The sequence below is a fragment of the Triturus cristatus genome, chromosome 3_1 (assembly GCF_964204655.1).
Source record: "Triturus cristatus chromosome 3_1, aTriCri1.1, whole genome shotgun sequence".
NCBI lineage: Eukaryota > Metazoa > Chordata > Amphibia > Caudata > Salamandridae > Triturus > Triturus cristatus.
Window position 1 is genome coordinate 229,796,454 of NC_140583.1, and position 144,179 is coordinate 229,940,632.

Here is a 144,179-nt window from a genome sequence, read left to right on the forward strand (position 1 = left end):
ATGCGAGTGTGTGCCGAGAAGCATCCTGACAAGGAGAGAGTTTGGGAGAGAATAAGACTGAGAGATAGAAAGAAGTGGAGAGGGAGGGAAACAGGTAGACAGAAGAATAGATGCAAAAAGAGCAACTGATGGACAGAATGCAGAACAATGTCATACATTCATCCCAGTACAGAGATCTGGGCCTAAAGCCATCGTTTTTTTGCTCACCATGCCATTCCAGTTTGTACCCAGCCATATGAAAATCAGTCTTGACCCTGTGCCTCATGGGAACAGTCCAGCCCGAACTGCCAGGCCAGGTCCTCCCTGGACTGGAAACAAGCATCCTAGGACCGGTTTTGGGCTAACAGCCCTCATCAGCCAGGCTAGCTTGAATCCAGTGGTAAAGTGAGTAAAAGTGAGTAAGGGACCCACGTCTGGGCATACCCTGCCAACTTAGGGCAAAAAAAGCAAACACAAGGAGATGATGGACAAAGCGTTGAAACTTTTCAGACACTCACCCCCAGTCACAGACACCTTCAAATAACAAATAGTCACATACTTTATAACAGGGGCCTTCAAATAACAAAATCTAAAACATAATTGAAACAAAAGTCAGCTCAATCCAGTCCTTCTTCTCACGAAGACAATATAATGAGGCTAAAGGTGACATGTACACATGTTGTAACTTCATCACCCAAATTCATAGTGTATTTTATTCAAAGTGTGGTGTACATGCTGCAACACAAGCTAGCAAATGATCCATGCGTACCAAAAATACAAAATATGTGCCCATGTATTAACTTAATCACTCAATTCAAAAAGTCCCCTGATGAAGGATCATAGATGACAAGAAATGCATTGGGCAGAATCCCTGGATTGTTGACATTGTTATTTGTAGAACATTGCAAAAATATGAAAGATACAGAACAACGCTCAGTACTTAAAGAAGTTGATGTATATGATCACAAACTTGTAATCATTGAAAAGACTTTGAGGAATATGTGGATATAATTTGGATTAAAAAACAGTTTTGTTTTGATGTTAAGTGCGACTGGCAGTCAGGAAGCGGTTTTCTGCACCTGACAAAGTTTCTTTCTTGGAAACAAAAAGCACCTTTTCAGACACGGCGCTGCTGACTGGGACGCATGCTGTATAATTGATCTCAGTAAGAGAATAAAATGTGACACAAACAGAGTGCACAGCAGTAATAAAGTGCATAGAAATTACCAGATGATCAGAGACTGGCCAACATTGTAGTAATACATAAAACTGGAAAACCGCCAGAAAGTTGTGCCTCGTATAGACCAATTCCTTGTTAAATGCAGAGGTCAAGATTCTTGCAAAGATGCTAGCAACCCAATTGGCTCCAATGTTCCATACGTCAATTCATCTTGATCAATCAGGATTCAAGCCTGGAAGAAATACCGCGTTTAACCTGAGGCGCCTACATGGAGTGTTGGGAAGGGCGAAATATATTCAGGAGGAGGTTAACGTGGTGTCGTTAGATGCTAAGATGGACTTCAATATGATAGAGTGGCCTTTCCTGTTTGCGGTTCTAGAGAGAATGGGATTTGGCCCTAAATTTATGGAATGGATACACCTATTATATACGGGCCCCTTAGCGCAAGTTATAGTAAACGGAGGTCGCTTAACGGTCTTTGATTTAGGCAGGGATGTCCCCTCACCCCGCTGATCTTCGCCTTGGGTTTTGGAGCCATTGGCAGTGAGGATACTGGGTCACCCGTTAATCAGGAGACTTAGATGGACAGACAACTGGGAGGATAGGATCGCCCTATATGCCGACGATATCCTCCTCTAAGTGGCAAATCCCTATTCCTCCCTGCATAGAATATTTCACATTTTCACCCTTTATCATAATTTCTCAGGATATACAATCAATTGGGATACGTTGTTGATATATGTTCTCCGCGGCCCGGAACCACGACTTCTGAGGACATGCAGGGCAAGTGTGGTGACAGAGGGTTTCCGATACTTGGGTATCAACATTACAAGTAATCCGGTGACATTTCATGAGTGCAACTTGGAACCCCCTTGCATTGCCTTCGAGAGGATGTGCAGCACTGGCGGACTTTACCCATGTCACTGCTGGGGAAAGCTTCTTTATACAAAATGATGGCATTGCCTCATTTTTTGTATATTTTACAAAATACTCCATTTCCAGTTCCCCCAGCATATTTTAGAGGGGTAGAAGCGGAGGTGCGGACGCTCCTTTGGGACGGAGGGATACCATGGATAGCTTTGCAAAAAATTGACAAGGGCTTGGTATGACAGAGGGATCGCTCTTCCAGCGCATCAATACTATTATTGGGCGCCGCAGCTCACGGTGGTCAACCACTGGGTTTGCCTTCCATTAGATGAACCTGCCTATAGGATGGACAGGAATAATATGCAACCGGGGGACTTCCTCAGGGCCTTCTATGGGGGGGGGGGTAACTGAAACTCCAAAAGCCACCCCAACTGCAGAGACTGTGAGAATATGGCATGCGACGACGGCGGCATTGGGATGGTGAGATAAGGTCACCCGAGCTACCCCGTTATGGGACTCTGGACAGCTGGATCTTTTGACAAAACACTTGAGTTTTGACAAATGGGACCTTATTGGTCTGTCGAAAGTGGGCGGCTTATGGGCAGAGGGGGAAGTGAAATCATTTGCAGAACTCTAGAAGGAATATGACCTACAGTCGTCAGAAACATTTCGATATCTACAGATCTGACATGCGTTACAACACGCTATTCCATGGGGTACGGATTTCCCGGTTTCCTCCCCCTTGGAAGATAGGTTGTCAGATGATTACTTGTAGAAAAAGGCCATATCCCTAATATACTGGAAAATATTATACAATTTCCCCAACACTCTGGCGAAATTGCGTACGGATGGAAGATCTGGGACAACTGAATAATGAGAAATGGCAGGAGGCACTCGCATCACCCAGAGAAGTAGCAATAAGATCCCGATTTAGGCTCGTCCAGGTGAAAATATTACATAGGACATATAATAAAAGCACAACATTGGTTAAAATGGGTAAACTGGATTTGCCGCACTGTCCCAAATGTTGTGGTCAGATAGGCACGTTTTTGCATATATGGTGGGACTGCCCAGAGATTCGGATATACTGGAAGGCGGTCATAAATTATATGATGACACTGTGTGGGAAAAATATAGACACCTTGCCTCAACCGTGTCTACTAAATATTTGGGGTATAACGGATTTGACAGCAGGGGAACAATTGTGAGTTAAGCTGGGCCTCATCATGGCCAAGCGTAATATAGCAAGAAAATGGTCTGCGGCCTCAGGTCCCACATTGAGTGAATGGAAGGGAGATATCGACTGGTGCATGCAGGCAGAGAGGGTGTTATAGGAAGGGAGAGGTTTCCCACAAAAATGGAAAAAGATTTGGGGGCGCTGGACTGAAAGCAGGGGGAGGCTCTGCGTACCTCCTAGTAATACTCCTTGGCCAGAGGATAACTGAAGATAAGAATAAGATAACTTTGCTACCGGGATATGGAAGTCGGGAGAGGGATAAATTGAGTGTTGAAGTGAAGAGATGTGTCTTGCCCTTTTTGAAGCAATGTAATTTGAAATCGTTTGAGAAATGTCACGTTGTGTTGGAATTTGACTATATCTTTTTTACATTCAATGTTTTTCATTACAATAAAAAGAAATATTTAAAAAAAAAGAGAAAATGACACACAGCAATTGTAAAAAGCTGGCTCTGTATATTTTATACCAAAAAGAGGTATAGTGTGCACAGAGTCCAGGGGGTGCCTAAAGGTATGGCAGAGGTTAAAGTAGAAAATATTTTACTCTCAATTTAGTGGTAGATGGAGTGAGCAGTTAGGCTTATCAGAGGGGAGTGCAAATGCATTTGGTGTATATACTCATACAAGGCAGGAACACACACTCAATGACTGACTCCAGGCCAATGGTTGTAGAAAAATATTACTTATATTACTTGGAACCAAGTTGAACGCAGTTACAGATAAGTAGACTTTTCTGCAATACTTTCAATTACCAGCAATTGATTTTGTATAGTATCAACCAATTCTCTGCATGTGCATGAAATGCTTTTCAATACAGAAAGGGATACTTTGTATGCAGGATCACCCTTAGTACAATACAGTGAGAGACCAATGCAATCCTTGGGAAAAAAGACAGGTGAGTAACTTACAGGTAAGTAAGCGGTTTTCAAGTTTAGTTTCCGTGGGTTTAGGTCAACACTGGACCAGGGTCTGACCAACGTAGGTATTGCACCACCAGCAGCACTGGGCCGGCGAGTGCAGAGGTCACTGGGCCCAATGTTATCCTAAGGAGGCTGTGGGCATCTCGAAGATGCACCGGTTACAGGTAAGAACCTGAGGCTAAGGGACACAGACCCTGGGGTTTTAAGATCAGCACTGGAGAGGAGAACAAAGAGCACTGAGACTGCACGACCTGTGGCACAGGGGCAACTGGGTGCAGATTGCAAAGGAGGCGTCGGGGGCCCCGTTGAAATCAATGGAGATCCTCGGCTGGGGTAAACAGCTGCAGGCTCGGTTCCGGAGGTCGGTCGAAGGAATCCCACCACTGGAGAGATAAGTTGGATGGTGGAGGGATGTTGGGACACCATCGGTTGGGTACACCAGGGCCGGGGGACTGTGTGTGCAGGGGTGTCTGTCAACATCGGGTTTTCTCACTAGATCCAGTCACAGTCGGGGCACCCTTCAGGTTGAGACTGCTGGCGTCGAGGGGGAGGTCAGAAGAGGTTTTCCATCACTGGATCCCAGATCAGGATCGCCAGGGCGACTTCACTGTATTGGTGGTCCACCCGGACTCGGGCCGTGGACGTTGGGTGCAGAGTGGTGCAAGTGTAGCGGATCCGCCTGGATCCGGAGCCCTTGTGTTGGTTTCTTGGCTGTACAAATTTGGTGTCCACGGGAGACAAGAGTCTTTGTCAAAGAAAGCACAGGTCCTCCGGGGTTCTTGAGGTTTCTGGCTGTGGGCCAAGCCAGTTTCTTGAAGCAGGGACGCTGGAGGGGGAGACACGCCGGTAGGGCTGGGGCTAAGTCAGTCATCATCTTTTTCTCCGCGTCTGCACAGCTCTTTGGTCCTTCTTCTTCTTAGGGGAGCCCTTAAATACTAAATTTAAGGGCGTTGCTGAGGTCAGGGGGCAATAGTCAATGACTACTGTCCCCTAGGGTGAGTACACCCTTTGGGTGCCCCTTCCCTTTGGAGAGAGGGACAAATCCCTGTTCCTATTGGGCCCAATTCTCCAATTCAAGATGGAGAATTTCTAAGAAAAGGGTTAATCTCAGCTCCTGGCGACCCTAGGGGTACCAGGCTGAGGTGGACACTTCTACTTGCTTACTAATTTTCATGCCTGTCCTGTCACCAAAAGTGGGGCCTGGAAAGAGAGGGTGGGCATCTACACTATTTGGAGCTGCCCAAATCAGCACATCACAAGGTGAGAGCATTTGAGTCTCACCGCCAAGTGTTGCTGTTCCTGCCAGGGGGAGGTGTGAAGCGCCTCCACTTAGAGCAGGCTTTGTTCCTGACCTCCAAGAGCACGAAGGCTCTCACCCCATGAGGTCAGAAACCTGTCTGGTGGTGGCTGGCAGGCGGGGACCAGTTGGCCAATACAGTATAAGTTGGTTGTTTTTTAAGGAGCATCTCTAAGACACCCTCCAAGCGCATTTTATAATACATCCAATAATGACATCAGTGTCGGTTTATTATACTGAGAAGTTTGGTAGCAAACTTCCCATTTTTTAGTAAAGCCATCATGGAGCTGTGAAGTCCGTAATGACAAACTCCCAGCCCATGAACTCAAAATGACTTCACTGCACTTACAATGTCTGTGAATGGCACAGGCACTGTGGGGGCTTATTGCTCATGCAGCTATGCCTTTACCGGTGGTATGGTGCAACCTGCCTTAGTGCTGTAAGGCCTGCTAGAGGGGTGACTTACCCATGCCACAGGCAGTGCTGGTGGGCATGGCACACATGTATGTGTGACATGACGACACTTCAGTTTGGCCTGCACCAAAACATGCAGCCTGCATTGGCAGTGAGTGTGTGTGTTAAGGTGAGGGGTCTCTGAGGGTGACATAATACATGCTTCAGCCATCAGGGCCCTGTCTGGGGACAAGGCCCTTGGTACCAGGGGTACTTTTTACAAGGGACTTACATGTGGCTCAGAGTTGTGCCAATTGCGGAAACAAAGGTACAGTTCTGGAAAAGAACACAGGTGCTGGGGCCTGGTTAGCAGGGTCCCAGCACCAACTGATTCAAGTTGGCATCAGGTATCTGGCAAAAAGTTAGGAGGTTACTGTGGTATCCTCCGCCCTAGGGGAGGATTGTTTATTTATCCTCACGCCCCTCCTCTTGCCAAGCTGTGGTTCATACCTTGGTGACAGGTCTTAGAATGTCACTGCCATGAAGGTTCTATGTTGAGCTCCCTGGCAGAGTTTGTGTGGGACCTGAGGGACGACAGCTGTGGCTGAGGTTCTTTCGCTTGTACAAGTAATAAAGCTGTCTTGTCTTTACACCTATGTTTCCTGTCATTTAACCTCCAGCATGTGTGCCTGTTAAATTTCACAGTTAACAGACAAAAAAGTCCTACACTTGGCAGGTGTGTTCTTCGGCTTTTGCCTTCCAATGGCCAACACGCTCTGTCCTCTCTCTCATCTTCCACCTCTCTTCCGTCAGTCTTGTCTTCTCCCACTTAAATCTCCTCTGACGCTTGCTTCTTCTTCTTCCGGGTTAAAGCCCTGCAGAAAAAGTGGAAGTCGTTCTTTCCTTCCTGTCCTTTATTTCCCTCCTGCCCTTGTCCTTGTCTTTTTTCTGTTTTAACATTGTTTTCTTTTTTAACAGGTTGCGTCCTTGCAAAGACTGTCGTCCTAAAGTCAGGTAAGTTTGTGCACTCACCCCATCACAGTAACATAGAGGAATATTCCTTTTTTTCTAAAAAACTGTTTTTATTTGGTTTTTCAGTTAAGAACATAGAGAGTAGTGCAGCAGCAATACAATAAACTGGGGTGGAGGGAGAGGCGAGGCAACTGCCCAAGCGTCACAGTTCCAGGTGACCGGTGCAAGTTTGTTACAGTGCTGTCTGCCTCATGGGTTGCCCAAGCAGAAGAGATTCCACCCATTAATGAACAAGCATTGGCATAGCCAATAGGTCTCGCCTTTGTGACCTTATAAGTATTTAGTTATGCAGCAGGTCCCAAAGGCGAGGCCTATTGGCTATGCCAATGCTTGTTTTAACCCTGCAAGCTAGTAGTTGAAGGTGGGACCGATAGCTGAACAGTGACTACCACGGGATGAGGGGGCATTCACATCTGCTCAGCTGTATTCTGGGTGAGGGGAGGCATTGAAAGGTGAAAGGTGAAGCTTCAGGGTGATGAGGGACATGTCAGGGAATTATGGAAAGGGAAAGCCAGCTCCTCCTCAGCGTCGTTCTGGCAGCCTTCGGATGCGGAGTCTGAAGCCCGGCTTTGCTTCGTAATACGGTGCATCTTTATTGGTTTATTATTTATTTTTTGTGTGACTTTATGTAGACCAAACATGGAAAGAAGCAAACCAAGGGAAACGCATAAAATTGAAAAAGTGCGCACAACACGTTAAAACTGTGGTCAAGTGCAAACCTAAAAGCAAAACAATGACAAGGATGGGGTTGGCACAGAGCTCGTGGCTTTGCGCGCTGTGCTACGCTGCCAGGCACACATGGTCTGACCCTAAGATCCGCTTGGCAATGTGCCGGCAGCCATCGAAATGCTCCTCCTTTTAACAATGGGTTGAGGAGTTGGAAAGCGGTACACCCAAAGTGTAATGCCTGAGCTGTGAGCGGCAGTGCCCCTTGTTTCCGTGCTCACCTGTGCAAGGCTTTCCCATCTCTGACCGGGGTCTTTCAACACGCTCGTGGGTGGATTTCGGCAACGAGAAGGGAGCATTTGTATAATAAAAATACTACATGTCTGGAAAAAAGGATTTACTGACGAGGAGCTAGGCCCACCCTGGAAGCCCGTGTGGAGCTGCCCGAGCAAGAGGATTGTCAAAACAGACATGGCGGAGCCGGCCTGCCCTTTGGAAGACAAGCCCAGATGTGGTGTGCGCACACGCGCGCTTGTGCCCGCCACTGCAGGAGAATAACAGATGGCAGGCTGCGCGTAACTGCAAGCCGTAGGCCGTGGTTGGCTACAATTCCAGGCAAAGGTGGGACATGCACCCACCTTTGCCCAATCGCGTGCTGTCTTTTTTCGAAAGACGCATGCAAAGACCAAGAAGGAAAGGCTTTTAAAAAAACACACGCACGAGCGTGCAAAAGTCTGGAATGATTCCAAGAAGTCGTTTTACCTAGAGCATCGCATGCGCGCTGCGCTAGGCTCGACCTAAAAATAACATACGGGAGAGGGGTTGCGCCTAAAACCAGGGGAGAGTTTTGAATGGTGATCAGCAGGGGCATAGGGAGAGCGTCGGGCAAGGCCCTCGCTACGTTGGCTGGGACTCAGGTTGGGCAAAGTAAATGGTGTTGCCACACTTGGGCTCTGATCGGGTTGGCTGGACATTGCGCTTTGCAGGCAGTCGCAAATGTATGCGCCAATGTCAGGATAAAGTCTCCCAGCAGGGTGGTGGCAGGTGAACGTGGCGGGTGGAGGGGTGAAAAAGTAGGATTGTGGAGGTGGGAGGAAGCTATGTGGGTCGTCCCAAGAGGCCTACGGGGGAAGGTCGTTGTTATGGGTGAGTTCAGTTACCTCTGCTAACACATCGTGAACTGAGCACTTATAACGGGAAAGGTCGAGACAGGACAAGAGCATGTGTTGCAGATCACCTGTCGCAGAGTGCCAGTTTGTGCATCACAGTTGTGCAGTGGGAAAAAGCGATTGAGCTGCTCAGGGGTCAAGTAGACACGGTGCAGAATGGAGGACTGAATGGCTTTGAATTGGGCATTTCTAGACACCTGTTGGGGGAAATCTAATGCCTGTTCCCATACTGAGTCATGTAGCACCCGGCTGATATCGTCCTCCCACCGACCTTGTAATGTGACAAGCAGGGTTCCAGATTGTTCCAGTATAGCCCTGAAAATCCACGTTATTAGGCGCCGACCAGCCTCAATGTGTGAGACTTTGTATGCCAGGGTGTGTTTGGGGTTCCTCGTCGCTTATGGACCAAAGGTCACGGCAGGGGTGGCATAATTGCTGGTAAGTCAGAAACTGTCCTCTGTGGAGAACGTGTTGTAGGAGAAATTGGTCAAAGAGGTCGCCGACTGTGGTTAGGGATTGCACGTGCCATGCCCGCAGATCAGCAAAGGAGTAGGTGCAGAGATAGCGGGAGGCCTTGCAAAGGAAATGTTGGGGGGCAGTGGTGTGTGAGGTGTGAGACTCTGGTCAAGAACTTGCGTGCGATAGTAACTTGGAGCGACCTTGTAGATCGAGGCGTGGCACTGGGAGCAGGACGTTTTGGATTGTGGACAGGGCAAGGGGGCCAAAGCCATTTCATGTTTCCCCCAGATGTTGTCCCTCTAGCCACCTCGACATCCAATGCAGCTGAGCAGCCAAGTAATAGGCCTTGAATGATGGGGCTCCAAGCCCGCACTAACCAACCGGTGGCTGTAACGTCTTCTGCGCGACCCGTTCGCCTTGTCTCTCCATATAAGCTCGCCTGAGAGGATATCTGGGTACTGAAAAAGTACCGGGAGGGGTTCCAGGGAAGTTCATAAAGTAGCAGAGGAGCCTTGGTAGCATTATCATTTTAGATATGGCAATCTTCCTGGTTGTGGCGAGGGCTAGGTGTTTCCAAAACTGTACTTCAGGTCGTTTAGGTGGAAAATTGTCCTCATATAATTCGGTAGCAGAGTGGTAAAGGCAGACCCTGAGATATCAGACAGTGACATCCTTCCAAGTCAGAAAGGTACCACAGAGATTGAATATGTGTGATGGTGTGGTGTGGTGTGGCTGAGCTGGTGTACACAGGATTTGGCCCAGTTGACCCGGAGGCCTGCTGCCTGGGCGAAGGTGTGAAGTATGTTGTGTATGTGGAGAGGTTGGAGCAGACTTCACAAAGGTGCAAGAGCAGATTGTCTGCTTACAGGGACACTGCAGGGGTCGCTACATCTAAGGGCATTCCCCATGCCCTCCCACAGCCCCCGAAGGTCCCAGTTCAACGGCGAACAGCAGGGATGACAATGGGCAGCCCTGCCGGGTACCTCTGCCCACCAAGAAGACCAGCCCAGCCGGATCCTGGAGGTTGGGTTAGCATACAATAGCTTAGCATATGCTAAGAGGTGTGTCCCCACCCCCATCTGGCCAGCACCCAGAAGAGATAATCCCACGTGAGAGTGTCAAAGGCCTTTCCACGGTCAAGTATCAGACATGCTGCGCTGGGGTACCTTGAGGGGCCTGATTCATGAAGTGGAAGAGTGGTGAATGTTCTGAGATGTGCTGCATCCTGGGACAAAGCTATCTTTGTCTGGATATATTAATACAGGTAGAAATTGGGCATAACTGTCCGCTAAGATTTTGCCCAGAATGTTATAGTTGCACCCAGGATATCGATCGGCCTGTATGAGGAGAGGTGTGTACGGTCCCTGTCAGGTTTCTGGAGCGACACTAGGAGGGACTCCCGGAGGGACAGGAGAGCTCCCCGAGTCGCAGGGCATTTTCAAATTCTTTACAATTTCGTTATTTCTGGCCTTTGTTTTCCCAAACATATTTCAATATTTCAATATTTTATTTTTTTTCTTCCGACAATAAAGATTTCTCAACGATACTTGTAAAACGAAGTGCATTGTGCTTAATATGTAACTCCTTTTCTTATACATTCTCTAATATTTAATACATTAAGGCTCAAGTGCAAAATAATTTTCCCATAAAAAATTACTTGTTTGTAAATATCCACTCCTTGTGCCCATTATGTAAACAATGACTAGTTTGCAAACATTCCATTTCCTGTCCAATTTTTTCTTTTTTGCCTCTTTCAGCTTAATTGATCTTAAATAACTCCCCAGGACCTAATGCCCATCAAAGACCATCCTCACTATCCACCGGGGTGGTCCCCCCCCCCCGCATGGAAGAAAGCAATGGTTAAAACAGTACTGAAAAAACCCAGCTTAGATCCCAGTTGTCTTGGCAACTATCGGCCCATTTCGCTTCTGCCTTAGGTTAGCAATATTGCAAAAAAGTACGTCAACTCAGTGCTTTCTAGAACACTGGGAAGATGGCAATCTTCTCCACTCTTCACAAACCGGTTTCTGTCCGCGCCAAGGAACTGAAACAGCACTTCTGGCGGTCCTTGAAGACGCCAGGAAGATCCTGGATGCAGGAGGTTCTTTGGCTGTGATACTTTTGGACCTCAGCGCGGCCTTTGATACGGTGAATCACCGTATCCTGGTCCAACTACTCCAAAACCTGGGTGTGTCTGGACTCGCCCTGAAATGACTACGATCTTTTCTGGAGAACAGATCTTTTCAAGTTTTCGAGGGCGAAGCTGTCTCAAACCCCCTGCCCCTCCGCTGTGGGGTGCCGCAGGGGTCATCCTTAAGTCTCACCCTTTTTAATGCTTATATGGCCCCCCTGGCTGATATTGTTCTTCCTTTTGGAGGGCAAATTATCATTTATGCCGATGATACTCAATAGGTGGTCGCATTGAACCATGCGGATAGAACCTCTTCCCACCATAGTCTTTGCCTCAAAGAGGTAACTAGATGGATGAAATAGTCTCATCTAAAATTGAATGGCGAAAAAACTCAGCTTATGTTTCTCAGCAATAACTCCACCTCTAACATCGATTCCATCTGGCCAGTATGTATGGACCCTGTACCCGTCCCAAAACTGGAGATAAAGAGTCAGGGCTTCTGGCTAGATTCGGAGCTCAGTTTTAAAACTCAAGCTAGAACAGTTGTTGCCTCTTACTTCGGTATGCTATGAATGCTTCGTAAGGTGCTCCCTCTGCTTCCTTTCCAAGCAAGAAAACTGATGGTACAGCCACTTGTACTATCTCGCCTGGACTATGGAAACGCCGTTTACCTGGTAAAACTTCAAACCGTGCAGAATTGTGCTGCTAGGATCCTCTTGGGGATCCCAGGCCACCAGTCGGCAAAGCCTGCTTTGAAGTCTCTTCACTGGCTCGCGGTTCGGGAAAGGATCAATTTCAAGGCCTTGTGTATCACCCACAAGATGACTGGAGGGAAAGGACCACCCATCATCTCCTCTCTAGTCCGGCCCTACCGAGAAAACAGGCGACTACGATCTGATGATCTCCACCTGGCCTCCGTTCCTAAAATTAAGAGGGCCAGAAGTGGAGGCTGACTATTCTCAAACAATGCTGCCAAGCTATGGAATGCCTTCCCACTTCAGCTACAGAAAGAATCCAGTCACATGATCTTTCGTAAGGGGCTGAAAATCTGGCTTTTCCCCAAATGGTCTAGCCACAGCCCCAGTTTTCTACCCGTCAGCGCTGGGATGCCTCCGGGTAACCATGCGCTTTACAAATGCACTTTACAAATGTTGCTTCATCTCAAATTGCCGGAGGTTCCAGGGGTGGCTTCTGGCGTTGGCTTTCCTCCTTACCTGAAGGAGAACCACTTCAGGACCAGTGGAGCCTCTAAGCACGGGTTGTGGAAGACAGGCGCAGAGGTAAGTCCTGGAGCAGGGTTTCTTGGTTCTGCTGAGTCTTGATCTTCTTTTGTGGACAGGGACGCTGTCCTCCGGAGTTTCAAGTCTTTATTGAACTGGGGGATCAGTCCTCACCAAGTCTGAGGTTGCTGATCCTTTTTGGAACCATTGTTTTTTTCGCAGAAGCATTCGGAGCGGCAGGCCGGTAGGGTTGGGACTAAGTCGGTTGGGCCTGGAGTCTTTACTGCTGCGACATCTTCAGAGTCCAGTCTTCACGGGTCATCAATTCTCAAATCCTGGGTTCAGGGCTGCCCCCTATATGCTGTATTTAGGGGGCGTTTTAGGGGTCTTGCGTTAGTAGCAAATGGGCTACTGACCTTAGGGCAACTACACCATTGGTGTGCTCACCTCACATGAGGGAGTGAGCACATTCCCTAACCCTGATTTATCAGCAAGATGGCGGGCACTGTGGAGTGGGCTTCACCTCCCCTCCCTCACCTGAGGGGTGGAGTTGGTAGTGGTGGGCACACCTCCTGGGTTTGCTAAAGTTTCCGGCTGTCTTTCCACCGAAAAGGGGGTGAAACAGGAAAGGTGCCTGCTCCTAATTGAATCCTGGAATGTTTGGCATCAGACATCTCGGAGTAATAAATCTGCACGGAATCCAGTGGCAGATTTATTATTCCCTGCACTCAGAGGTCCCTTCTAGAGGGGACCCCTGAACCAAACCAACCACTGGTGGGCTTCTGACTGGTAAACAACAGCCTGCCACCACGAGACCGGTCTCTGGACCTCTGGGGTGGGAGCCTTCACTTCCAGGACCCAGAAACAAAGCATTACCTGGACGGGTGTGTTCACACCTCCCCCAGGTCAGGTAGAGCCATCTGTGGCAGGGGAGCTTCAAAGGTCTAGCTGCCTTTGCAACGCGACGCGTTGCAAAGGCAGCTAGACCTTTGAAGCTCCCCTGCCACAGATGGCTCTACCTGACCTGGGGGAGGTGTGAACACACCCGTCCAGGTAATGCTTTGTTTCTGGGTCCTGGAAGTGAAGGCTCCCACCCCAGAGGTCCAGAGACCGGTCTCGTGGTGGCAGGCTGTTGTTTACCAGTCAGAAGCCCACCAGTGGTTGGTTTGGTTCAGGGGTCCCCTCTAGAAGGGACCTCTGAGTGCAGGGAATAATAAATCTGCCACTGGATTCCGTGCAGATTTATTACTCCGAGATGTCTGATGCCAAACATTCCAGGATTCAATCAGGCCATTATAGTGCTAAGAAACCGTAGTGACCAGTTTCTAGACCATATACTCGGTATGGCTTTAATGTGCACTTATAATACCTAAGAATGGCCTTAGATATTATAACGGCCTGTCTGCTCATGCAGATAGGTCCTCACATGAGGTATAGTGCACCCTGCCTTAAGGGTGACTTGCCTATGCCTCATGCAGTGCTTTGTAGGCATGGCACAAAAAGATCTGTTCCGTTTCGACTCTTCACTTTTAGCTGCACCATAATACGCAGGCTGCAATGGCAGTGGTGCATTTTGTGGTGAGAGGACCAGGAGGGTGGCAATATGCATGCTGCATCCCCCAGAGGCCTTTCCCAGGCAACCATGCCCTTCGTACCATAGGTACCCCTTACAAGGAACTTACAGATAGGTCAGAGTTGTGCCAATTGTGGAAAATATTTTACAGGTTGGGGAAAGAACACAGGCCCTGGGTCCCTGATTGGCAGGGACCCAGGGCACATTTAGTCAAAGTGCATCATCAATCTGGCAAAAAGTGGAGGGGTTACTGCAATAGAAACCCACTTTCCTACACAAGCTTCACACTTTTTACACTTGTAAACGCCAGGTTTTTAGGGGGTAACCTGTTTGATGGGTTTCTCTGATTGGCCATAAAAAAATGGTCTAAAAGATCCCCAGTCATGACATCTTCCAATATGTTATACTCGGATGGTTCTAAAGATGCACTATAAGATCTTCATCCTGTTCCAAAATATTCTAATTCTCTTTGATCAATCTTGTGACCTCTTTTTCTGACTCATTAAGATCCATGATATATCTTGTTTTTAAGTTATCTAATTGGACTTCTCTTTTCTTGGGTGTTAGAATATCTTGTATTTCTCTTTTTCTTGCTCTATGCAGTGCATCTTTTAGGACTGTTATAGGATAGCCATATCTTCTAAAACCTCTGTGACATCTCTTCTGCTTGTTCTTCATAATTTCTTTTCATCCGAGCAATTTCTACTCACTCTTAAGAATTGCCCCTAAGGCACACTCCACTTCAAAGCATGCAAGTGTGCACTGTTTGCAAAGAGAAAACTGTTCTCACTGGTGGGCTTTCTGAAGACTTTTGTACAGATTTTGTCATTTCCAATATATAGGTCAATATCCAAAAATTGATTCTGTAGGTACTTGTTTTGTAAGTAAATTTTAATTTTTGAGTGTTGTTATTCAATGATTGTAAAAATTCTTCCAATTCATCTTCTTCACCTTCCCAGATTAAAAACAGGTCATCCATGAACCGCAGCCAGAGGACACTTTTTTCAAGTTCTCAAAGTTTGTATCTGTCCAAATTGTCTCAGCTCTCCAGGAGCCAATTGCTTCAACAAGCCATTCCTTGCTTTTGAATATAGAATTTCACATTAAATATAACATCTTTATTTGTAAGACAGAATTCCATGATTTCCAATAGCATTTCCAAATGCTTCATCAGGCTTAATGATCTAGATCTCAAATAGTGTCTATTCGCTTGTAGACCATCTTGATGTTTTATAGATGTGTTTAAAGATACAATATCTACTGTTGTTGGAAGGAAGGCTTGAGACACGGAAATAGAAACACATCCACAAATCTCGAGGAATTCTCTAATAACAATTCACAGGAACTAACAGTTGAGCATCCTGGAGGGTTATTGATATTTTTATGTACTTTTGGTAGAAAGTACATGGTAGGTAATATTGGATGATTTTTCTTTAAGTATGATTATTCTTCATCATCTAGGTGATCATGATTATGCCAATTCTTTAATTTCTCATGAAAAATCAATGTTATTTGATTAGTTGGATCTTTTGTCAGCCTTTCATAATGATCTCGATTATTAAGCTGTCGTTTTGCTTCTTGTACATACTTGCTTTTATCCATAATTACAATATTACCCCCTTTATCAGAAGCTTGTATAATTAAGTCTGCATTTCATTGTAGTTCCTTCAAAGCAGACCAATCCTCTCTGGTCATATTGCTTCTAGGACAATAGTGGTTTGTCTTATATCCTTTTACAGCTATGTTTCTAAGGTCTTTCGACACTATTTCTTGAAAGAGATCAATCATGTTGCCTGGTGGTAACTGCAGACAAAATCTTTGAATATTTATTTTTACAGTCACTCGTAATAAATGTATCTGTATCTATATTCATTGTCACACACAAATCTTGATCAGTGAGTGGCTCATGTCCTCTTGTTCCATATTCACTTCTCTTTCAAGATCAGTAAGTGCACTCAAATAAGGTATGTCTTGGCCTATTAGGATGGACAGTGCTTGAGGTTTATCTACATTCATTTTTTGATGTTTCCTTGTCTCAAAATATGTTCTCAATTTTAATATCCTACAAAACTTCTAAAGATCAATTCTTGCCATAGCCAGGTCGATTTTTGCACTTGGACAAAATGAGAGGCCTTTGTTTAGTAAATTTCTATGCGTTGCTTCTAATGGTATACTGAAGAGATTGATCACTGGGTCATCTTCCACTGTTTTTTTCATTTTCACATTTTCTTTCCTCTGCCACGTTTTCTTCTTTCTATTTCTTCTTAAAATGTTTTATTTATTTATTTGTGTTTTATAGAGCGCAAACTTGACCCGTTAGGGTCTCAGAGCACTTTACAGGATTCACAAGATGAATACAAGAGACTTAGAGGGGTTGGTGGGGACATTTGGGATAAACACAAGTAAACTTGACCCGTAAGGGTATCAGATAGCTTCACAGAATTCGCAAATTGTATACAGGAGATTTAGGGGGGTGGGTGGGTACATTTGGGATAAACACAGGAAAATACATTTTACGAGAAACAGAAGGTCCCAGATCCCAGGGTAGAGTGCCCGGAGGTGCCGGATGGATGGCAATAGGATAGACCCAATGAGAGGTAGTAGTCGGAAGTAAATGGAAGCGGGACAAGGTCGCTGAGGTGATTTCAAGTCAATAGTTAGGAGAGGAATTTGACCATTAGGAAGGTTTTGGCATCCTTTTTAAAGCGTGCCAGAGATGGAGTTCTTCTAATGGTGGGCGGGAGTGAGTTCCATATTCTTGGTGCGGCCCCAGAGAAGGCCCGATTGTACTGGTTTTTGTCCACAAGTGTGCTGGTTGGAGCAAAAGGTCTCTGGCGGAACGGGAGTTTCTGGCTCCTATGGATATCACTTGTTTCGGGGCAAGAAATGCCGGGGAGTTTGAGTATAGGGCATTGTGCGTGATACATGCCAATTTAAGTTGGGTTCTGGCCTCAAGAGGTAGCCAGTTCAGAGCTTTCAGGTGTGGAGAAATATGGTTGAATTTCCTTGAGCCTGTTAGTAGTCTGGCGGCCGCATTGAGGCAGGCTTTAAGTGGAGCCAGGGAGGTCTTGGGTAAACCTGAGAGGGTAGAGCAGTCATATTCCAGTCTAGACATGACAAGTGCCTGGACTTCCATTTTTAGGTCGGGAGTGTTGAGGAAAGGTTTCTGTTTCCTTAGGTAGCTCAGGTGAAATCTGGCTGATTTGGCCATCGAGTTGATGTGGTCACGCATGTTCAAACTGCAGTCAAGGGTTATTCCAATGGATTTGGCAGAGTCCACTATGGTTGGTGGGCAGTTTAAAGCTGTGATCGCCATGATCCATTCCTGAATGTCATGGTTGGTATTGGGTGGGGAGATTAGGAGAAATTCAGTTTTTTTTTAGCTGGTTAGAGGTGAGCCATTGGACAGTCAGTTTCAAGGCCTCATTCAGGGAGAGAATCTCCTCAGGAGAAGAGATTTTTATGTAGATCTGGGTGTAGTCGGCATATATGTGGTAGGAGATATTTGCAGTGCGTAGTACTTCTGCTAGCGGTTCGAGGTAAAAGTTGATGAGGGTGGGGGACAGGGTTGATCCTTGGGGGACTCCAACCGTGATTGGAGAGGGAGCGGACAGGTTACCATTGATTAGGAATCTCTGTGACCGGTTTTGGAGGAAGGACCTAAACCATTCAAGAACAGAGCCATCCAGTTCCATCCTGAGTTTGAGGCGTTCAAGTAGTTTTTCATGGTTGACCGTATCAAAAGCCGAGGATAGATCTAGGAGGATTAGGAGACAGGTTTTGCCTTGGTCAAGGGCTTGAAGGGCATCATCCATGATGTGTAGAATGGTGGTTTGAGTGCTGTGCCCAGGCCTGAATCTGGATTGGAAGTCATCTAGTAGGTGGAAGTTGGTGATGTGTTGAGTCTGCTGCTGTTGCACACATTTCTCCAGAACTTTAGCTAAGAGTGGATATTAGATATAGGTCTACAGTTGTCAGGGGAAGCAGGATCCAGCAATGTTTTTTTTAGGATGGGGAGGACGAGGCCGGCTTTCAGAGAATCGGGTATCGACCCCTGTAGAAGGGAGGCGTTAATTATTGCAGTCCAACTAGGAATGATGGATTGAGTGGTGGCAGCTAGGCAGTTGGAGGGGAGTGGGTCATTAAAGTGGTTGTTCAGGTTTATGGAGGATAGAATTTTCGAGACGGAGTGTTCATCATACACTTTGAAGTTGGTCCAGTGCGCTTGGTTTTTGGGTGATGCCGGGGGTGCAGCGCGGAGGGAGGGGGCAGATCCGGAAGGGGTTGGGAGTGGGTCGCGAATCTGAGTTCGTTTCCTAGGGTAGTGATTTTGTTGGAGAAGAAGGAGGAGAATTCGTCCGATGAAATTAGGGATTTAGGGGTTTCTTTAGCGGTTTTGGTCAGTTTGTTTGATTGGTGACTATTTCGAAAGGCTTGCGAGGTCTGTTCTTGGCGTTCCCCAGTTCTGATCTGAAGAATTCTTTTTTTGAGTTGAGGATGTTCCTATTATAGGCATTTCTGGCCTGGCAGAGAAGTTTTAAATGTACCGTTGAAGGGTGCTGCCTCCAGTTTCTTTCTGTCAGCTAGAGGGATGACCTCTCACTGTTGAGGGACCCGTTGAACCAGGGGTTTCTGTCTTTGATTTGGGTTCTTTTTAGTTTAAGTGGGGCAAGATCATCAAGAATGTTAGTTATAGTCGTGGAGTAATGTTCATTGAGGTCATTGACCGTTGTGATAGGGGGGGAGGTCCGACTTGCAGCGAGCCGCCAGTTCTCCGTGATCAAGGTTCTTGGTGTCTCTAACCCAACGTTTAGGAATCACCGGTTGCGGTGCCCTTGTCTTGTGGGTGTCGGGTAATAGGAAAGCGATAGCGTGGTGGTCAGAACAGTCGCATGGGTCTGTAGAGATAAGCTTGTTTGATGATTCCTTAGCATTGATCCAGTCTAGAATAGCGCCTTTCGAGTGTGTTGGAAGTGAGCAGGCTTGGGTAAGGGCTTGGTCGGCCAGGAGGTCTTTGATTGCGTTGACCTGAGGATCCTTGAGGTCGTTCCAGTGCAGATTGAAGTCACCAAGGAAAATGTCTTTAGAGGTGGAGGAACCCTTGGCTGTGATGACTTCCATGCAGTGGTCCGTGAAGGTGTCATTCATGCCTGGGGGTGGTAAAAGATGTGCAAGCTGTATAGTTGGGTGGCTTTGCTGCATATAGAAAGTGCAAGGTATTCGCAGGAGTCTGTAGAATCTGCCAGGAGTTCAGTGAAGAGGAGGTTAGAGCGGTAGATGCAGGCTATGCCTCCCCCTTTTTTTTTAGATTGCCTGTCCAGCCTTGCGATGTTATAGTTGGGCGGAACTAAGAGGTCACGGCAGGGAGATGAGGATTCATTGAGCCACGATTCGGTCAGGATTTCTAAGTCAGGTTTTTGGCTCAGGATGAGATCAGCAATATGGGCGGCGTGCTTAACTGCTGAGCGGCAGTTAATTAAGAGGCCAGCCAAATGGTGGTCGGAGAGAGAGAGAGACGAGAGTTGTGGCAGACAGGGGTACTGGCGCTAAGTTGCTATCAACCACACTTCTGTTGCGGAGGGTAGCTGATCTGTTGGGTTGAATGTGACCGTGCGTATAGCCTGTTCGACATTCATGTCAGGTGGACTGGGAGTTACTGGCACAGAATTGTAGGTGAGGAGGATGGCTAGAATTTCCTCTTCTGTGAGGTCTAGTGGACTTGGGGTTACAGGGGCGGAGTTGTAGGAGAGGAGGAGGGCTAGAATTCCTTCTCTGAGAGGTGACAGGGCTGATTGCGAGGGCGAAGGTGTCTCAAGAATAGCGGTAATGGGTGATGGGGGGCTCGGAGGGAGGGGGTGGAGTGGAGTTCCACAGGAGCTTGAAATTTGAGAAGGAGAGTTCAGTGAGGTGAAGGAGGTTCTTTAGTTCCAGAATTGAGTTGTGGATGCTCTGAGTTAGTTTGGCTGCTCTGTGGTGCAGAGTTTCAATATCCAAATAAGAGGAAAACGCTTGTGGGCAGGAGGTCGGTGGATCGGGCGCGATTCTATTTGTAAGTGCTGGTCGTATGGAAGTGGGGCTAGGTCAACTTGTGTTGTAGGCCCTTGGAAGAGTTTCAATCTCCAGGATGAGCTTGCGGGCAGGAGGCCAATGGCTTGGGATTGCTTCTGTTGGCAAGCACTGGTAGCATGGTATGGGGCTAGGTTGACCGGTATTGTGAACCCTTGGAAAGGGGATTCGTGGGTGGCAAGGCACGCTTGGCGGGTTGGTCGGGGGATTGTTGGGGCGGGTGTTTGTTACCCTGCAGGTGTCTGGCATATGAGACACAGTGTAGGTGGGGGATGAACAATGGATGGAGGAGGGGGGGGCGGTCGGATCTCCTTGAGGGATGGCGGAGGGAGTGTAGGAATGGGAGGAGAAACCCTAGAGGAAATAAGTTAAGCATAATCTCGAGAGCCGTTGGAGTGGGAAATGGCCCGGGTTTGGTTGTTCTGGTCCGCGCCCTTGGTGGGGGTGGATGGGGGGAGCTGTAGGGTCTATAGAGTGACTAAGCAGGAGGCTATTGTCCTTTCCCATAGGGCTGCATAGAGCGGAGCGAGGGAGGGGGTCAGGTGGCGCCAGAGGGTGTTGAGGGAGCAAGGTAGGAAGAGGGTCGTGCACATGTTTTTTTAGGAGGGTGAAAAGGTCCGCAAATTTTTTGAGGTTTTTAATTGTAGCTTGGATCAAGACGATGCCGTTTTCGTAAAGGGTGATGGTAAGGTCAGCTTGCGATCATGAGCTTAGTGCCGTACGGGATAATCCTGGTTTCGTGTATATTAAGAAGGTGCAAGATGGTTTTGCGCCATGGGGATGTTCTTCTGGAGTTGAAAATGAGGTCATTAATGACTGTACCCTTATGCGCGCTATATCGTAGGTCAGAGATCAGGGTCTCAGGGTGTCTTTTCAGGAAGGAGTGTTTGAAGGATTTCACGGCGGATTTGGAGAGGTTGGTAGGATAAACAAGAGTATAAGAGTTTTCCCCAGTAGTGGTCAGGCCAGGTCCTGCCATTTTGGCTAGGGTGGGGAATTTAGAGACGGAATGGGTCACTAAACCCCAGAATGGGCCAGTCTCCACCTTGAGGAAACGTTGTCAATAAAGGAGTTAATCCAATTATATCCCGAGGTGATCATCTCGGGAGTGCAGGATTTTCAAAGCATTGGGGTTGTGGCCGATGCACTTTCGAGACAGGCCGAGATGGCGGGTCTGAGAAGCCAGGCAAGGCTTAGATAGAGTTTACTGGGGTTATCGTCTGTGCAGCATGCCAGGGATCAATTACTGCCACCGCAAGGAATGCTGGGATAAGATGACTCTTAAAGATCTCGGAGACCACGGGATGCAGTGTCAGGAACCAGGGCAAGAGAGTAATGCAGAGCCAGATCGCTCACAGGATACTCCAAATTGGAATTTGCATGGTTGCTAGGGAGGGGAGAGGATCAAAGTAAGCTTCCTCATAGGTTGTTCGAGAAAGATATACTGGATCAAATTAAGACAGAAATGTGTCGTTTTAGGTCAGACTTGTGTGACCAGCAGCCAGCCTGTGCCCTGGAAATGCTGTGGTGGCTTCCTGTAAAGGGGTGCTGGGTGCGAGTCTGGGTGTGGATCACTTTATATGAGAGTTATATAATTGTACACTGCTGTATTGTCACTGCGGAGAATGTCTCAAGACAGAACGGAAATGAAAGATACTAGCACCATAAAAGAAAATGCAAAGTCATCAGTACAGGTCATACAGTCAAACAAAAAGGACTTAATATTGGTCCCTTAGTCACCTGCTGTGGTACTTTTCATGGACTTTCTGCCAGCTCAGTCCAAAGTATTTCAATTGCAAGTCTGAGTGTGGGTCGCCTCGGAGCAGAGGCTAGTAGTCGTCTGCGGGGGCAAGGCTGCAGCGGGTTAAGGAAAGCCGGGCGGGCCTCGGTGCCTCAGGCCCTGAATATCGCCAGATTTGATTTGATTGAATTGATGTACCCTGCCCCTCCCACTCGTCGCCATCTGGAGGAGGTGCATTTCCCTGGAAAAATCCAATTTAGGAAAGGCTGAGGAGGTACCCTCATTGTGAGAAAGTGGCTCTGTATATACTGTTCCCTAATAGGTACAGGGTGTACAGAGTCCACAGTCCCCCAGAGGCTGATAGAGGTCAAAGTTAGGTATGACCTTACTCTCAAAAGTGGTAGCTTGGTCGAGCAGTAAGGCAGTACCAGAGGACAGTGTAAAGCATTTATTGTACACACTCAGTCAGCAAATGGTTTCACACACTCAATAACTGAACTCCAGGCCAATGGTTTATATATATAAAATATATGCTTGTTTTATTTTTAGAACCACAAAGGGGGTAAAAATATACTTTCTCAGAATGAGAGGTTGAATATAAATACTTTTGTCTTAAGCAATAAATTTGTGTAAACAGTCACAGTTGGTTGCAATAAACAATCCTATTTTCTAAACATAACAATGCATTGAGCTCAATGGTAAATTCAGGTTATTTGTAATAAATTACTTTTCAGATTACTTTTGGAATTCCAGGTCTGGCTCCTAGATCCAGCCTTGGGTCAGTATTCAGAATCAAGTGATGAAAGTCGACTTAATAACTGTAATGATTTTTAAATAATATTTAGCTATTTCAAAAGTTAGCACTTAGAAAATATTTCAAAGAAAACATTCAATGGATCTCTATGGCAAGAAATTCAAATTGCTGGTAGAGTACTTTATCGTTACTTTAGTAATCCAGGACTGGGTACCTAGACCCAGGACTGGGGTCCTTATCAAAAACAGGTAAGTAATTTCGTTTGCAGAAATGGTACGATTTTAAAAGAATATTTCAAATTTGCAAAAATAGACACTTAGAAGAAATTTCACAGAAAAGCAGACAATGGTTTCCTATGGGAGAAAAATGAGTTAGAGGTAAGTATAGTTGTGAACACTTTTCAGGGTCAGGGCTGGGCACCAAGATCCAGCACTGGGAGCTCACCTAGGAGCAGGTGAGTAAATTCGTTTTTGTCACTTGGCTGATTTTTGGTGAATATTTGCAGTTTTGAAAAGTTCACACTTAGAAGATTTTTGAAGAAAAAGCCAGTCAATGTTACCCTATGAGGAAAATGAAGTTAGCGGTTTAAGGGTAAGTACTCGACTGGCAGAATTGAAATTCCGGGCATGGACTCAGGGGTCCCCCAGTGTCAGGTAGGTACAGTTGGTTCACCCTCAGCGGTTTCAGGACGGCCGGGTGCAGAGAGAGTTAGGCCCAATGTTATCCTATGAGGGATGTGGGGCCTTGGTTGGTGGCTGCTGTCTGGCAAGCCACGCGGCTGTGGGAGCTGGGCTCCTGGTCACTTACTCAGGGCAAGTGGGGAAGTAGATTAGTGTAGAGAGTGCACTGCCAGGGCCACTCGGGCGGCTGGGTGCAGGGTGCTTTTGAGCCTTCGGGCGCTCAATGGAAATCAATGGGAATGTTCCGGTTTGGAAAAAGGCTGCAGGCTCGGGGACGAGGATGTTTCCGGTGCCACCACCACTTCGAGAGGTAAGTTGGGTAGTTGTAGGTTAGGTGGGTACCCCGGGATTGGGCACAGGGGGCTGCAGGGCGCCGGGTGCAGGGGTGCCTTTTGACGTCGGGAATCTTACCCTCTGGTTGATCGCGGTTGGGGTGGCACTCGGTTCTGAGGCTGCAGGCTTCTTACGGGATGTCGAGGGGGGTCCTTGGGTGCCGGACTCGGGGTCACAGTCGCCGTGGGGTCGTCCTCAGGGTCTTTGTCCACTCCGGCACTGGCCAGGCTTGGCTGGTGCAGAGTGTGTTGGGTCCGCGGTTCCGGGCTGCTGCCAGGGGTTAAAAATAGGTTTCTTGAGTAGAGCCTCTACTCATGGGAGTCCCAGGGGCTTAGAGCCAAAAGGTAGCCAGGTCCTCCGGGTTGGTGAGGTTGCTGGCCACGAGAGATGCCGCGCTGGTGCAGGTTCGAGAGTCGACAGGCCGGTAGGGCTGGGGCCAAAGCAGTTGGTGTCTTCTTCTCTTTTTAGCAGCTGCAGGGCAGGTCCTTGTTCTTCTTGCTCTTCTTGTAGTTTTCTATCTGGAATCTGAGGAAGGAAGGTTCAGGGTGCCCCTAAATACTAGATTTAGGGGCGTTACAGGTAGGTGAAGGCCAGGGACCAATGGGTCCAGGTCCTGGGGTGGGTACACCCCCTATCCTGCCTCTCTCCTGTGGGAGGGGGGCAGTAGCCTAATCCTGATAGGGTAGGGCCTCCCATCTTCAAGATGGCGAGAGCCCGGAGATGTGCTTCACCTCGCCTCCCCCACCTGAGGGGTGGGGTGGGCAGGCTGGCACATCCCCTGTCCTTGTATGGGGTTTCCGGCCAAGCTTCCCGCCAGAGTGGGGGGTTGCAGTGGCCTGGGGAAACTCCAAATGGCGGCCTGCCTTTGAAGCTTCCCTTTGCTCATCCTGGGGGAGGAGATTTCTCACCTCACCCAGGATGTGCATTGTTGCAGGCCCGGGAGAGCAGGGGCTCTCCCACCCAGGGGTCCAGCAACGTGTCTGCTGTGTGGCAGCCTGGGCAGCCTCAGAGCAGACGTGGATTGTAAGTTAGCTGTAAGGGGGCATCTCTAAGATGCCCTCTGGGGTGCTTAGTACATTAAATCCTACACTGGCATCAGTGTGGGTTCAATGTGCTGAGAAGTTTGATACCAAACTTCCCAGGCTTCAGTGTTGCCAATATGGTGCTGTGGAGCTCGTGTTTGACAAGCTCTCAGCACCATGTACTCTTAAATGACAGCACTGCACTTACAGTGCCCAGGAATGGACCCGGGTACTGTAGGGGCACAGGGCTCCTGCTCCTGTGCCCACACCATGGCGTAGTGCACCCAGCTAGAGGGGTGGCTGACATATGCCTTGGCAGTGTAGGTGATGGGCATGGTACACAGTGATGTGTGCCATGTCGACTCTTTGTTTTGTCCTGCACCCAGACACTCAGCCTGCAAGGGCAGTGTGTGTGTAAGGGTACAGGGCCTCTGAGGGTGGCACAATGAGTGCTGCAGCCCTTAGAGGCCTTCCCTGGCCACAAGGCCCTGGGTACCTAGGGTACCATTTACTAGGGGCTGACATGTGGCTAGGGTTTGCCAATTTGGAGTTTGTGTGGTTTAAGGAAGGAACATAGGCCCTGGGCACCTGATTGGCAGGAACCCAGGGTACACTCAATCGAAGTACATTCAGCAATTTAGCAAAAAGTGGGGGCATACCATGCAAGAAAGATGGCACTTTCTCACACTCATCACCAAGCTTACTTCTGAGCTCTCAACGTTCAACGGTGTTATTGCTGTGTATCTCATTTTATCCAGTTTCTGTCTATTGTTGTGTAAATCATATCGCCTGGTGAAAGTATATACTCTTAAAATCGTATAATCAGTATTGACTCCGCCTGAAGCTGAACTCGGACAAGATGGAGGTCCTCATCCTCGGCTCCAACCCTTCAGCCTGGTACGACTCCTGATGGCCAACGGCAATGGGGACAGCCCACAGACCACGCACGCAACCTGAGAATCATCTTTGACTCAACGCTCTCAATGATCAAGCAAGTCAACGCCGTCTCCTCCTCCTGCTTCAACACCCTCCGCATGCTCCGTAAAATCTACAAATGGATCCCAACAGATACAAGAAAGACAGTCACCCAGGTCCTCGTCAGCAGCAGACTCGACTACGGAAACGCCTTCTACGCGGGAGCCCCGACCAAGCTCATCAAACAACTACTGATCCTCGACGTACCACGCCACAGCCACATTACCCCCCACCTGAGAAACCTGCACTGGCTCCCCGTCAACAAGAGGATATCCTTCAAGCTCCTCATCCACGCACACAAGGCACTCCACAAGACCGGCCCTGCCTACCTCAACAGTCGTCTCTCCTTCTACATCCCCAACCTCCAGCTACGCTCCGCCAACCTCTCACTAGCCAACATTCTGTACATCCGAAGAACTACCACCGGCGGGAGATCCTTCTCCCACCTTGCCGCCAAAACATGGAACACCCTCCCACTGAACCTACGACAGACCCAAGACCTGCTGACCTTCAGGAGAACACTCAAGACCTGGCTGTTCGATCAGTAGCAGCCCCCCCAGCGCCTTGAGAGCCTTGCGGGTATGTAGTGCGCTTTACAAATGTATTGATTGATTGATTAAATGTTTACATTTTTTTCTTTGTACCTCTTTTTCATGTTTGTCTATATTTTTTTCTATATCATCAAAATCCTTCTTGTCTTCCCCAGTTTCTACATATTTTTCTAGGACTTTTTCTAAATCCTTTATTCTGTCAGAGGCAATCAACAGTTTGCGTACCGCATGGATGATTAATGTGTCCATTAATTTTGAAAAACACTCGGAGGTATCTGTTTGCCACTTTCACAGTAAAACCGGATCCATGTCGTTTAGGGTGGGTAATACAAATATTCGCAGCCCTCTTGGAATTTATTGGCATTTGATATATCTCTTCAAGGGCGTACTTTCCCACCATTTGTTTATCTCTAATTCTTTTATTAACTTTTTGGGATCACTTCTTGTTCCAGCCATGACACTAAAGGATTTATAGTCTTCTGACTGTTCTTACTGTCATTGGCAAACATTTCCTTTGCCAAGTGTTCCGAAGTTTACTGAATCTATTTGCCATAATGTTTCCTCTCAAGCGTCTTGTTGAATGATAAAGGGAGAAGTTTTAGCTGCAAGGATCCTCCCAAATTGCTGAAACCCTTTTCTTGTTTTATTTTTCCACGTATGCTCCTCACTTTTTCAATAAGTTAAATCAATTTTAGGTCGAGTTCCTTTAAATTCATGCTGCCGATGCACTTATAATTTAAAGTCACACTACTCATGACTGGATTGCTTTAAAAAAAATCGGATCCCATTACTTTGTGTCATCATGTGATGGCTTTAATGGATTATGGGCCACATGTACAACACTTTTTTGCACCCCAAACGGGAGATCGGTCCATTTGCGACCGCAAAAAAGGTTCCAAGCATGTACAAATGCTATTTTGCGAGTCACTGACTCGCAAAATAGCATTTGCGAGTCTCGCTATTAGGATGAGGCTTCCCTTCCGAATAGCGAGTCACCATGCCATGTACTGTTGTTTTGCAACCGCATTTGCGGTCGCAAAAACTCGCAGTTTACCATCTCTTTCAAGTAGGTGGTAAAACACTCGCAAACGGGAAGGGATCCCCAGGGGACCCCTTTTCTTTTTGTATGAGTGCGTAAACAAGAACCACTACCTGCCCTTAAAAAATGAAACTGAAAAGTTTCATTTTTCATTTTTAAATGCATCCCATTTTCCTTTAAGGAAAACGGGATGCATTTTTAAAAAAATTGCTTTAGTGAAAAAGCAGTCACAGATTATGGTGGTCTGCTGACGACCAGCCGCCAATCATCCCTGTGAGTGCTAGCCATTCCTAATGGAGTCACAAATTGCGCTTGCCTCATGAATATTGATGAGGCAAGCAATTTGTGACCCCATTGGGAATCACTAACAGTGTCTGTGACACTGTTGTACAGTACATTTTGCGACTCGCAGAGCGAAGCAATTTGCGAGTTGCAGAATGCAATTGTCGTACCTCTGGCCCTACATCTTTTCCTTTCTCTCACATTTGACCGCAGCATTGATCCTATGCATAATTCTATGGACTGGAACAATGCCCGTATGTGCTCCGTTATGTTACGTTTTCAAACAGCTGTTTTTTGTGTCCCAGCCATCCACCTTGCCAGTTGGAAGATCGAGGAAGGTAACAGCCTCTCGCTGCGTCTACTCCAAGACGTACCAAAAACCCTCCAACCCACCCTGCGTTGCCCATACACCGCTTACCGGGTCTTTGGTTTACAATCTTCATCCGTACGTGATTCTCTGGTTGCGCTCGAGCTGCGGGTAGACACCCAAGATTTGAAGACAAACACTCCTTCCTTCAGGTTACCGGAAAGAACCTCGGCCTCGCTTCAGGGCGCTCCTTTTGCGAGATCCAGCTACGGCATTCCATATCCTTGGTGAGTGTGCCTTAATGAACTAATCTTGCATTCCATCCTGGTTCGTCAATACAGGACGTGGCACAATGTGATTGATTTTTCAATCCGTTTTATATAATTTCTTTCCTCAAAAACAGTGCATTTTACAGCTCCACATAGCCTATGTGTTTCGGCAATGAAACAATAATCTAATCTGGAGGAGTGTCCATACTTTTTACTATGGTATGTATACCCCCGCTGGTGTCCCGTTCGATATTGCCACACGTCCACCAGACCCATATCTTGCAACATACTTTTCAAGGTTTTCCTGGTCTTTAGTTTATTGATACAATCGCTTCCAATGGATCAACCAAAATGAATGTCCAACAGAGTGTTAAACTCCCTCCCGACAATTACGGGTAGTTAGAATTCCAATAGATTCCACTCCAGGGTCGACAGGTAGGATAGGTTGTCCATATTGGGGCCATAAGAGCCTGCACATCCTCCCTAAAACCCATTGTTGTAAACAGGACACAGGAGGCTGATTGTGAAGAAGTTCCTGTTTAATGCAGTGGATCCTACGGCCTCTCACTCGAGAATGCCAACGTTCTAAGAGGAGCGCCCGCTCCAACATTCTAAGGATGGGCAGGTCCATAAGGCGAGGTAGGGGAGGGGGGAACAGAGGAGGGAGGCAGGACCAAGTTACAACACATCTCCCTGCAAGGCAGAGAAAAAACATGGCAACAATATACAGAAGAAAGTAACCCTTACCGGAGAGGCAGAAGGGGGGGGACTCATCTAACAGTACATTATTTCTGCAGGCTTGAGCAACAAGGAATACCGTTACACAAGGATGACATAGAAGCACAAAATACAGTTCCCCATTAGTTCCCCTCACCAGAAGGCTATCTAGCCCAAGCGGAAGGGGAGGGTGGTAACATGGGAACATTAGCGACCCATTTTGTAGTCCAATTGCCAACTTGGAGGTTTCCGTACTCTTTCCACCTTGAGTTCACCCTTATTGGACCTTCCAGTACTATACTCATTCTCGTCGGTGCGGTTGGAACTATTAGTGCTTGGACATCTAGCTATGTTGTCCATGCTCCACGTTCCTCCATCTTCCAGCACCACTGAATTGTTGTTGACCCTTGTTATCCTCAGAGGTTTGGAAAATGAAGAGATCTTGGATTTAGACAGAGATGGCCTCTTAACGACCACCCACTGGCCTTCACTCCACTTCTTCTGTGAGACTCCCCAGTGACTGTCGTATCTGAGCTTGTACTCTCGTTGATGTTCGTGTGTTTTTTCCAACACAGTATCTCTGTCCACCCACACCGGGGTTCCACCGTTTAGCCAGTTGGGCGTGAGTTTGGAACTCGGGTTCCTGCCTTTGAGAGAAACAAACGGTGACACACCGGAGACAGCGTTGGGCGATGTGTGATATGACCACAACATTTTCCTAATGGCTTCCTCTACCGGAACCTGGGAGCTCCGCGCTAGTTGGATGGTGTCCTTTATCATCCTGTTCGCCCTTTCCACCAGTCCGTTGGCTTTGGGACAATAGAGTGGGGTCTGGATGTGTGAAATGGCGAGCGTGGACATGAACTGCTTCATTTCCTCTGAAGTGAATTGAACTCCGTTGTCAGTTATTATGACACCCGGTATGCCTTCCTTGGAAAAAATGTCCCTCAAGAAATTCAAAAGCGATGCTGTGGTGATTGAAGATACCATCCTTGTTTCAATCCAATGAGAGTGGTAGTCTATAAGAACAAACATGAACCTTTGGAATTGGTTCAGTAGATTTAATGGACCAATTATGTCCAATCCCAACTTTTCCCATGGTACGGAAGGCACCTCCACAGGGATTAACGGTGCTTTGCGGACAACTTTGGTTTTGTCACAATAACCGCAGGTTGCACAACTCTTTACTTGATCTTCCACTAGCGAGTCCATGCCGGGAAACCAATAGTGTTGCCTGATTTTACTTTTCGTCATGCTTCTCCCTGGGTGGCCCTCATGGGCAATCCGTATTATTCTTTCATACATGTTCTTCGGAGGAATGATCTTACTTCCTCTGCAAATGTGGTTCTCCACAATAGATAATTCATCTTGCATCGGCCAAAAACGGCGCATAGACTCCGGCACTTCCTGCTTGTCGCTAGGCCAACCCATCCTGATTAAGTTCCTCAGTGTGGCGAAATCACTGTCGTCTCTTATGGATTTCTCCCACTCCTCCTGATTGATGGCTGGAATTTCGACCAACAGGATAGTCTCCTCAGGTGGGTTTTGCACAGGGTTCCCGCTGGTCATTGGTAGTCTGGAAAGACAATCCGCTACTCTATTTTCACTTCCAGGGACATAAATCATGGTGTAGTTGAATCCTTGTAGACTTAGCACCCACTTCGATATGCGTGGAGTGGTATTTTCCAAGCGTTTGGAGGAGAATAACGGTATTAAAGGTTTGTGGTCCGTCCTCAACACGAACGGGATGCCCCATAAGAAATATTTGAAATGGTTTATGGCCCAGTAGCATGCCAATGCTTCTTTTTCTATAGTTGAGTAGTTCAGCTCAGCATCTCTCAAAGTTCTAGAAGCAAAGGCAATCACTGTCTCTTGACCGTTAATCCTCTGCGTGAGTGAAGCTCCCAAACCCTTCGCGCTGGCGTCTGTGGTGAGAGTCGTTCTAGCATTAGGGTTGAAAGCACTCAGAATAGGTGCATCCACAATGGCCTCCTTGGTGAGTTGGAAGGCTGATTGGTGCTCTTGCTTCCATTCAAATTCAGACCCTTTCTTCAGCAACTCTCTGAGGGGACGCACCTGATCTGCAAAGTTTTTAACGAACTTCGACATGTATTCCGCCAACCCCAGGAATGATTTGAGTTCCTCCTTGTTGGTGGGTGCAGGAGCTAATTTAACGGAGTCCACCAGACTGGATTTGGGTTTGATTCCTTCACTTGAGATGGTGTGACCTAAATAAACTACAGATTCCACCCCTATTTTACATTTGTCTTTCTGGGTGGTGAAACCCGCTTTACTAAGTCTGATCAACACTGCTTCCAGGGTTTTATTGTGTTCTTCTGCTGAGGAACCATGAATCAGGATGTCGTCCTGGAAACAAAGCACCTTTCCCAGACCTTGCAGAATGTGCTGCATGACCCGTTGAAACACCGCTGCCGCGGATGCCAGGCCGAAAGGCAGTCTGGAAAATTGATAAGCTCCATGCGGGGTTATGAAAGAGGTGAGGGGCTTAGAATCCGGGTGGAGAGCGACTTGGTGGTACGCCGATGATAGGTCAAGCACTGTAAAAACTTTGGCTCCATGGATGGCAGACAGCATTTCATTGATGTTGGGGAGGGGATGTCGGTCAACCCAAATGTTGGAGTTCAAGTCCCTAAGGTCAACACACAGCCGAATCCCTTTGTTACCCCCTTTGGCTGCTACCACGATGGGCGCCAACCATTCAGAGCTTTCAATCCTCTCTATGATTTTGCATTCTTCCAACCTGTCCAGTTCCTTCTTCAGTGGTTCCCTCGTCAACAGCGGGATAGACCTAGGTTTGTGGATGATAGGTCTTGCATTGGCTTTAAGCTTGATTTTGTGGAGGAACCCTTTCAGGAGTCCGAGTTTATCAGTGAACACCTCTGGGAACCGATTGCAGATTTCCATTCCAACACTGGCCCTGTCGATAAGGTACACAGGTTCCGGCGCGTTGGGGTCCAATTTGATTCCTAGATCCTTTTGGTGTTTCCACCCTAGTAGGTTGGACCCATTCCTTGTGATGTAGACTTTACCCACAGTTGATCTGTCCTTAAAGTTGATGTTCATGAGTCGCATTCCCACCAGTGGTATGGGATCTTGATTATAACCTCCTGGTTTGATGTCTGGAGGTGAGAGACTATACCCACTTGTTCCAGAATTAGCCAGAAACGTGGCTTCATTTACGAGTGTATATGGGGAACAGGAGTCAGCGTAGACCTCATACTTCACATTGTCCAAAAATATTTCACACTTAGGATAGGAAGTGCTGTTGCAGTCTGCAAAATTGGAAACCTGAAAAACTATATCCTCGCTAGGTAGTTGTGGTTCATGCTCACTGCCAATCATGTGGGTGACACTGATCTTTGCATTGTGGCATACTTTCGAGAAATGGCCTCTCTTCTTGCATTTGCTGCATACAACCCCTTTTGCGGGACAATTTACACTGTTGGCTAGGTGATTGGGATTCCCGCACCTGTAACATTTTGGCTTGTTCCCTGATGTAGTTTGAATTTCAGGACTGGAGGGGGCGTGTTTGTGTTTGTTGTCTTTATTGGAAATCTTGTTTACACTGTTCTCCACCACTTGTTTTACCTCCACGGCTTCCTTCATTTCGTTCATACAGTATGCTGTATGTTCTATGCTCTTGGCAATATCGATTGCATGTTTTAAGTCCGGGGCTTCTGCAAGAAGTCTTTCTTGGATCTTCTTGTTACTGGTACACCTTACCAGTTGATCTCTAATTAGTGACTCAGTTAACGTGCCAAACTCACATGTAGAGGCTAAACCCCTCAGGACAGCAATGTAATTTATCACCTTTTCATTTTTTCCCTGGATGCGCAAAAAAAATTTGTGGCGTTCCAACACAATATTAATCTTGTCTCCGAATTGAGCTTCTAATTTCAACAGTGTTAACTGATATACATCATTATGGACGTCCCCTTCGCCACCAACACCCTCATTAGCATTTTCAACAATGGCATCAGGCAAGTCATCAAAAATATCCCTCCCGTGCTTTCCCAGATTGTGCAGCAGGACATGTTGTTTACGCACAACGGAAAACCTATCCCCCCCGATGGCAATCAGGTAGGATTCGAACAGGTTTATCCATTTTTTCCAAGGGATAACGGGATCCTCACAATCATCCAGGAATGGAGGGGGTTGAGACATTGCAAATGCGGACATGGTGAAGATCGGGACAGAAGAAAAAAAATAGGGGAGGAGAGAGAGGAATAGAGTAAGGGAAAGGAGAATGAGGGTGAAAGGAAAATGATAGCAAAATGGGCAAAAACGGTAGTAGAATAAGTCGCCCTTCTCAAAATACCAGTGACCCCGCCTTCTATGCAATGAAAAGAAATAATTTACAAACATCCATAAGTTGCGTGAGCTGAGCCTGTCAGCGATAACTATTGACAGGCTGGATGATGAAGGAAGGGTTTAGTAAATGCAATAAAAGTTTCATCCAGCAGAGGGAGCAGTAACGGAGAAGACAAGGATGAGTGTCTCAGCACAGAGCGGTCTCTGAAGCAAACGTTCAGTCAGAGGAGGGGCTGAAACGCAGGCGAAGGCAGAGTGTTCTGAGAGGAACAAAGGGCGACATCGACGGTGCCAAAACAGGAACCCAGAAGGCAGATACACACCCGCTAAGGAAACGAGCAGCTCACAATTTGCAGTGCACAGCTGAAGAAAAGCAGCCTGTCAATACGGTAAACGGCTTCTCTCACAGTCCGCGCTGATCCCAATGACACCAGGGCAGCTCACAGTATGCGGCGCACAGCTGAGAAAAGGCAACCTGTCATCCACGGTCACCGGCTTCTCTCACATTCCCAATGACACCACCATCGGACGGCAAGATCAACACGGCGTCGAACACCTCATCAAAACGGGGACTCACCACTGGTCCAGAAGGAGTACAGGTCGTTACCACATACAGCCTGGATCGACGATCACCACAGCTGCTGGCGAAGGATCGCCACGGAGAACAACCCTCAGGCAAGGTTCCAGACAGTGACAGCTACTGCCAGCAGGGGAGAAGCGCTTGGAGGCTTGACAGGTCACTCTCCACGCAAGGTGACGGAACGGTGTTGTAAACGATCCCCCTGGAAGCAGGAAGGGGAAGGGACCACCATCAGGCAGGATCGATGAGAGGCAGAAGGCACTGGGGGAAGGATCCGGACCGTCCCCAGCACGGTAGGTTAACTCGTCGCCACAATAAGGTGTTGTAAACAGGACACAGGAGGCTGATTGTGAAGAAGTTCCTGTTTAATGCAGTGGATCCTACGGCCTCTCACTCGAGAATGCCAACGTTCTAAGAGGAGCGCCCGCTCCAACATTCTAAGGATGGGCAGGTCCATAAGGCGAGGTAGGGGAGGGGGGAACAGAGGAGGGAGGCAGGACCAAGTTACAACACCCATCTTCCTGAACAGTCAGTTTTGGAGGCCAGAAGTTCCAGCCCCACTCCTTTTCCAACGACCCAACGACAATTGCCAACCCTTGGAATATTCAGCTTGTTCAGACACAGCACACTGCTCTACCATACCAAAGCAGAGCTTCTGCTAACTTCTACAAACACCAGGATAGAAGATCTTAATTGGCCTACAATTATGGGACCTCCATCAAACCCTGCAACAGCATCTCGAAATCTTGGTACCTATACATATATATTCCCACTTCACAGGTTGCCAATTGTTGGAAATGGCCCTTTTTGCAGGGCCACCCCCAAACATTTTGCCTTCCTCCTCCTAATTTCTACTGAATTCGGTTTTTTTGGCTTTAGGACTCTGTGCACCTTACCACTATAAAGTGCTTGTACACTCTCCTTAAAACATGGTATAACCGACTTATACCCAATTGGCATATTTAATATACTTACAAGTCCCTAGTACAGTGCACTTACAAGTGCCCAGGGCCTGTAAATTAAATGCTAATAGTGGGCCTGCAGCACTGGTTGTGCACCCACTTAAGTAACCCTTTAACCATGTCTCAGGCCTGCCATTGCAGAACCTGTGTGTGTAGTTTCAACTGCCATTTCGATCTGCGTAGATTGGACTGGTAGCAAAAGACTTGCATCGCTGTCGCAACCTGCTTCTTTAGACTGAGCCTCACCTTTGGAACTCCTACTGCCTGATGCTTTACCCAGCACAGACCCTCACATCTCTCATCAACGGCAGCCTCGACGACAACGCCGAAGCACCACATCTTAGCTTCACCGCTGATCGGAACCGACACCTCACCTCGACTGTGCATCACATCCCCGACACCAGACTTTGTATCACAAGCCCCGTCGACGGCACCCTGGACTTAGACGCCACAGGACTTTGCTCTACAGCCTCGCAGCATCTCAGAACTGACACATCAACACAGCTTCACGGCGCATCTTCAACGGGGAACCACACAATACTCCACAATCATTAAGGTAATCTGTTTAGCGGGCCAAACGGGGTCCCTGTCTCCAGCCCGAGTTTCATCGCGGTCGGTCTGAACTTGTGACTTTTTCCCAGTCCGGTGCTTTGTGTTTTCCGGCACTGGTTTTCACTATAAATTTTAAAATTCAATATCTCCAGTTCTAGTTCTACTAATTGGATTTGTGTTGCTTTGGTCTTGTTTTATTTATTAAATTCAGATATATTTTTCTAACCTGGTGTGGCATCTTTTTGTGTGATGTTTTCACTGTTTTGCTGCTTGAAGTGTTGCACAAATACTTTATACATTGCTTCTTAGTTAAGCCTGACTTCTCTATGCCTCGCTACCAGAGGGTGAGCACAGGTTAGTTTGGGGTTTGCTAGTAACTTACCCGGACTAGGATTTTGGATACTGTTGACCAGGATTTACACCCAAGTCAACCAGTAACCCAATTTCTAACACCAACCATGATATTTTTTCATCTACAAATGCTTAAACTTATTTTACCTTTCCTTGATTAGAATCTCAAAGTCCCTGCTCGTCTTCAATTAGTGTAAAATACAGCTATTCCTCTGCTCTGTGACCTAAAAAGTCCATTTTTGGAACTGAGGCCAGGATTATGTCTTCATTGGCTACCAATACATCACGACTAAAGCTGTGATTACAGTGCACTGGGAAGTCAATGCCAACGCTCCAGAATGTATGGCTAAAAGATTCCACTGGAACTGACCCTCCAGAAACGCAAGATCAGATGCATTCCATCTCCTCCACACATCTGAGGAACTCATCATCACAAGATTTGGTGGTAGTGCCTTTTAGGTGAAGACTGCCAAATCTTAGAATCTGTTTCCTGTTGCTTTTTGCAAACAGACCTCCTTATCTTTCTTTAGAAAGGCCCTAAAAACGAATGTATTTAATCAGTAGTTAATCGTAATGCCACTGCCAATAACCCTTTTCAGCACCAAGGAGCCATTACCTTGATTAACACAGCGCTTTAATAAAAAAACAATACCCATAATCAGAGGTTTATATCACCCTGATGTGTGCAACAAAGCATTTAAAGAGCATATCCAGTGAGTGATGTCGCAACGCATCACAAAAACCAATCAGGAATCACCAAGCAAAGCAACATTCTAGAATGCCTATTATCTCCTCATTTCCTTTCCTTGCACCTATCTTTACATGTGAGGAGACCAGGCTTCTTTGTAGACGTCCTTTAAAGCACTCATGGAAAGCACTTTATTTCTCTCCTAATACCTTATGAAAGGGCCCAACCCAGGGTTGGTTCTGTCTTGGTTTGGAATGCAACACCCTTGTATGGCAGGAGAGGACACACACACACTGTTTTGCATCATCAACAGAAAGTGGGCAGGTGATCCCATGGCTCATGTGGAGCTCTTCCAAACCCTTTATTAGCAGCCAAGGAACAGTACTACATATGTTTGATGTTGTGCTTAAACATAAAACTGGCTAGCTGCTGTTTTTTCCTACCCATGGAAGATAACTACTCTTCTAAGGCAGTGTGCAATTTTCTTCCTGATAAAGACTCAGGGGCCTATTCACAAACTGTATTTTGTAGTACATTTAGTAGTACTCTAAGGGTACTATTAAAGTACTACAAAATGCTATTCGCAAACCTACAAGTGCAAATCTCCAGCTCTTCTATTTTACTATGGGGAGATCCTCACACATGCAAATTTACTACTTAAGGGCCGATTCCGATGTCGGACGGACTCATCGGTCAGGAGCCGTAACCGACCGACCTGCTGTCGTCGGTTATGGCCATGCAAGTACGATGCGACCGAACAGGGTTCGGTCGCACTCGTATACTTCACAATGGGAGCATGCATTCCGAGCGGAATGCATGCTTGCATTGTGAAAAGCAGGGGTGCAGTTCATCCTTGCACCCTGTGGCCGGCACCCCAAGGTGCCTGCCACCGGGTGCAGGGATCCACAGAGGGGCACCGTAGGTGACCCCAGGCCATCATTAGCGGCCTCACACCCATGGGGGCCCCCAGACCGGCACGAAAAGACAGTTGGAAACTGCCATCGTACTTCCTCGGTCATAAAGAGGCAGCTGGAGGAGTACTGAGGGATTTCCGGATGGCGGACGGGGTCTCCGAGCATGTCGTTAGCCATCCGGAAATCCGAGTAGGATTCCTTACCGACTAAGCCCATTGGATTGGCTTGGTCCGATGTGGGCGGAAGGGCTCCAAACATCGTTCGGAGCCCTTCCGACCGGAATCGGCCCCTAAGTAGTAAGTGTGGAAGGACCGGGGTAGTGACTGTAAAAAGGAGCATTCTTACTACTAAATGGGAGGGATTTCGAGTGGAGTAATAAGGGATTTAGGGAGGGTTATGGAGGGGTTTAGAGGTGAAAGAGTAAGCCTATTGTTATTCACAAACTGAACTTCTAAAGTTACTACAGCAACAAAGGGACCCCAACTGTAGTAAATTACTGCAGTTCAGAGCTGGAGTAAGTTCATCTCCACATATGGCTAAGCACGAGTATTGAAACAAACACAATAAATGTGGTAGGGATTTAAATGATAATCCCATAGGAAATTATGTTAAATTACATGAGATTATTTACAATAGTTAAAAAAATATAGTGCAATATCATTTAATAGTTTTTAAAAATCTAAAAATAAAACATTAATTTTTTAATTAATTGCATTTTTTGAATTTATACATTAATATAACATTATGTTTTACATTATTCTATTCTTTACATCACTTTTAATAATAATTCATGCATAATAAAAATGTAATGTTTTACTTTGAGTGGGAATTTATTTTTTTAATTTAAACTTCTAAATTATACATTTTATTTAATATGACATCTTTTAAAAAAGATTTAATTCGAAATTAAGTTAATAGTGCTGAGGCATTTTTTAATTTGTTCTGCACTCAAAATAAATATATAGAAATAATTTAAATTAATATTTTACGTAAAATATTGTCACTCATTTTTCTTTACTTTTCTGTATGCTTTAACTTAGGGAGACGCCACAGTTAGTGTGCAGCTCTATCTTTACAAAAGTGTAGGGAACATTTTAAAATGTTTATTAAACTGTATAATGTGTCAGCAAAATTATTTTTACGTTAAATATTTTTGTAAATTAATGTCATATATTTATTTTATGGTTTACATTTCTTTATTGTAGTTTTAGTTATAACACACAATGTTCACTTACTGACCTATAAGTGCAGGTTGCAGTGTTACAATTAGGTAATATCCTCCTAAATCCCCCGCCCTCCCCAACCTGGACCCGGGCACCAGTTCGTGATAAGTGGTATAAATGTCCCTGTTTCTCATGTCTCGCCTCAGTATAGTGTCTTAGGGGTTGCTGCGTTAGTTTGCGAGAGGCGAAGGGGACATAAGTATTTAGGGCATGTGAGCACACAAAACTCTGTTGTCAAGAGGTTTCAGAAGGGTTTCGAGAGGTTGGGGAATGCAGAGTCCGGATTTATTAGTGTCAGGGATATTCGCTCCATCTCCATTATATACCACAGTCTATGTAGCTAAGCTTGATGGGTAGGTATATGCCCGGTGCCCCAATGTGCTAGGATGTTCTGGAGGGCTGCCAATAGTGCAAGCCCAATCTGTCTACCTCTGCAGGATTTTAATGGGAAGGTAAGTGTGTTAGGGAGATCTAGGAGTATGTACGCCGGGAATATGGGGATTTCTGTTTCTAGGTGGGTCTCTGTCCTTAAGTACTTGCGACCAGTAATCCGCTAGTTTCAGGCATTCCCATGCAGTAGTGTGCCAGGGGATCCGCTGTGGCGCCAGCATTTGGATAACCTAGATGGTGTGAGCCTGTGTAGTCTAGATGGGGTGAGCTACCAGTAAGTTATAATCGTGGTTTCTGTTTCAATGCCTGGGATGTTACCGGCTGTGTGTCTAGCACTGTAGTGTATGTCATCCCATTCCTTCTGAGACAGTTCACAACCAATTTCCGATTCCCACCGCTTCTGACCAGGGGATTTAGTGGATGCACTGTCAGGGTTTAGGAGCTTATATAAATGTGTGATGAGGCGCGTGTCTGCTGTAGAAGAGAGCAACCAACGCTCATATGGGGTATGGCATCACTGTGCCCTAGGGCGGATTGAGGGTTGCATCACTCAATGGCGGATCTGTGTGTAATGCCATCTCCCACTCTCAGGAAGTCTGTGTTCAGAGCGAAGGGATGCAAACGGAATGTGTCGAACATGTGTCCCACCGATCTGCATCCTGTTTGATTCCAGCAGTGGAAGGCTGGGTTAGAGAAGGCCAGTGTAAAGTCAGGGTTCCCTACTGTGGGAGTCAAGAGGGAGGGGAAGGAGGTGAGGTTCCTTCTTGTCGCTACTTTGTCCCATATTGCTAGGACTGGCTTTGTGATGAAAGAGAGGTATAATTTGGGATGTCGCGCAGTTTTAAGGAGGAAGGGAATCCTCTACAGGGATTGGCCGGCAAGGGCCCTTTCCATAAAGAGCCAATGCTTTTCCGACTCTGCCCGTGACCACTCCACAAGAATTCACAGTTGGGTGGCCTGAAAATATCGGACAAGGTCCGGAACTCCCATGCCGCCTTCCAAGGGGGATTTGTAAGCTATGTATCTTTGGGGCCGAGAACGCCTGTCTGTCCAAATAAATATGTTCAAGACGTCCTGGAGGAAATGGAGTGAGCCCGATGGCGGGTCAGTTGGGAGAACTTGGAATAGGTACAAAATCCAGGGTAGAATTGTCATTTTCACTGCAGCTGTCCTCCCAAGCCAAGAGAGGGAGTGTTTCGGCCAGCGACTGAGGTCGGAGTGTACCTGATAGATCAGGGTGCGGTAGTTGCGACCTGTAATCCTGGAAATTGTGGAGGGGTTTGGAGTCCCAGGTACATGGTCCATTGAAGAGGGAAGGTTCGTTGGAGGGTGGTTAGTGTGTGCTGCTGCAGGGTTATATTAAGGGCTTGTGATTTGTGGATGTTCATTCTGCATCCGGCCACCTTCCTGAATGCTGCAAGCTCCTCTAGGAATGCCGGTAGGGAGCAGGATGGATTTTCCAAGGTCATGAGCTAATTTTGTGGTGGTCGCCACCATATTTGAACCCCTTTATTGTGGGATGGGATCTGACTCTGTGTGCCATGGGCTCCAGATATAGAGCGAAGAGTAATAGAAATAAGGGGCATCCCTGTCTAGTGCCTCTGTTTATTGTGAATGGAGTGGAGGAATAGCTGTTGACCGGTATTGTTGCTGTGTAGCTGTCATAGGTGCTGGCGATCCATGCTCTGAATCTGTCGCCTATTCAAAAATGTTCCAGGGTGGCTTCAAGGGAGGGCCAGTGTGCCCTGTTGAACGCTTTCTCAGCGTATACTGATAGGAGCATCCATTTTTGTTGTGTCTCTGCGCCTTGTCTATTAGATGGAGGACCCTGCATATGTTGTTGCTACATTAGCGCTGTGGGATAAAACCTGCTTGGTCCAGGTCAATAAGGCCTGGCATCAGGGTATTAAAGCTGGCCGCTAGGATTCCGGTAAAGATTTTAAAGTTGACGTTTAAAAGGGAGACAGGTCTATAAGAAGAGCATTGGGTTTTGTACTTCCCTGGTTTTGTAATCACTGCAATGGAAGCCATCTTCCTGGAAGGGGGTGGGTCGTTGAGCCCCCTAGGGCATTAAAGAGTAGGGTAAGGACGGGTGCTAGAGTTTGGCAGAAGGTTTTATAGAAGATAGCTGGAAAACCGTCCGGGCCTGGAGATTTGGAGAGCTTTAGGCGAGCTACACAGGAGAAAACCTCCTCCGTTCTAGTGAGGCTATCCAGGCTGTCTCTCTGGTCTGAGTTTAGGGTGGAGGTGCGTGCTTCTAGAAGGTAGGATGGTATATCACCTGAAGAGAGGTTCTGAGCCGCGTACAGCTGTTGATAGTAATTCCGAAATGTTTCTGCTGTGTGGGGGTCTTCAGTTGTTACCTGGCCCTCCGGGTAGAGCACCTCCTGGATCCGGTGCTCTTGCCGTTGGTGCCTCAGCCTGTAGGCTAGGAGGCGTGGGCTCTGTCTCCTCCAATATAGTAACGATGTTTTAGGCGGAGTGCAGCGTACTCCGCCCTGTCTGTGTCGAGTCCAGCTAATTGGATTCTGGCGGCTTCTAACTACCTCCAAACTCTTTGAGCTCCAGTTCGTTTGTGAATGCATTCCAGTTCTGCCACTTGAAGGGAGAGGCTCACTCTTTTGTCCCTACGCTCTTTGTTTTCGGCCGATGACAAGGCAATTAATTACCATCCACCCACGGCCTCCAATGTGTCTCGCGTGGTGGAGATGGCCATGTCCGGTGTGTCGTTAATGACCAAGTAATTTTCAATGGCTCTATTGATTTGGGCTACGTTCTCAGGTTTGTGCAAGAGGCTGTCTCGCAATTGCCATGTTCTGGGCTTGGGACTGTGCTTAGGGATATCTATTGTTGCGACTACGGCTGCATGATCTGATAGGGATCAAGGTTCAATAGCGACTTCTTGTACCCAGGAAGCCATTTAGTGCATGCCCAGGAGATAGTCTACTCTGGTATAAGTTTTATGTGCAAATGAGTAATATGTAATGTCTCGGGTGTGTGTATGGGTGGTCCTCCAGAGGTCAGCTAAGCCTATTTCTTTTAACCAGTCCATTCCCCATTTGGACAGGGCAGCTGTCTGACGATGTCTCTGAGCAGACCTGTCTAGTTCATTATTCCAGACGAGGTTTAAGTCCCCCCCCACTAGAACCGAGTGGTTGGGACCCTATGATCTCCCTCACCGCCAGTCTCAGGAATGTTTCTTGCCCCTCGTTAGGTGAGTATATAGTAGCTATTTTGTGTGTTCTGAGGCCTACTTGTAGCAGAAGCACTTGTATCTTCTCTTTTAATTCAGCCTCTTTGGCTAATACCCTACCACTGAGGTGTCGAGAAACTAGGATAGCCACTCCCACTTTCTTGTTCGTGAGGGATAAGAAATATTGGTTAGGGATGTGTTTGGAGCGAAGCCTGTGTTCGTCACGAGGGTTGGAGATGTGTCTCCTGCAATAGGCAAATATGTACTCTGGAGTTTTCCAAATATGATAAGATAGCCATTCTTTTCAAGGAGTGATTGAGGCCTTTAACATTCAGTGTGAGGACTCTCAATTTGTCTGCCATCGTGTGGAGGGATGAGGTTCTGTGTTGGAGCTGTTGAGCTGTGTACGAGAGGTCAGATATGTGAGGTATGTAATGTGTTGTGCACTAGAGAGTGGGAGTATCACAGAGTTGCATAGGTGGTGCCTGGGTCGAACTAAAGCGAAAAACAGTGAACCGCCTAAACTCATGGCGAAAAACAACAACTAATCATAACTGAGATATATCGATCAATGTCTATATAACTGGTGAGTCAATAGAGTGTTCCTGAGATGGGGTTCATGGTTGCGGCCCTCCTACCCTCCCGGGCCCATCCCGCCCAGAGATTAAGGCAATATGGCAAGGCTAAGGCGAAGGGAAGAAAGGAAGCATACAACGTAAGAGATCAGAGTCCCCCGGAGGGCCGCACCATGCAAATCAGGGTAATGACGGTCTTGAGGATGTTCTGGAAAGCGAATCGGTGACTGCCTGCTTTTCCCTGGCTATTGTTTCAGGATCTGAGCGGTGTTCGGTCGTAGAAGCCCCTGGACTTCTCTGTCTCTGGTTGTTTGACCCATCCGAATCCCTTCTCTCGCTACTTGCAGTGTCGGGTGGATCCTCCTCCAGTCCCAGGATGAGGCCCATATATTTATTTTAAACTTTTCGAACAAAGGTAAAAACATGCCTTTCATTTCTCATGGATACCGCCTTTAATACATGAGATCTTTAGTAGCACCTTGCTTGATGCTTGATGCATTAGCCAGTGTTTACCAGGTGTAGTGGAAACTTTTATTTTCCTGTAGGCCAAATGCTTTTTAAACCCCTCAAAGAATTTAATAGTGCTAAGAGAGAAGGGGGGACCCATCTCTAAACAGCCCATGTCGCTCCTGCCTTTGAATCATAATCCTCTCTAGACCCCGAGTGAAGTCTGGATTCTCACAAATGTTGATAAAATACAAGGGAAACAATGTGAGAACCAGATTAACGCTAAGTTTATCGCACGCATCAAAGCTATGTCGCCATCCTCTGTGGGCTCAACTAACCCACTGCATGGACTAAGTGGTTGATAAAGGAGCAATGCTTAGCGACACCTTTTACCCCCGTACTATCAAAAAACAGAGTCCTGTTTCCTAAAAATCTCCTTAGGTTTTTTCCTTGACTTGTCTCCTCCCTGGGACCTTCCTTTAGCCCTCTCTGTCTTTCACCGCTTTGAACCTCTTCGAGAGGTGTCTCCCAAATTCTTGCAGTTTAAGACTCTTTCCCTAGAAGCCATTACCTCAGATGGGGGGGGTCAGGTTTGTTCTTACATTTTTATAAATCAGGGCAGGAAGTGTTGCCGGCATAGTAGTAGCTTATCATTTCACGTTCGAAGTTCTCGTAGGAGTAGTTTGGTCTGATAGCAGGCGGGATGGATAACATCTTTGGTGCGCTCCATGAGAGAAGGTTTGTCTGAAGGTCCTGTTCTTTCTCCAGGTTGCATATTCAGCAATAGCGGCTTCTGGAGGGAGTGGCGATGCAGCATGCGCAATGCAATTCGTTTTATTTATTTATTTATGTACTTACCTCCGTTCGGCCGTATGCCAGGATTTACTATCCCCCGCCCCACAGCACTCCCTCCAGGAGCTGCTACTGATATTCAGTCAAAAGGATGCCTGGCTTCGTCAAGCGCAGAGGATTGGTCCTGGGGGGTAAGAAGGCAGTAGTCCCCTTTAACAGAGAGAAGGAGGAAATCAGCTACAATTTGTAGCAAGCCAAAGAGGGTGATACTGGTTAGTACGTATTCAAATCTTCAGAGATACCTCCCTATTTTTCCAAATGTGGAATGACTTGGCTGTTTTTAAGGCGCGATGGTAAAGGACAGCGATAAACTAAGCAAAACGGCCCAAAATGGCAGAAGCGAAATACTGATTTCTTTGATGATATAAGCATGTAAGAGGTCAGTGAAGTGGGTAGAGGTTTGTAGTTTAGTGATGATCTTTTTAAGCTCTGATCGGAAGTCTTCTCTGAATTCACACCAGGTGGACTTGGTTTTCTGAATCGGCTCCCCATTTACCCGGCGTGTGGAATCTCTTAGGTAGAGATCAATTTTTGCATTTTTCATTGGAGGTATTATTAATAATGGGGTGGGATTTGGTGAGTGTTTAATAGGGTTTTACAGTCATTTTTGCAAGGTTTATCTCTTTCTCACTAAATAAAGCCTTCACCTCAAAAATAGGTTTCTTGTACGTTTGTCTCCCAGTTTATAGTTTTTCTAGGGTCTCCATGGTCCGTCCTGTGTTTCTGAGAGCTTTTCTGTTTTGGCTAAGTTATTTTGAGAACTAATGTGCGGAAGGCTTTGATTTCTGATTCGGGAAACTCATCCCTGATAAAAACCAGGTTATCTCTGTATTGGCTAGTCATTCTGGAGATCCCTAGACATGTTGAAACGAGCGTACGAAATTGGATTACTGGTTGATGGGGGGTGAAACCCTTCTCAAACAGCAACCTCAATTCTTCTCGGGGGAAGTCACAAGCAATCCCTAAATTAACCTGTGCTGAACCTTTGGGTAGCTTGGCACATAGCAGTCAGGCTTAACTCATAGGCAATGTGTAAAGTATTTGTGAAACACTGCAAACAGTAACACAATGAAAACACACCACAAAAAGATCCGACACCAGTTTAGAAAAAATAGAGTAATTTTTAATAAATAAAACAAGACCAAAATGACAGAAATCCAATCACTAGAAACTGAGATATGCAATTTTAAAGATTTTAGCCAACATAGCGCCAGAAAGCACAGAGCGCCAGCTGTAGGTATCTAGTTGTGCTGGACCGGGACAAAGTCACAAGTTAAGGCCGACCGTGATGGTTTGCGCAGTGTTGCGAGGATCCATGTCAAAGATGTGGTGCGCAGCCGAAGCAGTGCGTCGGGAGTCGAGGATACTGCCGACGAGGGCCTCCGTTGTGAAGTCTGGTATCGGGAATAGCTTGGTTCTAAGGAACTGCGAGGCGGCGATGTGGAGTCCAGCGTTACCGTCAAGGCTGCATTCGACAAGGAATGGGTGGGCCTGCGCGAGTGTGCGTCGCACAGAGACGGTTCAGGAAAAGCTGCAGAGGAGATGCAGGTCTTTGCAACGGGTCCAATCCATGCAGCAGCGGTGATGCGTCGGTTCATCTCAGGGTTGCGTAGTGCAGCAGAGGAGCTGTGTGGGTTCTGCTGGATCCACAGAGGTTGGCAGAGCACCTTAGGCCAACTTCCAAGGGTCGAGGACTGGAGTGGCACTATTTGGCAGAGTAGACTCACAGTTGACAGAGCCCAGGTGCTGTGTTCAAGGTTGTTGGACCCTTCGGTACCTGAGGCTGTAGTCAGGAGGCCAGCCAACTAGCCCTTAAAGTCACTCTGGGATCCTGAGTTCAACAGATGCAGGTCCAGTCCTTCTCACTCAGTCAAGAGGCCAGCAGGCCAGCAAGGCAGCAGTGCGGCAAGTTAGTAGTTCAGCAGGGCAGCAGTCCAGCAGAATGGCAGTTCTTCAGCAGCACAGCAGTCTTTCTGCCTGGCAGAGTATCCACATGTCTAGAAGTGTACTGAAGTGGTGGTGTCTAAGGTCCAATATTACCTGGTGCCCTTCCTCTGGAAGGTGGAAGAAGCTTCTAGAGGATTCCCTTTGAGGTCCACAGGCATCCAGCCTTCCCCGCCCTTGCTCCATACTAACTACAGGGGGTATTCAGTCCATTGTGTTGAGGCAGGACATAGCTTATTCAAGTGTAATTAGGCCTGGGCCCACTCTGCCCTCCAATCCTACCAGTGATGGTCAATCTAGACACATCTAAGCTCTCTAGTGTGTGTGTGGCTGTCTCTGAGAAATACGCAAAACCCAACTGTAAGTTGCACACAGTTTTTTTTTCAGGATGCGTTCAATGATCTGCCTAACAAAAGTTCAATATATTTTGTGGTAGATCTGCGGTTGTCATGGACGTACTTGAAAGTGAATGCTGCTAAGGGAATGACTAAGACTTTGGCGCCAAACTCTCGGTCTGCCTGCCACATTGGCGGATCGTAAGGTTTCTGTCGATGGAGCCCATATTATATCCATCAGCATAACATGTAGTGGGGCTGTCGGAGGTAGGGCATTACACCTCCAGCTCCATTCGGGTGGACAGTGTAATGTCCTTTTTTTTCTTGTCCTTCACCACCAGGAGAAAACTCTCAAGGTGTATGGGTCCTTGGTGTTTTGTTTTTCAAAAATAGACTCTCATTTTGGACGTTTGTTTTTTAAAACGCTTTAAAGTTTGGAGGTTGGCCATCCACCAAAATGTTTGAACCTTAAATGGACCCACTGTGATGGTGGTTTCCTGCAAGTTGCAGAGATGACTGCTGGACCAGAGGCTATCTCTAAATTTGACTGACAGTAGTACGTCAGGATGGGGGGAGATAATGTCCTTCTCCACCCTCATGGATGGAGTACCGTCTGTCAAATTCAAATCAGGCCCTAAGTTGCTCATTGGTGATGAGTACTGAGTTATTACAAGGTTGCTTGAATTGCATCCTCTATTATTGTGGTCAATAAATGCTTCCTGTTACCCACCATGGTGGGGATTTTGGAGATCACTAGAGGGAGGCTATTAGTGACTATGAATGCATAGTTATCTAGAAGATCTTTAATGTCTCCCTTCACAAAGTAACACAAGGCTCTTTTTGGTATATGCCCTTTGTTGCTATGCGTTGTGGAGGTGCACTATGCCACTTTACAATGAAAAGAGTGGAGAGCTGGAGAAGTCATGAACTTACTGGGCTCTTGAGAGTTGACGCTGCTGACTGGGTGGCTTTCAGGTTGGCAGACAGAAGGCTCATTATATGTAGTAGGGCACGTGGAGGATGGGAGAGTATATATACAGAGGTATGTTTTAAGGTGATATACCAGTAGGTGAAAGTGCAGAGGTAGAGAAACATATCGGAAAGAGACTTGTGAGCGTGAGGTGAATACGTGCATCTGTGAGTACTTGTGTATAAAGGTAGGAAGAGAAGGAGGGAATATGTTCTGTGGAGGAAAGATGCCAGCTAGGTATGTGTACCCATTAGAATCAATGGGGTAGCCCAAAGAAAAAGTTCAAGGACCTGGGTGTCAATATGATTAAAAAAACAGTGGTCCTAGACCAATCTCTCAAAAAATTAATAATAATGATTCTTTTCCAGTCGATAAACATTTGGAGCATTCAAAAACTTAGCTCGTGGTTATAAGAAACCAAATGTATTTAACAATATAAGATCTGCAACAACCAATTATTTCAAAATGACAATGTGTGTTTATTTCAATATACAAAACTCAATTTTGAAGCCAGATAGATTCAGAGAAAAAGGAGGGGGTTGCTCCCGATAGGGAACGTGCAAGGAAAGGTGCTCAAGAGTGTAAAGAGTTACAAGGAAAATTCAAAAAGAGGGGGAAAAGAATTCCCAAGAAGATTCAAGGGGCATATATTTACAAAACTCTACATAGCACTGATAACATATAAACAGTCTTCATAACCTGGCCAGACCTAAAATATGTACACTTAATTCATATGGTTCTCAAAGGAGGGAGGGGAATTAATGGTCCAAGTTAAATGGGAGATTGCATCGACGTTTCGATCCGACTTGACGGCACAGAGAGGAAATTTTCAACCTCAGCCAGGCGGATTTTCCTCAGGGCAGGGAAATGGATGGGGGCAACCCTCAGCAATTGGCGGGTGGCATTCAAGCCCGGCCTTACCACCCGCCTTGGAGTTGCGGTGAGGTGCCCAGGGATTTCAAAAAGTCTATGGCGTGTTGACCTGCTTAGTCAGGGGAAAAAATCAATGATGCACTTGGATGGGCGGCTGAAGAATCCGTGCAGGCCACAGTGAAATTAATTAAACTCGGAGCGCAGGGTCAGCTCCCTCTTTTCTTCGTGGTAGGGGCCGAAACTACCGCGAAGAAGAGAGGGAGGTGACCTTTTAAAATCCCCGGGCGCCACATCGCAACTCTAAGGTGGGTGGCAACACCGGGCTCGATTGACACCCACCAATTGCTGAGGGTTGCCCCCATCCATTTCCCTGTCCTGAGGAAGATCCGCGTGGCTGAGGTTGAAAATTCACTCTCTGTGCCGTCAAGTCGGATCGAAACGTTGACGCTATCTCCTATTTAACCTGGACCATCAATTCCCCTCCCCTTTGAGAACCATATGAATTAAGTGTACATATTTTAGGTCTGGCCAGGTTATGAAGACTGTTTATATGTTATCAGTCCTATGTCGAGTTTTGTAAATATATGCCCCTTGAACCTTCTTGGGAATTCTTTTTCCCCCTCTTTTTTAATTTTCCTGGTAACTCTTTACTCTCTTGAGCACCTTTCCTTGCACGTTCCACTATCGGGAGCAACCTCCTCCTTTTTCTCGGAATCTATCTGTCTTCAAAATTGCGTTTTGTGTAATGAAATAAACACACATTGTCATTTTGAATTAATTGGTTGTTGCACATCTTATATTGTTAAATACAAATGGTTTCTTGTAACCACGAGCTAAGTTCTTGAATGCTCCAAATGTTATTCGACTGGAAAATAATTATTATTATTAATTTTTTGAGTGATTGGTCGAGGACCACTGTTTTTTGTATCCACTAGGTATGTGTGTCAGGGTTAGCAAGTTGTTGTGAGCCTAATAAGTGAGCTATTTTTAACGCTTTGCTTGTATGGTGTGGGTAGGCAGGGAGTTCCAATACAAGAAGTGATGACAGAGAAGGAGATCTTCTATGTAGATGTTTTATTAAAACTTACCCCGCTGAACCCTACATTATTTAAAGTGTCATTAGGGTTTTTTGTCTGGGCAGGGTTAGTCAGTACTCCACCCTACTGAGTATACCTGTTATGTAAAAAAGAATGTTGCTGGCATGTCGGATTCACAGGCTGTCACACAAAGCACCATCCGCAGATACCTACGTTACTGACTGTGCTAACAAACGTGTTAATCTTTGAACAATGCCTGGTTGCGTTTTACGGGCCACGCGGACATTTGGTAAAACCTGATAGGCAGGAAAGCGCGTCACGGTTTTCATGAGTTTCTGTTGAAGGTAAAGATGTTTTTGACACTGGTGTTATAAATCGAACCATTCGTCCCCGTCTAAAATCAAAATTCTAGGGGCAGAGCCCTGGCACGGACGACCACGAGGTGCCGACTCAGAGAAGGGGGGCAGGAAGACCCCCACACAGCAGGGGCTCAGACTGCAACTGCACGAGAGAACCCCCCCCCCCCCCCTCCCTCCTCGCCTTGTACTTCCTGGTTGCTGCTGTTCCCCTTTCGTCGCACACTCCACACAGACATCCATTAAAGAAGGGTGGAGGCCGATGGCAAAATTGCCCTGGTATTCATCCATCCACAATCAGTTTCTGTGTTTCGATTGAGCAGGGATTGTGAGCAGTGAGTGGAGCCAGTGGGCAGTAGCCGCAGGTGTCTGTTCTAGGTGAATATGTGTGTCCTTAGCAGAGGCGCAACTAGAGCCATCTTTCGGGGGGGGGGGGGGGCTGAGCAAAAATTTCGGGGGGGGGGGGCTGAACTTTAAACAATAGGCAGAGTGGAGCTGCAGGGGCTCTTAGAAGGGGTGAAACAACAGCGAGGCCTCATTAACATGCAAATGGTCTTTTAAAGACCTGTGAAGTGCTCGGGTGCGGCTGCTTTTTTGCCCGGGAAGGTGTCTCATCCCGGGCTGCCACACACGACGGGGGGGGAGGGGGGGGGGGGGGGGCTGAAGCCCTGTGAGTCCAATGGGTGTTGCGCGCCTGGCCCTTAGCACTGGGATGTGAACGTCTGCATCTCAAAGGCAAAGCTCCCAGCTGGCTGGCCGCCCTTTGCCCACCACCATCATTTCCGGCAATAATGGTTGTTTGGCGTCCGGAAGAACCTTGTCCATCCAGGGCGGGGCCCTTTTATTGACATCCTGCATAACAACAAGCAGCATGCCAGCATCACACAACGACTAACGGCAGTGGCTTTAACACACACGCTCTTTAGGGAGTTGATCTATTAATCTTACCAACACAGGCGCATTCAGGGAATGTTAGCTATCCTATGTGTGTAGCTACAGTAGACAACTGTGGGACAGGAATATTGAGCAATAGTTGTGAATTTACTCATTCCAATAAATAGTATTGTATGCCTCCCTTCTATTATGATGCTTACAGTCTCGTATTTATAAAGGAAAAGGAAAACTCCTAGTACAAGAACGCAAATAATAAAACGACAGGATGAACGAGTCACACCTTGCATTAAACTAGCATTGGTAAATGCATTAGGTTTCACCTATGTCTTTAATAATAACTTTTTTTGTAAGTTGTAGCTTAGTGAGCAATTGTGCAATATAAGTTAAAGAAACCCCGTAAAATGTGTTCTGACTTGTTTACTGAGAAAGGCAAAACATTGTAAATACTTCATAAGGGCAATAACATTTCAGCTGACATACCATTAGAATTCCAGATGTTTGCAGCCCAACAGAGCGGCGGCAAGGGAAACATGTAGCCTTGACTACAGAGAGCAATCAGCCCGGTGCTTCGCTAGGATTCCCGGTGGGGCCCTAGCAGAGTTACCCAACGGGGAACTGCAAAGTCTGTGCACGCCTAACGAACATGTCCTGTTCCCCCCGGAGATCTGGGACTACTGGAATAAACCGAAATATCCGAGGGACCCTCGGAGGAGCACGAGGAATAAAACAAAATAAGAAAGGAGCACTGCAGTTTATGAAGACTGTGTGTACACCCTTCGAGCACCATGTTTAGTAAATACTTTTGCAACACATTTTCGAAACCAGACCTATACAACATTAACACTTTCAAAAAACTAAATTAGAGAATAGTCAGCCTTCAGGTCTCTTTCTCACCAAAACAATTTACCTGATTGATGTTAGATAGGTCGGCACATGTTTCACACACAACACACAAACAACCAAAAGACACACAGTCAACAACAGCCTAAAGTAGCAGTGACCCTGACCAGCGCCGAACACCTGCACTTCCAGATCCACACCAACCCGAACACCACCCTCAGAGGCACCCTGATCTACCGACCCCCGGGACCACGCACCCCATTCAGCGAGGACATCGCCGACTTCGTCAGCCCGCATGCCCTCCCCTCCGCTGACTACATCCTCCTGGGAGACCTCAACTTCCATCTGGAGAACAACAACGACCGCAACACCAGCACCCTGCTCGACAACCTCGCCAATCTTGGACTCAAGCAGCTGGTGTCCACCCCCACCCACCTCGCCGGACACACACTCGACGCAGTCTTCTCCTCCAGCACAGACATCAACTTCAGCCACGCCACAGAGCTTCAATGGACGGACCACAGCTGCGTCCACTTCACCTTCAAGAGAACGACGACCCACCACCACCAGCAACAGGCCGCCCGCAGAAGCTGGAACAAGATCACAGCAGACCAGCTCGCCACCTCCCTGAGCCAGCACCCTCCTGCCAGCTCAGCGAACCCCAGCCAGGCCGCCGACAACCTCACGAAGTGGATCAGCAACTGCGCGGACGAGCTCGCCCGCTGAGGACCCCGCCCAGCAGACCCGACAGCAAGAAAGCCCCGTGGTTCACCGACGAACTCAAGAGCTCCAAGAAGAACTGCCGAGCCCTCGAGAAAGTCTGGAGAAGGGAACCTACACCGGACAACAGGACCACCCTCAAGCAGGCCACTCGGAAGCACCACCAGCTGATCCGCGCCGCCAAGAAAACTGCATTCAAGGACCGGCTGGACAACAACGCACACAACAGCAAGGAACTCTTCAACATCGTGAAAGAGCTATCCAACCCCAGCGCAGGAAACAACGACATCACCCCATCGCAAGACCTCTGCAACTCCCTCGCTTCATACTTCCACAACAAGATCGCGGACATACACAACAGCTTCAACAACCAACCAACGCACACCATGACCGAACAACCACCCCCCACCACCACCCTCCACGCCTGGACCCCGATCAGCACCGAAGACACCATCCGCACGATGAACTCCATCCACTCCGGATCACCAACCGACCCCTGCCCTCACCACGTCTTCAACAAGGCCGACGCTGTCATCGCACCCCACCTGCGAGACATCATCAACACATCCTTCAACACCGCCACCTTCCCTGAGAGCTGGAAGCACGCCGAACTCAGCGCTCTACTCAAAAAACCAACAGCGGACCCCACCGAACTCAAGAACTACCGCCCCATCTCGCTCCTCCCGTTTCCAGCCAAAGTCATCGAGAAGACCGTCAACAAGCAGATGGCCGCCTTCCTCGAAACGAATGGATCCCTCGACCCTTCACAGTCCGGCTTCCGAGCCAATCACAGCACCGAGACCGCCCTCATCGCCGCCACCGATGACATCCGAGCCCTGATGGACAATGGAGAAACAGCGGCCCTCATCCTCCTAGACCTCTCCGCGGCATTCGACACTGTCTGCCACCGCACCCTAGTACAGCGCCTCAGCAACGTCGGAATCCAGGACAAGGCGCTGGAATGGATCATCTCCTTCCTCGACGGAAGAACTCAGAGAGTCCGCCTACCACCGTACAAGTCAGAGGCCTCCGAAGTCATCTGCGGCGTCCCTCAAGGATCCTCTCTGAGCCCCACCCTCTTCAACGTCTACATGAGCCCCCTCGCGGCCATCGCACGCCAACACAACCTCAGCATAATCTACTACGCCGACGACACCCAGCTGATCCTCTCCCTGACCAACGACCCCGCCACCGCCAGAGCCAACCTACACGAAGGGATGAAAGAGGTAGCCGAGTGGATGACGACCAGCCGCCTGAAACTGAACTCTGACAAGACGGAGGTCCTCATCCTGGGCTCTTCACCCTCCGCCTGGGACGACTCCTGGTGGCCTCCCGCCCTGGGCACCGCACCCAAACCGACAGACCATGCACGCAACCTGGGCTTCATCCTGGACTCCTCCCTCTCCATGACCAGGCAAGTCAACAACGTCTCCTCGGCGTGCTTCAACATCCTACGCATGCTACGGAAGATCTTCTGGTGGATCCCCACCGAGACCAGGAAGACCGTCACCCAGGCCCTCGTCACCAGCCGACTGGACTACGGCAACGCCCTCTACGCCGGTACCACCGCCAAGCTCCAGAAGAGACTCCAGCGGATCCAGAACGCCTCAGCCAGACTCATCCTCGACATCCCACGAACCAGCCACATCTCCGGACATCTGAGAGACCTTCACTGGCTCCCCGTCAACAAAAGAATCACCTTCCGCCTCCTCACCCACGCACACAAAGCCCTGCACGACCAAGGCCCGAGCTACCTCAACAGCTGCATCAACTTCTACGCTCCCAAACGCCACCTCCGATCAGCCAACCACGCCCTCGCCGCCGTCCCCCGCATCCGAAGAGCGACTACAGGAGGAAGGTCCTTCTCCTACCTGGCCGCCAAGACCTGGAACTCCCTCCCGGCCGACCTGCGCCTGACCCAAGACCACCTCCCCTTCAGGAAGAAGCTGAAGACCTGGCTGTTCAAGCAGTAGCGGCACCCCCCCTCCCCGAGCGCCTTGAGACCCTACGGGTATGTAGCGCGCTCTATAAGTGTCTTTGATTGATTGATTGATTGATCCCCAAGGACTCACAATAATTACAACCATTGTCTCCCCAACTATGGAGCACGAATTAAAAGAAGAAGCTAAAGTACGCTATCTATACATTATAAAAGCACAACAGAATGATACCTACAGTCCAGTTCGTTTTCATCAACAATCTTGGTTTACTCCCAAGCTGAAAGCACATCCCAGATAGGATTTATGTAACACCCCAACAAACATTTGAAATAGCGGTGTTAAACCCATTGAGAAATAATATTAGAACAAGAAAGAATGTGTATTGACACAATTTCTTCAGGGTTCTTTACACTGTGGAACAAAGTACTGAAAGCCGCAATCCCTCACAAGTTCACTTTGGTGATAGTGATCACATTTGCAATTCACCAAATACATGTAATCCACAAAGTATTAAAGATTTTTGTTCTTTAAATTTTTTTCAATAAAATATATATTTTTATTAAATCTTTAATTTGAAAACTAGAATGAATAAATAACCCTAAAATAGAAATGATACCTAATAAATGTATGGGACCACGACTTGTCCACGTCACCCTCAATGTAATTCTTGCCAAATCATTGTTCTCCTGGAACATTTACTGTTAAAATATTGCCACCTCCATGCCACTTCATAAGAGAGCGTGAGGGTCCTATGGGAACATGCAGCTGACTGCATTTATCTCGTTTACCACAACCTTCCGAGACCCGGCTGCTGGTGGGAATTCTACCTCAAACATTGACGCGGAAAATTAAAAAGGAGGTTTCCCTGGGATCGAATTGCTGTCATATGACTATGAACGTATTGACAGGGTCACAGGTGCAGGGACCCTGAAAAGAACAGAAATACTAGTCTCGGAATTCTGTGGCTGCCATTACAAAATCATATGGCCAGAAAAAAACGGAGAGTGATGTAGAGAGATTTTTGCTAAGATTAGGTCAAAATGTCTTCCATGAGTGGGTGCATTCCAGGTATTTTCTTGTTAGTGCGATGCACATGGACACTTTAACAGTGAATACAAATTGATTGATCACATCACAAAAGTATAAGGCCTTAGATATATTTAGTATTTTGGCTACTGAAAAAAATGGGATGCAGTGGACGGTCACATACTTAAAAATCTGAATCTCGGCAGAGCAAACATAATGTAAACAAATAAATGTAAGTAAAAACTAGAATGACAGTGAACCCTGCAGCGGAACAGCATCTAATCTATTTATCCCCAATGATTAATGCGTATGGTGAAAGTCGTCCACCAATGGTGTGTGCACACTGTTAATGCACCCACTGTCCCGGAACCATCCAATACAGGATATTAACAGCTTAAAAACCATACACATAGGTGTACCACTCAACAATACAGAACAAGGACACTTAACAAAGAAATAAGTCTGTGTCCAAAATATCCATTCTTCTTTTATTCAATTTTTGATATAAAACATTGAGGAAACAGCTGACGCGTTTCGTCCAGAGGATGGACTTCTTCAGGGCTGTAATTTCAACAAATAAATAAATATACATAAGTACAACATACACAATACAGACACTAAAAATTACACTAACACAAATATATATGACCACAAAAACAACAAAGAAATAATTTCTTCAGACAGGAAGCCTCCATTTATCACAAAATTCAACCATATGGGAGTGTACATGACCACTGATATACTAAGATCATCATTTTATCGACTAATCATGTTTTTAAAGAACAACACCATTTAAAAGACATATAAGTGACCACAGGATATAAACATACACAATGAAGGATACAACAGGGTATAAACATACACAATGGGGGGTAATGTACAGACAACACAACATATAAAATGGGGCATACAGAGTGGGAACAGAGAAAAAAGATAAGAATTCCTTATAGGATAATACATAATTGAATAAAGCACAACCAATAATGTCTGGGGCTACACTACAAAGTCAAGGACATGCAAATATAACATGCCCATAAGCGGTTTATAAAAAATGAGAAAATAAGTGAAAAAGTGAATAAAAGTGAAAAAGAGAGAGAGGGGCAAGATATTATAATCAATATACACACCGAATAATAAAAATTGACACTCCCAAGTCCAAGCTGTCATGGGAATAATCGTCACATGCGTACATTTCCAGAAGCGGTAATAAAGATAATATCACCAAAGTCTGTTTGAAAAAAAGCAATGATAAGAATTACTTGTTGAATGATGAATCAATATAGAACAAAACCAACTGTCTTTCAGGGCTACAAAATGAGGAGTCTGTGATACGTTAATATTAATTGTTATTGCGTAAAAACATGACGAGCAGAGGGGGTTTATTTGTTACTTAATCTATGCAAATCGAAAAAAGAGGCAGCACAACATAGTGAAGATACACACCGAATATTCAAAGTTGACATTCCCAAATCCGAAATGTCAAGGGATGGACCGTCAGTTGCATACATTTACAGAGGCAGTAAAATAGATAATGTCATCAAAATCTGTATGAATAAAAAATATATATATGTATACATATATATCAATGGTCGTCCAAACTCATACCGGATGAGCAAAATAATACACTCCGTATATCACAATAAAAAGACTTACTTTAGAAATGAGGAAGGAAAATACCCACAATGTCTCTGGGGCAATCAAGCAATGTGGTAAACCGAATACGGCTAGGCCAACAGTCTCACCGAGATAAGGCAAGCTGTGAATATCATATGGAAATCACCATCTTGTACCAGTGGTGAGAAAAACCTACGTAACTATGTGCCCACCTTAATAGTGTTTCCCCTCACCGGATATGTTAAAATGGACTGTTGGGATACTGTACAAATATAGATTTGACATTACACATAGTTATGTAGGTTTTTCTCACCACAGGTGATACCTGTGTGCATATTACAAGCTGACTTGGTTTGCTAATGGAATAATCTTCCATTGGACAAGGGGAGTGCATGCTAAACTATCAGCTTTTAACACATATAATTGTGGAGTTGACACAATCTAAAGTAATGCATAAAACAGTAATGTTAAAAACATACACTTATCATATGTGTACGTGATGCATTGCATTTTTGCCATGCCTAATATTTCAAAGCCTCCAGTCATACCATAATGTATATTTGGAAAGTGTGTGTTCACTCTGTGGTGCATATTGAACTGAATAACATATTTGCATTGCTACCCAACTCAATCGTCCTCTTTTTATCAGCCTCACAAGAATGAAAGGTTGAGTAGACCCCCAGGATTGGAACTTGCGATCGTGATGTTGGGGCCAGATCACTGGTTAATCCTTTGAAAAGACCAGACAGGCTTTGGCTGTCAGGTCCACTGAGCCACCAGCTCCTCCGAGGCCTGCCTGGGAACACAAATCAGCGCTAGCAATTCAGCTGGACTGGCCAATGGGGGAGAGGCGGGGAGGCAACACACTAGGGGGCGATAGTGAGAAGCACTTTTGTTACAGGGGGCCAATATTGCAGCACTGCTGCAAAACCTGCCCCCCAGTAACAAAACCAGCCCCCACCGCTCGAAAACCCGCCCCCACCCTTCCGGACCACCGGGAAAACGGCCAGTCTGGCCCTGAGCTCCCCCTTCAGCTCTAATCTCCACTAAGGACCACCTCAGCTCTGGCTTCACTCTTTGTACTGATAAAGATTGTCTAACTTTGCTACTAAACTGCTGTTTAGTCAATGCCCAGTTGACCCCAAGAGGCCTCCACAGGAAAGCATAGGGGAAACTGGAGGATGTTTACCAATGCTTTCCTTTTAGGTCGATTAACCTCCACTTAATGTCTATCTTTAAGCACAGATCCGTTGCCCCCATATTCATGCCCCCTTCATTTGTAATGATTCTCCTATGCTATTTGGTGATTGAATTTGCCATGCAAGTGTGCAAACACCAATTGAATTTTGCTTGTTCATATTTTTTGATCTCATGGAATTTGACCAAACAGATTTGCAAACCATTTACATCCTACTTTTATCATCTCAAAGTAAATTTTTGGCTGGGCTATGTTAGGATTCCCCTTGTTGCGAAGCATAATGAGTAAGGGAGTTGAAGCCATAATGCATGATCCACCTCCATGTCAGTTCATGAAGTACATACTTTTGAGATGACCCTTAAGTATCAATAGAATTGGGCACTTTAGAGACGTCCCCTGCCTTCCATAAGAGGTCGTCGCACCCACGAATCAGCACTTGGCTTACTGATCCTGTTCATGACTGGTGACCACACCCCCTTCTCACGAAACGAGTTTCGAGTTCCCGTTCTGCGGTTATCTCCCGCCTTGTATATCCACTGCTATGTTATCGCTTGCCTTTGCATTCCGAATACGTGTCCGGCGCTGCTCCGCTCCTTCCTTTCCCCGGAGCTGGCCAGCGCGGCGTGTCGTCTTTGAGAGTGAGTGTTCGTGGCTGCTCCGCTCCTCTCCCTAACCTCAGAGCCGGCCAGCACGGCACGTCATTCCTGCTTATTCTTGAGGCGTGTCCGTGGCTGCTCTGCTCCTTTCCCTAACCTCGGAGCCGGCCCACGCGGCACGTCTTTCCTGCTAATTCCTGAGGTGTGTCCGTGGCTGCACCGCTCCTCTCCCTAACCTCGGAGCCGGCCAGCGTGGCACGCCATTCCTAAGAATTCCGAAGGCGTGGCCGTTACTGCTCTGCTCCCCTTCCTAACTCTGGAGCCGGCCAGCACGGCATACCTCTTCGGCATAATCGTGGAACGTGTCCGTTGCTGTTCCGCTCATCTCATTAACCCATGCAGCCGGCCAGCACGACACATCCCTAAGATTCACTCTCGTGTTCGTGTCTGATCCGCTCAATATATCCTTCTTGAGCCGGCCAGAGCGACACGTTTACTATATCTCCTCTAGTTTATTATTGCACGTTCTTTATTTCCTCACCCCTCGTTCCTGGAGCAATACCACCTGAACCCTGTCCTGCTCCTTAGTATCTCCCCCTTGATTAATTTTTTGTGACCTTGTATGACTGCGATCGTGAGTGAGTCCTTCCTAGCCCCTCTCCTATCAGGCCTCTCATTAGGTACATCCCAACTCATACGTACAAGACTTAAAGAGAAACTTTTATGGCCTGTGCTGATTTCCCTGAATGAAACATATTTGAACCACACCGAGACACTCCAATCGGTAAGTGAACTACATGTGATTGATGTGGACATGCATTAATGTTATAGACTGTGTGCAGTCTTATTGAGTACGTTATAAACTTAGCCTGTAATTTTTAGGTCTCGCTGAGTCAGCGCGCATGCGCTGCTCGGAGAGACTTTAGTAAGTGAGGGCTTCAAAAAATGCTAACGCTGTCTACAGCTTGCAGTGCATGTGCGCGGGCACGCGCAACCTGTGGCCGGCGGTATCATTTTTCCCCCCAGCTTTTTAGCTAGCTTGCTGGAACGCGCAACAAGCACGCGCGCTTGCACGCGCTTCCCTTGCGTGTTTTAGCGCGTCATCGCGATCACTTTTGCTTTCACACCGATCGTGTTCGCGATGACTCTCGTGGCCAATGCTTGTTATCAAGGAGGTTAAGTGTACCTTTCGGCTTAGCTGTACTACTTTTGGAGCACTTTTTATTCCCAGCACAAGACTTGGCTGGAACATAGCCACTATTTTCTCCCAGCCACCCCTCAAATGTGAGTGTGCATTTATCGTTGGAAACTTTTTAAACTTATCTTGGCTGCGAGTCAGGATTCACAGAAGGAATTTACTGTCAGCGGCAAACTGCATTAAACAATTGGCGTTAACGTTACGACTTCTCTCTTATGTTACCTTCCGTATTGAGAGACATGATCTAATTTTGAGGGGAATGCAACACAAAGAAACAGCCTAGTAGTAAGCTCACGCAGGACTTTAAGTGGTGCTGGGTCCTGCCGGTGCTTAGTGCCGGCAGTTCTAACAAGCATTGGCATAGCCAATAGGTCTCGCTTTTGGGACCTTATAAGTATTTATTTATGCAGCACAATATCTTTGGTGCAACAACAACTGTTGCATGGCTAAACACTTATAAGGTCCCAAAGGCGAGACCTATACGGCTATGCCAATGCTTGTTTGTTCTAGCAATCTACTGATCCACAACCAACGCTACCTGATACAACCTCAGGGGAAGAGTGGTGGTCCTCTATGGTTATTCCCCTCACGTTTGGCGGACAATATCTTGGAAGGAGGTTTTTCTGTCCTTCTCCAGGAGCTGTTTTCTGAAGGTTTGGGGATCAGGTCTTCGCTCCCATGGAAGCTCCTTTGCCTTGGTTCGAATTCAGGAACACCCTGACAGGCTAAAGGACAGGTTTGGAATTTACTGTGCAGTGTATCTATGCTGTAAGGGCACATGTCTACTTGTAGCTAGCACTGTCTGACCAGACTATCTTAACACTTTTATTTCTCTAGAGTTTTAGATAGAATGAGTCCATTGGCAGCCGCCACAGACAAAGGGTGGTGGGCCAGGAGGAGCCCCACGGGGGGCGGTTGCGCAGGAGGCAGGGATAAAAAGAATAGTTTTTTTTTTAACTTGCCTCCAGCGTTGGGTTGCATTTGCCACCTCTCCTCTTCCTGGGTCCCAGCAGCCCCTGGGAAAAGACTCCCTGCTCAGACCAGGGAGTCTGTGGGGGATTCTCCAGCCCAGCTGCTCAATGCAGCTGGGCTGGAGAAAACCTAAGTGTGCATGTGGTTTTGCCTGAGACGGCCAGCCAAACACACATGACCACTTAGGAACTCGAGTACACTCCTCCTCCTCCCTCCCATTCCTAGGCTCACCCCTCCCTACAGCGCTGACTAAGAGCCAGCAAATGCAAAATAAAACGATGCAAGAACATCGTTTTATTTTACATTTGCTGGCTCGGCACTAGGCAGTGGGGTGAAGCTCCTCCGCCATTGCGGAGGAGCCGCCGCTGTAAGAGTGTGTCTGAGTGAAAGGGTGACCAAACCAGAAATTAAGTGAGGGAGAGTAGGGGATATTAGTGAAAAGTCAGAAAGCATGAAAGAGTGACTTAGATTATATGGACGTGTGCCTGTGATGGGGGGCTGAGTGAAAGAGCATGTCTGAGTATGATAACAGCAAAGCTAACATTATAGCACAGGTACAATAGCAATGGCAGAACTGGACACTCCAATCCGATTACTTGTGCAAGTCTGTATCCCGTTTTTCGGCTTATCTGTTGTACACTGGCAGCACACTCATCGAGTTTCAAAACTAGTACGGTTGGTTTAACTTTTTATCACCGTCCCATTCAAGTTACATGCCCGCTTCACCGCTGTTCTTTTTAATCACACGTTTGAGTGTTTCACGCGCTGGATTCACTTTCTTGTTATTTAGCTTAATTTAGAGTATGTTCCAATAGTTTTTTAATATAATGCACTGGATTTACCATCTTTATGTTGTCAATGTTGACTAATGCACCCCGGTCCATTCACGCACATGTCGTGTTTTATATCACTCACGTGTGCATATAACTTACTAAATTTTTGCTAACTCGTGGAGGCCATGACCCTCTTGAACCCTAATCTATTTGATTTCACAGAACGTTCCCCTGATGAAGGGCTTGGTCCCGAAATGCATTGGGAGCATTAACCTAAAATTCGGATTTGAAATTTGTTGTATTCATGCACTGAAGATAATTTGGGAACCGATAAACCAAAAGAATTTGTGATGATTATATTTCTGATAACCATTGTGACGTAACATGGTTTAACAATAAATACGCAGAAGATTCAAAAATATCGTATGAATTTTGTTCACCTTTAATTGTAAATTAATGGGAAAGTCTATCCCAGCGGAGTGCTTCATGGGGACACTGTTTCGGCTCTAACAGTGCTACCTTAATTTGAGTATTACTTGACTCCTTTTGGTCAGAGGGAGATACCCAGCAGCACCCAACCTTCACACATAATTGTATTTGCCAATTACTATTGGATTACCCTGAAGAAAAAGTGTGCCGCCCAGATCTATTGATCCCTTAGGACTGGACACTCTGCCATTATCCTTGTGGGCTGAAGCCTAAAAGTCTGATTTGAGGGCTGGATGGGCTGCTTTCATCCAACCATGAAGGTCCTAATAGCCCCATTCTAGTCATTGCCTCCTGCAGTGTAGGGTTGGGTTGAACATTTCTTTTTGCCAGGCCTGATATTGGTTTCCAGCTGGCCCTGGAGATACCAAGGTCACACATTAATTAAATGCTGAGTGCCCACCATGGACGTGGTTGCCTACAGGGACCTGCCCTTAGCCATAACAACTACCCCAACCCCCCTCCCCCAGCCCTAAAAAGTACTCCAACCCCTCCCCGAGGCCCTTTAAACTAGCCCAACCCCCAAGACCTAAAAACTTCTCCGAACCCCCTTAAGCCCTAACAACTACACGGTCCCACCCCTGAGCCCTAAAAAATACTCTGACCCTCGAGCCCTAACCCTGAGCTCTAAAAACTACCCCCAAACCATAAAACTATCCCCACCCCCACAAAACTCGGCCCCGGCCCCACTGCGTCCTCTCCCAATCCTTCCTGTTCCTGGGCTTGTCCATCTCATCATCTAGATCGTGCATTGCCTTTACCATGCATATGCATGGTTAAGGCATATGCCTAGCTAAGGCAAACGTGGTTGCGCATGCGTTGGGACGGCACGCATGGCTCTGCCATCGTTGTTCAGGCCGTTTCCCAACTGCAGTACATGGAGATAGCAGCTTCTTGACTTTAGCCAGAATCTGTGCATTGGGCGATCATCAAGCTTTTGCTCTGAGAGTCACAATTATCACTAACTAATCTGACAACACATTAATAGCACAAATACTGCACTAGAGATACTTGTGAGAGAGTGAAGAATAATGTGGTAGAGAAATTTATGAGTGAGCGAATGGTGATGATCCATAACAGATGTTTCAGCTCACTTTCTATAGATGCAAGAATCCTAAGGTACGGTATCTGGAAGGCATTCAGAATTGTGTAACTTATGGACCAGCACAATAAAGTGCGTGCGTTGTGGCACAGCATCTCTCAATAGCATGTTTATTTACTAAGATACATGCTTTCATTAGAAGATATGTTGAAAGAACTGTTTTCCTACATTGTGGTCAGAGGACAGTATCACTACTGACATCGCTATCACTCACAAAGCGATTTGATTTATGTCTCAGTAGCCCACACCACTCAGAAAATTATGCACACAAGCACCACATTGCTGCACTCCAAGAAAAATAATTTGAAGGATCATTGCCTGGGACCCTGGTGAATTCCAGAAAAATAACTTGGGGCTTGCACTGGAGAGTATAGGCGAGACCTAGGACGCTGTACAACATCCCCGATATCTCTGATGGGTAGGGCAAACCTACACAAGATGATTTTGTTGCCCGTAACCATTTATTTTGTTCCAAAACACCCTATATGAGGTCCCATATGTTTTTTTCAAGGCAGTGGACTCATTGACATGGACTTTGGGTAGAGGTGCCTTGCACATAGTGTTTCAGACTCTGACCAGAAACCTGTACGATGGAGGAATCGCCTTGCCTGACCTCCGGCTGTATTTCTGGGCGACACAGCAGCTCATGGTTAATGAGTGGGCATCAATTTTCCCAAAAGAACCCTCGTTGATGGCAGCAGTCAGCTGCTTGGCCAAGTGGGTACTTGAAGAAAATATACAGTAGAGACCGGCCAGCCAGATATACATCCCTGACAGAGCTGGTAGTCAATATATGGAAGAGGGCTTCAATGAAGCTGGCTAGAAGGGAAGGGTGGCCCTGACACTGGAGACCCCCTAAACCTCAGCGGATCTCCAGGGACTAGAGTGTAAGAGACAGTGGGACATGATCGGAATAAATGCAACAGGGTGATATCTGGGGCCTGTGGGGACTCCAGAGATGAAAGAACAATACTTACTAGCAGGTTATGGGTGTGAGAAAGTGCCCTCTTTCTTGCATGGTATGCCCCCACTTTTTGCTGAATTGCTGATGTACTTTGACTGAGTGTGCCCTGGGCTCCTGCCAATCAGGTACCCAGGGCCTGTGTTCCTTCCCTAAAACTGCATTGAAGCCTAAACCCAATTGGCATCTCTGGCCACATGTCAGCCCCTGGTAAATGGTACCACAGGTATCCAGGGCACTGTGACCAGAGAAGGCCCCTAGGTGCTGCAGCACTTATTGTGCCACCCTTAGAGGCCCTGTACCCTGACACACACACACTGCCTTTGCAGGCTGAGTGTCTGGGTGCAGAACCAAGCAAAGAGACGACATGGCACACATCCCTGTGTGCCAAGCCCACAAACCACTGCCCTGACATACATCAGTCACCTCTCTAGCTGGGTGCCCTATGCCAGTGGTGAGGGTACAGGTGCATGAGCCCTGTACCCCTACCGTGCCCAGGTCCATTCCTGGGCCCCGTAAGTGCAGTGCTGCCATTAAGAGTATATGGTGCTGGGAGGTTGTCATTACGAACTCCACAGCACCATGATTGCTGCACTGAAGACTGGGAAGTTTGGTATCAAACTTCTCAGCACATTAAACCCACACTGATGCCAGTGTGGGATTTAATGTAAAATGCACGACAGAGGGCATCTTAGAGATGCCCTCTGAAACTCGACCAACTCCCAGTGACCTGACTGAGTGGCTGCGCAGGCTGCCACCACCAGACATGTTTCTGGACCCCTGGGTTGAGAGCTTGCTGCTCTCAGGGACCGGAAACAATGCACATCCTGAGACGAGGTGCCACACCTCCTCCCCCAGGATGGGCAGGGTTCACGAAGGAGAAGCTTCAAAGGCATGTCGCCTTTGTGAGCTTCTCCAGACCACTTGCTGTACTCAGCAACTGGTTCCCAATGGTTCTACCCCCACTTTGGGCCTGAGAACCAGTGGGAAAACAAAGTGAGGAAGAGAGGTGTGCCCACATCTGCCAACTCCACCCCTAAGGTGGGGGAGGCGAGGTGAAGCACAACCTCGAGTCCCTGCCATCTTGAGGATGGGGGGACACAGCCAACCAGGGACAGGCTCCTGCCCCCCTCCCACTGGAGAGTGGCAGAATAGGGGGTGTACCCACCCCAGGGAAGGGACACATTGATCCCTGCCCTTTACCTACCTGTAACGCCCCTAAATTTAGTATTTAGGGGCACCCTGAACCTTCCTTCCTCAGATCCAGCAACCGTAAGAAAAGAAGAAGGACGAGAAGTCGTGCAAAGCTAACAAGAGGACGACGCCCACTGACTTGGCCCCAGGCCTACAGGCCTGTCTCCCCTCGAACCTGCTCCTGCGAAACCCCGGCGTGTCCAGCGGCCAGCAACCTCAAAAACCCCAGAGGACCTGCCTGCATTCACTTTCCAAGCTGCTTCTTCCATGAACACCGGACGTGTTTGAACTGCAACTTCTGGTGCCAGCCAGAAACCGCAAATCCAGCACACTCTGCACCCGCCGAGCCCGACCTGTGTTTGAGTGAACAAACACCTAGAGGAGGTCCCCCGGTGATCCTGACCCGAGATCCGGCGACCCCTGACCTGCCTCAAGCCTCCAGACGATGCCTGCAGCCTCAATCCAGGAGACCTCCCCTACCGCGACCAGAGCGGGTAAGAAAATCCAACATCCAAAGGCACCCGTCACCCCACGGCCTTATGTGCCCAACCCAGTGGTGCCAAACTAACCCTCTACATCCCAACTTACCCCTCGAAGTGGTGGTCACTCCTGGAAGATCTTCGTCCCCGAGCCTGCAGTGTTTCTTTGTCCCGGAGAATCTCCATTGAATTCAACAAGGCATCCGACCTCAAAACTGCACCCTGCACCCGGCTGCCCTAGCGCAGCTGAGGGTGCCCCTTTGGTGCTAACTTGGTCCCCAACATGCCCTGAGCTTATCCCTAGGAGCTTTGCTCCCACAGCCCTGTGGTCTGCTTGCCAGCAGCCACCAACCAGAGTCCCCCTGTCCCCCATAGGATAACATTTGGCCTCAACACTGCACCCGGCCGCCTGAGAGCCGCTGGAGGTGCAACAACAGTGCATCACTGACCCTTGAAGACCCCTGAGTCTAACCCCAGAACCCTAACTCAAAAGACCGATTACTTACCTTGAAACCGATAACTCATTTTTCCTCATAGGATAACATTGACACTTTTTCTCTCAAAAAGTTTCCAAGTGTCGACTTTTGAAAACTACAAATATTCCTTAAAAATCAGCCAATTAACTAAAACGCATTTTCTCAACTGTTTACAGGAAATGTCCGAGTGCTGAATCCAGGGTCCAGCACTGAGTAAGAAATAGTAACGATAACCTAACTTACCCGCTAAGTGAATTTCCTCCCATAGGATAACATTGGTGATTCTATGTGAAAATGTTTCTTAGTGTCAACTTTTGAAATTCAATAATATTCCTTAAAAATCATACCTTTAACCAAAACGCATTTACTCACCTGTTTTCAGGAAATGTCCCAGGGCTGAATCTAGGATCCAGTCCTGTGGTTAGAAAAGTAATCTGAAAAGTAACTAACTGCATTTTACTTAAAAAGCCCATTCAACTGAATGTACTATACCTGCAATGTGTTGCAAACTGCTTTCTTAAACCTGTAATCAAAACCAGTACCAGTTATACTGCAATTCTGAACTGTGTTCAAACAAGACAATTAATACTGCAAAGTATTGATATGCTTACCTGTACCAGGCTTGCTTGGTTCTAGAAATAAAACAACAGTATATTTTTTATACAAAACAATTGGCCTAGAGTTCATTTCTTGAGTGTGTGAGACCATCTGCTGACTGAGTGTGTACATCAAATGCTTTACACTGTCCTCTGATAGTGCCTTACTGCTCGACCAAGCTACCACTTTAGAGGGTAAGGTTCTATCTAACTTTAACCTCTGCCAAACCTCTGGAGACCCTTGGACTCTATACACCATGTACCTTACTTTGGTGCAGTATATATAGAGCCAGTTTCTTACAATGGGGAAGTACTATAAGATGCAGCAGACAAATTACCCCTGGAGATCTAAGCATTGGCAGCCCCACTATTATAAGCTTGCCATCTAACAGATCGATAGGACACTCAAAGAACAGTGTGCCGTCTTTTGATATATTAAGGGGCAAATGGGAATGTGATTTGGGGGTTCTGGCAGATGCAGTCTGGGGTGAGGCATGCCACCATCTGAAAGAGGTTGCCACTAATGCAAAGTTCCAGCTAGAGCCTCTTCACATATTACATTGTTTATGCTCTTCTAGAACTAGGATTCTCTGTATGGGGAAGGCAGATGATGATGGGTGTCATTGGGGGATGCTACAGCTGTTTTGTGGACAAGTGGGCCGATGCCTTTTGGAGGTCACGGAAGAACTAGTTGTGATGGACCAGAAGTTGGGTATTTAGGGGGATCAAACGCTGCCTAAATACACATTATTGTTCTGCAATGTGGCCCCATGATTACCCTAAGAGATATACCCTGGCTGTGTGAGAGTGGGGAGACTCCAATTATGACAGTTTGGAAAGTGGGAGTGGACTTTGTATGCTGGCTGATGGTATGGTGCACAAGGCCAGGGGTTAACTTGTCCTGGAAAATCTTATCAAATATGGGGTCAGTGCAGAGATTTCAGAAACTTGAAATATATGGTGGGGGGTGGTCATGACGTCTGTTATGCTGGAATATTCAGATTACACTGGTCAACAACGTGTGTGCCACAGAGGTGTCAGTTTGTTTTTTTGTTCTTATGTTACTGCATAAAACACACTGAAAATATTTACTTTAAAAAAGTACTGTAAGAAAGCGACAGTGTCAGTCTAGTGTGCAGACAGACCATAAGACTGAGGCCCAGTTGTATCGAGGATTGTGTTGCTCTTGATTCATACAGGGCGACTCAAGGGCTACGCGATCTTTAGGTCGGATTTCCAAAGCCGTGAAAGGCCACCCTGCGTGGCATGGTAAGTTTGGAACAACGCAAGGCAGTGCAAGTCACAGTCGTTTAATACATACAAGATAGATTTGGACCAGTTTATAGTGTATCCCGATGCCCGTCCGAAGAGCTCGCATATATTTAGGAGGACAAGTATGGAGCGCCTGGGAGAGGCCATATATAATAAAACGTCTTCTGCATACAGGGAGATGCGGTCCTCCCACACTTCCGCCCATCCGAGTCCTCTTATCATTGGCTCCCACCTGATCCACGCCGCTAACGGCTCCAGCACCAGGGCAAAAAACAGAGGGGACATGGAGCAGCCTTGGCGTGTGCCCCGTGTTGAAGGAAAATGGTCAGAGATGTGCCCATTAGACGTAACGTGTGCTACCGGTTACCGGGAAGGGGTAACATTGTTGGAGCGTGGGTGTTCCCACACATCCATCCATGTATTGTGGTACATTCACAAATTTACCAAGACAAGTAAACCTGGGAATGCATCAGAATTGTACAACTTCCCAATAGAGGCGCAATAAAGAGGAATATCTTTATGTCTGATCGTTTTTTCACATTTACAAAGTGGAAAACGCCTCTGAGGATTATTTTTGTGCAGGATGTATCCCTTCCAGCACAAAACAATTGTACCTGCAACACAGGCATCCTTGCGCCATGGCACAAGTGTGCCTGCGTTAGCACTACGCAGCTCATAGCGCTCCAGTGCAGCAAGAGAGCAGGAATGCTCCATTTATTAGTAAATATAGTGCATTCCTGCCCTCTCCATTTGACGCAGAGCAGCAAGATGTCTTGGTGCGTTGCGCTGTGTCAAATAATGATAAATCTGGCCCTTATAATCAACACCTCCTCGGCCAGAAGTGAGAAAGAAAACTGATCACAAAGAGCACTACTCAGAAATGACACCACATTGCCTATTGAGTACTGTCGGTGTGATGAAGATGCTTAGAGAGACACTTAAGAATAAAGCAGCATCGGAATTTGTGCAAACAGGGCGGGAAAGTGCGTTTGAACCTTATGGTCATCCAGTGGTATCAACAGATAAAGTGCAGGTTAGTTATCTAACAACAGTAATACATACACAACACAAACGGCAACCGTATTTAGCAGATATTGGGTGCTAATATCAACAGGTAATGTGCACTTTAGATATCTAGCTACTGTTATTCATGCATGAGGCAGTCACGAAAATGTTTAGCAAGTATTTGGGATAGGTAGGGTCGTTCGCATTCATTTTGTCAGCCTTGAAACCCAATTGGTTGAAAAAGGATCCCAAGGTGGTCTGCCAGGTAGCCGACGTCTAACAGTGACCGGCCAGTCCCCGGATTGTCCATCTCCGGAGTGGGGTTGGAGTTATAGTTCACCTCTTTTATGCGGGCTTGGGTGGGGCTGATGTATTTGCCGAATTTAGCCAGGTCTGCTGGCTCGTGATAGTGAACACCAGGTTCATGGCCTCGTTACACCTTCTAATTCCGCGAGGAAGAAATAGTGACTTTAACTATGTGCCGCGGGCCTGCAGGAGAGCAGTCTGAGTGAAAGACTCAAATGTATAGCCGCAAAGTCTGCAGTTGATGATTTTGGAGAGAAAGCCATTTGGAGTTCAGTTCTTAGGATTTTTAGGCCATTATCCTTGCAGCCATTATTTGTTTGAGGCAACTTTTTGGTAGCGTGTGGCTGAGGCAATCCGTCTGTGTTTTGGCGTATGATTTCCCCACCACTTGTAGTAGTTTAGAGGTCTTAAGGTTGCCGATGTCATTTGCTATAGAAAGTGTTTTTGTTTGCTTTTTCAGCTTTGCTTTAAGTGCTGCGTGCGAAAGCTGTAGGTTGTTTAGTACCATCTGGAGAGTATCAATGCTCTTTGAAGATATTGTGACCAGGGATTCCCTCTGATTGAAAGATGTTCTGGAGAGTTGCGTTCAATGTCTTGGGCGGTGCTTTTTTGATCTTATAGTAGAACTTTACGAAGGACGACATACTGCCCCCCCCCAACCCCCCACCCCCCGAGATGAGAGTCCAGGGAGTCTGGTAGTCAAAGAACTGCCGGAAAATGTTGCAAGCATGGAGTGCAGGCACATGGGTTGAGGATCATCCAGGTTGTAACAGGCCTAGCCAGGAGCCATCTGAGACTACTAACTCCTCTCATTCACACTCCTCTCTATCTCCTCTCATTCACACTCCTCTCTAACTCCTCTCGTTCACACTCCTCTCTATCTCCTCTCCTTCACACTCCTCTCTATCGCCTCTCATTCACACTCCTCTCTAACTCCTCTGATTCACACTCCTCTCTATCTCCTCTCATTCACACTCCTCTCTATCTCCTCTCATTCACACTCCTCTCTAACTCCTCTCATTCACACTCCTCTCTATCTCCTCTCATTCACACTCCTCTCTAACTCCTCTAATTCACACTCCTCTCTATCTCCTCTCATTCACACTCCTCTATCTCCTCTCATTCACACTCCTCTCTAACTCCTCTCATTCACACTCCTCTCTATCTCCTCTCATTCACACTCCTCTCTAACTCCTCTCATTCACACTCCTCTCTATCTCCTCTCATTCACACTCCTCTCTATCTCCTCTCATTCACACTCCTCTCGAACTCCTCTCATTCACACTCCTCTCTAACTCCTCTGATTCACACTCCTCTCTATCTCCTCTCATTCACACTCCTCTCTATCTCCTCTCATTCACACTCCTCTCTATCTCCTCTCATTCACACTCCTCTCTATCTCCTCTCATTCACACTCCTCTCTATCTCCTCTCATTCACACTCCTCTCTAACTCCTCTCATTCACACTCCTCTCTAACTCCACTCACTCACTCCACACATGATCTCACTCTGCCCTTATATTAAATTTAAATGAGACGTCCCTCAATCACTTTCCACTCACTTAACACACTTAACTCTTCACCGTTTACCCACTCAAGTACACACTCAGCCGAGCAGCTGCCTGTCTACCATCCACGACGGTTCTTGAGGGGAAATTAATGCCCACTCATTAGCCATGAGCAGCTGTGCCACCCAGTAATGCAGCCAGAAGTCAGGCAGGGCAATCCCTCCCTCATACAGGTTTCTGGTCAGCGTTTGTACTGCTATGGGCGGGGCAGAGTCTGAGTCACACAGTCCACTGCATTGAAAAATCACCCGGGACCTCATATAGTGGGTTTTGGAACAATTAAAGGAACTTGTGCAACAAAATCATCTTGTGTAGGTTTGCCCTACCCATCTGAGATATCGGGAATGTGCTCCAGTGTCCTGTGTCTCGCCTACACTCCTCAAAGACATGCTCCAGGTTATGTATCTGCAATTCACCAGGATCCCAGGCAATGTTCCCTCTGATTATTTTTCTTAGTATGCTGTAATGCAGGAGCTCTCTCAGACTGCTGTCTCCTCTCACTCATCATCCACACATTCCGCCCTACCCTTGTATTTCACTTATCTGAGATGTCCCTTAAACACTTTCAACTCACTCAATGCACTCACACTTAAATCTTCACACTCCACCCACTCAAAGTACCTCTTCTTACCCACACTCCACTCAACTCAAATGCTATTCACACTCCTCACTCATTCTGCTCACTCACACTTCACTCATTCTCACTCCTGACACGCCGTTCAGACACTCACACCACTCACTCCTGTCACTGACAATCCTCTCACACTCTACTCACTCACTCACACTCATACACAGCTCACTTACACTCACTTCCATCAAACCCACTCCACTCACTACTACTCCACTCACGTCACTCACTGACACTTAGCCTCTTACAAGCTTGCCACATTCTCCCCTTCCACTCCTACTCACAACTCCCCACGTTTTGACTCTTGATCTTACTCTTGCTCACAAGACATTCTTCCTTTGATTCTTAACTTGCACTCCAACATCCCTCTCGCCAGGGCCGGCTCTAGGGCTATGCGACCGGGTGCTTCCGTGTTTGTGTTTAGAAATAACACTGGTTTAAAAAGCACCTGCTTCAGAGTTCCTTGTGTGTCCAGCAGTTTTCAGGCAACAATAAAAATATCAAGATAACTCTGGTGCTTAATGTTCCTGCTGGAGAGAGATTGGAGGTTTGTCTAGTGGCAGTTTCCGCCCATGATAAAGAAGCATAGAGGGTTCATATGCCTGCTGCAAAGAACGTATACCACACAAATTACCACACTGTGTTTTGTGTGGATTCTTCTGTAGGTTACAGCTTTTTCACAGAGATCCTGTTGTTACTTGCAGTTCACAGTGAGCTACGAACTGTCATCAAAGAGTTGCATGAAAACTGAATGGTATAGCTTAAAATTTTATGTTTTTCCCTGGTCTTTCATTATTCTAATGCTGCTAAAATGCTTAATTTGGGTAGAAATATATTCTTATTAATAAAGCCAACCACTGTGGTACATTTTAAATCCTGAGTTTATGCTTCTCCAGACCAAGCACTCTTAAAATATATTGTTGTGCGACTTGCATTTAGCTTCCATTTGACTTCTCGTGTTAACTTAGTCTCATTTTATAATGGTGCTTTATACATGTTTTTCTGATATGAGAATGCCCTTACACAACTTCTTCTAGGTAGGCATTGAGGTAGTCTGCACAGTTAGTTCCAGGGTCACAATTCGGAACTTGAGGCATTGTTTTTTTTTTGTGCTCCCAAAGAGACGACTATTTCTGCTTCAGCCAAATTAAAACGCTATCCCGCACCTTTGACATAGTTTGCTGTTTTATTAAATAAGTCACGTCTGTGCTGAAGTTGGTGAGAGGTGCACTTCTGCTGAAGTCATCACAGAATGCTTCTAGAGTATGCAGTGCCTCTGTCCCCAACCTTCATGCTGAGAAGGAAGATAGCTGTACAGTCAGAGGTGAATCAGTGCATACACTGATCCTCGCTTCCTGACATACACTATCAAAGTATGGGGTAGGTCATTCCAACATCTGCATACCAACAGATGGAATGCAGATTCCATCTGTATTCTGTGCAGATGGGCAGAGATATTCTCTGTTTAGCACAGAGGCAAGCAATAGATAGGAGTAACATTAGTAACATTAGCAATGTTATGAACAATTACTTTGATTGAATTGTTTGTATTTTTCACTATTCTAATAGTGCTTATTGAAATAATATGTCTAATCTTTCTTACAATCACAGTTCCTGTTTTATTGACAGCTTAACAATAAATGTTTGAAAATTCAATTTAGTATCTTTTCTTTGTGACACATGAGTGATGAACCAAAGGGTAGACCTGTTTCCACGATTTCCTTGGGAATCTGATAATCATGTTCTAGGTTACTGACAACATCTATAACTCTGGAGGTTTAGGAGTTTGTGTGCGGTACTGTGAGCTAGCCAAATAGACCAACATTAACTGATTATATAAGAAGACTCAGTCTCTGTATTATGAAGTTGTGTTGTTCTAAATACACAGTCCTACTAGATTAGTAGGAACCATATAGCAATACTGCCTGCTAGTATCAATGACATGTGACTCCTACAGTTTGTAATCCTCATTGTCTTATGTAACATTTCATATCAACTGAATTACACATGTATTATTCATTGGCTCTGTATAATGTGTGTGTGATGTAAAGTGCTTGGACACCCTACACTGATATGAGTAGCACTATAAAAAATGAAGTGCATGTGTGAGGTGGCAATAAAGAGATGAGAAGGGCACTTGTGGAGTGTGGTCATTGGAGGCACCAGAAAACATTCTCGCGCCAGGCGCCACCAGCGCTAAAGTCGGCCCTGGTCTTCAATCTCCTAAGTTTTTCTCATGTTCACTTAGATATCAGACTATGCAGTAAGTCTCTGAGCGAGAAATAGAAGATGTGGTACAAAGTCTGTGGGCTAATGTCAGTGTGAAGAAACCCTCTTACGGAGATCTAAGGTTCCCCCAATACCCACCGACTTGGCAACTGGGTTATTAGCCCTAAATGATGACTCACTGCATCCAGCCCATTTACTTTAATGAAGCAAGGAATTGCAACTCCTCTACGACCTCCTCATGCAAGGACACAATGGGGATTTTGCCCTTTGGTGGCTTGACACGTCCCAAGTGCCTGGCTGTCCAGTCTCTTGGAAACCTATGATCTGGTTCTTCTTTTAGGGCTAAGGCCCTGGAATAACATTGTTCTTTCTTCAAGGGGTGGAGTGTCATACCCGTAACCTATGTTGAGCATGGCGGGGCTGAGACCCTGCAGGGCTGCCAAGCGAGCAATTCCTATAAGCACTGCTCTGTTTAGAGACCAACTTGTACTAACTCCTACTGAAAGGATTTGTACACTCCTACTATCCATGCACACATGGTAAACCAATCACGAACCTATACATAGGGATCCTCTTAAATTCTTCTTCTTTCCTGACATTAGCGGTCATTGACACCCTGGTGGGGGCCCACCTACTTGCCCCATTTAGAAATAACCTCCTGCTTGATGGGGATCACTGTGCCAAAAGTGAAAATGTCACTTTCATGAGTCATGTTTTGATAGATGGTCAGAGTGAGCGGTGGCCCAGGATTACCACCTTTCAGAAGCCCCTAGTGAGAATATTCTGAGTATGCACAAAGGGTCCATGAGAGGACACCATGCTTTCTGCCTCTTCCATATGAGTGAATGAAACCGGCTTTGCTGTGCACGAATCTATATAGAATGAGTTGTTCATTTAAAAAGGTTTACACTGTTTTACACACGCATAATACTGAAAAAACCTCAAGGCCAGTTAAACGTATAAATGCTACTTCTTCAACATGGACACCAGGGACCACGTTATGCTTTGTGTCAGGGGGTGCAGTGGGTGGGCATTCCCGCTTTGGGCGCACCTGGGCACAATGATATTACAGAAGGGGCAGTAGATGCTTGTGCATCCCCTTCTGTAATACTGATAGCACTGGTGCACATGTAGCACTGGTATTCTCATGAGAGGGCCTTCCCTCATTTGCATGGGGACGTGGCCCCATGAAAATGAGGGAATCACTTTGCTTCTACACCCGCACCATTTTATGGAAATGGGCACAGAGACAAACAGGCCCTTAAGAGGTGCACTGAACGTTTGCCACAAAAAAGGTAGCACACTTTCAGTGCACCTCCTAAAGACAGCCCTCCAAAGGGTAGAAAGGGGACCCCATGGTCTCCCCAGCCATTACCCTGCAGGCAGGTCCAGTCACTCACTACACCTGCCTGCAAGTAGATCTCTCTCCACTCTTCAAAGATCAGGTGGCATGCCATCTGCACTTTGAAACATGGAGCGGTTTTGAAGCAGCCGCTCCATCTTGCACTTGAAGGCGCTGTCCCGAAAGCAGTACAAGTTCACAGCTGCCTTGGGGGCAGCGCATTCTTTGTAAAAGCTCTCACTGGCCCTGTTTGCGCCCAGCACACCTTTTGAAAGGTGTGCCATGATGCAAACAGGGAAAGTGCGCTGTATGCATAATATGGCCCCAGGATCCTGTATTACTGCCCTTGGCACTGTCAGTGTGTCCCTAAGGGCAGCCCTCTGCAGGGAAAAAAGGGAGTAATTGCATCCTCCTGCAGGTGGGTGCAATTACTCACTTCACCTGCCTGCAGGGCGATCTCTGTCACCTGTAGAGTGAACAGGTATGGCAAAGCCAATAGGTCTTGCCTATGAGAGAGCTATTAACTTTGCCAATCTCTATTATCCATGTTGTACAACAGCGTGGAATGGCATGGCATAGAGTGGAGTGGAGAATAGAGTAGAGTGGCTTGGCTTGGAGTGGCATAGTGTGGTATAGGGCAGAGTGGTGTAGAGTGAAATGGGGTAGACTAGAGTGGCTTAGAGTAGAGAGGTGTAGAGTAGAGTTGAGTAGAGCAGAGTGGCTCAGACTTGAGTGGCATTGTGTGGAGTGGGGTGGCATTGAGTAGAGTAGAGCAGCATAGAGCGAGGAGTGGCACAGATTGGAGTGGCATAGGGTGGTGTGCAGTGGCATAGAGTAGACTGGACTGGCATACAGAGCAGTGGCAAAGAGTAAAGTAGTATAGAGTGCAGGGGTGTAATGTGCAGTGGCATATAGTGTACTGGATTAGAGTGCAGTGGAGTAGAGAGATGCAGAGTACAGTACAGAGGCATAGAGTAGAGTGGTGTACAGTACAGTGGCGTAGAGTGCAGTGGCATAGAATGCAGTGGCGTAGAGTGGTGCAAGTAGAGTACTGTGGCATAGAGTGCAGTGCTGTAGAGTATAGTGCAATGGCCTAGAGTACACTGGTGTGGAGTGCAATAGCGCAGAGTATAGAAACAAAGAGTAGAGTGGCATAGAGTGCAGTGCCGTAGTGTTGTAGAGTAGAGTATATTGGTGTAGACTGCAGTGACAGAGTGAAGGTGTAGAGTGCAGTTGTGCAGAGTAGAGTGAGGTGGCGTATGGTGCAGAGTAGAGTAGAGTGGTATAGAGTGCTAGTGCTGAGTTGTGTAGAGTAGAGTGCAGTGACAGAATAAAGTGGTGTAGAGTGCAGTGGCAAGCGTAGGGTGGTGCAGAGTAGAGTGCAGTGGCATAGTTGCAATAACATTGAGTGCAATAGGGCAGAGTAGAGTGCACTGGCCAACATCGCAGTGGCATAGAGTTCAGATGTGTAGTGTAAAGTGCAGTGGCATACAGTGCAGTGGCCTAGAGTGCAGTGACGTAGAGTGGTCCAGAGTAGAGTAGAGGGACATAGGGTGCAGTGGTTAGTGTAGAGTGGTGTGGTATAAAGTGCAGTGATGTAGAGAAAAGTGGTGTACAGTAGAGTGTCGTAGAGTACAGTGGTGTAAAGTGCGGTGGTGTGAAATGATGCAGAACAGAGTGGGTCGCACAGTGCATTGATCTAGAGTAGAGTAGTGCAGAATACAATGCAGTGGCATAGAATGCAGTGGCATGGAGAGCAGTGGTGCAGAGCAGAGTGTTGTAGACTGCAGCGGCATAAAGTGCAGTGGCGTAGAGTGACACAGAGTAGGGTGCAGTGGCAAATAGAATGCAGCAGCGTAGAGTGCAGTTGCGTACAGTAGAGTGGTGCAGAATAGAGTGCAGTGGAGTAGAGTGCAATGGCGTAGAGTAGAGTGCAGTGGTGTAAAGTGCAAGGAGGGAGAAAAAATAATCAACTTAAAACGAGGACGGGGTAAGGAAATAGAACCTACATGGACACAAATATGAGAGATTTACTAAAAACACAAGCCCTCGTATGGAGTTCTTGAACAAATACATACAACAAAGGAACCTATGCTCAAGAATGCCTCCCCGCCTCAAAATTCATCTGTACAAGAAACAAAACATGGGTGGAACATTTTTCACTGTTGAAGCAGCCAAACAATGGAATTCGCTACACGCAAACACAAGATCCACAGACAACCATCTTCACTTAAGAAAGTTAGTCAAAAGCTGGCTCTTCCCTAGATGAACACCATACTCACAACTCAAAAATGTACCACAACAGTCTACTGAGACATGCCAAACTATACTTAGCACAATATGGAAAAGAACTGTGCTGTCGTCATACAAGTACACATCACTGTAATCTGAAATATGCCTCCTGTTATAAGCAGATGTGTTGATATGAGGGAACATTATACATTACACCACCTGATACATGTGTATATCAAACCATGTCAAAATTACTGCTTCTATGTACATATAAGTGCATATTGTAGGAGGCTGGTTTAGTATATGGTGCTCACTTATGTAAGTGTAGCACCCTGCACTAGCCCAGACAACACTGGTGATTTTAGTAGTCTTAGACAAGCTTTGTAAGCTCTCTAAGTGGTAGCTGTGGAGAGCAGCCTTCTGGTTTAGCCCAGAAGAAGTGTAAAGCTGCTTGTTTTACCACTACTTAATCTTATGGTATGAGTTAAGTGAAAAAGAATCACGCACTGTAGTTAGACAAAAATATGTATTATAAACACTCACTAACACAATGTATTATCTCCTAACCGGATACATAACCACATTACACAGAATACCTTGTCGATAGAATACTTATATAACACAGAATGCATAGTGGTCTGCAGGGGGAGACCAAACCATATACTAAAATAGTGGAATGCGAACCATGACTCACATCAAGAATGGACCCAGAAGATGTAGAAGAGTTGGGGACCGAAGGAATCACCCAAGGAGACTATCTAGGAACCCCACGGAGGCCTTGTGCAGTGTGGGAACACAACCGCTTACTCAATGGAAGTCAATTGGTAAGTCGTGGTTGCAATTTTAAAGAAGAAGGACCCTTCCTGGTGGACCCTGAAGAAACCCCATGTAAGATGGAAGGTTGGGGAGTCACCCCACCCGTGGATACCCCAGGAACCAGGATACCTACACCGGGGAAGCCGGGTGCATAGATGCGAAGTGACATCGGAAACCGCTGTAGACCGCAATGGAGGACTTCAAAAAAGATGCAGCTGGCGAAGAAGGTGAAAGTGTCCGGTGGCACCCAAAGGTGGATTCAAGATGAGAGGAACCTGCAAGTAAAAGGGACAGAGTCTATTCCACTCAGGATTGACCAGGAGGCACAGAAGACAAATTCCCACCGATGTCGGGAATACAGGAGAATTGATGGTGCCCTTGAAGTTGCAACTGTGCAGACCAGGCAACGATGTAGAAGACCAGGAGCCATGCATCTGTCTGGTCAATGAAGGTTTTGGAATAGTCAGGACTTTGCAAAATGGGAGCAGTGCAAATGGCCTGCTTCACGTCATCAAATGCCTTTTGACAGCTGACATTCCACTGAACTTTCTCAGGCATTTTCATGGAGGTGAGATCATTAACAGGAGTCACAATGGACTCATATCCCTTCACCAACCTACTGCAGTACCCAGTCAGGCCTAAGAAACCTCTGCCGTGAGTCTGGGTAGTGGGAGGAACCCAGTCCATGATGGTCTGGATTTTGCTCTCCAATGGCTGAACTTGGCCTCTCCCTACCTGGTGACCCATGTATACAACCTTGCTTTGCACTATCTAGCACTTGGTGGCCTTGGTAGTGAGGCCTGCTTTTTGCATGGCCTCCAGAACATTCCTGGGGTGGACCAAGTGTGAGAAGCTGGGTTTCTGTTGCAGTAACCCCCCTACTTTTTGCCAGACTACTGATGCACTTTGACTTGATGTGCCCTGGGTCCCTGCCAATCAGGTTCCCAGGGCCTGTGTTCTTTCCCAAAACTGTACCTTGTACCCCCAATTGGCACCTCTGGCCACAGGTCCCCCCCTGGTAAAAGGTACCACAAGTACCCAGGGCACTGTGACCAGGGATGACCTCTAAGGACTGCAGCACTTATTGTGCCACCCTTAGAGGCCCTGTACCTTTACACACACACTGCCTTTGCAGGCTGCGAGTCTTGGTACAGAATAAAATGAAGAGTCAACAGGGCACACATCCCTGTGCGCCATGCCTACATCCCACTGCCCTGGCATAGATCAGTCACACCCTAGCTGGGTGCATTATACCAATGGTGAGAGAACAGGTGCATGAGTCTTGTACCCCTACAGTGTCTGAGTCCATTCTTATGAAACAATTTGAAAACCTCCGCACTCAGTTTTATCAAAAAGATTAAAGTGTCAAACACGTGGGTGGTGCTGATGGGTTGATCCTCCTGAGAGTGAGGATAAATATAATACAACAATAGCGCTATCCTTCGTGAAGGGGCGTCTCCCATTCGCACTCAAAATAACGTAGTCGCTGTGTACAAAGGTTCTTTGCAAGTTTTGTTTTTATTTGAATAAACACAAAATTCCTCCTACAGTGAGAAACATTTTGGATTTACCGTTTGAACACTACAAACTTGAATTCAGCTGCTTTCTATGAGATTCATCATACAATTGGCCATTGTGAATATTTTTGCAAACTCATCATTCATCAATTATATTTTATTCTTTGTGTTATTAATGTTGTATAACTATATTTGTATATTTTTCATTACTAAGGTTTGTGACACTCATTCCCACATATACACTTTTATTCACAATATTTCATGTCACATATTTTCTGTTCACTACCCCAACCGAACATTCTCTCTTACATCTTTCATATCCCCAATAACACACTCATGACTTTTACTCATCACGCTCATCCAAGTTCTGATCCTCAAATTTTTTTAAATACTGATTTTTTTCTCTATCGTCGCGTCACGCTCGGCTATTTCGTTTCCGTTCTATTTCTATTTTTTACTTGGGCATTCTACTTTAGCCGCTAGATACCATACACATTGTTGTAAGATATCTTTCACGAACTACACATTTCATTCTACTTCAGTCGCTAGATACCAGACCCATTGTTGAAGGTTACTTGTATGGACTACAAATTCTTCTATTTCACTTTACCACGTGATCAATGATAAACAAAGGTCGTTCGACCATTATTTACAAACTTTTTCATTTTTTCCAATTACGCAACCTGCGATATGTGTTATTCACTTGTATTTTTTGATGTGATTTTCATTTTACATCATATTATATCTGCTTTATGTCCTTCTTTCATTTCTCAACATCGTTGCCTTTAAGTTCCACCGGTCAGGTGAATTTTTACATCATTTTAAAGCGCGTCGTCGCTGAACGATTCACGTACTACCCGGAGGTAGACTACGTTTGTTTGTCGAAGAGAACTTCTGCGTATACTTCTGGTAAGATACGACTAGATACGACAATTTTTGCATCCATAAGAGCCAGAGATTTCGTTTTTTGACATTGCTTTACTATTCCACAGAATATTTTGAACATGTGAAATTCGTCAGCTCGCTGACACAAGTAAGAACTCTTACGGTATCATCATTTTTAGACATCGGGTGTGTTTTATATTTTGCAGCCTATCACGATTCTTATCGCTTTTTATAGCTCTCTGGGCTTGTTTCCTTTTGTGAAACACGGTTGCACGTACACACTTTCCTTTCCACTACAATTTAGATAACCATTTTGTTATGAGCACTACCACTGTTATTTGACATTTTGCACCGCATGACCCACTATTATTTATAATCATCCATTTTTTGACAGTGCCCTAACTGACAGACAAATTTTTGCAAACTTTACAGATACACGACCCCTGAGGAAGGGCTATGCCCGAAATGCATTGGGCTACCTTGAAACAAATTTGATTTTTGTACAACCATATATTCGGACTATTTTGGATTATCTAACTACGTCTTGTTTATATGAACATGGATTAGATCTTTGAAAAGAAAAAAAGACAAACTTAATATTTAAATAAAAAACAAAACTTGCACAGAACCTTTGTACACTGCGACTACGTTATTTTGAGTGCAAATGGGAGATGCCCCTTCACGAAGGATAGCGCTATTGTTGAGTCCATTCTTAGACATTGTAAGTGCAGTGCTGCCATTAAGAGTATATGGTGCTGGGAGTTTGTCATTACAAACTCAACAGCACCATAATGGCTACACTGAAAACTGAGAAGTTTGGTATCAAACTTCTCAGCACATTAAACCCACACTGATGCCAGTGTGGGATTTAATGAAAAAAGCCCAAAGAGAGCATCGTAGAGATGCCCCCTGAAAAACGACCTACCACTAGTGTCCAGGCTGAGTGGCTGCTTTCAGCTGCCACCACCAGACATGTTTCTACCGGCAGACATCAGACGCGCCCCCTCCCTGAACACGTTCAGGAAGACCCTCAAGACCTGGCTCTTCAGCTAAACAGATCTACGGACCCCCCTACCTCAGCGCCTTGAGACCAGCCGCGGTCGGTAGGAGGAGTAACTGCAGGGCGGTGGCGTGGGGAGGGGGAGGGGCAGGGTGGGGTATAGTAAACTATGGATTACGGAGGTTTACAGGTAAGTTTACATATACATTAATAAAACGAATTTCGTTGCGTGCACTGCATCGCATTGGGGATGCAGTGCACGCAACAAAATTCGCCCTGCAGTTACTCCTACTACCGACCGCGGCTGCTTGAGACCCTCACGGTGAGTAGCATGCTTACAATTCCCTGATTGATTGATTGATTCTGGAACCCTGGGTTGAGAGCCTGCTGCTCTCGGGGGCCTGAAACAATGCACATCCTGAGGGAAGCCGCCATGTGAAAGGCTGAATGTAGGCCTTCAGTACTGAGAATTTACCATGACAGGAGCGAGATCCGATAATGTGCGGCCGTGATGTGTAATGGCTGTCGCCCAGGAGTGCAGATCTCTGATAGTTAAACAAAAATCAAGCCTGGACCATGCTTTGTGTTGTTGCGTTATGCACGTACCTTCCCGGGCTGTTGGGTTAAATATTCGCCATGTGTCTACCATTTGACAGTCTGCAATAATGTTCTGCAATGCTGTGGCTACCTGCGGATGGTGTGTATGGGAGGCACCTGCTCTATCAAAGTCAGGTGATAACACTACATTAAAGTCGCCACCCCACAAATTAGCAGCGTCCCCCAGAGACTGTATCTTGCGCCATACAGAACTCAGGACTGTCCGAGTTAGGGCCGTATGTGTTAGTGATAATAAATTGCTGGCCATAAATCGCTCCTCTTACTAATATAAAGCATTCTTCGGGGTCTGTGACTACTTGCTGCGTTTTACAAGGGAGTCCTCTCCTTATCAAAGTTGCCACTCCATGGGAGTAGTTAAAGTAGTTGGACATGGGCACCTCCCCCCATGTATTTGTAGTCAGTCTGGAGCGGGCTGTGTCCTTCAGGTGGATTTTCTGTAAGAGGCAAATGTCTGTTGCATGTCTAGTAAGGTAAGAGTGCACCAATCTTGCTTTTCTATGGTCATTGAGACAAGGCACATTCCAAGTAATCCATTTTAGTGATGACATCTAAGCATAAATTCCTGATATATACATGGTACTACCAGAGAAACCAACAGGACCTAGAGTATTATCTGTAACATGCAATAGCCAGCAATCTGGCAGTCCTCCGTGTCTGGTTAATGTGTCGTGTGATATGCGTTGACACTTCACTGAGTCAAATAGCAATGAACCCACCGGTATTACAGTTTGCGGTAAATAACAGTAACCATAAACATTGCCAACCCTCCAGCCACCCACACCAACCCCCCAAACAGGTTGTGTTGACATACCCTTTAACCAAACCCTAGAGTGTGAATGCCCTGTTAGACTAGGGCTATTAGGAATTATCCCTGGGGGAACGTGGGGACACCGGCATCCTCCCCTGCCATACGCAGCAGGGTGGCCGAGCACAGTTGTGACATGACAATCGTACTGAACAGTCCGTTACATTTGAATCGAGAGATAGCAAGAGTTAGCCAAGATTAGCATTCGGAAGGGGAACAAGAGTATTACCTTGTCAGGTGAAGGTATTTGCAACAGAACCCCAGACAGTACATGACTCTCCACTCCAAAGCTTGCGCTCAGGACAGATGTCCTAATCAATGCAAATCAACCATTGTCACTTAATTGACCGCTCAGCAATGCTTCTTCTCTGTTCGGGCTCTGGCATTTCTTTGTCGCCTGCTTAGCACACCTGAGCGCTCCACTAGCGTCTGTCGATATTAGAGGCTTGCTTCCAGTGAACACACGAAGTTTAGCAGGGTAAAGCATGGCATATCTGGTGCCTGCTTTCTGGAGCAATTTGTTGGCCGGAACAAACTCTCTGCGCGCTACCTGGACTGTTTGATTGAAGTCCGGGTACAGGGCGATCGAGTTTCCTTGGTATTGGAGGGACCCTTGCTAGAGGGCCATTCTTAGGACAGTGTCCCTATCTCTGTAGTTTAACAGGCGAGCAAGGATCGGATTGGGTTGGGCACCGGGCGGCGGCCAGGGGCCCAGTGTACAGTGTGCCCTCTCCACTAGGAACATACCAGAGAGGTCTCTGCCAAACAGGTCTTTTAGCATTACCTCAACATATTTCTCCATATTTGTAATGTTCGTTGACTCCGAAATCCCTGTGATGCGTACGTTATTCCTTCGAGGTCTAGCCTCAAGGTCTTCGTTCTTTGCCTTGATGAGGTGAAGGACTTCATCCATGCGTATCAGTTGCTCGAAGCTTTCAGCTTGACGATCATCTGAGTCAGAGACTCTGGAGTGTCTCAATCATGGGTTCCTGTTTCTCTACCTTTTGAGTTACTTGGTCTATGCGAGCTGCCATGGAGTCTAGTTTAGAATTGATCGCGTGCAGGCTGACTTTGAGGTCCCTCAGCATGGATCTGATATCTTCCTCTTGGTCAGCATCCATTGTTTCCTCTGGCACCGCGGCGGACGGCACAGGTCGACACTCCTGCTGCCTTGTCGACCTCTTATAAAAGTTTATCTTAGACTGTTCAATGTCTGTCTTTCCCATGGCTGGCTGCTACTGCACCCCCGTCTGTGACTACTCAGCGTCAGAATGCACCCAGCAGGACTCTACACACAGCAGTCAGCCCAGACTGCACCGCGTGCTCCGCACAACACCCACTGGGAGCTGCCGGCGGAGTGTCTTGAGTGCCTCACGTTAAAACTGTAGTCCAGTTGGCTTGGCACTCAATAGGAAACAACAGCGATGCCGCCCGCTCTGTTAGCAGGCTACTCTCTAGCCAAATGGGCACACAGGGTCCTAAGTAACACAATAACTTGCACAGTTAGCGTGTGTTGGCGCCTAACTTAATTTTTGCCTTCCTTTTCCTTGCATGCCTCTGGCCGTTTCTGTAGCTGGGCGTGACTCGTTGCGCTTCCGAGCGCCTGTTGCTTACTGCGCTATGCTAAATTTCCGGCTCCCAGGGCCTCCAACCGGGTCGCTGACAGGGCCATGCGAGGGCCACCACTGGCACTTCTCTGGGCCTCTCTCTCCCGGTGCGCTCACTGGAGTAGCAGGCCACAGCAGGCACCCAATCCCACAATCCCACAGATCCTAGGTGGGAGAGCCAGCACAGCCAAAGGTAAGGCTGCGTGAGGGGTCGCGCCAGACCAGACAGCCCGGCCAACCCACCAGCAGCCACAAGGGTCACAGCATACCTTCGGGGTGCCGTTGCCGTCCCCAACCGTCAACACCGCCACCACCTCCGGCCGCACCAAACAGCCAGTGGCCCACACGGACGGACTCACCAGGAAGTCTCGGTCCACTGCAGCCCGTCGCCTAGGGCTCTCAGCTCCCGGAACCGTGTGGTGCCCGGCCCGCATCAACCGAAGGACCCACCGCAGGCGGTCTCTCAACAGCACCACTCCAGATGCACAGGGGCGCCGAGCACACAGCAACACCAGGCGCACTGCCCCGCAGCAGCTTGGACGCGGATCACAAGCCGTCACGGGCCGCTGCTACACGAGGCAGGTCAGTCTGTCGATCCCCTGTCCCACAGTCTCCAAAATTTCAGGAGTATGTGCGTCTAGCATCACTGGGCAAGCACAGTCATGTTGTAGAGCAGGATTTATCAGATTGTCCAGATAATTGACGGATAGTTGTGGCTCGAACGGCAGAGCCCCTTCACCAGGCGGCCATCTTGCAGCTCGGCTCGGCCACGCTCTTCTTCTCCGTCACAATTGTGACACTAGCCCCTGTGTCCCTGAAAAGCTATTGCTTCCTTTCAATTTATCAAAGGCTGTTGCCTGTACTTGCCCACGTTAGTAGGACTTACTAGTAAGGTGGCAAGATCAATGTCACCATAACAGACTAGAACAGCCTGAGTTGGAGTTCTCACTAGGCCAGAACCCATCTCAGAAGCCAGGGTCAATCCAACTAATCCCTTGGTTGTTTTACCAATACTGGTACTGGTGCTAGGGGCACAGTAGCCTTGGGGGCAGTGTTAGCAGGCTCCTTGGCCTTTGGACAATCAGCATCTATTGTACAATGGGTTTTACTTCACACAAATAACACCAAGATTTTTTTTGCCTTTCTTGGTGTTTTGGGACTCACCCCCAGATGCAGGTTTTTGGGCACATTGAGAAGACTCCTTTTTGTCTTTGCCCTTCTACCGACCCTTCTCCTGGGGTTTAGAAGAATCTTGCTTCTTCTGGTCACCTCCACCCAGGAACGTTTTAAGGCATGGGCAAAGTGGGCTCTGGCCCAGGGCCCCAGCCTGTCAGGGGGCCCCCTGAGAGAGCCAGCTCTGTTCATGCCCGGATGACCTTGAATAATTCTTCAACGGATTGTTTCAAATACTGTTTTCCTTTAATTTACTTTTAATGTGGGTGTTGTGTGAGAGTCTATTAGAAACATTTTGCAGAGAAATGTGTTTTTGTTTCACACAACATACATAAAAAGTTTATTTTAGATCAAAACATATTCGTATGTCACAGAAATTATTTGTAGCAATATTAGTGAAATACTGCTGTGTTGCAATATCGAAAACACATCACTATCCTAAATATTAGAATGTAAACAGGTTTAGAATTTGGACCAGTGTGTATGTGCATTGTCAGTGACCTGGCCAAAGAGGGCATACAAGAGCTAAACTGAATCATAAATTCAAAGCTATTTGAAAAGGGGCCCCCACAATATGTTTGGCCCAGGGCCCCCACAATCCTTAAAACGTCCCTGCCTCCACCACCATGGTGTTTCTGCTTGACCCCGGTGCGGACCTATTTGTGTGCCTTTTTTCTCAATTCTTGGGAAGAGGTCAGATCATAGTCCACCAGGTACTGGTGAAAACATTGGTTCTGATAGTTATTAAGGATGTGCTCCCTCATTAACAAATTGTACAATCCTTCATAGTCCTGTACCTTGCTTCCATGAAGCCAGCCTTCCAGAGCCTTAATAGCACTATCAATGAAATCTACCCAGTCCTGGGTGTGCGTCTTTTGGGTGTCTCTGAACTAAATCCTGTACTGTTCGGTGTTTTAGCCAAAGCCATCTAATGAGTGCACTCTTCTGGACTGAATAATTGTCAGCATCCTCTTCTCTAACAGTGAGAAGCTTATCTCTACCTTTATTAGCAAAGGAGAGCCACAGGATAGCTGCCCATTGCCCTTGAGGTATCTTCTGCACTTTACAGGCCCTCTCCAAAGCAGTGATCTATTTATGGATGTCATCCCTCTCCTGGTAAGGACAGACTATCCTGCTCAGGTTCCTAGTGTCAAAGGATAGTTCCCTGATTCTAGGTACCCTATTGAAGCCAGCATGGGACTCTAGTTCCAGTTTTTTCCTAACTCTCTGTACTTCTAGAGACTCCTTGTCAAGGGACAACTGATCTCGCCTGAGCTTATGTCTAACTTTCTCAAGTTTGTTCCTTTGATACTCCCTACGGAGTTCTCTTTCTTGCTAGATATAGAAGTATCTTTAGCACTAGACTCAACAGAAGGAGCTCTAGTCCTCCTCTGTCTACTCTGAACCCTCCTAGGAAGAATAAAAGGGACACCCTCTGTGCCATCTGCACTATTCCCTGGGGATTCTGAGTTTTCCAAGGTGGATTGATTAAACTTCTCTTGGCCATACTCTCAATTGAGGTCACTAGGGGGAACCCCTTGTGTCCCCTCTTCAGCAGCATCCCACCCCACACGGTCCTGTTCTTCTGCTCCTCCAGGATTCTTGTCGATGAATCTAGGGACCCACTCACAGGTAAGCCCTTAAGTACCCTAAGGAAAGGGTTGGACCAATTCAGGGGTCCCTCCCAGAGGAGAGGCTAGACAGTGGGGAGGATACTTCCATATAGTTTGTCCAGTTTTGTGCCAGAGTAGGAGCTAAGGCTCCTTGAACTGGTTTGAACTGGAGCATGTAAGGAGGGTACCAAATGTGCCCTTCCAGCAGTCTGACTGGCACTGTAAAGCGCCCCCACCCTGTCCCATTACATTTAGTTCTGTGTGGGAGGTGGTCACACCTCCCTGTGACAGGATACCTATTGTCCTGCCTTCCTCTGCTCAAGCTTGGTTCAGCAGCAGGAGGGCAGAATTGTGTCTCAGGTCAACAGCAGCCACAGTTTGCTGTCTCGGTCTACAAGACTGGTACCTGAAGCACTGACAGCCTCCCAGAGGAGCTTTACAATGCATGGAATCATACTTCCCACACCATTTACGGTGTGTGGGTTATTTGAAACCAAACACAACAGGGTTTGGTACAGCCAGTTTAGAGATGGCCATTGCGTAATAATGCATGGCCACTCTATATGTTGTAATGGCTGATGCACTTACAACCCAGGAGAATGGACTCCGTGAATTGTAGGGGTGTCCTCCTCATGCAGGGGCAACCTCACACTTAGAACCAAGCACCCTGCCTTAAGGATTAAAAGGCCTGGTTTAGGGGTGATTAATAGGTTTTAAGTGCAGTGACCTCAGATATAAGGAAATTTATATCTGTTGTAAGTGGTACTAGCACCAGCTTACACAGGCTGCAACGGCAGGCCTGTAGTCACAATTTGAGTGGTCTCTCATGGGTGGTACAATGCAAGCGTCAGCCCAAGGGGGACACCTGGTATACCTATGCCCTGGGGATCTTAGTACGATATACTAGAGATTTACAAGGGTACACCAGTAGCCAATCTGGAGTGTACGTAAGTACTTACCACACCCAATTTAGGGATGAAGCACAGAGACTGGGGTCCTGATTAGCAGGATCCCAGTCAGACTAGTCAGTCAACTATAATGACACCAGCAAAAAGTGGGGGCGACCATGAAAGCAGATCCTACTTTCCTACACATATATAGAGGGTTATGCCTACTACTAATAAGTACAATAAGTGCCATGTGTATATATTTATGTATATATTAGTTAATTACAGTTATTTGAAACCATACAAAATGTACTACATGATAAATGCGGACAGCAGACCATGTAAATACCGTAGCTTCTATGTACAGAAGGGTATGAAGGGTATTTATATAGAGGGATTTAACCAAGCAACAAAGCTTTGCCAAGCACCACATATCCATGTATATATATATCCATATATATATATATATATATATATATATATATATATATATATATATATATATATATATATATCCAAAACAGCTCGCTGTAGTCGGGGGCCCCCAACCCTGCAGGGCGGTCGTGGCATGCGGGAGACAGCACTTCCCGTACTTTAACATTAACACAGAAAATGCGCCATAACCTGGTTCTGGAGAAAGAAGCTTTATTTCAATTGGTGCAGGCAACAACGATGGTGAGGCACCTGACGCGTTTCGGCGAATTGCCTTCCTCAGAGGTGCATCACATGTGCAGTGTCCCAGGTGTGAGTAATGAAGTCACCTGCCTTCCTGCTGCCATACTACATGTCCCATAATTCACCAGGAGCCTCAGTAGAATACCTGTACAACCATAGTGATGTTCGGCCATACTGTCAGCTCCAGCGTGATGTTGCAGGTAAGTATGGTGCTTGGGCAGACACTGGTGCACACAAGTTCTCTGTTGTAGCCCCACAATGTCCATAAGGCGCTGTGTCCAGGACCCGCCAAGCAGAGGCATCAGCCTCACTCAGCTCCCTTTCTCGCCTTTCACTGCAAAAATCGCCAGTAATCCTCAGGCTCACAGTGGGACAAGCGGGTCATGCCCCCCTTATTAAATATCCAAAACAGCTCGCTGTCGTTGGGGGCCCCCAACCCTGCCGGCGGTCGTGGCATGCGGGAGACAGCACTTCCCGTACTTTAACATTAACACAGAAAAAAGCGCCATAACCTGGTTCTGGAGAAAGAAGCTTTATTTCAATTGGCGCAGGCAACAACGATGGTGAGGCACCTGACGCGTTTCGGCGAATTGCCTTCCTCAGAGGTGCATCACATGTGCAGTGTCCCAGGTGTGAGTAATGAAGTCACCTGCCTTCCTGCTGCCATACTACATGTCCCATAATTCACCATTTGAATCGGTCGAAATCAGGAAGTGTCGGCCGCCATTTTCTGTCTCTCGCACTGAGAAACAAAGGTGGGGAACGTGAAAAGGGGGCAACGAAGAGAGTTGCAGACCCCCTAGTGTTTGTCAGGGGGTCCAAGAAGGACCCAAAAGTACGGAAAATACATTTAAAAATTTTTTTTTAAAAATCGCGGTGTGCGCGTACGGTAAGCTTACCGTACGCGCACGGAAAAAAAATAAAATAAAAAAAATAAAGAAGTAACAATCACATTTATTAAATAAATTAAAGGACCCACAAGGGAGAAAAAAACAAATGTTACTGTGTAAAAAAAGGCGAGGCGCGCACGGCTTGGACTGCGCAACGTGGGCGCTTGGTGCGCGAAGCGCACCGTGCGCCCACAGCGCGCGCACGGTGCGCGAAGCGCACCTTGCGCGCAGGGTGTGCGTACAGTGAAAAACCAGAAAATAAATAAATAAATAAATACATAACTTAGCATTTAAAAAACCGTACAAATTCACTGAAAAAACCATAGGTTTCACACACGTTATAGTTAGGAATTATCATTTACAAAACCTTGCAAATTCACTTAAAAAACCATAGGTTTCACACATGTTATAGTTAGCTGTACATTTCACTCGTAAAAAACCAATGAAATTCCACGTTATAGTTAGATCAGGTAACTATAACTTGCGCGACCGCAATCCACAATGTGTAATTTCAGATGTCATCATTGATGTCATGAGTGATGTCACTGACCATGTCATGAGTGATGTAATATGTGACGTCATCGGCAGTTTATTGTGGGTGCGCAAGTTATAGTTACCTGATCTAACTATAACGTGGAATTTCATTGGTTTTTTACGAGTGAAATGTACAGCTAACTATAACATGTGTGAAACCTATGGTTTTTTAAGTGAATATAGATTATATATATATATATGTTTTTATAAATTATTTACATTTTGCTATTATAAAAAAAAGCTGTCCTTCCCATTTCTTCTCCCTCTGACGCATCCCAATCCTTTGACTACTTTGAGCTCCCAAATATCCTTCTCAGTCTTTCACCCCTCCTTTTAAACCATGCTACCCAAATAACAAGCACATACAACCATTACTTACAAAACCACTCACTACTTACCCTTTCCCAATCCACTCCTTTCATTCTATCCCTACCCAAACTCTAATAAACGCACAAGAAATCAAGAGCACAATCCGAACACAACTACGGCACAAGAAAAAACAAAACAAAAAATTGTACTAACCTATTAATTACCAATCTTGGGTTCCGCTGTAGTGTGCTGCTTGCTGCAAAAAAACGCTTCAATGTCTCACCAGGGGTCGTAAGCGCTATATAAATACATTTACAATTTGAACACAATAAAAAAGTAGTTCCAAAACAGGAGCAGTGGAAGGACACAAGTGCTTGGCCAGTGCTCCAGGGGAAACCCAAACACAAGAAGAGGACATGACACCTGCATGCAGTGACAAACGGGAGGGAAGACAGTGAGGGTGGCTACAAATGGTAAACTATGGGGGTAGTGCATTCATTGTAATCAGGTGCACTGTTCATGTTTGCGTCCGGCGCACCTGTTTAAAGGCTCCATGGCGCAACCATGAACTGTGCGCCCAATATATAATAGGAGCCCGGTTTGTTTGTACTTTGCACTAAGTCCTCTCATGATCCTAAGTCTTATATTTTTCTCTAAAAAATAAGACTCCTAAAGATGCATGTGACATTGTGTATTCATTAGTTTGCATCATTCCATCTGTGTGCAGAGCAAGCCCATTTTCCATTTTTATATTATCAGGTTGTTTGTAAAAGGGCATGCTTCCTGTAGTTTCTTGCTGTGTAAACTTGACTATCCACAATTGTAATGCTCGTAACCCATAAATTCGTGCCTTAGACTGTTTTTTAGGGTTCTTAATTTCAATACAAGGGTGACGCCCTTCAGAAGCGCGCCATCCATCCAGAGTGGTGTCCAGGGCCCAGTGGCTCAGTAGAATGACGCATGCACAGCAGGGCTCCGTGCTAGAGACTTCATGGCAGGCCCCATCCCGACAGACTCGGAATCCCAGCGGATCCACTCAGCCTTTCATCCCCTAGGTTGATGAAATGAGTAGCAGACAGTTGGATGACAATAACATCCGTTTGTTACTAGCACCAGTTTACCCCTCGGGTGAACGTGGGGTTTACCAATACATTTTATGGTCTCCCACAAAATAATCTTGAAAACGAGGTCATAACCGAGAGTATCCTCCCCACAACAGGTTGGATAGTTTCCCAGACCTGTACCCTGAAGCATAGCTTTAAGATCTGTAGCATTCCTGGCAGAGGCCGAGCTGGCCCGAGCCCTGAAATCCAATGGAGCTCTGTTGTCATTGACAGGGCCTGTGTAATGATAGTGATAGCTCTTCTGTGAATGGCTGAGCCTGTAAGATCTGCATAAACCGAAGAACAGGGCTGATGTTGTATGCCTGATCTTGTAATACATATTAAGCCTACTTCTTCCTGGGCCTGTAAGACTCTGGTACCTTGATGGATAATTGTTGTATTTGAGCCCTTAGCCTGCATGATTTTCCACAGGAAGGGACGTTGATGCTGCCAGAGGACTGAGCCTGGAAGCTCTGTGCGGTCTGGTGGATGGTTCTGCGGTCTGAAGCTTCGGCCTGTGTGATCTCTTGCACCCTGTAGAACAGCTGCGCCGCCTACAGGAAAGGCAAGAGACCCCCCACGGCTGCTACAGCGTTATTCCTGCTGCGCACGAAGAATGCCCCTAAGTGCACTGGCGGACCCTAGGGTTGGGGCATGGGGGCTGTTACCAAGTTATCCAGGGTTGCCTTGTTCAACCCCAATGGCACATGCTTGATATTGTAAGATATATTAATGAAAACCAAAAATAAGAGCTTTGCGGTCCCGCGCACACTCCTAAATGATCTAAGCCAGAACTGTTCCGTGCGAGATGATAGCTTGTGATATTTGCAGGATGAGAGGTCGGTTGATGCCCGTGAGCGGCTCCCTTCCCTGCCCCGGGGCTGGTGTGCCTGCAGAGCTGCAAGGAGAGGCCAGCCCAAGGCTCCCTTTCACATTCATCTGCAGGCACAGGCCCGCCTCGCAGCTCCTGTCCCTGTATTGTGTTGTATTGTAATTGTATTTATATAGCGCCTACGACCCCTGACCAGTTGCTAAAGCGTTTTTCAGCGAGTAGCACGCTACTCCGGAACTCATAAAGGATTAGTGTTGAATTACTATAGTGAAATATAAAAGTGATTGAGTGGTGGATATGTTAATCAGTTATGTGGATTCAGAAGGATAGCGCTTGTTACCCCTAATGGGGTGTTGAAGCGCTTTTTTGAGAAGTAGCATGCTATTCTGGAGCCCATGAAGGATTAGTGGTGAATTAGTATAGTTTATGTGTGGAGCATAGATGTATAGAGCGGTAAAAGGAGTGTAAGGTGAGGGTGTGCTAGTGCGTATTTCCCTAAAGTGGTTCACTATTGGGAGAGGAGGGACATCAGGGTTTATGATATAGAATTCCATCGGGCGACAGGCCCTGGCACCATCTAACCCCAGGTTAGAGCAGCCTAGGTTGCCACTGTGGTTGCCATGACCCTAGGTTGGCTGGTGTGACTTTACAGTTCTGACAACAGTTGTCCAGGGCAGACAAGGGAGGCCGATTGGAGTGCCAGGGAATCATGGTCCTTAAATCAAGCAAGGAAAATAAACGCCCATCCCAAGGCTTGATAGTGAAACACAGCTATGATTGGGGTGCACAGGGCCCCTCACTCCACGGAGGATTGCTGCCACCTCACCTGTGCACTGCTGATACTTGCACTCCTGGCTGTGCCAGACCAGGGTTGAGAACACGTTAGGGATGCAATAAGGGGCACTGGTCGCAAAACTCTGTCTGTTTCACTCCAGGATTTCTGGGAAGAGAGAGATACCAATATCCATTAGCTACATGTCCCGTATCAGTTATCCACTAGCCCTCTGTGAATGGCCCAATCATCCACGCATGCATTATTTACCTTGGAGTTCAGGGTGTCTGCATCCTGGTCCAGGATGCAGCTGAATCGGGTGCCTAGAATGGTGGAAAGAGGGAGTGGGTGTCTTCAAAGAGCAAGCAGTGCCTGTTACGCGACTGTCTACCTGTGCATTATCCGTGCTCCCCTTACATACACTACCACTCCCATAATGCAACATTCCTGAAGGCAGGGTTGTGTACCACCCCATGTTACACTGGAAAGAGCTCATTGGTCGAGGAGATCTTTTTAAATGAAGCCCCTCCCTGGGTTCTTCGCTTGGCTTACTAAGCTCTCGTGGACCACGCTGTTCAGCCTGACCTGCCTTTCTTGAAAACTTGTGATTACCTACCTTTCGGATTATATCCCCCTGGAGAAAAACGTCTTCGACTCTGGGTTCGCGCTAGCCGAGAATCACGGACATCCTCATTGCCAGAGAAACCAGTGCTGCAGCTTCGGAGGGCTATTGAAATGCAGACGCGTTCTTTCTCCCACCTTGGACCCCCCCTCGGACCATAGAGATACACTCGAGCGAGTGCTTTTTCTTTTTTTTATAAACATCGAAACTCCGGAGAGTTCCCTTGCGCGGATCTGACTCAACCCCGCCCGAATTCATACCTGCATACTCCACCACAGAACTGAGGACCATCACGCACAAAGAACCTGGTACGTTTGACGCGCTGCTCGCGCGTTCATCTTTTCCTCAGCTCCTTCCCCCTACAACCACGCCCAATACCGTGTCCTTTGTTTAGCGCGGTTACAGAGGATAACGAAGCCCCTCACTGAATTGTTACCAGCAATTGTGAACCGAGCTGATGTTATTTTTGTACTCTGGGCAATCCTTAGAGACTATCATCGTACACCACTTGAATCTTCTTTGTTGGTTAGATTTCACAAACTGGGCGAATTGAGCAGTGCCTTTTTACTGACGGCCACAAAAAAACTTTATTGATCAAATCACTCGTCAGTAACAACTGCTCTGTATAGGCTCCGACATGTGAGGTCCTTCTACTTTTTGTGCCTTTCTTTCTCTGGATAGAGACTTGCCTCATTTATCCCGGTGGTTGGATTTCGATGAAGATAACTTGTGGAAGAAATCATTCCTGTTCTAATGTGAGTATGAGGAGGTACACAACCATTCTGTTTAGGTAGATATTATTCACTGTCTTTTTTTGTACTTCTCTTATTTAGTCTACCAGGATTTAGCTCTCACATTCTCCTCTCTCCCTGTTTGTTATTTTCTTTCATACAGTGCTGGATCTAATCCGCTTGCCCCTCCCTTCTGAGATTCGTTAGCCTTGCTGGTGGGCTTCCCGGTGGTCCCTTAATTGTCCCTGCTCTTCCGTGGGGTATTATTCATCTTTCAGAAGATTTTCTCTTCCTGGGGATGGTCTTACCCTAGGGGAGAGATGGGATTCTGGTCTTCGCTCCGGTGGATGCTGGCATTGCACTAGTCTAACTCAAGTAAGTCTCAGAGAAAGTGCGACAGTGCCAGGGGAGGCTGCTCTGAGTAATGTGATGTGATGGATGCAAGGCTGTGCAAAGCTCTGGTATGATAATAAATAAAATAAAGAAGTCCTTCACTCTTCTATCCCTCCACTATCCTTTTCAATCAAAATAACAGACTAATATGTTCACTTCTCAAATTCCATATTCCACTATACTAACTCACCAGTAATCCTTTATAGGTTCCAGAGTAGCATCCTACTTGACAATAAAGCGTTTCAACACCCCATCAAGGTTACAAGCGCTAAATAAATGTAAACCTTTTTTCCCTTTTCTACCCCTCCCCATCCCTTCTCAATCCAAATAACTGACTAACATATCCACCACTCAAATTAATTTCATGTTTCACCATACTAATTCACCACTAATCCTTATGGGTTCCGGAGTAGTGTGCTACTCGCCAAAAAAGCACTTCAAAACCCCATCAGAGGTAGCATGCGCTATATAAATACAAACCTCTTTCCCTCTTCTATCCCGCCACTAACCCTTCTCTATCCAAATAACTGAATAACATATCCACCACTCAAATTACTTCATATTTCACTAGACTAATTTTCAACACTAATCCTTTATGGGTTCCCGAGTAGCGTGCTACTCGTCAGAAAAGCGCTAAAACACCCATCAGGGGTAACAGATGCTATATGAATGCAAACCTTTCTTCCCCCTCCTATCCTTTCACTGTGCTTCTCACTCCAAATAACTAACTAATATCCACCACTCAAATTACTTATATATTTCACCATACTAATTCACCACTAATCCTTTATGGGTTTCCGGGGTAGCGTGCTTCAACACCCCATCAGGGGTAACAAGCGCTATATAAATACAAACCTTTCTTCGTCTTCTATCCTTCTGCTATCCTTCCGAATCCAAATAACTGACTAACCTGTCCACCACTTAAAATTTACTTGCATGTTTTACTATACTAATTCAACACTAATCCTCTATGGGTCCCGGAGTAGTGTGCTACTCGCCGTAAAAAGAGCTTTGACGCCTCGTCATGGGTAGTAAGCGCTATACAAATGCAATTACAATACAATATACATTATTATGTTGTGTTATGTGATGTAACGGATGCAATGCTGTGCAATGCTCCGGTATTTTATACTTTTTTTGTGCTATGTTTTGCTATGTGATGTGATGATTAGGGTGGGGGGTTCTTTGTCGTTTATTTAGAGGTTACCAAATATACGACAATTAGAGGTTACATATGCCATGTCAGGTAAAGTGATGCGAAGGAATGTCAAGGTATGCTTTTTTGTCTTGTGTTATGATGTTATGTCATTTAATGATATTTTGCAAGGTTGCAAGGTTTGTTATGTTGTGTTATGCTACTACATTTAATGTTATGCTCGGTTATATTATGGGTGGTGTGATACGTTGTTTCCCTGTGTAGTGTGGTGTGGAGAGGGACAGCATAGAATCCTGTGGTATGATATGTTATGATGGGGGCGGGATGTAATGGTATGCTGTTGAAAAGTTTGATAGACTCTTTTAGGTTATGATATGTGATGGTGCTGAATTGTATTTTAGGCTATGTTATGTTACGCTAGTACCTGTGACGTGAATGGTATGCCAATTTTATTTTTATCTTTACATCTCTGTAGGTGAGAAGGCCGTTAGGACGCTTTATATAGAAAAAAATAAACATCGCTGTAAACATGCAGTGTCAAATTGGATACAGCATAATGGGCAGAATAAGAGATTTTTATAGGATGTATACATGGTGTCTGGGACGTATGTGATAAGTTAGGGTGAGATTAATGTTAATAAGAAATGGCTATGGACGATCTGGGATAGTATAACATGTAAAGGGAAAACGTTTTGAAATGACATATGTAACATTAGAGTGACAGATATCACAGTAGGTGAAAGTAGAGGGACGTGAAACTGCAGTAGGTGTGATGAGTTGGGAAACCTACCAGCACTAGGCCTCTGGTTGTGCCTGTGGTAAAGTGTATGTGATGGAGCGGACTGGGAGGCAAAATAGACAGGGGCACCAAATTAAAATCGACCCCCATTAGTGACTCATAGCTAGAAAAGTGGCCCACATTTACCAATCAGGGCAGTTTCGAACTTGTAAAGACACACTGTATAAGTGTTTTGCAAGGGATGAGATTTGTGATTGTTGCAGACAATGTTTGTGGTAATATTGATCCAGCGCTGGGCCAACCTCTTACCATGGATTATCTAATGCGTCTTTTCTTTGTCACCTGAAAGGTAAAAGGAGTTAGCATTAATCAAACAATCTAATTAAGCGTGTAACCTATTTTGCTACACAAAGAGGAATAGGACTCAGGGATTAAAGTTAAGAAGTTTTATTAAAAGTTAACAGCATTGGTGGCTGGTATCGACAGGGAGGGGGGAAGGGGGAAAATAAAAAACTAACCTAATGCGACATCCTTGCTCTGGATCACTTCTTTGCAAGAGCTGGACCTGAATGCTGGAACTCCCTTGCCCAGTCCTGGTGCTGCTCACATGCAGCGCCCTGATAGGAGCAAGCAGCCTCACTTGGAACTGCACAGCGCACTTGAGGCCTGCACTTACTCTCAAACCAGCCATCTTAAGACAGCTGGGTTTAGAGGTTTAAAGTATGCATGTGTGGCTGGCCTTCGCAAGACAGCCGGCCAAAGAGACATGCGCACTTTAAACATTGCATTAGACAGCCCACTCTCCAACCTGCTGCTGTCAGTCAGCAGCGGCCCCTCCCCCATCCTGACGGTCGGCTCAGGGGATAAAAAATAAAATGGTAATGAACTACCATTTTATATTTTTTTCTCTGTGGCTTTGGGCTGGATTTTAAGTGGGGAGACGCTCCTCCGCTCCTTCGGAGGAGCCGCCCCTGATTAACAGTCAGGGTAATGTAAATAAATCTCAATACCATGCAGTAGAGATACAGAATGACAACAGGATAGTCAACCTCCTAATATCCGATATGCGCATCAGCATGAGAATTTCAGTCACGGCAATACAGAAACTTAGTAATAGAATCTGGTGCTAAGAGTCTCCCATCCTCTGTCCTAAATATGAGTAATATCTTAAGTCATCTAAATTAGGGTCTCACCCTACAAAGGTGATTAAATCTAAAAGGGTCTCATAAAGTTGGGAAAATGCAGTAAAAGAGAAAAATATATGCGGGAAAGTGTCAGCATTGCAGAAGCTCAGTCAAGAGTCTTCTTGGGATAGGGAAATAAGTGTTAGCCTAAGCCACACTCAGCAAAAGAATCAAAGGGGAAGCACAGAGGTCTGTACCCCTAAAAGTTCAAAGGAATAGGGGCCAACATCTACCTGTGACAACGCTAGTTAATACCACATAAATCTTCTGAGCAACACCCTCGTTTACGTCATCAGGAGCTCCATTGTCCGTTCTATTCTCATGTTGTGAGCTGCAACATTTGTGGATTCTCCCAGACCAGTCCTGTGAACTATATCGACCTAAGGTACCTGCAACTCCTCGATACATTACTGAATAAGGGCAGTCAGTTAATGCTCTGGCTATCAATGTCCTTTGTCAAGGTCCTCTTCTCAGGCTCTCTATCATTAGTATAATCTTACATCTATTCTCAAACTAGCAAACCATTGAACGTACCTGCAAAGAAAAAGACACGCAAGCAGAAATGGAAAAGCAGTATTCTATGCAGAATGAAATACAAGCCTACTTATATCAAGCTTAAACGTATAATTTAATGGTGCACATTTAATGTGTTTCATTTGTGCACATATAACTACAAATAAATGAAAATGTCAGTACATTAATTAAAATTAGATTCATGTTGCAGTTCAGGTAAATGTAATGTGACTGTGAATACATGAGTATGAATGTAAATTCGAACTACATTATGAATGTAAAAATGTTAGTGCACACGTTTACATAAATCTTTCTCGTTTTTGAAGTAAATACATTTTAATAGTTTAAGGATGGTTTTATCCAGTCTCTTAGGACTACATTTCCTTTGAATAAGGTTAAGGCAGACAGTGTTTATAAATTTCTAGTTCTACAGCGAATGCACTCTAGTACTGAGTTCAAGTGCAACACTTTACATTTAATAACATTAGGACACACAAAGTACGTAGTGGTAAGTGCACGTATATATTGCATATTTGTGACATGTAAGGATGGATCCAAAATTACGCTGCTCAACAATACAAATCGGCCTACCAGATCCTAAAACAGGCCCACAGACAGCCACAAAACAAACCCACACACTGAACGGCGAGAACAGATTACCATAGAGGCCAGTCTGACCCTGAGTGTGTGGGTGTCTGGTTGTACAAGTCTAGAGAGAGAAGAGGAGATGTTGTTCTAGGCGAGGGAGGCTCTGCAGTCAGGTGTGTGCACACTGGGATGGCAGGCTCACCACGTCATTGTGAGTGTGATTTGTAGGGCTTTGCTTAATGTTAGGGAGGGTGCCTGGCTGCTTGGATTGTCAGGGAGTTCCAGTTACTAGCAGTGATGACAGAGATGAAACATTTCTATGCAGATGGTATTTTTGGAACAAACACCACTGCCAATAAATTCCTTTAAATGGAAGGTCAAGAATGAGTGCTCTGTCAGTGGTTGACTCCACCCTACTGAGTACACCTGTTCGATAGAAAATAATTTTGCAGGTAGGTCAAATTCAGCAGGTCTCCCACGTGGCAGCACCTGTTGATACCCAGTAGACAAATTACTAGGACAACCTTTAGGACGTTTTAATCTAAAGCTGGTTGATATTTAGGGCTGAGTAAAAAACCCAGTAAAACAGACAGCTTGCCACGTATTCAACCAGTTTCTGTTGAGTAGAGCCTGAGAAAGCAATGGATTGTAGTCCATATATTTTCAAAACTTTGCTGTAAAATTAACAATTTTGCCCAATTAAAAACAATCTTGGGGTAACACTGCATGCTAGGTGCACCTTGGCAACGTTTCTTCCTGGGTTGTTGACTCACAGGTGGGGTGAATTGTGTTGCCAGAACTGCAGTCTCTGTCAGATTGCAGCTACCAGAGAGGACTGCTTGACCATCCATTTAATTTTTTGATTTACTGGTTGATGCGGTTACCCTTTCTTCTCCCCCTCACACTTCCTTATTTAAGATATTAATTAGACTCGTGTATTCAGGAAAGAGGCAGATTACACACTTTGGCCTGGTAAATATATCTCATTTTTAAATGCTCTTTTATTCGTGTTTTAAAGTGTTTTCCGTACTGCTGGTGTTTACTTTAGGTCAGATACACATACACATTGAACAGCCAGCATTGACGCACTTGTTTTGAATGCAGTTAGGACCATATGTACAAAACTTTTTTGAGGGCGCAGATAGGTTGAATTGCAGAATCGGCCCGTTTGAGACCGCAAAAATGCTTTTTTTAATGTACAAATGACAAATTGTGATTTGGTAGCTTGTTATCAAATCACAATTTGGTTTAGGAATTCGGTATTTGGAAGGAGCGCGTTTAGGGCGTTCCTTCCAACTACTGAATTGCAGTTGTATGTATTAATATTTTGCAGCTGAATTACGGTTGCAAAACATAAATTTTTTTACAGACCACTAGAAAATAGTGGTAACCATATACAAATGGAAAGGGGTCGACAAGGAACACCTTACCCTGAACCCTTTCCCTACGAGAATGTAAACATAAATATGTTTTAAGAGAAGGCAGTAGACGAATGGACCACTGCCTACTCTTAAAAAATGAAACTTAAAAGTTTTGTTTTCAATTTTTTTAATGCATCCCTTTTTCTTTTCCTAATGGGTCGCAAACTACGACCTACCTCATTTTTATTCATGAGGTAGGTCGCTTTAAGAGCCACTAGGAATCGCTATTTAATAGATGTTAGTTTTATTACATTAGGAGTTACGATTTCCTAATTGCCATTCGGCAAGAATCGCTATTTGGAAATCACAATTCTTGATTTTTGTACATTTGGCTCTTAATGTTTTACCAGGTTATGACGAGCAAACCCATTCAGTATCTTCCCTGTCCCACCATCCTGGTAGTGCACAGTGAATGATCTCAAATCTTTAGTTACTTCTGTCCAGTTTTCCTGGTCTAGTGGAGTGGGTTGCATCGATTATATTAGTACTTCAGCCCCTGTGAATCAAACCAGTGTAATGCTCTGAATCCTAGGGGCCAGTGGCTTCTCTACAGACTCCCTTCATGTTCTCCAGTGTGGCTTTCACACTGAAAGCTGCCCTTGTGTTTCCTTATCCGTCTGAATAGTCTCTCCCTTGCCATAGTGCACCAAGCTTTATTATAGCAGGAAGTCAGTGCGGGTGTTGGCTTCTGGTCCCACTTGTGGGTTTTTACTATTTCAGCTGCTACCAAGAGATGGGAGATTAAGGACCATTCCTTACCCTGTCTAGACTCCCCGGGCTCTGGTCTCGATCCCAGGATAGTCACCATCACCTGTTCGGGGATTGGGAATCCCATTATGTTTTATGGCTGCCAACACCTCTGTCCTCTTTGAGTTCACCTATTTGGTATAAGAGCTCTTGATGTCAACTGTGAAGCAAACTAAACGTCATGACAGATATTATTAAAGTTCTGGGGGCGTCCCCTTGTCTCATAAATTGATTCCTCTGCGCGCATACACCGGACACTTTGTATGGAGAGTCTTGATTTGGCCTTCAGTCTCTTTAACTTTTCATTTCAGTTCTGATTCCAGCGTGATGTCACCATGGTTTTTCTTTTAGCTCTAGTACTCGTTCTTCCACTTGCTCGGTGTCTTGCCTCGGCGCAACCCTGAGTTACCCAAGTGCAGGTTTCCACTGTATTTTTGGTTTTCAGTGACCGGCGTGCCCTATATTCATGCATGCGCGCGGAGGTCTGGTTTGTGTCTGTAGGGTTGCACCCAATGTGCTTTTCTTTTTACATGGGATTAATGTGCGTTGTCCTGGTTCATAGACACATAGAGGCGGTGGCATTATGTTGTTGTCTAATCTCTAGTTGCAGCCGTTTTCATGGACCTGGTAAAGAACGCGAACCCTACTCGTTCTCCAAAGTTCTGCTAAAGTGCCATGAACAGGCCCTTTGCTGACATTCTGATGCTGTAGTATGCATGCAAGGAGCAGAAGGAGATTGGTATTGTGCATCTATATGTCATGAGACCAGTGGAATCCATTCTGTATTCTCCCAAGTAAAGTGTGACACAAGGTAGAGGCCGAGTAACAGGCTCCAAGATGAGCAAAATCTATTGCTCACGTTCCGGGAGCTTTTTAAAGCACCAGACGTTGGGGTGTGGGAGGATGGACACAGAGCTTCCTATAGAAATGTAGCAGTGACGTTTTAACAGTAGTATGCCTAGTTGTTCTTTCCTAAGCATTCACATTAGGATAGATGAAAGAACGGGGGAGGTGGGACAGCACTTACCTGCTTTGTAAGTACAGGGTCAACAATTCTATTAGGGCCTGCCTTTTGTCTCTCCCAGAGGGGCTGCTCCAAAAGAATGGGGGCTAATGGGTATGATCACTAGATTCCTCATTATTTCTGTTATTTTGGATTCTCCCCCTGGAGGATTCCCTCAGCAATCTTTGCTGTGGGGCCATCAGCTGAAGACAAAGATGTGTCTGCTGTGGTGGAAAGCAGGACATCACAAGATGAAACTGTCTCAAAACGATTCCATAACATTGACTGTCAAATCTATATCCCCTGCCTGACTGAAATAGAAAGCCTGAAACTTACTGAGGTAGTTCCAGGATTTCTCCATGATGGAAGAGCTGACACTGCAGAGTGTAAGGGGAACGCCTGATAACCAAGGGTAGTATCACTGACAGTCTCTCAGAGTTGAGGGGATGGCACCTGAACATCTGCAACTACTTGCTTGTGCAGAGCCATGAGCCAACCTTGGAAAGGAGTCCATATGGCCTGGTGTGGGAAGTAGAGGGCAAACCTGCAGCAGAAAAGCCTGTTCAGATGAAAAACCTAGCAATCCCTTCCTCCTAACCAGGAAGAGGGAATCGCCCAGAAGATCAAACTGGCTGTTAGCGCGTGGTAGGAGGCGACCCAATATCTGGCGTAGGCATTTTGGCATCCCCATTTGATCTTGCCATGCCTAAACTGGGTAGCTGTCAAGAGCTGGTCTTCTTAGCGACACTGGTGATGGCCTTGGTGTGCAAAAATAAAGCCATTCATCTCCAGAGGCAGGAGCGGATGCCAGAATGAACCAAGAGTCCAAACTTCTCTAGAAAACAACCGGAAATGACCTAAGAGAAAAAAAGGTTTAGCCACCTTGGAGTGGGAAGAAAATAAATAAATATCTCCAAATAATTGCAATGTGCTTGTATTAGTGTACTAGAAACATATGTTGTTTTCTAGTTTATTTTTGCCTGCATGCGGCTTATGCTAGCTCGCATTTAGGAGTATCTTGAAATTCCCTGTGCGCTGTGCACAGAAAACAACATCGTGGCAGGGGAGTCGGCCGTTTTGTCCTCATCGCCACAGTGGAAAAGCAGCAGGGAGCCACCGCATGCCATGCTCCCGCCTCCAGGAACCATGTTCCCGCCGCAGCGGGGAAGCATCTTGGAGCAGCCGCGCAGACACGGCACAGGTAAGTAAGGTCCCCTCACAGTGGCATTGAGCGACGACCTGCAGATAATAGGTGTAGTAACCCATTTGTACTTCTTACTTTGAGCCTGCACCTGTAATTTACATTCATAGACCATCAGTGCCTTAGCTGTAGCAACTCATTAGAACTATGTGTTCTCTTGCATAATCTATTTTTCTTATAGTACATAGTTTAATGAAGTACTTTTCCTTTCCTATAAAGCTAAAGCACTGTGCTGGACAGTCCTTATTGAATTGTATTATTTGATTATTAAATTCTGAGTCTCTAACCCCACACCATGAGAAACCTTGAACTACCTGCCTTACGACCTGAATAGTCAAGTACAAAAGAGTATATTTGGTGCTGTTTTCAGTCCCCAGAGCATCAGTCATAAATGGCCTGAGCCACCTGGGTTGTGGCCCAGTAACCCCAGCTTTCTGCCGGGCCCAAAATGGGTCTAACAAGTCTGATTTGCATTCTTTACATAGTCTTGCAGAAGGGAGCGAAGGTCCTTTTATCGTTCTTTTTCCATGATATGCTGTCCGAATAGAATTGTATTTGCAGGCTTGTTGAGTGGAATCTTTCTCTGCCTGAATGCATGTTTAGTGCACTGCAATACCTCTCGTGCCTTTTCTGCTTGTTCTGCAGCTCATTCTGAGCTTTTTGTATCACCTATAACCTTGTACGGTCTGTCTGGCTGACCGTGGCTGTCTACGGTAGCATTAGATTTCAGAAGCAAATCTCATTCGTCTAGTCACGCAGGCCCATATGTGTCTGTACAGCGCCACTCTTTCATTGCATGTGTTTCTGCTGGATCACCACCTTCGTGTATGTTTGTTAGAGGCGGCCGCCTCTTTTCCAATTCGCCAAGTTGTTTTCATTTTTTAAGGATGTTCCCATTTAATAGTTTCTAAGGGAGCTCCCATTTAATAGTTTCTAAGGGTGCTCCCATATAATAGTTGGTTTAGTTCGAATTCCTTATGTTTTGTGTTTGGCAGGGAGGTTGCATAATTTGAATTGGTGTGCCCTTTTCTGGTCTTTAATCTCTCATCAATATATATATATATATTTTTTTTTAATGCTTAATTAAATGTTTATAGGAAATAAACAAGAAATATAATATAACGAAAACAATTGTGCAGGCAAAAAAAGGGTACACAAAAATTATACATAGCTGCGGTAAACCAAAATAAGGTATGAGTTATGAAGAAAATAATCTACATACATGGTCGGGAGTACACGATTCTCGTTCTTTACATTTCACTGGCTCCTAGTTTATTAAGTCCACACAGTAAGTTCCCATTTCAACTCAAATATTTTTTCCATGCTCATCTACATGGTCATTGTATTTCAGGTTAGTGCCATGTTATACATTGCCATGAGCTCTAGGCGAGCAAGAACATTCAAATAGATCCATCTTTTCAGTCCTTCCCTGCAGAGGAGCCCAACATCCTATGCACCTTCAATTTCCTTAGTAAGTCAGGGACATGTTGTGTCATCTCCAGCTCCCTAGTTCGCTCCTCACATATGACTAAAGTATTTCCACGTCTCCTCGAAGGTTGAAGCATCCTATTACTACGATAACCTCTCCAGAGGATAAAGAACTTTCCAAACCTTGGACCACCACAGTCCCAGTGTGTGTGTGTAGGGGGGGGGAGAGTTTCAGGGGAGGGTCGTCTTACTTCTAAAACTGGGCCACTGTTAGGCTCCCTACCACAAGAAAAGGTGATATGCATTTGACCGATGGAGGGTGTAGGAAATATCTGGCACATGCATCAACAATGCCATTTGCGATTCCTTAATAGCGAAAAATAAGGATTCGCTAATAAGGAATAGCAAAAGGCTATGCATGTAGAAATCGCTTACAAAATAGCGATTTCTAAACATTCCTTAATTGCTACTCGCAAATTGCGAGTCGCAATTAAGGAATACCTCCCCATTGATTCCTATGGGCCTAGAGGCCCATAGGAATGAATGGGAGGACTTTCTCAATTTGCTAATTTCAATTAGAGAATCGCAAATTGCTCATGCTATTTCAAGGGTGCCAGGGCGTCAAAAAGGACACCCTGTTGCACCCCTGAAATCTGCATATGAATACATCTTGCATACACACATGCCCCAAGGGCATGTGTGTGTGTAAAATGGAACTTTGAAAAATGCACTTTAGTGCATTTTTCAAAGTTTTTGCAAATTACCGTGAAGTTCAACTTCATGGTAATTTGCTCCCCCTATTAGCGAAATCGCTAATTTTTAAACTTTCATGCATTGCATTTAAGGAATCTCAATTTGGGATTCCTTAAATGCAATCGCAATTTAAGGAATCGCTATTTAGAGATTCCTTAAATAGCGATTTTTGCATTTGGGATGATGCATCCCAAATGCAAAAATACCGGTCGCAAAGGGGCAGATTCTGCTAATCTGCCCGTTTGCGAGCAGGTTTCTCGCTGATGCATGTGGCCCTATATTCTGTATTCTCTCAGGTGGCTCAGGAGGACAACTGAGGGATCTATCAGCAAAGTAACCCCGTTAGATCCTTGAAGAATTTTAAGAGTGATGCCCAACATGGTTGCACCCGAGGGCAGGCCAACCGGATGTGTATCATCGCACACCTCACCGGGCGCCCCTCCAGAACAAACCAAAACCTCCAAATACAGCCTTAAGGTTAGTTGGGGTTAAGCATCGACGGTTCAAGATTTTGTAGGTGTTTTCTTAATATTGGGTACAAACTGAGATCGCTCCAGCTCTTGACCAAATGGCTTCCCATTCTTCCCCTGACAGATTCCATTCAAGGTCTTCATCCCCCTTAACATACAATTCAATCATTGTTTTGCATGAGCATTCTGGTATCTTTAGTTCTGCATTTATAAAGGCTTGACTTAAACTTGATGTGCAAGACAAGTGCAAACAAAAGAAGAGGACAGGATGAACAACCCATGCCTTTCATGGGATACCCTGCTGCTGCTTGTATTAAGACCACTTGGTCAGTAAAACGTTTTCTCTTTCTGTCTGTCCTCCAAAACGTATGCCTATAAGTGAAGCTTGCACGGCTGCTGCTTGTACTGTAGCCACTGTGTCAGGCAAGCTTGCATTGCTGTTGTCTGTGCTGTTCGTGCAAGAGAAACTAGCATTGATGCTACCATAGTTTCAATCAGGTGTTTCCAACCAGTCCATCATAGCTTACAGCCTTGAGTTCATTATAAATACGCACAAGGTCACATTTTCCTTTTAAGGTTAAGGAAAGGCTGTGTTTATTTTACATTATCTTCAGGCTGCAGGTAGAAGGGCCTGATAATGAACAGTGCTGGAGTCAGATTTATGACCCAGGGCACAGAGGTGAAGAACTGAAGCACTGGGTTATTTAAGTCTTAAATACATGTCCTTGTCACCTCAATATTGGGTGAGAACAAAAGGATGTTTTTGGATACTTTTAAATGGGAGAAACCTAAAATGAAGAATCACCTTAATGATTAAGAAAACTGTTCATTTTTTTCCATTTCAAAGTGTCCCATTTACAAAAAACAGGCCCCTTGCCCCCACTGGGCAGTAGACACTGTGTTATATTTAAAAATGAAAAATACAGTCTTTTGTTTTTATTAAATGGAAGGAATGTAAAGTGAGGAAAAAAGATTTCTATGAAACACTAAGTCAATGTTTTTCTCAACTTTCGATTTTGCCTTAATATTTTATGAGGCATGTTTTTTCACTTTAAGGTCCTCCCATTTAAACAAATGGCTGTATGTTTCCGTTATAAATATGGCACCTTGGCTAGAGACCGCTGGGTGCAAGATGCTTGCTGTCTGTAGATGTGGCATTTTGAAATGGAAACAATTTAAATGATGGGAAAACTTTTTTCCCATTTAATCACTGGGGAAAAAGCAGCATTATCCATTGCGCACTAGTCTGAACTCTATCATTCCTAGTTAGGATAGCAGCAGCTAATTACTCAAGCTACATCTGACATGGTGTGTTACTTATTTCATCTTGATGTTGCCTACAGATGGGTCTTTGGTCTCTTCCTTTGTTGTTTATCCATAAGTAAAATTTCTGACAGGCGGTAACGTTAAAAGAGAGACAACAGAGAATGCACCCTGAAACAGGAAAAGGACATGTGTTGTGAAATAAATCAATGTGAGGGAACTCCGGAGATTTAGAGAAGATGTGTTGAATAAGGAGCTCACGACCATAAGTCAAGACCTTTGTTATACTGTATAATATTCAACATTATTTTCACCAACATTTTGCCCCCCTTTCCTTTCCTATGCATTACTATTCTCACATTCTAGCCTCTTTTGGTTTCTCCTCCTGTGCTCTGTTGTCACTGCCTTGGAATGCTGAGCACCGAACTTTCCAAGGTGTCAGTTTACTGATACAGCGTGCAGACCTCCTGTGAAGAAGGCATAAATAGATGAGCTGCTTAGTTTGATACAGGTAAAAAGGAGAGATGCCTGGCGCTCCTCCCAGACCACTGGCTACCTTTCAGTGTATTTCTGTACTAGTACATGATTCAAAATATTCTGAGAGAAAATATATCAAGAAGGTCCATCAATCTTCCTGCTTCAGATGACCATTCTTTTATTCAATTGTCCAATTGTAGATAGAATTCCAGTTTCTAGTAGTATTCTTTCAATTGTTTTCACAAATATTGCATAACTCCCCACACAAAACAATTGTTTCCTCTAATTATTTTGTCAGAATGGATCGGCTCGGGTCTGTGGTGTTGTAGTAAAGAGGAGATACCCTTATCATGGGGCATTTATGACTGGTTTGGAAACTTTGGATTCTATTTTCCTTTGGGGTGAATTAAATAATAATATTGTGAGGTCGGTCTACTGTTTTCAAGTTGTATTGTGAAGGAGATCTGAGAGGTTGGATATAAGTGGCAAACATGTGAAATTTACCCTGAAAAAGCGAATATAGAGCAAAACACAGGTTGGCTGGATGTCTACTTTTTTGAGGTATGCAATATTCATGAAAACAGTTGAAAGAATACTACCAGGAATACAAACGGCACAATTGAATGAAAGAACTGTTATCTGAAGCATCAAGATTTATAGACTTCTTAGATTTTTTTTTTTTTAAACCGTTTTTATTGCAGAATCACAGGATTATCACTGTACATACATTACGGGTCTGCGCCTCAATCACCCGTGCCAGATCTTTGTTAGGCCAGGAGGCCTTCATACACAGCTTATTAGCCCACATCCCGGAGGCCGGGCAGCGTCAACAGGTGGGTCAGCGTCCCCAATCGACCTCAGCGGCTAGTGTCGTTGGTTTCCTCATAGGACGTCTACTTTCCGCTTTGAAGTTTTTTCACCCCCCCTCACCCCCCCCCACCCCAACAAAACCCGTCCCCTAATCCTAACCCTGAGCGCTCTTGCCCTCCCTTAGACTTCTTTGATATTTGTTCTCTCAGAGAACTTTGAATTATGTACAAAAGATGAGCTCCTTGCACTTACATCCTCAGCCTTTCATTACTTTGCAGTGACATCAATTTGGCACTCAAGGACTTGATCTTCCTCGGTCTCGACCCACTGCAGAGTTTGGGCAGCAACATTTATCTAAGGTCGACATCTCTGATGATGAATATCCTTCTGTGTGCAAAGCCAAACTCCTACTGTTGGCGGGCATCCTTATCGGAGGCCCGGCTGTTTCTCCGTCTCCTGCTTTGTTGGGGGATTATGTTCTTCCCACCTCTTGAGCATGTTGTTAGTAGTGACTTCATGGCTTTTCTCCCTCCCTCCTTCAGAGCCATCGGAGAATAACATCTGACATAATTGCAGCATTTTAAGCCTCGTTTCCACCTCAGCGGTTTAATTGTATTTCCTGTTCAGTTAATGGGAATCTTGCGTTCCACTACTAGACCTGTGTAATTGCTACAGTTTATATAGATTGTTTTTCTTCTCTGTGTCCTTATGGCTGAAGTGGCTATTGCAGCGCATAGTCGCGCACCTCTCCTGTGTCACTTGACGCAGTTCGGGGTGCCTGGCGATGGGATGTCTATTATCTTTGTAGTGAGTGCCAATGCATCGTTTCCCTACGAGTTGTTCTACTCTTGGGTTGCTTTGCCGGAGGTGAATGCGGATGATAATACGTTTCACACATATACTCCTACGACGGGCCCAGCTAATTACACGCCGTATAGGACGTAGGAAGTTCCTTTTTCCGCCTGGCAGCATCGTATTTGGTTCAATGGCGCCCTCCCCCACACGGTTACACTGGTTCGTTTAGGTCCCTTGTCCCTTCCAGGGGCCACTTGGCCAGTCTTGGCAGGGTTTACATCACGTCCATGTTATTTGCAAGCCCCGCTGGATGACTTACGTTAACTCCATACCGCCTTCATTACGGTACGTAGGGCTTTAGTGCAATACGTCTCAAGCAATGTCCAGGTGGGGGCACCTGGAGTTGCGGCGCAACCAGCTGGCCTGTCCGGGATTACTATTAGTCCTGTCATGGTTAATTCGGTAATGGGCAAGCAACCCCAGAATAAGGACGATATGCCTTATTGGCTTACTGAGAAATTTGACCAGCTGGAAGCAGTATTTCCAAATTCTACTCCTGTGGAAAAACACAGGATCCTTACCATTAGTTTGCAGAAAGACTTGGTCCCAGAGGTAACTGATTGTGAGAACTGGGGTAAAGTATTTGCAGCACTCTACTCGAAGTTCTTCGGGAACTCGTCTATGACTGTACTGCCCTCCGTGATCAAGCGTGTTCAAGATCAACATGGTCCGGAGGTGGCGGTCGAGTTAGGAATGAGGCTTGTCGGTGTGTTCGACGTAGTTGCTGATCTCATCCTTGCTAATGTCAAGGGAGATGCGGTTAACTTTCAGGTGTCGATTGAACTACGCCTCGTCGCCGACGTCGATAAACCCTAACAGTTACCGAAGATTATTGCGGGGACTTATAAGACCATTGGCAGCAATAGTTTGGGGCGTAAGCCTTTTGCTAAAACTATAGCGCAACCGCAAACTCAGACAGCTACGCCTCCTAAAGACGACCGTCCAGCGTTTCCTAAACAAAATTGAAAAACTAAGAAACAGGGGAAGCAGCAACAGAAACAGGGTCTCAGCCCGGGTCACCAGTACAAGTGACAACTGAACACATATATGAATTGCGCGATCGCACTAGAATTAGGTCTCCTGATAGATTCGTTCTTCACAGGAAACATCAGTCTCACAGTCCGGTGGAGGAGTACGTGGCAAATGTCGGGGTGCCCAACAAGGACGTGAGCAGCCCCGCCCGGCTGACGGTAAAGGGAAGCAGGAAGAGTTTGCACGTCAGCGGCCCCCGTTTCAGAAAAAGAAGGTTGCTGCACTAACAGCGAGGTATGCTGCAGATAGTGAGAACGCAGCTTCGGAACCTGACATGGGCACCAACGCTGCTAGACAGTACAGCGGAAGTTACAATAGTGCGGCAAGCACTGCGTCCATATCTGAAGGTGACAGCAACTGATACGTTCATTACTGTAGAAACTGCTGACACTAGAGTGGCTCCCCCTGACAGACTATATGACATCGTCCTTTCAATAGAAGGTGACATACAACGTACCATAAAAGGGATTTTTGGGGAAAATCTGAATCTAAGCATGCTTATTCGGCAGCCTGCGCAATAGTGGTGGGTACTTTCGTGAATGGTGAATTCAAGTCTGATGTCGTGCACACGCAGACATTGGGTGATTGTACCGCCCAGTGGGCAGAGCGTCGTGCTCTGGTGCTTGCACTGGAGTTTGCCGATCCTCGAGTGACTACTCTTATAGTGAGTGACTCTTTTTACTGTGTTTAGTCTTACAACGACAATTTATTCTTTTGGTCTCATAATGAGTATCGTGATTCCCAAGGTAGCACAATCAAGCATAAAATGCTTTGGGTTCAAGTCGCAGAACAGCGTCTGCAGCTCGTGAATGTAATTCATACTCTTGGGCATCAGCGAGTAGGTGTCCACGCTGTTGGAAACAGTTTAGCTGACGAAGCAGCGAAAACAGCAGTGGCAACATATCTAGTAACAGCAGTTACAAGATCCAAAAGTAAGATTGATGATGACATCTAGGCAGCAATTGCTGCGACAGAGAAGGGTGATAATTATCCTGGGGGTTTCCCTTCTAAATACTCATTTAAGTCCTGATAAAGTTCCCTATGTGAGAATTAACGACGTTGGTGACAGATTAATTCCCAACACGGACTGCAGACTTTCCTTGATAACAGCCGCTCACGAAGGTATGGCTTCTGCCCATGCAGGCGTTTCTGCGACTGTCACTATCTTACAACAATGTTACTGGTGGCGCGGATTGTATAAACAGACTCGTGCTTATGTCCTTAATTGTGACATTTGCCAGCAGATTAAACCTTCGACTGCTACGCATCCACCACAAACACAGTTGTGCATATCTAATAAACCACTTGGGTGTGTTTATTTAGATCACTGCGGTCCTTTCTCCTCTGATACTGCGTATAAGTACATCTTAGTTGCAGTGGATTCATGCACACGTTTTCTATGGGTCTTGCCACAACGGAGTGCTGATGCTCGAACTGTCATCAGGGATTTGCGTGTCTTTGTGGGAATTTTTGCGTGTGGTATCCTCCATTCAGACTAGGGTCCAGCGTTCGCCTCTAAAGCGTACAAGGATGCCATGAGATCTGTGGGGGTCCAAGTCAAATTTTCGTCTCCATACAGGCCTGAGGGTAACAGTGTTGTGGAACGAATGAACCGTGACTTAAAGCAATCCCTGACAGCTAGGGTTTTAGGTACTGGCAGGAACTGGTTGGCCCATTTGTATGTCGTTCAAAGTGCACTTAATAACCTCCCTAGAAGGTCTCTGGGTGGGCGGACCCCATACGAAATGCTCTTTGGCATAAAGATGTTTGTCCCGGACCTTGATGGTCTAGACATGGCGCCGTCAGCCGCACCCTTTGACATAGATAATCATTCTGCTGTATTACAGAATCTACAAGAGACCAGAGACAGTCTTGCAAAGGAACACTTGCCCTCCACAACTGATGCTGCGCTTCAGATTCCGGTAGTCGGCTGGCTACCTCGAGTTGGTGACCTGGTCCGTGAGAAGGTGGAGAACAAGAAGGAGTTCGGCCCCTCTTATCGTGCACCAGTTCCAATGCTTGGCGTGCAGGGTACAATAACAGTCATTTTACCTCTACTTCCTGGTCGCAAGGATAATGGGTACATCTCCATTGACAATGTCAAACTACAACGAGTGGCCGATTCTTCTTAGTATGACTCCAGCGGTCTCTTGTCCAGCAATGCTAAGAAATTCTGTTTTGGCTCTGGCAAATACCAACAGGCCTGACGTTGCCATTGAGATGCATACGGTTACTAATCCTTTATTGACTCCACCGGCTGGTGGTCCAGTTGAGGACACGGAGTATACTTATCCCATAGATGTGTCGTTGCCTGGTTTACAATCAAGTGCAGTTGACCAGTCATGTTTTTCATTTGACACTAACTCTACAACATCGAATGCCCCATCGAAAATTTCTATTTTTGACATTTGGTTTAAGAGACATCTTTTATATCCCCTTGGATTTCCATTTGGCTGGTGCTCATAACTATTTTTTTGTTTATGTCAACTGGATTTGTGGTTGTATTTTTTCTTCTAGTAAATGGACACTATCTCACCGAAAGATCTACAATTAGATTAATTGATGGAACTTTGGCACCCTACTCCTCATCACACATCATAAAGAGGGACCAGACTTTTGTAAATATTACTGCCTGGCCTGTGTGGATGGGATTGTATGGGATGCTGTCAAATTTCAAATTCATGGTCCCACAGAGGTGATAAATGTCCCCAATGTACTTCGTGTATCTATGGGGGATGTTGTAAAGCAAAACATACGCTCTGATGATTGGGATGTCCAAGCCGGAGAGGCTCTTTTTTCTGATTTGAAATATTATGCTGCTTTTGATGCTGAAGATTTGTATTTAGACACAGCAAATTATGGAGAGTTTTTTTACTACCAACACTATGGCAATCATTTCCTGCATAAAGCAAATACATTTCGAAATTTCGTCAACTATACACAATGGGAACATTGTCCAGCACCAATGGAAGGCAGCTCCAAAACACTAGTGAAAATATATACATATTTTACGGATTTCAGTGTATCTGAACCTGAAGCCTTTTATTTTAAAATGACTTCTGAGTCAGCTTCCAAAGTTAGACTGACCCACACTAAATTATTGTATTCCAAGTCCTTTGTGGATGAATTAGCTATAGGGGGCTATGAACTGTGGAAAGATACCATTGATCTTAAATCTGTTTGGGGTTCTAAAGCATGGTAGGTACAAGGTGAAGAAGCACTCCATCGTGCATGCCTTATACCTAACCAACTGTTGTTTTTGAATTCTACTATTTTTCAAACCACCTGCTTTGGATTGGCTACTTCTAAAAAGATGAATTCCCCTTCTATTCCTGATCTGGGCGCTTATCCTACATGGTCTAATCACACATATCTGTCCCTTGATGAATTGCAGTCATTCATTACTAATACATCCTTCAATATTTCCAACTTAGATCCTGAAGGATGGCTATTATAGCAGAAAAGTTCAGATTCCTTTCAACATCATTTTCTGGGTCAGCTCCCCGGTTATACACAGGTTAGAATTGACCCCCAATTTGAATCTTCCCATTCTGTTACTACCTATTCTGTAGGAAAGTTATGCCAAACCTGGCTGCAACATTCCACCTTGGCATCTGTTAAACTTCATTTATCCAAATTGAATGACAAGGTAGATTTGAATGATTTTGTTAAGGGCCCTGTGGGCGGCAGGTCCACAAGATGGGTGTATACTGTTTACAATGAAGTTTGGAAATTATCTCAAATTGAAGCTGCTTCTAGATTAAGGGCTATTGATCAAGCCAATTTAGAAAAGGTGCTAGCTGTCATCGATAATAGAATTAACACCCTTTCTTCCAGAATTTACACGTTAGATAATATTGTTTCTTCTGTTGTGGATATTGTACAGGATGATATGTCTGTTTTATACCATGGTCAAAATCAATTGCGTTCTATAATACAGTTTGCATGGACTTTACAAACATTGAAGGCTGGGAAAGTTCCCTGGAACTACATGAACACATCATCTTTATTCCTGCCGTTTACTCTGACTGATAAACAACAGTTCATGTCCATGAAGGATACGACATACTCATTATTGCATATTGAAAAGTTGGAACCTTTACCTTTCTCTGTGGCCGAATCGAACTCAGCTGTGTGGCTTATCCATGGATTGATCACTTTAACATTTCAATTGATTAAGTTCAGTTCATGAATGAAACACTATGCCTTTGGCAGGTACGAACCATTGGGTTTTGCTTTCCTGCATGAAGTTTGGTCACTCCCATTTACATACAGATGCCTGAGAGAGGGTCAAGAGGTTTATTTAAAAGGAGAGAAATGCACTTCCAAACCTGATCACTCAGTAGTCTGTAGGAACATCCAATTGCATGGCGCATGCAACGTTCAGGCACTGAATTTAGCTTGCATTCTGAAGGGAAATCCTATGTCAGCGATTACACCCACTTTCACGTTATTAGCTAACGGTAGTTATTTGCTTTTAAATAATGAACCATGCTGTGGATGCTAGTGGGGATTCCGTACATTGTAACTGTATCACAACGAGTAGTCTGTTGTAAGAATGTCCTTTTCCCACCCCCGCATGGGAGACTGGATGTATCCATCTGGCCTTCCATACCAACCTTGAAAGCAAAGTTCAACAAGATGAGCAGAATAAGGGCTCTATTGTCTCAAAAAGAGGTCGCCCTGACTTCCTTGCATGAAACATTTGTCCTTCACATAGCAAACACCCGCACCGAGGTGCATGCGCTTTTGAATACTGATCTCCCCCTTCATTTCGGTGCACTGATTCATACTATATTCAATGCCTCGTCAACAACTGGCTTGGTGCATTTTTTCAAAGCTATGGGCTCCGGCCTTCTGACCTCCTTCCAAACAATATTTGGTGTGATACCGGCATTTTTTCATTCTATTTTTTCCAGCGTCTTCGGCGGGCTTCCGTTGATTCTTGCCTTAACTGCTGGTGTGCTGCTGTTGGTTTGCTTGCTCTGCAATGGCTGCACGATCTGTATCACACGACAGCCTGCCCAGGCTGCTTCAACTGCGCAACCGGATGCTTGATTACTATGGAACATTACCACTGGCCACTTTAAGCGTAGCCTATGTATTATCCTTCCGGTTCTCATACTTTACTTGTGTGCAACCTGTTTTCCATTGCCTAGATTGTCCATTCGAATGGGCTCTGGATTTGTGTCTGTCGAACACGGCGTCTCCTGCCCCGGATTATGATCGACTAATGAGTCCCCTAGTGGCTGATGAGTTGGACTGTTCTGGTATCGGGATTATGGCCTGTGGAGCGGCGCATGGAGTCCTAAGGAATTGGGATATATGCGGCAGCATATGAATTCTTGGCGAGAAGTTATCTTGAAGAACACGCAAGTTGTCCTCTGATTGTGATAGAGGCCCCGGTTATCGAAGAACATGTATGTTCATTTACTTTACTTGACTGGATGACTGACTCTTTTACTGAACATTATAATGACTTCCTCTTGGAGGCAATTGTGAGAAAGTGCCATCTTTCTTGCATGGTATGCCCCCACTTTTTGCTGAATTGCTGAATGTACTTTGACTGAGTGTGCCCTGGACTCCTGCCAATCAGGTGCCCAGGGCCTATGTTCCTTCCCTAAAACAAACCAAACCCAAATCGGCAAACCCTTGCCACATGTCAGTCCCTGGTAAATGGTACCCTAGGTACCCAGGGCCTTGTGACCAGGGAAGGCCTCTAAGGGCTGCAGCACTCCTTGTGCCACCCTTAGAGGTCCTGTACCCTTAGACACACACACTGCCTTTGCAGGCTGAGTGTTTGGGTGCAAGACAAAAACAAAGTCGACATGACACACATCCCTGTGTGCCATGCCCATCAACTACACTGCCATGGCATACATCAGACACCCCTCTAGCTGGGTGCCGTATGCCAATGGTGTGGGCACAGGAGCAGGAGCCCTGTGCCCCTACAGTGCCCAGGTCCATTCCTGAGCACTGTAAGTGCAGTGCTGCCATTTAAGAGTACATGGTGCTGAGAGCTCATCAAACACGAGCTCCACAGCACCATAATGGCAACACTAAAGACTGAGAAGTTTGGTATCAAACCTCTCAGCACATTAAACCCACACTGATGCTAGTGTGGGATTTAATGTTCCCAGCACCCCAGAGGGCATCTTAGAGGTGCCCCCTTAAACCTAACCTACAATCCACGTCTGCTCTGAGGCTGCCTAGCCTGCCACCCAGCAGACATGTTGCTGGACCCCTGGGTAGGAGAGCCCCTGCTCTCCTGGGCCTGCAACAATGCACATCCTGGGCGAGGTGCTAAATCTCCTCCCCCAGGATGGGCAGGGGGAAGCTTCAAAGGCATGCCGCCTCTGTGAGCTTCCCCAGGCCACTGCAACCCCCCACTCTGGCGGGAAGCTTTGGCCGGAAACCCCAAATAAGGACAGGGGATGTGCCACCCTGCCAACCCCACCCCTCAGGTGGGGGAGGCGAGGTGATGCACATCTCCGGGCTCTCGCCATCTTGAAGATGGGGAGCCCTACCCTATCAGGACTAGGCTACTGCCCCCCTCCCACAGGAGAGAGGCAGGATAGGGGGTGTACCCACCCCAGGACAGGGACCCATTGGTCCCTGCCCTTCACCTACCTGTAACGCCCCTAAATCTAGTATTTAGGGGCACCCTGAACCTTCCTTCCTCAGATTCCAAATTCAAAAACTACAGAGAAGAGCAAGAAGAAAGAAGACCTGCCCTGCAGCTGCTAAAAAGAGGAAGACACCAACTGCTTTGGCCCCAGCCCTACCGGCCTGTCGACCCTCGAACCTGCTCCTGCTCCATCCCGGCATCTCTTGTAGCCAGCAACCTCACCAACCCCGGATGACCTGGCTACCTTTTGGCTCTAAGCCCCTGGGACTCCCATGAGTAGAGGCTCTACTCAAAACCTACCTCTAATCCCTGGCAGCAGCCCGGAACCGCGAACCCAGCACACTCTGCACCAGCCAAGCCTGGCCAGTGCCGGAGTGAACAAAGACCCCGAGGACGACCCCACGGCGACTGTGACCCTGAGTCCGGCACCCAAGGACCTCCCTCGACACTCCTGAAGAAGCCTGCAGCCTCAGAACAAGGTACCCCCCTACCGCGATCAACAGAGGGTAAGATTTCCCGACACCAAAAGGCACCCCTGCACGCGGCGCCCCGCGGCCCCCTGTGCCCAATCCCGGGGTACCTACCTATCCTCCAACTACCCAACTTACCTCTCGAAGTGCTGGTGGCACCTGAAGAGTCCTCGTCCCCGAGCTTGCAGTCTTTTTCTAAACCGGAGATTTCCCATTGAAATCAATTGAGCGCCCGAAGGCTCAAAAGCACTCTGCACCCAGCCGCCCGAGTGGCCCTGGCAGTGAAAGCTCTACACCTACCTACTTCCCCACTTGCCCTGAGTAAGTGACCAGGAGCCCAGCTCCCACAGCCGCGTGGCTTGCCAGTCAGCAGCCACTAACCAAGGCCCCCCTCTCCCTCATAGGATAACATTGGGCCTAACTCTCTCTGCACCCGGCCGCCCTAGAGTCGCTGAGGGTGAACCAACTGTACCTACCTGACCCTGGGGGACCCCTGAGTCTATGCCCAGAACCTCAACTCTGCCAGTCGTGTACTTACCCTTAAACCGATAACTCTATTTTCCTCATAGGGTAACATTGACTGGCTTTTTCCTGAAATTTCTTCTAAGTGTGGACTTTTCAAATCTTAAAATATTCACCAAAAATCAGCCGAGTAACGAAAACGAAATTACTCACCTGCTCTTAGGTGAGCTCCCAGTGCTGGATCTTGGTGCCCAGCACTGACTCTGAAAAATACTTACAACTGTACTTACCCGTAACCCAATTTTCTTCCATAGGAAACCATTGACTGTTTTTCTGTGAAATTTATTCTAAGTGTCGATTTCTGCAATCTTTAAATATTCTTCAAAAATTGTATAATATCTGAAAACGTAATTACTTACCTGTTTTGGATAAAGGTCCCAGTACTGAGTCTAGGCACCCAGTACTGGATTACAAAAGTAACGAGAACATACTGTACCTGCAACTTGAATTTTCTTCCATAGGGAATCATTGACTGTTTTCTTTGAAATATTTTCTAAGTGTCAACTTTTAAAATAGCAAAATATTGTCTAAAAATCATAACAGTAATTAAGTCGACTTTCATCACTTGATTCTGAGTACTGACCCAGGACTGAATCTAGGATCCAGCTCTGGAATTCCAAAAGTAATCTAAAAGTAATATGTTGCAAATAACTTGAATTTTCCATTGAGCTCAATGCATTGTTGCGTTTAAAAATAGAGTTGCCTATTGCAACCACTTGTAACTGTTTACTAAAGTCAATTGCATATTGCAAAAGTATTTATATGAAACATCTCATTCTGAGAAAGTATATTTTAAATCCAAGTGTTGGTTCTAAAATAAAAGAAGCATATATTTTTTTATATATATACCATTGGCCTAGAGTTCAGTTATTGAGTGTGTGAGACCATTTTCTGACTGAGTGTGTACAACAAATGCTTTACACTGTACTCTGATACTGCCTTACTGCTCGACCAAGCTACCACTTTAGAGAGTAAGGTTATATCTAACCTCTGTCAAACCCTGGGGGACTGTGGACTCTGTACACCCTGTACCTATTAAGGAACAGTATATACAGAGCTACTTTCTCACAGCAATTGCAACTTATGGTGCCTACACGTTGATGGATTGAATTGGCAGTTGTCCATCTTCCGCACGTCCTAATCCAGATTTTTTATCTTTATTTTTTACTCCACATTGGAATGTAAGCCGTCCCTGAGAGATGTTTTAATTTTTTCTTTTTCCTAACAAGTATTCTCGCATTTTTACCACTAATTATATGAATTGGCAATATATGAACTTGGTTCTGGCTCACTCAAACTTGAACTCTGCGTTCCTACATTGATTCCCTATTTTGGTCGTGGTCCGATCAAGGGAGGGTGTAGTGGAGACGAGGTTCTGTGTGCACACATTGCTATGTTAGCATAAGCACTTTAGATGTAAAACGCCATCTTGCCACTTTGCCGCTTTTTCACACGACACTGCAGGTAGCTGTTAATACAAGTAAAACTGCTTGCTTGCTTTTTCTTCACATGAAAACAGTCTGTTGTTCACATCCCTGATAGTGTAGGGGTAAAAATTACTATTCCCACTCCAGTGAGTGCAACAGTAGGGTAAGTGTTGGATAGTGTAGGGTTTAAAATTACTATTCCCACTCCAGTGAGTGCAACAGTAGGGTAAGTGTTGGATAGTGTAGGGGTGAAAATTACTATTCCCCATTACTTACCTTATAATGTGTTGTAATGGCATGCGTTGTAATGACATGCGTTGTAGTGACATGTGTTGTGGTGACATGGGATGTAATGGCATGCGATGTAAGGGATGTTGTGTTGTAATGACTGCGTTGTGAAGGTAGTGCGTTGTAATGACAGCGTTGTAAAGGTTGTTTCCCACTTTGAGGTGCTAAGGGTTGGGATCTATGGGCTTAACTATGACGATCCACATTTTTATCATACACTCCATGCCAAACTGGTCCGGTATGATAGCTTACCTCAATTTTGGGGTTGTGACTTTAATTGCGTTCAATCACCCGACTTAGATTGATCCAGAAGCCCACCACGACAACCCTCACTGGCAGCCCATGCAATAGCGGATGTGGCTGGCCTTTGCGGTCTGATGGATGTATGGTGCTACCACTCCCCGCAGCATGGGGAATAGGCACAGTATTTGACTATTCATGGCATACATACTTGTATCAACTATTGGCTTATCTCTCGCAGTTTGATGTTCAAGGTACGACAGTATGAGCATCTACCCTGAACATACTCAGACCACTCCCCGGTGCGCTTAGTCCTAGAGTTAGATGACCCATGAGCACACGTTTTCCTGGTGCTTTCCACAGTACTCATTGTTAGACATTGTGTTTCGTCAAGTGCTGGCAAAAGAGATTAATGACTATTTTCGCATCAATTTGGGCTTGGTGACTAAATTTGCCACTATTTGGGAGGCTTTTAAAATCTAGGTCTGAGGGGTTACTATCTCAAAGCATACTGGAGTACTCCACTCAATTTGGAAACGCCTCGCAGGATTTGAAAGTGACTTGTCCACGTTGGAGCATGCACATGGCGAGATAGCAGAACAGACATTTTTGAGTGACATCCGAACTAGGCTGGTGGATTATAGTGAGCTGACTCAGGATGAGGTTACGTACTTGAGCAGGTATGCCACAGCTAGAGTATAGGGTGAGGGTGAGCGTCTGGGCGCCACTCTGGCTGCACTTGTTCGGCCTAGCCGCGAAGAAAGCACTGTACTAACTGTTAGAGATAAACAGGGCATGCCATTACATGAGGCCAGAAAGGGTGATGGATCGGTTCCGCCGATATTCTGCTGACCTTTACACTTCGTGTGCCACTAATGATGAGCAAGCTGTAACTGACTACTTAATGCACATTACCATGCATTGGCTAACTGATGGTCACAGAGAGTGGCTCAAGGACCCTCTTCGTCCCACAGGGCTTGACAATGGTCTTCTATAATGTTTACCAGTACAAACTTATACCACATTTGCCTAGCCTCTTCGAAGAGATGGAGCACGACTGTCGTATGGCCCCGACAATGTGCAAGGCGATACTGGTCTCTCTGCTTAAGCCAGGTAAACTGACCGACCACTGCTCCTCCTTTCAAACGCTTTTTCTCTTAAACACTGATACTAAGCTCTTTGCCAAGGTCTTGGCCAATTGATTGGCGCCTTTGCTCCCTAACATTGTGGGTACCGAGCAATCTGGCTTTATTCCTGGCAGGTCTCTCATTTACAACCTCTGTACTTTTTTTGAGGTGATGTCACACGTTCACCCTGAGGTCTGCGCTGGGGTGATTTTTCTAGATGCAGAGAAAGCTGTTGATTCTCTTTTATGGGGATTTATGTTTTCTGTGTTGCATCGTGTGGGGGAGGGTGATACTTTCCAACAACTTTTCGGGTTGTTTACACAGAACCGATGGCATGTATACATCCAAATGGGGCAGTCTCAACACCATTAACCATCACGAAAAGCATGCGCCAAGGTTGCCCATTATCCCCCTTACTTCATGAGCTGGTTGCGGAGCCCTTGGCCTGCACAATACGTGAATATAATAGTCACTGAATTATTTGCTTCCCTCATTATAAACGTATATTTTCAACATATGCTGATGGCACACTTTTATATGTAAGAGACCCTGAGCAAAACCTTTCACCGATTCTCAGAGAAGTTGTACTCTTTGGTGGCCATTCTGGAATACGTACTAACTGGGCCAAGTCCCTTACGTTTCCACTTACCACTGCCACGACTTCGGTACCACTGGAGTTTCCACTAACTTGGACGACGGAGTCGGTTCATTATTTGGGTATTCAAACTCGTACTGACCTGGAAGTAGTGCTGCGCGATAACTACAGGAAGGCAGTACATCACCTCACAGAAGCGGTAGACTGTTGGCTTCGCCTGCCCCTTTCGCTGTGTGGTCATATAGCCATCATGAAGATGGTATTTCTCCTCCGATTTCTGTTTCTTTATGCAAATATACCAATACTCTTGCCCAATGTGTTTTTTCAGGCGCAGCGCAGCATATTCATGTGTTTGGCATGGGCTAGTAAGCAGCCATGCATGCGCTGTGATACGCTCATGCTCCTTTATGAAATTGGTTGCCTTAACGCTTCAGATCTGGAGGCCTACTACAGGGCCGCACAAGGTATGTTTGACTCTTATTGGTTTCATGGCCCACTGGACTTTACCACACCTTAGCCTAGAACATGACATGTTGTCCCTACTATTATTGCCCCAATATTTATTTGCTAGGCCGACACATCGATTTCATGTGATTTATCCCGTAGGTACCACACAGAGCCTTCAGAAAAAGTCAATGGACTTACTAAAGAGACCCTGGCTATACAGTCAACTCCCCCCACTGGAGTGGTTTAGATGGTTATTGCGGGGACAAGAGAGAGCGGTAATGGAGGCACTGCTCCAGCGTGGAGTTTCCTATCCTCCCTTCGTCACAGACCAGATATCATACTAACGCTTTCACTCAATACATTCATTGGTGGGGCCCATAACACCAACACACACACACTCTCATTTGGTCTGCTCTTACTGGAGAGATAGATGTTCCAAATGCTGGCGTGAAAAGAAGATCTTTTTAGTCTATTAAAATTCTATTTACATAAACATACACTGAATATCCTTAATCCAACACATCTTAATCCTGAATCTCTAGATATCCCTTCCACTTTGCCGATGGATCAATTTAGTTGAATTTGGAAAGTGATTCTAATCCTTTTCATTTATATTCAGACGATAATGAATAACCCAACACATTTGCTTGTTAATCAATAAATTTTATCTAATAAAGGCAAATATTTTTAGTAGGAATTTTAATCAATCCACAGAACATCATTGTTACCTAATCAGGCTATTAGTCGTCCTCTTAAGTCAATTGATTCGTCATGTAACACGCTACAGTCCCAAAGATTGGTATGGACCATAAACGTGTCCGCATTGATCAATGCCCATCGGTCTAAGAGTCCTCAGTTCATCAGGAAAATGGGCAGCAATCTAATCTGTCAAAGATTCGGGAAAACAGCTGTCCTGCAGTGTCAATGCCCTCTCTGTCAGCATAACGTCAGGAAAAAGAAAATCAGCGATACTAACTCACTAGTCTACCTTCTTTTATAATGAAATTGATGACAAAATGTAGCAAAAGTCAGTTTTAGGCACTTCTGATTGGATGGTTAAGATGGTCCGTTTCGGTTTCCCAAAGTCTATGATGTCACACTGTCAGACATGATCCATCCGGTTTTGCAAAGATTGTCCATTGGCAGTAGTCCAGTCACGACCTTGTCAGTGGCACAGGCTGTGTGGGTCATCTTGAGGCCACTTGTTCAGGAGCCTGGAGCATGCGCACTTAGTCGGAAACCTCGTAGAATGGTAGCTGTTTCGTCGTGTCCAAGGGTCGGCCATTTTATCACAGGCCAAATTGGTCAACTTAAGCAAAACAAACACAAAAAGTAATTAAACATGGAAATAACGAATAAAATGTTTAACCTCACTAATTCCCGTATGTGTGTGTAATTTTCTAGCATATTGGCAACATTTAAAGCATTTATACTCACCCAATGATGTCATCTGGTGCAACTTACAATTACATCACAAAGGCAACATATACCATGTAATATTCTATTTTTCTAGTGTTAGTATGCATACGTATATTAGTTTACAAATTATTTTAGCCATGCAAATGCAAATCCCGCGTGTAATTCATACATTAGTAGGGTTGATTAGATAGCAAACAAACACATTAATACTTATTATAATTAATAGTTTATTCTAATTAGTATGAACATGCAGAATGGGGGGTATACAAAATTTTGTTTTACCCGCTCCATCAATCCCCCCTTTGGTGATTTTATCACCACACCATTAAAATTTTGTATTCCCATTTTCAAGGAGTAAGAGTGAATTCTTGCTTTTATTGGTACATTTCAGTCTCCCCAATTTCTTCAATTTTGGCTGTCTTATACATATCTTCTTTTATCTCCTCCAATTCTATTTGTTCAAATTCCCTCTTCTGTCTCTTATTCTGTCTCCTTAAATGTTCTCTTTTTAACTTTTTCTGAATTTTCTTCCCTTTATAACAAAGACATCTTAATCTTAATAATAATACTAAGAAAATCACACATGTTAATGGAAATAAGATTTTACCTATCAAGGTACTACCGAAATTTACTAAGAAATCTTTAATAGAAGATATTTTCCGAACAATCTTTTCCCAAACACCTTCAACCTCCAGTGGTGCAATTTCGTCATGCAATTCAGTTATATTTTCAACATTCCACAGACTCCACCCTCTTTTGCCAATAAAATATCAAGGGCAAGTCGGTTTTGCATTACCATGGCACGCATGGCAACCATTTCAGTATTTACCAGTAAAAATCCTCCAGCGGTGCTTGTTGACAAGCGATCCACTACTGTTGACAGTTTCCTAATTTTATTTTCATTCAGAGATATTCCCACTGCTGTTATCAATGCTCCAAAGATATCACCTACAATTTCTGACCAAGATTCTCTCTTTCTACGTGCTAAATAACTACCTAAAGTATGTACACCATCTTCTCCTCTTTCCATGTGAAAGATCTTTGGAAAAACCAGGCCTACATAACATGTGCCATACCAATGGTCTGGCAAACTATAATATGCCCTGTTCCCACAGATAAAATATAATCCTGGAAAAACTGGATCATTTCCTCCTTTAAATCCCCATCCGCCCATGATTCGGTATGTATCATGGCACTCACTGTTACCTACAAAGTAATTGTCATATTCAGTCTTATTCCTCCTAATACACAAATTTCCTTTCTGAGGCCAATCTAAAGCCATAGTTGGACTAGCTTTTCCCTCTAAGTGTTTTTCCATATCTACATCCCAAACTGTCTTTTCTGTCTTTCCTTCAGAGACCTTCCTTTGCATTTTCAGTCTTCTTTCTTCAACCATATCTAAAAAAGTCCTTTCTTCTTTCTTTAAACTGCAAGTCAAATTATTTCTATATATATGTTCTAATGTTAATTCTTTAGTTTCTAAAAAAAAATTCACCTAATACCTTTGCAGGTCTTACCCTATTTAGTTTGTTAATTGACGGTACTTGTGAAAATATGCTATTTACATCTGAAAAATAATATTCTAACTTCCTTGTTCGATAAAATAGACTAGCTATTACACTACATGTTATTCCATAAATTACAGGAAGGTGGTGATAAGTCACTCCCTCCGAAACAGATGCAGGTAACTGCATACAGATGTAGCAGTCCCTCACGTCCATTGTCTTTACATATTCATACAGTAATTTCGAAAATACATTGTTAGAAAAATCAGTTATTGACCTGTCTTTATGCATACATTTTTTATCTATTCTAGTGTGATCTAACTTTTGAATCTGCTCTATATTAGTCTTGTTTTCACTATGTTCTCCTATTGTGTCAAAGCTAACCTTAAATGTAATCATCAATGTTAATATACTCCATAGAAGCATTAGTAATCCTGTACAACAGCAACACGTTTTACACCATCGTTTCAAAAATATACATCTACTTTTTCTACTATCAGTGTCAACCATTTTTCATGAAATGAACAGTGACTTTTGACTTAGCCTCTTCTACTTCAGAACTAGTTTATCTAACCCAAGGCTTTAAGCACCTACTTGGTTCTACCAGTTTTTATCGTTTTCCTTGTTTATTGTCTTTCCATCAGCAGCTTCCTTGTCTCATTCAGTTTGGCATTTCATCATTCTTCACCTTTCCTTCGTTGTCTAGATATAGGATTTCCTGAACATCCGTTTCTTCTCCAATATCGGATAAGATAACTCTCAGGATTTCCGATTCGTTTTCCTCAACCACTTCTGGTATAGTCACCTCTGGATTTTCTTGGCTATCTGCCTCTTCTTTAATTTCAGGCAGGGCTACATATGTCCATTCTGGCGACTTATACTTCTGGTTAGGCTTCCTCGTTCTTTTGCTTTCCTCAATTACAACTGTTTCTTCGTCTTTTGATTTTTCTTGACTCGTTATTTCATTCACCTGTTCAGCTCTTGGTGAGTTTACTCTTGTCAGTCGGTATCTCAACTTCTTTATCTTATTCGGCCAAACTTCATCTTTTGCTGATCTTTTCAGTTTATTTCCTTTATCATTTCTTTCAGTCCTCCATGCTCTCTTTCTTAAGACTCTACCTTCTGGTATTTGGTCTTCACTTTCTTCAGACTCTGTTTCAACTTGCTTTTTCCTTCCAACCTCTTTTCTTTCTTTTGCTTCTTTTGTATTCCCTACTTCTGTCCCTCCTCTGGTTTCTTGCGCACAATCTTCCTGCTGGCTATTTGTCCCTTTCTCTAACTGGATGTTGGAATTCCCTACACCTCCTCGGGGGTCTTCCGCAAGAATCTTTCCCTCTCTCTCTGTATCTGGTACCTGTCCATCTAATTTTATTACTTCAGGTGGAATTTCTCTCAATTTTTCATCTGGAATTTCTCTATCCACAGTTTCTTTAATTGTCTTTTCGCTGTCTTTTTCTTTTCTCGAATGTAAAGTTGCTTGTTCAGTCTCTGAGTCTGAGCTGGTATCAGAAATTTGCAATCTTCTTTTCAAGGAAACGCTTCTCGGGACAACTGTTTGATCTATCTCCAATTCCCCCCTTTCAGGGTTTCCTTTTGTTCTTGTCTCTTCTTCGTCTGATTCAGTACTTGATTCTGTCTCATCAAAATATTCCTTTTCTGTGCTATCCACTGGATTTGGGATTCTCAGCGTGTGACTTGCGTGAATCCAGTTTTTTATTCCAGCACACTTTACAGCTGTAGTTGTAGTCAAAATCACTTGTTGTGGTTTTCCCCACCTTGGAACCAAACAGTTTCTTCTTCTGTGTACTTTGATTCTTACCCAGTCTCCTGGGCTCAGGTCATGTGCTTGCTTCCTTTCAAGGGTGGTAGCATCCGCTCCAACCTGATGAAACACAGAATGAACTGCGTCAGTCAGGCTTTTACAGTAATCCAACAGCTTGTTGACTGGTATGAACACCTGGCGCATGGCTCTTCCCATGATAATTTCATGGGGACTCAGCCCTGTGGTTCTGTCTGGAATTGATCTAATTGTCATGAGTACTAGAGGCAAGACATCAGGCCAGTTCATACCCGTGGCTAAACACATTTTCCCTATCCTGTTTTTGATAGTACCATTCATTTGTTCCACCACACCAGAAGCTTCTGGGCGATGGGCACAATGTAGTTTTTGCTGTACACCTAATGCTTCACAAATCAGTTTTATGATCTTATTCTGAAAATGTCCTCCTCGATCTGATTCAATTGTTACTGGGAATAAATTCCCTCAAAAGCAATTTTGCCACTGTGATTCCATAATTTCTTCTCGTTGGGTAAGCTTCTACCCATCTTGAAAACAAACAGACCATAACTAGAACATACCTCAATGTGTTCCAAGGAGGCATTTCAATGAAGTCTACTTGCATTCTGGTAAAAGGTCCTCCTTCTCGACCTATTGTTCCTAGACTCACCACTGTCTTTCTTCCTGGGTTATATTGCTGACATATGAGACATCTCTGACATAGACTTTCTGCTACAAGTATAAATTTTGCATTGTACCAGGTCTGTTTAAACAACCGTATCATGGCATCTCTTCCTATGTGTCCCTGTCCATGATACATCCGTGCCATGGCAGACATCATGCTATCAGGCATAACTGGTCTTCCATCCCGACAGACCCATACATGATCCTTCTCTCTTGGTGCACATCCTGCTTTTACCCACTGTTTCATTTCCTCATCTCTTGCTTCTTCCTGCACTTGTCTCACTTCCTCCCAGGTACCCACAATGTTAGTAAACAGTATGAAGCAAGAAGTCACTTCCTTTCCTTTCCCCTATTGATTGAATTCTGATTTTGTGCACAGTATTGAGCCATATCATTGGCGTATTTATTGCCTACAGCGATGTAATCACCAGACTGATTATGTGCAGCCCACTTCACAACAGCCAATTGCTTAGGCAGCTGTATCGCCTCGAGCAATTTTCCAACCACTTCAGCATTCTTAATGGGCATTCCACTTGATGTCAAAAATCCTCTCTGTAGCCATATTTGGCCAATGTCGTGCACCACACCAAAACCATACTGGCTGTCAGTGATCACAGTCACTCTCGCACCTTCCCCAATCTTACATGCTCTAGTCAAAGCAACAAGTTCAGCTACTTGAGCTGATTTTACTTCAGATTGGATGCTTCCATTGCTGCTGCAACCGTGCATACTGCATATGCGGCACTCAACATTCCATCATCTGTTCTCAAGAAAGAACCATCTACAAACATTACAAAGTCACTTTCTGACAATGGTACATCTTTTATATCTGGACGTGGCTTGGTACAGAAATCTAGTACATCCAGACAATCATGATCTGCTTCATCTCTGACTTCCACTTTCTCGGCATCAGGCAATAATGTTGAAGGATTCACATTCAAGCACCTCTCAAGGCTCACATTCGTTGCACCTAGTATGACTTTCTCATATTTAGTCAGCCGACTATGTGTCATGTATTGAGTGCGTGTCGGAGTCTGGACTGTGCGAGCCCAGCTCCGAGCCTACCTGATATAGCCGCCCCTTTTTTCCCCTTACAGCCACCGGATACGGAGCCCACCCTGGCCGGATCCTCACCTTCTACCATTTCATACGCCTGGCCCTTTAACAGAGACACGGAAGTTCCCACATCCAACCTCTGGGGTTGGAGTCAAGCGACGTCACCATTGGATAAAGATCTGGCACCCTATCCCGTAGTGTTGGAAACCCGGAAGCAGGAAGACGCCGCGACAGCCGATCCTGGGAGACAGCGTGAACCGGAATTCCCGAAGATGCCCGCAGTTCCTACTGACGGGGAGCCTGGAGGCTAACGTTCCTGTGATCCGCCCAGCGGTGTTCCTGGAGGGACGTGGCTTGATCAGGTGCGTCAGCGCTTGCGGGGAAACCGGGAGACGGGCGCTGCTGTTAAGACAGGGGCGCTGCTGGAGTGAGTGCATGCTGGCTGGTGACTGCAGTTCAGCCCCAAATTCCTGCGCGACCTTGGTGGCAGTTTCCTTCCTCACACCGCCTTGAGATAACCTGGTGTTTCTTCCCCCCCACACCCTCTCCTAATAAAAAACGCCCAGAAAGCACCGTAGCCCTAAAACTTTCTTCTTTTGCTTTCCATATATCCTTCCATGTTGGCCCAGCTGCCCTGATCTGCGCCCTGAAGGATAAAGGCCCCAAGGAGCAGCGCCCTGGTGGAGAACGTATACCCGAAAGGAACACGTGGTAGTCGTCCCTACAATTTGTTTTGTTTCCCTTACCCTACAAACATCAGAGCTTTCATATGGGACCAATTCATTAATAAATATCATCCCTTCAAGCAACATACGTGTGGCACGCTTCCTCCTTACGACATATGGTAGAGAATGCGGGCAGCGTAGCCTCTCGGTGACTATTCCCCATGGAGAACCTAATACAGCATATTGTGGAGGGGCAGAAAAAGCTCGTATGGGCAGTAGAGCGGCAATTAACCTCCGCACAGGCAGATAGGGACACCTTTAGGGATCTCATGAAAGCTCAGATGGAGACCCTTCTAAAGGTGGTGGAAGACCCCACCCCGACTTCCGCGGCCATAGACTAAACAGGAGTGCCTCTGCCCTCCCTACTGTATCTCTGCAAAAATACACCCCCGAAGAAGATCCGTACGCCTTCCTGTTAAACTTTGAAAAGGCAGCCAGGGCGTCCGGTTGGCCCATCGGGAAATGGCCGTTCTTCTTGGCACCTCTTCTGACAGGCGAGGCACAAGCGGCATACCAAGTTGCAAACGCCGGTGGAGTAACCCCATACGAGGAAATCAAGGCTCTCATCCTTGATCACTTGGGGATGGACACGGAGGCGTATAGACTGCGTTTCCGCAAGGAGAAGGGAGCGCCTGGCGATACCCCTAAAACCCTCTATTATAAATTAAAACTCGCAGCAGAGAAATGGTTGAAGCCCACTGAGCGATCCAAAGAAGAGCTAATGAGTGCTGTTGTCTTGGAGCAATTCCTAGACGCTTTGCCCTACTCTACACAGAGGTGGTTAAGACGACATGCCAATCTAACCGCTGAACAAGCAGTAGAGTTGGCAACAGCCTTCTCCCGCGCCCAACCGCGAGCATCACCCTGGGAAATAGAAAGACCTCGACCGACACCGGTCCCCAGGAAAGCGCTCTGACCCATCAAAGAGCCCGAAAAAATACGCACCCACAGATCTGACCCTCCTATGGGAAAAGGCCCACAGTGTTTTGACTGTGGCGAGTGGGGCCATATTGCTCGTTCCTGCCCACACAAGAAGACGGAAGAGCCCATGGACATTAGCTACCTTGTTATGTTATGTTATGTTATAGGTTTGTTGAGCGCGACAGCTGCCCCAGCAACGGGGCATCCCGGCGCTAGGAACCATAGCATAACCTGTGGGGGGGGGGGGGGAGAAAGGTTTATAGGGGTGGGAAGAGGTGAGTTTTGATTGCTTTGCGCAAAGCGGACAGGTTGTCGAGGCAACGGATGTGGAGGGGAAGGGAGTTCCACAGTTTTGCTCCCAGCAGTCTGAAGGAGCAGCCCCCTATGCGGCAGAATTTAGTGCGGGGAACCACGACTAATTGCTGCCCCGTAGAACGCAAATGGCGTTGGGGGGTGTACGGTGTTAAAAGCGGGCGGAGGAGTTCGGGGCCATCCATTTTCAGGATTTTAAAAGCCGTGGTCAGGGCTTTAAATTGGATGCAGGCTTCCACAGGAAGCCAGTGGAGTCTGTGTATGGTGGCTCTAGCAGAACACCTTCTAGGGAGGCCTACTATTGCTCTGGCCGCAGCGTTCTGTATTCGCTGGAACCTGATTGTCTCGGCTTTATTGGCGCCCAGGAGTAGGACGCTTGCGTAGTCTAATCTAGCCAGGATGGTGGATTGGACAATGAGCTGCCGTGTTTTGTGGTCAAAGAAGCCTAGAATAGGATTGAGGCTTCTCAGCAACCCGATGCAGGTAGCCGCTACTGTTTTTGTATGAGTCTGATAGTTCAGTGCGGAGTCGAGCCATACACCCAAGTTTTTGACCAAAGATTTGGGAGGGGGGGTAGGGCCCAACAGGGGGGGCCACCAGTAGTCGTTCCAGCAGCTGGGGTTCTTGCCTAGGAGTAGCACCTCGGTTTTCCCTGCATTCAGTTGTAAACAGTTTGCAGTCATCCAGTTGGTGACTGCGGCCAGTCCATCCCTAAATCTTGTGGCGGAAGTGGAGGGCACCTCCGTCAGGGTTATTACCAGCTGTGTGTCGTCGGCGTACGACACCAGCGTGAGACCCATTCCCTGGCCACTGCCGCAAGGGGCTGCATGTACAGATTAAAAAGGGATGGACTGAGGGAAGAGCCCTGCGGGACTCCCTGGCCTATAGTCTGAGGTTGGGAAATAAATGGGGGGGCTGACACACGGAAGGACCTGCCCGTAAGGAACGATCGGAACCACTCAAGTGCCAGTTCCTGGATTCCAATACTTTCCAAACGGCTTAGAAGGATATTATGGGAAACCGTGTCAAAAGCTGCGCTGAGATCGAGTAGTATCAGCGCAGCACTCTGACCGGAGTCCATAATCTTCCGGAGGTGTTCGGTGGTGGAAAGAAGGGCAGACTCCGTACTGTGCCCAGGCCTAAACCCGTGTTGGGAGGGGTCTAAGATGTTATTTTCTGCTAGGTGGTTCATGAGTACTGTATTAGCGTGGGTCTCTGCCAGTTTGGATACCCAGGGGAGCAGTGATACGGGCCTATAGTTCTCCGGTTTAGTGGGGTCTAGGGTGGGTTTCTTGATAATAGGATTTACCCATGCTTGTTTCCAACAGGTGGGTACTGTAGCCGATGAAAAGGAAAGATTGAGAAGTGTGGCCAGCGAGGGGAGAAAAAAGTCTAGGGCTCCTAAAAAATAAGCTGGTCTCATGGGATCTGAGGGGGCGCCAGATTTCACCCTTCTGCAAAATTTAGCTAGGTCCTCGTGAGAGATAGCTGGCAGATGGGTGAGCCTGGGTCCCTTGAAGGGGCAGTTAGGAGGGCTGGTGTAGATGGAGGGGATTGGTGAGAAGGAATTGTAAATTTTCCTCACCTTATCAGTAAAGAACGTGGCGAGGTCTTCGCACTGTTGGGTGGAGGAAATAATCGAGGCAGGGTTGCCCCCGGTTTGTAGCTTTTGAACTAATTTAAAGATTGTTTTAGTGGGGTTGGAACTGGAGTCAATTTCCTTGGCATAGAAGGAAGCGCGGGCAGTGCGTATAGCTTTGTGATATATTTTGAGTGAGGTCAGATAAGAGTTTTTGTCCTCGTCCTTGTATTCTTTCCTCCATTGGCGTTCCGCTCTTTTGCATTTTTTTCTCAATGTTTTTAAGTTCTCGTCATACCATGGATTAGATGGGGTAGTACTTCCTCTAGTCCATTTGGCCGGTATGAGAGTATCAAGTCCTTTGGTAATCCATGCTTGGAAAGGGGCATATGACGCATTAACGTCGTTTGTGATTTCAAAGTTAAGTTCTCCTAATCTGGCCGGAAGGTCCAAATTCTGGAGTTTGTGCCAGGGTCGTTTGAGGCAAGAAGTAGGCGTCGCCCTGTTGGGTTGGGTAGCGACCGAGGACGCGACTGTGACGAGGAAGTGGTCCGTCCAACCCATGGGTTTAGGTGGATCCGCATTAGCTCCCGGGATATTGGTAAAGACCGAGTCAAGTAGGTGCCCGGCAGAGTGGGTAATAGATTGTATAAGGGGGGTGAGTTGCAAGGCTGTTAGGTCAGCCAGGAGGTTGCTGACTCTAGGAGCTCCTCAATTAATTTGGAGGAAGGTCCAGGGGGTCTATAGATAAAAAGGCCAGATAGGGAAAAGTGAGGGCTAATGGTGATTTTAAAACGGGCACATTCACATCCCGTAATGCCTTCCTTTAAGAAAGAGCAAGAGTAAGATGTTCTATAAATGGCGGCAATGCCGCCTCCTCTAGAGTCTCTGTTAATGGAGGTCATAGAGAACCCCTCCGGTAACGTTAGGTTAGGAATGCTAGTCAGTTCGTCCTTGAGCCAGGTTTCACTTAAGAACATAATGTCTGGGTTTTCGTCTACCAGTAGAGTTTTTACCTCCGCATGGTGTTTGACCAGGGACCGGACATTTAGCTGGGAAATAGTGAGCGAGGTCTGGTTCCTTCTAATGGCTTTGTGTCGGGTAAGTTGTGGCTCAGGGATGTATAAGTTACAGGAGTTGCACTGAAGAGCAGTCTGACCAATGCAGCCCTCTAGCTTGTAACAGCGTTGGCCTGGGTTGAGTGAAAGGAGATGATCTTTGTCATAGTGATGAGCCGTCCGTATTTGTTGGGCAGGGTGACTGGAGAGAGGCGATGACTTGGCGAGGACGGGCGAAGACGGGCTTGCCTTAGGCGCGCCTTCGGCGCGCAAACGGCGCGCCCGCTGCGCCCGTCCGCTGCGCGTACGGTGGTTGCACATTATTTGAGGGGGAGAAAGAGGGCGGGGGGCGTGGCCTCGGAGTGGGCGTGGCCTCGCGCCTCGCCGACAATGGCGATCTTGTTTGTGTCCTCGCTCGATCCTACAAACAGCGTTAGATCCGCTGTGAGGTGAGTGAGGGGTTTAAACACTGAAGTCCAAATTGTGCCAGGAGACAGTGCAATGTTAAAATACAAAGATTATTTGTGACAATTCAATTTTAAAAACAGGATCGTAGATCTCCCGGCTTCCGCCTCAGGAGTGTGCTAGGTTCCAGGTAAAAACACTCTCAGTCAGTGTTTATATACGCTGTGAGGGCGGGGGGCGTGGCCTCGGAGTGGGCGTGGCCTCGCGCCTCGCCGGCAATGGCGATCTTGTTTGTGTCCTCGCTCGATCCTACAAACAGCGTTAGATCCGCTGTGAGGTGAGTGAGGGGTTTAAACACTGAAGTCCAAATTGTGCCAGGAGACAGTGCAATGTTAAAATACAAAGATTATTTGTGACAATTCAATTTTAAAAACAGGATCGTAGAGCTCCCGGCTTCCGCCTCAGGAGTGTGCTAGGTTCCAGGTAAAAACACTCTCAGTCAGTGTTTATATACGCTTCCCCGAAGCCTTGCTGCAGTTCAGCCCCAAATTCCTGCGCGACCTTGGTGGCAGTTTCCTTCCTCACACCGCCTTGAGAGAACCTGGTGTTTCTTCCCCCCCCGCACCCTCTCCTAATAAAAAACGGCCAGAAAGCACCATAGCCCTAAAACGTGCTATTTTCTTCTTTTGCTTTCCATATATCCTCCCATGTTGGCCCGGCTGCCCTGATCTGTGCCCTGAAGGATAAAGGCCCCAAGGAGCAGCGCCCTGGTGGAGAACGTATCCCCGAAAGGAACACGTGGGAGTCGTCCCTACAATTTGTTTTGATTTCCTTACCCTACGAACTTCAGAGCTTTCATATGGGACCAATTCATTAATAAATATCATCACTTCAAGCAACATACGTGTGGCACGCTTCCTCTTTACGACAGTGCGACTCCTTGTTAAAAGGACTGCCACATCATGAGGTACAAACACTTTCACAGGATATCCCATCACAATCCCTTCACTTTGTTCCAGGCTTCGATGAAAAGTATGCAATTGGTCTTCTTAGTTTTCCATATTTTTGAATTAATACAGAAAGTGCACATCCATTCCTCTCACTGCAATACAACTCAAACTCCTTCTCATAGTCCGGCATTCCCAATGCTGGCGCTTCACACAAGCTAGCTCTCAATTGTTTGAAAGCTGCCAATTCTTCTTTCACATCACTTTTTGTCAAACGTACCAATGGTTTTGCGATTAGGGAAAAATTACTTATCCATTGACGACAGTATCCGACCATTCCAAGAAACATCCTTACCTCTCTTTGTGTCATAGGGGCTCTCATTCTTTTATTATCCTGATTCTGTCTATTGTTATTTTCCTCAGACCTTTTTCGAGGTTATGGCCTAAGTAATGTACTTCTTTCTTACAAAATTGTAATTTTGATGGTGACACCTTAAGTCCTTCATCAGCCAGATGATTCAACAATGTTATAGTGTCCGTTACACAGGCCTCGCGAGTCTTCGACGCCACAAGTAGGTCGTCGATATAGTGTACTAACACTGAATTCTCGGGCATCTCTAAACTTTCTAAAGATTTCTTCAGTATCTGATTAAAGATTGAGGGGCTTTCTGTATACCCCTGTGGAATTCGGCACCATGCCAAAATACGCTCGCCAAAACGAAACGCAAAAATCTGCTGGCTGTCATGGTGTAATGGAATGGAAAAGAAAGCATGGCATAAATCAATTACTGTATACCATTCTGCTTCATGGGGAATCTGATACAGAATCACAGATGGATTTGGTACAATGGGACAACATGGCACAACAATTTTGTTTATTTTTCTCAAATCCTGTACTATCCTGAACTTTCCATTTGGTTTTTTCAGTCCCATAATTGGGGAATTACATGGACTACTTATTATTTCCCTCAAAATACCTCGTTTTATCATTTTCTCAATTATAGGGGTAACTCCTTCAATGATCTCAGGTGTCAATTTATAATGTGGGATATTCGGATAATTTATTCCCTCTTTTACTGTTATTCTTACTGGGTCTACATTTCTCATTAGTCCCACATCTTCTCCCGTAAAGTCCCAAACTTCTGCCTTTACAGTTTGTTTCAATTCTTTGGGTAGGTCATCAGGGTTAAATACAGCATAGGCTTCAGTAACCTCAGTTTCTCTGTTTGCCATGGTCATCTTATACAACACATCTTCATCAGGGGTCTCAAATGCTATACCATCAGGAGTACAGAATATTTTGCAATTCATTTTGCACAATAAATCCCTCCCTAATAAATTCACAGGACTGGTATCGCACACAACAAAACGGTGCATTTCAGAAAATTTCCCTTTGCTAACCATTACAGGTTCTGTCAGATAAGTTTTAATCTGGCTGTTGGATACACCAACTACTTGGATCATTTCATCGAGAAAGGAAGATTTTTAACATCAACTGACCTAACAGTTGATCTAGTAGCACCAGTATCTACCAGGAAAGTAACATTTTCATTATTTATCATTCCATCCACAAATGGGCCTGTCTGGTCTACTTCTAAAGTTGCACCAAGTACGCACTCTTCTCCCTCCCTTCGGCACGGTCAATAACCTTCTTCTGAATCGTTAGCGCGCGGCAGTTTAGTTACCTGTTCTTCGTTGTAGAATCCTGTTTCATTACTATATTTCTGGGAGTTTTTGCTCTGTGGAAAAGGCGGTTTTGGCACCTGATTCTGTTGGGTTACAACCTGCTGCTGTCACTGCGGTTGACCACTCACCTCATTCTGCACCTGTGGATTCAATGATGTATTTTCATTGTTAGTACAAGGGGGGAATTTACACTCGGATTTCCAATGCCCTATCCTACCGCAACTATGACATGGGAATTTCTTTTTGGCTTCTTCTATGTTAAAATTTCCCTTACCTTTCCCAGGAATTAACTTTTTGGGACTTATATTATTTGCTTGTCCCACTAACTGGGCTTCCTGTCTCTCTGCTACTTTCACGTGTGCCCACATGGCATTTTTTTTTAACTTTCGTTGTTTGGCCTCAATCTCATCATTGAAATATTTTGCATGTCTCAATACTTCATCTATTTTCTTGTTTTGCCAATCTATGGTATGTTGTTTGATCATCTCACTAATTTCTGGACGTAGGCCATATACAAATCTATATACAAAATGACTCAAGTCCTTTTCGCTCAAATTTTCATCACCACTAAATTGTTTAAAGGCCAAAATCAACCTCTCATAGTAGGCATGTACCGACTCCTTACTTTCCTGATGAGTTCTGTCAATCTTTACCCAATCTGTTTCTTTAGGAGGTACTTTGTTTTTCAAAAAGACAATGACCTGCTCGTATTTCTTCATTACCTTGGGGTCTGGGGCTCCTGTCTTTGGATCCCTAGGATATTCTTGTGTAGGCCAATTTATCATAAGTTTGCATTCTGTCCATAAATCTGCTGGTACTATTATGTCAAACAGGCTGTTTAGATCAATCCATAATACTTTGGACAATTTTACAAATCTGTGTACCTGTCTATACCACTCAACGGGTTTTTCACGTAGTCGAGGGAAATCATTTGTGAATGACAAAATATCTTGTCTAGTCCATGGGACATGTACATATCCTCCTCCTGGAATTTCTCTCATAGGGCATTCTGTTACTACCTTCTCCTTTTCTATAACAGGGAAAGCTGCAAACGTTTTATCTGAGGCATCATCTCGTTTTCGATACCATCTACTTCTCCATTTGTCCACATCTCCCCATTTTCTCAGCAGGATAATTATTTCCTTAATCTGACTCATTCGTCCTGCCGTATTCATATTTTCAATGTCCTTTTCAGTGAAATCTATTCGATTTGGTTTCTGTAGGGCTTTTACCTTTTCAATGTCTATACCCATTTCATTTGCTACTTCTTCTAATCTTTCATGGAGACTTTTTCCTCTCCAAGTTATGCTTTTACACAGAAATAGCAACTCCTCATCCTGGTAAGTTTTTTACTTCTCTGTGGGAATAGTTCCTACTATTAACTCTTCTAATACCATTCGTAGTTTGGCTACATCTATTGATTGTGATTCTTTGTCTTTTCTCTGCAGACTTCTCAGCCATTCGCTCAGTTCTTCTGAAGATGGGCCTACTGGTTTCTCTACATTAGTTGGTTCTAAGTTCCTTTGGAATTCAAATACTGATTCCATCTTCACAGTAGGGCTTTCTGCTACCTTTGGTCCTAGAAATGGGTTATTTGAGGCATTTGGCTCCATTGTACCCATTGTCTGTCTCCATTGATTCTCATTTGAGCTCTGTCTTGATTTTTCAATTTGTTTATTACTGTTATAAGGAACCATTAAACAATGTTCACTATCCTTCTGTTTGTCAAAAATAGGGATTACACGGCCTATAGTCACTGGAACAGTTACAGCTTCTAAATTTTTGGTTAATTCTCTTATCTTTTCAGTTAATTCTAAGGTTGTTTTTGCTAGATCTTCTGAATTTTCACTACTCATTTTATCATCTGATTTTCTCTCTATTTCTCCCATTGTTTTACTTTCCCTTAATTCTTGAGGTACTTGTTCCGTCTTAATGACTCGCAAAGTTTCTCTCATTGGGGCACTTGGTGTCAACATTTTGGATTCTGGTTGATACGGAGGTGAATTTTTATAAAACATATCATCAAGAACATCATCCTCTAGTTCGTTCACTCCGTACCCCTTTGGTTCTAAATGATGTCTTTTTTCTGTACATTTTTTCCCTCCAACTCCTTCAACCATTCTTACAGGAAACAACCAATCGGTCATACTCGCACTCCGCCACCTTCTCATTTTCTCATCATGAGTATCATGCCCGTATCTGCCAAACATGTATTTATACCTTCCGCCACTCCTCTGTCTTTCTCTGTCATGCATCTCATTTTCCCATTCTGTCAGTGCTTCAAACTGTGTTGGTCTAGGTCTCAGTTCTAGATTCATCATTCTTTCTCTCAAATTTCTCAAAACCGCTAAATTAAACAAACCATGCTCTGGAAATGCTAAAACTCCGTCACTCCTGGTATATTTTACCAAATTGTCTAACCAAATACAAGTGTGATATCCGTATTTCGCAACCATAAAGGATGCAGGGGTTTTCGGTGGGGGAAGCAACTGCCCTTCCCTAGTCACAATCGGTTTGTCCTTTTTAAACCACTTCTTGATTTTTCCAAACCAGGACTTTTTCTCTTTTTCAGGTGGATCATAATACATCATTTTGTCTTTTCGTGTATCACTAGTCTCTCCTTTACGACTATTCTGGTATTTTAGCCAATCGTAGCGCGACTCACACTAACGCACCAATCCGGAGCGTCTACGTCACTCGGTAATTCTCCACTCCTAGCGCGACTCGCACTAACGCACCAACCCGGAGCGTTTACGTTTCTAGCTGACTGGCCAATCCCAGCGCGGTCTTTCTGACGTCAGCAGCCGCTGCTCTTACTCCGGCTTCTACTGACCCCTCCTTTACAAAATTTTCTCGGTAAGCTCTTTTCGCTTTTTTGAACTTACAAATCTGTTAGTAACAACATAAAAACACCACCATTGTCCGCTTCGCTAACCAAGGATAGTTAATGACCTTTCTCACAAGAATTCCGTCTTTCCCGAGGGCAGCGATTACCTCTGCCCTACTACAGAATCGTTACTTCCGTTGATAAAGTAGCACATCCCTCTACCTTACCCTTCTAACAAGCATTAGCTAACCGTTTCTCCAGAATTAAGACACCTAGTTGGAGACCCAATGCTCCTGAGAAATAAGACCAGAGTTTCACGATTAACCTGAATGCTATTTCATTCACGCACTTTCACACGAAAATGTAGTTCATTCACACAGAATTCTGTCTTTCCCGACAACAGCGAACAGTCTGTCCTACTACAGAATTATGACACTCGTTAACGAAGTAGCACTTCCCTCTACTTTATCCTTCTATCAAGCTTAGGGAGCACCTATTACCTTTCTAGTGATAAGCGTTATTGGAGTGCCATCTGGACCCCTGGTACCTAAGACCAAAATTTCACAGGTGACCTTCGCTACCATACACTTCTTTCATACAGGAGATATCTCTAATGGCAACACACGACGATGTTACCAAATCGAACCCAGACAATGCGTCGTGCAACTTCAATTGTCACACGTTTTTTCCGATATACCTACAGGGCAACAACAATTCTGTCTTTCCCGAGAGCAGCGCTTACCTCTGCCCTACTACGGAACTGTTACAAAATTCCGACTTCCTACATCCCAGAAGTCGTGCAAACAACATAGAACTCAACGCGACTCAACATAGAGTGTTAATACATAAACCAATACCTATCCACAATCAATAATCAATAAGCTATTTACAAGCAAAAATCACCAAACCAAAACAATAAAAACCATAACTCTGCTACCAAGAAAAACTGCTCCAGCGTGGAGTTTCCTATCCTTCCTTCGTCACAGACCAGATATCATACTAACGCTTTCACTCAATACATTCATTGGTGGGGCCCATAACACCAACACACACACACTCTCATTTGGTCTGCTCTTACTGGAGAGATAGATGTTCCAAATGCTGGCGTGAAAAGAATATCTTTTTAGTCTATTAAAATTTTATTTACATAAACATACACTGAATATCCTTAATCCAGCACATTTTAATCCTGAATCTCTAGATATCCCTTCCACTTTGCCGATGGATCAATTTAGTTGAATTTGGAAAGTGATTCTAATCCTTTTCATTTATATTCAGACGATAATAAATAACCCAACACATTTGCTAGTTAATCAATAAATTTTATCTGATAAATGCAAATTTCTTTAGTAGGAATTTTAATCAATCCACAGAACATCATTGTTACCTAATCTGGCTATTAGTCGTCCTCTTAAATCAATCGATTCATAAGCAAAACACGCTACAGTCCCAAAGATTGGTATGGACCATAAACGTGTCCGCATCGATCAATGCCCATCGGTCTAAGAGTCCTCAGTTCATCAGGAAAATGGGCAGCAATCTAATATGTCAAAGATTCGGGAAAACAGCTGTCCTGCAGTGTCACCGTCCTCTCCGTCAACATAACGTCAGGAAAAAGAAAATCAGCGATACTAACTCACTAGTCTACCTTCTTTTATAATGAAATTGATGACAAAATGTAGCAAAAGTCAGTTCTAGGCACTTCTGATTGGATGGTTAAGATCGTCCGTTTCGGTTTCCCAAAGTCTATGATGTCACACTGTCAGACATGATCCATCCGGTTTTACAAAGATTGTCCATTGTTAAAGCTCTTGGCAGTAGTACAGTCACGACCTTGTCAGTGGCACAGGCTGTGTGGGTCATCTTGAGGCCACTTGTTCAGGAGCCTGGAGCATGCGCACTTAGTCGGAAACCTCGTGGAATGGTAGCTGTTTCGTCGTGTCCAAGGGTCGGCCATTTTATCACAGGCCAAATTGGTCAACTTAAGCAAAACAAACACAAAAAGTAATTAAACATGGAAATAACTAATAAAATGTTTAACCCTCACTAATTCCCGTATGTGTGTGTAATTTTCTAGCATATTGGCGACATTTAAAGCGTTTATACTCACCCAATGATTTCATCTGGTGCAATTTATAATTACATCACAAAGGCAACATATACCATGTAATATTCTATTTTTCGAGTGTTAGTATGCATACGTGTATTAGTTTACAAAATATTTTAGCCATGCAAATGCAAATCCTGAGTGTAATTCATACATTAGTAGGGTTGGTTAGATAGCAAACAAACACATTAATAATTATCATAATTAATAGTTCATTCTAATTAGAATGAACATGCAGAATGGGGGGGGGATTAAAAATGTTGTTTCACCCGCTCCATCACTACATGGTCTTGGCATACAATGCTATAGGGCATTAGCTGTAAAAGAACTATAGCGGAGTTTTCTTGTCACTATTTTATTTCATAGTGAATAGTCACATTAAGGATTTTAATTATACTCTTCTCTTCGTTTCTCTTTGGTGTCTTAAGGAAACCGCCTCCTTCTGTCTTCTGCCAGACGGTGTGTGTGGGTGCCTAAAAAGGAATGGAAACCCTGGTAAGTATTCTTTTATCCTTTCTAGTACGCAATGCTGCTTTAAGGGCCAGGTGGTGACGGGGAGTTTTCACTTTTAAAAAAACTCCACCATTGTGCTAACATCACAGGCTTTGTAATGCTCTGTTTCTCTGTCTGTCTTTTATTCAGTGTGTCTCAGTCTTCTCCACCCTCCTCCTTGCCAGCCCCCGTAATCGAAGACGTACCTGGGCGAGCCACGCTCCACCAGGAACGTGGCTGCACAGCTCGTCACACCGTTGGCTCGCATTGGTCTTTTTGGCTTCGTCAGGCCAGTCGGGATCTTGCATCTACTTCGTCCTTAAATTGGACAGGGAAGATCGCCGTGTGAGTAGACCCTTTGTTCTACACTCCGGCGTATCCTTGATATTACTGGAGCAGCACAGGTCCTGCTGCTCTATGTCCCTACGTGTTGTCGTCCCATCGGCGTTCTCCGTGGGCATCCTCTTTCAGGCTCTTCTGGGATTTGCTCACTCGGGCGGGCAAGAAAAGACTCTGATTGGCTGTTCGGTCTCTGTCACATGACTATGGGAGGGAGTTGAGCCTTCCGGGAAGTACAGACCCTTAAAGAGACTGTGTTCATAACCACGTTCCTCATCTTGAATGCATGACGGCCCCTGTCAGTAGGTGCAGCATGAGGGGGGGCGACTGGTCACCTTCGGTTTCCCTTTCACAGTCATCGCGAAACAGATCCTGCACTCCGTGGCAAATACATGGGCAATTTTTTTGAGGATGGTGTCCTGGGGGACTAGGAGAAAGTTTGCCCACAGAGTGAAGACTCGTAACCTCTCCTTGAACGGTCATCATCGACTTATATATTTTAAATATCTTAATCGGGCATACTTTACCCCAGTTTGCTTATTTCAGTACGGCCTGCGTGAGGATTCTAAATGCATGTGCTGTGGATTGGATGGTGCTGGCTTTGCACATACAGCATGGCATTGCCCTGAAGTGCACAATTTTCAGCTTGAGATATTTAAAACTTTGGATGAGATCACTGGGGAGGCATTGTCATTCACTCCATTGCTATGACCCATGCATGCTGGTACTTATGTGAATGCTCAGAGAATGCCGGCCTGCATAATATGCATAGGTAGGAATTCAGTTGAGGCTTGCGTCCCCTCTCCTTGAAACAAGATGTTTAGTCATACGTGGGATACTATAAGTTTGCTCCCTGAGGAGCCTTGATGATGTGCATGTCTCTCTTGTCTTCATACCATCTGTGACTGCAGAAATATGTTTTTATCCCCTCTATAATTGTTTCCTGTGCTTTACAATATACTTGCCATGTACCTGAGTTACAATGCTATATTAGTTTTTACTTTTTATTTTGTTGATGCCAGAAATGCCATAAACTTTGTCTTGCTGTTTATGTTGATAAAATAAAATTGTTTTTATTTTTATTTTTTATTTTTAAGAAGAGAGTATCCATTGTAGGCTGGAATAATCTTGATAATGACTCTCGATCCGTATGCCAGAGAGCAAGTTTTGATTGTCAATGAAGAGGGCTATGGAGCAAATATAATCTCTTCTTTTCCTTAAGTGTTCAGCTCTAAAAAGGGCCTCTATAATGGGCAAACTGAGAGGGTTTGTTCATCAAATTAAACTGAGAAAGAATGCCATCGCAGTGAAACAAAAACTCAGGAATATAACTGATAGAGAAGTTGTCGAAGTATGAGACTATAGAGGAGACAGAGTCTTCTGACTGGAAACCACAGTGGTTCTTAAAAAGAAGAGCTCAAGAAACCTGAGGTTATGCATCGACCTTAGAGATCTTAAAGCCAATATAATAGTGATAGTCATCCTTTTTCAATAATTAATGATTTGCTATCAATGTTAGATAAACCGGATACATTTTCTACTTTACACAGTGCTTACCACCAGGTGAAACTGGTAAATTTGCTAAGACCACTCAGTGCTTTTGTCACCCCATTCGGTTTTATCCACTATAAACTGATGCCATTTGAACTGGCCTTAGCTGCATCTGTACTTCAGAGAGTTATGTTCCACGTGTTGAGAGACTTGGACACTAGTGTGAGATGTTTTTCAGGATGATGTCATAATATTCTCAAAGGATGCTACAGAACATGAGAACATTTAAAAGGAGGTCAGCACTAGACCCTCAAATAGTGGACTTGTCCTGAGTGCAATTAGATGTAACCTCTACTGTTCTCAAGTGGACTATCTGGGGCACACTATCTCAGCCAAGGGCATAGCACAAAAGAAGTTCTTGGTAAACGTTCGCTATGATAGGCTGCATAAGGCGGTTGATTCTGACAACTTGGTTGGTGATCTGGTAAGGGTTTGTATCCCCAAATGTGTGGAGAAAGGTAAAAGTCTATTTTTTAGAGCTTGTAAGTTGTAAAAATTAACAAAAACAGTTTTATAACTCAAGATGGTAAGTGATGAAGCATTTA